Below are 138,159 nucleotides of genomic sequence, written 5' to 3' on the forward strand. Positions count from 1 at the left end.
GTTTCATGCAACGTAACACACTAAAATGACTGCACTGGAATCATTGCAGCGCAGGCCGAAGAGAAAAGTCGTTTAGTCACAATGCATGAAGAGAAAAGAGCCAACGTCCTTCCCAAGCAGCTCTCAGGCCTGAAAACCCGGCTCACACGCGCTAAGAGCTGTGTGAGCCGATTCCTAACCTGAAATAAAGTCCAGCTGTGTTGTGAGAGCAGCTTGTTTAATAAGCAGCCAGCTGACGACGTCCCTTTGTTAGCAGCTGGTTATTAAAGCTGGAGCAGCATGACGACAACAATCAGAGGAGTTTCTTTGTGCTACTGTTCAAGCGCCTCTCACATGATAACTAGGACTCTCAAGGCAGCAGACAGGAACGGCTGATAAATAATCTCTTTACTGAGGACTGGCAGACAGCATGCTAGCGGAGAAATAATAATTTTTCCCCCTTTTCTCTCCGTATCCCCGGCAACGGACCTGGTTTGAGCCATTACCCCGTCCTCCCTCCCTCAGGCTGAAACCCACTGATACTTTACAGAGAAGTGATTTCAAACTTTTAAACGGTTTCTCTGTGACTTGTATATCCTCTAATTGTTATTCATAGCTCTGTCAGGAGAGGAGGAGGAGGAGAGGGAGAGGAGAGAATGAGGAGAGGAGAGGGGAGAGTGTTGAGGAGGGGAAAGAAGATGGAGGGAAGGAGGGCAGATGGGCAGACAGAACAGATGATATAGAGGAGCAAATGAGGAGTAGAAATAAAAATTGACGATTTGATGGTGAAGGAGGGAACAAAAAAAACCGCAAAAAAAGAAAAGTGTGAAAAGGATGAAGACAAGAAATGAGAAGGAAATGCGGCCCTTTTGTTTCTTCATATTTCATAATTATTGGTCTGTAAGCTGCAGAACTGCCTACACACACACACACACACACACACACACAGCTCTGAATATTTAGCCTGGAAAGACTGCAGAGTGTGTTGATTTAAATTTACCACCACATTTAAATCCTGAATTCATTTTAAGCTCTTAAAAGACTCGGGTCTAAAATCTGCTTTGGGAAAATAAAAAACCATTACATAATAATCATAACCACCATGGAGCCGAACGGAATGAGCTAACATCCCTGACAGTCTGCCTGGTGCACGTTTTCCTCCTGGTGGGAACGTTGCGCTCCCGTTCCCGCCTGTGTTTACCCCGCGGCTCGAGTCTCGACCAATCAGCTGATCGCAGAGCTTTCATTACTTTCCTTCCTGTAAAAAAACATAAAGGTCAGTCATATTCCAGCTGCTTGTTCGCCACAAAGCAACAGATTCTAAAGATACTGTGAGATTTCTAATATTATTTGGTTTTATTCAGCTTGTTTGGACATGAGGTTTTACGTCAGCCGGCTGATCCGACGCCGACGCTGCTCCAGTATAAACCGGCCTTTCAGCAGAGGAAAAGAGCCGTCAGTGCAGCAAGTTACAGTAGTTAGTCTGTGCACGAAGCTGCATCAGTCCTGTGCTGACTCATCTGTTGCTCTGGCAACAGCACATAACTCCTCCTCCAACTACTTTAACCCTCTGGGGACCGAGGGTATTTTAGAGAAATAAACCTTGCCGACTTTTTTTTTTATTTTTTTTAGTTTAAATGCTAATAAACACCACCTTTCAATGCCCCATAATGTCCTATACCTTGGGTTTTTTTTTTTTTTTTAATATTTTGAATTGAAATATCATAAACTGCTATGTAAATGAGGCTCCTTTGCTTGAAATAAAGAGTATTATAATTTGGAAGCATGACTAAAGGTACTGAAGGGGACTGAAGCACCGCAGCTTTCCAAAATCACTGTCAGCTGCACACACTGTATCTGTTACCAAGTTATACATCTGTTACGATGCCGTCGTGTCGTTTATGTTGAAATAAACTACTTGAGTAAAGCAAATGTTTGTTTGAGCAATTACGCATGGTATGCGTGCGTAAAAGCTGTTGTTTTCATCATTTATCAGCCTTGTAAATACAGAAAGCAGCTATCCGACCGCTAATGACACCGATGCAGAGTGATTGACACTGTTTGGAGGCGTTTCCTGAGGCGTCGTCGGCTCTGATTGGACAAAAACACATCATGCGCCAAAGACAAAGGCTCTGATTGGAACACCTAGTTTGACACAACACTGTATCACCTATGAAAGGGCTACAGTGATGCCGGAACTACCGTCTGAAAGCCCAGAGTCTCCCGATTAAGAGGAAAAAAAGTAAGTTTCTATCTTTTATGGTTCGACAGCTATGCTCGGTTAAACAACATGGTCCCTGGCATCGCTGATGATGCCGGCATCCCCAGAGTGTTAAGGATTTATACTAATGCAGCGTCTGTGTCTGGTTGGTTTCTGTTACTGCCGGAAGCTCTGCGAAGGCCCGCGGGTGGCGACACACACCTCTTCGGACCTGATGCAGCTACCCGAAGTACTGCCTTGTGATTGGTCAGAGTGTAACAGTGTTTCCAAATGTTTGGATCTCTGTATGCATCACATGTCTGTCTGTGGCTGATTAAATGTCAGTAGCCGTTCTTTCTGTTCTAAAACCAGAAATAATTGCCGGACCTGAAGCTAACCATGAAAAACCTCCAGTGCCCTGTGGAGTTTACTGGCCGATACCAGCTGTGCTGCCATCAGTAGACCCCATGCTCCACTATAAAAACACACTCCATCTGCGTCAGCCTTGATGCCATGTGAGTGGTCTGTTTGAATAACAATCGTATCAAAACTTCACATATCCTGAGGTTTTAACTCTTTAACACCCGAACCAGGAAAACATGCAAAGAAAAGTCTAATTGTTACTGGAGGTCTTTCTTCGCCCCTTTAAAGACAAACTACATGCATCCATCCTGCATCCTCCCTGAACTGTTAGACCTATTTCACGCTAAACAAAGTGTCAAACAGGTGAAACGTGTCGTCTGCCACGCAGAGGTGGCGTACCACGGCAGAATGACGGTCATGCAGGAGCATCTGGAAGGAAAGCACCCAGGAGTCATGGTTTCCAGCGTTCCTGATGGGAAAGTTAGCGTTAGCGAGTAGCGATGTGCTGTTGTTACCTCTGCCAAAGAGCTTCTGTTTTTACTGCCGTTTATCTGTTTGTGTTCAAGATAACTCAGAAAGTTATGGACAGATTTTCATGAACTGTTCAGGAGTTGTTGGAAATGTGAAAAGGAAGAAGTGATTTAATTTTGGTGGTGATCCGGATCACCGTTTGGATTCAGGATTGTTTTAAAGGATTCTTGTTTACCTACAAAACAGGCTTTTGCAAGATGTAAATCATTATTTTAATGCAATTCTATGGAAATTAAGATGTTAAAATATTTTATTTTTGTTTTCTTTTTGAGGCGAATTCTGTACAGCTTGGATATTAGGGGTGGGAAAATCTAATCGAAAAAATCGAAAATCTGGATTTTTTGACTTTTGTTAAAAAATAGATTTTTTTTCAATGAAATAAAATTAATCCACTTTAAAATTTTTGTCATTTTTATTGATCTTTTTACTTGTCTTCTTGGGCATCATAGCAGCAGAATGATGGTCTGGCTGCTGTGTTGTTTTCTCCTAACTGAAATCAAGAACAATTACCAGCAAAAAAAAAGGTTTATAATTTTTTTTCTTTTTAATTTACAAAAATGGGCAATATCAAAGAATTTTAAGAATCGCAATTTAAATTGAATCAGCACCCAAAAAATCGGAATCGATTCGAGATAAAGCATGTCGCCACACCCCTATTAGATATGACACTATTGCTAAGTTTGATTGTTTAAAAATAAATTAGTAGTAAGCTGTTAAGCTTAAATTTAATATTCAACTGGTTCAGGAGTCGTTCTTTTAACGGACTAAAGGACATCATGTTGGGATTGACTGGGAGTCAGGAGGACATTCATATGATACAGATGAAGAGAGTGGGCTAAAACGTACTGGAACCAGTAAAAAGAGCTGCGTCAACTGGAAGCACAGATGGTGGGCGTGACAGCAATAATCGCAACTAATCGACGAATGAAAAAAATTATTTAAGGATTAGTCGACTATTAAAATAATCGTTAGTTGCAGCCCTACTGTGCATTGATATGTTTTGTAGCGTGAAGCGCAGCTCTGCTGCGACGTTACGCCGCGTCCTGGATGTAAAAGCTGTATCGTGTCGGTTTCTCAGCCTCTGGACGCTGCTGGGCAGCAACAGCTCTGGAAATCACATGATAGATGTCACTGTGACATCAGACAAGTCCGGAACGTGGAGTTTTAAGGTCAGAAAGTTATGTAATGCATCTTCAACAAAAAAGGTTTTAAAACAGAAATGCATTTTTTAGGATATTTAACATTTAATACCATGTGACATGTCAAACTTCATACAGTTTATATCCTCGGCTTTCTGGTGTCCACCAAGCGCCAGAAGACAAGCATCACGCTGGACTCTCATGGGTTCATACATCACCAGAATGACGGGAATAAATCACTCGTCCTGAGCTTTGTGGCGAGCGTCGACATTTTCCCACCACGGCGTGAAACCTGTGGCAGAACAATGCAGCAGCAGAGTTTTGCTGTTTCACTTCGCCGTTGGGCTCTGTCTCTGGTTTGCAATAAACCCTGAGTAAATTATTTCACAATCTGGATGACTGATTGAAATTACTGGTGTGCATAGTCAAAAGCACATTATCAGCCTCCCCTGATAGTTCTTGTATGAAGAGAAGATTTCTGCTCGCATTCCCGTGTAACCGTCAGAGTGAAACAACTCCGAAGTCTGACGATGAAATCCAAGCTAAAAAAGCAGAAGCAAAGAATAAAACACTTAAAAAAACACAAATACTTGATGGGTTAGATTAAAGCCAGAACATAAAGCTGAAAGTTGGAATTTCTTCCAGTCTGTGTGGCTGCCTGGCTTGCTGGCTGGTATTCCTTAATCTGCTTAGGGTCTAATTGTGAGTAATGATGCTATTGGCTGATATGGCATGTAGCTCAGCCAGCCCCTCTGTGCCCAACCTGCATATCCATTCCATCTGTGAGACGTGCACGTACCAATACACACACCAAAACAACTGGCACACACACACACATTTCTGCAGCAACCTCCTCTAAACGCAGTCACACACACGCCGCAGCAACTGTCAGCGTTAGCACGTTGGCTAACCAGCAGATTCATAACACACCAAATTAGCTTTAGATTTGCAATGAAAAATCAGTTCATTAAAGATGCATTAAATATGGGGATGCAGTGTGTGTGTGAGTGTGTGGTGGGGGGTGCTTAATTTAGACTTTCAAATTTTCTCTGCCTCCCATTTATTTCCTCCTCCCCGTTTGCTGACTGGATTTTCCGTCTGTGGTCCCAGCGGGGTCACACCTCAAACGGCTGTCATGTCTCCTGCATCAGGATCAGGAAACTCCTCTCATCACACCCGTTCACTGCAGAGGATCATTTCTCCAGTTCTTAATCAAAGAGCTTTGGGTGCAAAGCGGTCACTTGCAAGCGCTGACCTGGCTAATCGTGTTGCAGATCAGACATGAGAGGTCCAGTATTTCTGGTCAGATGGAACATCCGGCATGAACTGGCTTCTCTAAAAAACCTGCAGACTTTACGTCCCTGTTCGGCTGCCTTTGGCTTCCCTCACCTGGCCAGATATGATTTGGCAGAAAGAGTTTGAGTTTGTTTCTGCTCTTTCTTCTGTCGCTGTAGACTGGCTTCCAGGCAACAAAGACTTTTTTAATTTTTTTTATTTATTTATTTTTTTATCACAATGCATAATAAGCCAAAAATCCAATGAGAGCAAAACAGTTTGAAGGCCAGTGCATGCTGGTGAAATGAGAAGATCGACTGCAGTAACTGTTTCCTGAGTACAAACAGAAGCAACATGTGTGCTGGGTTAAACAACAGAAGAGAAAACTGAGACAAGTTATCTGCAAACAGTCTGACCTTTGTGCAAGTGCAAACAGCCAGTTGTGTGTTCAGTGACTAAACTGTAAGAAAACATGGACAAACAGAGCCTTCAGCTCGGACTGAATCCCATTTTTGCACAATTACTGACAGTTTTTCTGATATTTCATCACAGAAATCTGATCACCATGCGCATTTTCTTCTGATTTTCATCTGAAATGATGTCATCATCACCGTTTGTCTCTGATAGCGTCAAAGTGGGGTCTCACTGAGACCACGGAGCAGTTTCAGCTTCTATTTTATCCAATTCAATTCAGCTTTACTTGTATAAACACAACAATATTGTCACAGGGCACTTTACATTTCAAGCCAATTCATACATACAGTTGTGCTCATATTTATTCATCCCCTTTCATTAAAGAAGGAAAAAAAACAGCTGCCTGTAAAATAAGCTGGAATTGACTAAAGTAATAAATAAAAAAAATGTGAAAATCATTACATTATTTTCTAATTCTGGTTCAATAGAAATATTTTTTTAAATAAGGCAAACAAATATGATAATTTATTACATATTACACCAGTCATAAAGTAATATTTAGTTGAACAATCCTTTAATGTTTCCGCTCCAGTCAGGTGTTTTCTGTTCCTCTCAGTCAGACTTCTGCACCTGTTGACAGGTATTTTGTCCCACTGTTCAACAGAAAAGTCTCTAATTTGTCCAGGACCAAATTGTTTGTTTGTTTTCTTTTTTCAACTCAATTAAATGAAAAAACAGTGTCTAACATTACTAAATTATATTTGTGCATTTTTTTAGTTATTGTTCCTTTCAGTCTCCAGTTATTTGAGTGACTGTTGTATATTCAGCCTTTTCTTTAATGAAAGGGGATGAAAACATATGAGCACAACTGTATCCTTTAATAGAAACCAACTGATTGCATCGAGTCATGACTTGGATCCAATCCTCCATCCTGAGCTGCACAAGGCGACAGTGGGAAGGAAAAAACTCCCCTTTAACAGGAAGAAAACCTCCGGCAGAACCCGGCTCAGGGAGGGCAGCCATCTGCCTCGACTGGTTGGGGTGGAGAGGACAGGAAAGACAGATCAACATGTACAACTGCACTTATTCAGGAAGACCTGCGGAAAAAAGGAGAAATAAGTTAGAGACGGCAATATTGGCATATATTTATACATGAATATATTAGAGAAATAGAGCGAGGTACTTCTCAGTGCATCAGGTAACATCCCCATTGCTACATAGATAATGGATGGCTAGACTACCCATAACTATAAGAGCAAAGAGCAGAACCTGGACATGCTCTATCTCTTCTACAGAGAACTGATAAGAAAAATCATTATTTGTGATGAAGGCTAGAAATCCTAAAGAGATGAAGAAAAGCTGTTTATTTTCAGACCTGCAACTAGACAACCTGATGACCTTGGAACGTGTCCCTGTCATCACACAAAATAAATATTTCTTTAAAGCAAAGACAAAAACAACAGAAGTGCAGTTTTTCTTAATGCATTGTCTCCCTGCTAAACGCTTTAGAAATGGTGCCCAAAGCCCCCCCCCCTCCCCCCGACCAAACTTGTTCCTGATAGATGGATGATTTAGTCTATGACTTCAGCTGATTATTCATTTATTTAATATTTCATTTTGATTTCTGGTGCATGTTTCCACAGCTATTTATGTGGAAATGAGCATCTTCGTCTGACACCAAACATGCTTCCCTTTGAGATCAGTGTGTCACTGTGCATCTCCCTGTCACGTAAATCCATTCACTACACATGTATTGTGTGTGTGTTACAACACCAACTCTGCTAAGGGAAAAGGGCAGCAACATGAAAGGACAAAAGCAAGTGGTAAAAGTACCATTTAGTGCTAAAAAAAACAAACAAACCCCAAAATGGTAATAAAACACCACAACGCCAGAAGTATTTCACATTAAACCGCGTCAGAAACACAACAATATATCACCACACAGCAACAATCCAACAAGTCTGAAAAAGCTGAGCAGCAAGCTGCTCTACACAACCACAATGTTCATCAGCAGCTCCGACTGGACAGCAGATGAGTGGGCCAATCACAGGCCAAGTATCCCAGATCCAACCAATCGCAGATGGGTGACAGAACAGTCGGTTGAGCTCTGATGGAGCCAGTCCTGGTATTTCCAAATGAAACAAACGCCAAGTCCTGGGACCATAACAGTGTGTGTAGGAGGGTCTCTTCTTCCTAAAGCTTGATATTAAAAGCTTTTCCTTCTGTCCCGTTTGTTTCTTCCTTCAACACAACCTGCAGGTTCAACCCACCGGTCAGACAGTATAGTCCCGCTTGTGATGTCATCATTTACACAACTAATGGGAAAAAACCTTTTTTTCCTGCTTTGTTTATCAACCCAGTTATCCCAGTTCTTTATCCTGCAGGTGTGTGCAGATGCATTGGACAGCTGCAATAAAAGTTAGCTGCTCTTTAGGGTGGAATTTAGATGGAGGGGATGTGGATGGAGGAAGGATGGAGATTTCTGATGACGAGGCTGATGAAGGTCTGACTTTGTGTCTTTTTCTGGAGATATTTTAAAACTGTTTGCTGTCTGTATATTGTAAATATTCCCCTTGCCGTAACTGACAAACAATAGATAAACAGTACACACACACACACACACACACACACACACTCGCTGTGGCTCTGCGCTGATAGAAGAGGCTGACTCGTCCGTAAATCCAGCTGTCATTATAAAGTCTGATTGTTTTAACAGATCCAGTTGTTCTGCTGTCCTTCTAATGTTACCGTGGATACCGCTGCAGAGGAGTAAATAATCCAGACTCTCATTAATGATTGTTGTTACTGAAGACGAACTTCTAAATGTTATTAGTAGAAAAATATTTTAAAAGCCCAGTGAAGTGTAAATCTCCAGATGCTTGTCAGCTGTTTCCTGCAGCTTTGCATTCAGAAAGGAATTCATTCAACCTGCATCTAGATTTTCAAGCTTTTAGTCTTAGTTTGTCATAAATCTACCAAAGCACCAGTTCAGTTTGCATTCCTAAACCTCCTCCTTCGAAGCAGCTATGATCACCTCCACTGTGGCCAACAGAAAGATTTGGGGGTTTGAACTAAAAAGCACATATCGACAAATCAGACCTTTTTGGATTCTGCCTACAAAGCCATTAATACTTACTGGTGGTTAAAAGCAGAGCTCCAAAGGCTCTAAGATGATTGTGGTTCCCAACCTTTTTCTGCAGGGTCCCCTTTTCATTCACGACAATGTCGAATCCCTCCGCCGTCACATAAAGAAACGAAACGTACTGAGAAATGGGTCTTTAGTTTTAGTGGCTGTATTGTAGGTAACTATAATTAAAACCATGTCAGTATTATGATCCATTCTTCTGCTTTAGTGTGAAACATTTTAAACCAGGAATCTCTGCAAACTACTTCAGGTGAGCCGAGTTTCTACGAGACGATGCTACTTTAATGAAACATCTCTGTTATATATGTTTATTTCTAAAGTAGCCAAAGTCTCCTGAATGTCTTCGTATTCAGGATAAAATGTCCTCAAGTGGGGTCGTAACTTGTTTGGCTTCATACTTCATAATATTAGAAGATTATTATTGGAATTGGCCAAAACGTACTTTCTTTCCTGCAGCTGGTCCAGAATGCACTGCAAGGTTTTTAACTGGTGTCCCTTCACTGGCTTCCTGTTCCGTTTAGGATCAATTTTAAGACTCTCTTATTTGTTTTTAAGTGTCTTAACAGCCTTCCCCTCCTTATCTGCCTGACCTGCTGCATTGCTACACAACACAGCGTGCTGTTAGACCAGATGCTTTTTACTGTCCCTAAGATACGCTGTAAATGCAGAGGAGACAGAGCCTTTCAGTTCCAGCTTCAAACATCAGGAAACAGTCTCCCTCTGCAGGTCAGACAGGCCTTTTAAAATGCCTTTTTAAACGACTTTTAAAAGTTAAACAAGTTTAAAAAGTTAGGATAACTACTGACTTTTAAAAGTCGTTTAAAAACACATTTTTATTCTTTGGCATTTGAGCAAGACTGAGCTTTCATGGGCTTTTCAAAGGACTCTGGAAGCCTCTGGAATGAACAACTACAGACCTTTCTCTAACCTCTCTTTTATATCCAAGATAATTGAGAAAGTTGTGTTCAATCAGCTTAATGTCTTCTTAAACGAAAGTGGAAATCTTGATAAATTCCAGTCAGGCTTTCAACCTCATCACAGCACTGAAACAGCTCTGGTCAAAGTCTTAAATGATGTTAGGTTGAATATGGATTCTGGTCAAGTGTCAGTCCTGGTTCTGCTAGATCTCAGTGTTGCATTTGATACTGTAGATCACAGAATTCTGTTGGACAGGCTGGAAAACTGGGTTGGATTTTCTGGAGTGGTTCTTAACTGGCTCAGGTCTTATTTTGAAGGCTTGAGTTATTTTGTTACAATTGACAGCGATGAATCTGAGCGAGTGGCCGTGACTTGTGGAGTACCTCAGGTGTCAGTCCTTGGACCTCTTCTGTTCAACTTGTATCTGCTCCCTTTGGGTCAAATAATACGGAACTTTAACATCAATTATCACAGTTATGCAGATGACACGCAGCTTTATGTGTCTTTGTCACCAGATGACCACAGTCCAATAGACTTATTGTGCCAGTGTTTGGAGCAAGTGAACACCTGGATGAGAGAGAATTTCCTTCAATTAAATGAAGACAAAACTGAGATTATTCTGTTTGGTAGCAAAGAGAAGACGGTCAGCGTTGGTAAACACCTGGAGACTCGAGCTCTCAAAAACACCAATCAAGTCTGTAACCTTGGAGTGTTGATAGACTCGGATCTGACTTTCAGCAGCCACATCAAAGCTTCACTAAGACGCTTTTTACCAACTGAGAAACATCAACAGAATTAAAAGTTTAGTCTCCCAGAAAGATCAGGAGAAACTCATCTATGCATTCATCTTCAGCAGACTGGATTACTGTAATGGTCTGTTAACAGGACTTCCTAAAAAGAGCATTAAACATCTGCAGCTCATCCAGAATGCTGCTGCTAGAGCTTTAACTAAAACTAAGAGGTCTGAACACATCACACCAGTTTTAAAATCTTTACACTGGTTTCCAGTCAGTCACAGGATAGATTTCAAAACCCTGCTGATTGTTTACAAATCCCAGAATGGTTTAGGACCAGAATACATCTGTGATGTGTTCAGAGAATATAAACCAAGCAGAGCTCTTCAATCCAAAGACTCTGGTCAACTAGTCCAGACCAGAGTCCAGACTAAACATGGAGAAGCAGCATTTAGCTGTTAGGCTGCAAACAAGTGGAATAAACTGCTAGTGGAGATTAAACTCTCACCAAATGTAAAAACTTTTAAATCCAGGTTAAAAACATTTCTTTTCTCATGCACCTATGCATGACATCTGCACAGTAACTTTTACTTAATTCTGCTTTTTATTATTTTAGTATAATTTATGATTTTATTCTGATTTTGTTATTTGTATTTTCTTTTATGCTTTTTTCTGTCAGGCTTTTAATGTTTCATGTAAAGCATTTTGAATTGTCTTGTACATGAAAGGTGCTATACAAAAAAACTTGCCTTGCCTTTTATCTGTTTCCTTGTATGTATTTTTCACTGTTCTTTTTAATGCATTTGTTTATTTTACCATTTTATTGTTATTTTATTGTCTTATGCTGTTTTTATTCCGTTGCTGTTACTGTACAGCACTTTGATCAGCTGTTTGTTGGTTTTAAAGTGCTTTACAAATAAAAATGGCATGGTATGGTGTGGTACAGTATGGTATGGTAAGGTGTGGTACAGTATGGTATGGTGTAGTATGGTATGGTATGGCGTGGTACAGTATGGTATGGTGTAGTATGGTATGGTATGTTGTGGTACAGTATGGTGTAGTATGGTATGGTATGGTGTGGTACAGTATGGTGTAGTATGGTATGGTATGGTGTGGTACAGTATGGTATGGTGTAGTATGGTATGGTATGGTGTGGTACAGTATGGTATGGTATAGTGTGGTACAGTATGGTATGGTGTAGTATGGTATGGTATGTCGTGGTACAGTATGGTATGGTAAGGTGTGGTACAGTATGGTATGGTGTAGTATGGTATGGTATGGCGTGGTACAGTATGGTATGGTGTAGTATGGTATGGTATGGTGTGGTACAGTATGGTATGGTGTAGTATGGTATGGTATGGTGTGGTACAGTATGGTATGGTATAGTGTGGTACAGTATGGTATGGTGTAGTATGGTATGGTATGTCGTGGTACAGTATGGTATGGTAAGGTGTGGTACAGTATGGTATGGTGTAGTATGGTATGGTATGGCGTGGTACAGTATGGTATGGTGTAGTATGGTATGGTATGGTGTGGTACAGTATGGTATGGTGTAGTATGGTATGGTATGGTGTGGTACAGTATGGTATGGTGTAGTATGGTATGGTATGGTGTGGTACAGTATGGTATGGTATGGTGTGGTACAGTATGGTATGGTATAGTGTGGTACAGTATGGTATGGTGTAGTATGGTATGGTATGGTGTGGTACAGTATGGTATGGTATAGTGTGGTACAGTATGGTATGGTGTAGTATGGTATGGTATGTCGTGGTACAGTATGGTATGGTAAGGTGTGGTACAGTATGGTATGGTGTAGTATGGTATGGTATGGCGTGGTACAGTATGGTATGGTGTAGTATGGTATGGTATGGTGTGGTACAGTATGGTATGGTGTAGTATGGTATGGTATGGTGTGGTACAGTATGGTATGGTGTAGTATGGTATGGTATGGTGTGGTACAGTATGGTATGGTATGGTGTGGTACAGTATGGTATGGTATAGTGTGGTACAGTATGGTATGGTGTAGTATGGTATGGTATGGTGTAGTATGGTATGGTATGATACGGTATGCTATTGTACATACAACACACTGCGGCCTCTTCATTACCCACCATTGATTATTACTATTAGTCGACCATTCACCACATCTACACCCACACTTCCTTCCATCCCCCCACTTCTGTTTTTTTATCTTCAGGATAAACAAGACTTCACCCTTTCACAATAATACAGACATGATAAACATGAAACATTTACTAACCAAAACACGGTTACTGTATTTTAAACTTAACACTTGAAGCCTCTCTTGTTGATTCATTGTTTCTTTTACAAATTTATCCAGTGCCAAAACTCCCAACTTTCATTCAGCCTCGCTGCACGCCCCCTCCCTTTTCCCTGGGATAACCCTGGGCCCCCCAGTTTGGGAGCATTTTGTTTGCGTAAGTGTATAGCTTTAAAATCAAGACTATATAATATATTCATGGCTGCCTATTTGCATTTAATAGCATATAGTTTCTGCCTAAACTGTTCAGATTGAAACTCGTTTCCTTTAACATCTTCATGCAGACTACCCGCCGGCGTGCGGTGCTGAGAAACTAATGGGACATTGGCATACTGCTTAATAACTGAGAAACTTTCCATTTCACTAATTAACTTACTGACTTGCTGATGGATTCGTTTTCCGTGTGAACGACTGCTTGCTCCGTTTCTGTTTGCAGCGCCTTCAAGGACGCCCAGCTGATAGAAGAGACATTCCCCATGCATCTAACCAAGTTGCTCGCAAACCAAATGAATAACTACGTTACCCATTGGCTGCCTGGCTGGTTAATTAACTTACTGTGTGTCTGTTTGTCGTGCACCCAAGGACATCCATCCACCTTGTACACAAACTATTTCACGCACACACTAACACGTCTCCTCTCTGGAGTGACGGGGAGAATATTTCCCTGTTTACTCAAGTGCCACTTCATGATTAAAAACTAATCAGGCTTCAGCCAGGCTGGAATCCCCCCTACACACTGACACAGAATGAACTGTAATTATCTTAACAGAGGAGTAAGAAGAGAGAGGCAGAGACGCATGGACGGAGAGGAGGAGGATGAAAGAGGAGAAGCGAGAAAATAAAACGACATCTGTGAAGGCATGATGAGTGGCCAGACAAAGTCAGGACAAAGAAACTGAGATAAAGCTGTGATTGTGCCAAATATAGACAGAAAATCTAAGGCAGAGGTGGACAAGATGGAGGAAATGTTTTCAGAAGTTGCTGATGAAGCTAGCGGACGCTTTGTTTAGACTCGGCGTGAGCATCTACGAGGCTTTCACACCCACAGGCTTCTGTCAGATAGAAGTGGAACTCTACTCCGACTCAGAAAGCTCAGCTGGAGAGTTTGGGCTGAAAGTCGGAGGAAATTTATGAGGATAAGAAAGCACCACTTTGGATGACTTGTTCCGTTCTTTCAGTCTGCCTCCACTCAAGCTGCTGAATCATGATTTTGCATTATTTTCCAGAACGCTGAAATGCTGTGCACGGCGGTGGAAACAAGCTGAGTGACACATTGTTGCATTTTACCTCAAAACTGCTCATGATACTCTCAGGAGAGGTCGTTTGTCACATAGTTATAGCGTTTATTTAGCCATAAATCCTGAAAAATTAAGCTTTGTGATCCATTCATCAGGAAGAAACGGTAAGTCCAGAAACAGTCCATCACACAGTTTGACATGGTTGTGTTTTTATGGCATAGCAGAGTGTCAGAAGCCCTTTTCAGGCAAGGGCAAAGGATTTATCAGTTACTATAAGTGACTGCATTCAGTTGCAGAGAAACTAGTCATGCTTATGTTCCACGTTGGTGCGTTCAGATATAACCATGACAGCGTGTGAGAGAGTAAAAGTCTGGATACACTGCAGACAATTGTAGATATTTGATGTTTAAAACTGAATGTTATCATTCTTTTGTTAATATCTTGAACTCTTTTGATACAAAGCCACGTTGGTTGAACACCTGCAGAGTGTCTTGCTGAAATAAGCAGGACTTCCCTGAAAACGATGTCGCTTGGACACAGCTGCTGCTCCAAAACCTGTAAGAACCTTTCAGCATTAATGGCGTCGTCATAGATGTGCAGGTTACCCATTCCGTGTGCACCAACACACCCCCATACAGTCACACGGGCTGCTTATGTTTTCACTTTATGCTGATTACAATACAGAGGGTTCTTGTGCTTTAGTACAGAGAACACTGCATCCGTGATTTCCAAAAACAATCTGAAATGTGGACTCGTCAGACCACGGCATGCTTTCCGCCCTGCATCGGTCCCTCTGAGATGAGCTCAGGTCTACAGAAGCCGGCAGCGTGTCTGGGTGTTGGGGATACTTGACTTTTGGCTTTATATGGTAGAGTTTTAACTGAAGTTTTCTGAAGTGTTCCTGAGCCTACGTAGTGGGGTCAAAAGCTACTTGCATGCAGAGATTTGTTCAGATTCTCTCAATCTTTTGGTATTATGGACTGTGGCTGATGAAATCCCTCCATTTTTTGCAATTGTATGTTGAGAAACGTTCTCAAGATGTTGGACTATTTTGCTGAATGGGTGAACCTCAAAGCATATTTGCTTGTGAATAACTGAACCTTTTGTGGATGTTCCTTTTAAACCCAGTCGTGACCCCCAGCTGTTAGCCAGTTAATGTTTGGAGCGTTAACTGAACGGTTTGAGAATTTCTCTACTTTCCCAGGCTGTTGTTGCTCCTCTTTCAGCTTTTTGGGAACTTGTTGCAGATATTAAATTCAAAGTGAATGAATAGTGACGAAACTGTGATGCCACATCGTGCCATTATAGCTTTTTATTTTACAGAATAGCAGCAGGGTGATCAGCCGTGAATTAGAGCTGCTGGAATGGTGAACGGGAGAGTATGGTATGGTATGTATCATCTGTCTCTCCTGCACACACGCAGAGTCAAAGCACATGTTTTAGGCAGCCTCTGTTTCTGCAGCAAACTTTTATTCCGGATTAAACAGACAGAGTTTTAACAGGCGTGTCGTCCACCAAGACATCGGCTAGTTCTTCCTGTGGACATGTTTACAAGTCACTCCTTCTTTCTACGGGAATTCTTCTTTTTAATCTTTTAAAATGCAGAAATTAGCGACCGGTTGAGAATTGTTTCTCCACACACTGAGCGCGTGCACAAACAAAAACATGATACTTTTAAAACATTTTAAAAGTATCATATTTTAAAACATTTTCCTCATGCATTAGGTAGTAACAACACATGCAACAGCTTCACAAATATACTTTTATAGATTTACTTTGGTTGAGTTTTTAGTATTTGTTTTACAAATTATAATAATAATTTTAAAAAATCATTAGAGTACTCGATTACTTGAAGAAATAATCGACAGAGTACCCGATTAGAAAAGTACTGATAGTTGCAGCTCTAGTTCCACACGTGGAGTTAAACTGTGGAATTATGTTTCCGTGTGACGGGAACACTGTACAGACATTACTCAGTTCTTAGAAATGACTTGAATCATGTATGTAGAGGAATCTAGAAGTTGCCTTAGAGAACCTGCAGACGAATCATATTTTTGGTCTTCTGTGAGATTTCCATCGCTGTGAGTGACAGTTTGTAGACATTTAAACGACGACAGAGGAAAACTTTTTCCTTTTTTGTAAACGTCTAAAATAAAAGATTAATCAGTCAATCAACAGCACCTTGTTATTCAGAAAGCTGCAGCCAAGTCAGACATGTTTCTGGATAATTATTGATCAGGAAAAGCTCAAAGTTTTAGAAAAAATTGACATTTTTTTCCATCATCTAAAATCGGTCAGTATGAGAATAGAAGCACAAACATCCACAGGCTCTGGCTCAAACACAAACCAACGCTGGAACGTCATGCAGAGACGAAGCAGCAGCTTCTTCTCCACATGAGGCACCAAAAATCGGAGTGTGAGCTGCAGATTACCTCCAACTGCCACGTAGGAAACTCTGTCATGAATACTAATGACGACATTTTAATACAACACAAGAAAACAAACGTGAGCTCCAAAACATTTTGGTGTGTACACTTTCACATGCCTTCCACACGGACACACACTCGTGCACTCAGTCTGCTTCCTCAGACGCTGGCAGACACTGAGCCTCCGTGTCCAGAGAGGAGATTTTACACAGCAGGATTCTGGCTACAAGGGGGTGCATGGTGTTTAGGTATTCAAGGATTTAAATAATAAAGACTTGCAAGACTCTCATGAAAACTAGAAGAACATGACAAACATTTAAACGCTGCAGCCTCGGTAACTTGCAGGAAAGGAGGTGTTTAGTGTCACATTGGGAACCATCGATATATCTGCAGCTCTTTAGAGATCTGCTATGGGCTTGTTTTATGTTTCAGAAACAAGTTTTATGTCTTTTTTTCTTTATTCCTCTTGCCGCTGGTTTTTATTCCAAACCGTGGGTTTAAGTCACTCCTTTGATTGCTGCTAAAATAGTTTCAATTGCCACCAGCTGCAGGCACAGCAGGGGCACCCCTGTGTTTTCAGCAATGTCTCCAAGACGCTGCTTCACTGCGAACACCTTTTTCTGTCACACTGACTTTACAATGATAAACTTGTTTTAAGAGTATTTTGTCATTTAGATAGATGTAAATGGATTAGTATAAACACGTCAGCTAGATGGAAGTAGAAATGATTATGGTATTTTGGGAATAAAGGAAGGTAAACATCAGGTTGTATCACATGTTGGGGTGGTGGTCACAGATTGGAGATGGGCGGAGCTTCCGTGACGTCACCTGGAGGTTTCTGAAGAACTGAATTGAAGCTCATTGGGCCGTTCCCACCGTCGCCATCTCGGCAGGGTCACGCGTGTCGTCCAGTGGCGGCTGGCCAATAGAGGGCGCTAGTCCCACGCCCCACCACTTACCACCGCAAAAGAAAAGGAATAATTAAATAAAATAATTCCAAACATATGTATGCATCTTTATAGATCAGCAAAATAAATATTATATAGTTAGTGAATAAAGTTCTTGTGTTAATCTTATTGTCTAAAGCAGTTTCTCAAACATTCCAGGGGGTACATGAAATGTTTGAAAAAAATGTACATCTTTTTATGTTTTCTTTCAAACATCCTTAAATAAAACAGTATTATATGAATATTTAAAGGGTTCCTATGATGGTATTTGGAGTTTTCTGAGCTTTCTACAGTGTTACAGTGTTGAATCCTCATCAGACATGTGAACGACACTGTTTTTTATCACCTAAACACATGTTTGAGTTTGAGTTTGAGTTCCAGCACGCTCTCCGTTCGGTTTCCACGGCGACGAAAAATGCGTTGTTTTAGAGAGTTTTTTCTACTAGGAAATCCTTGTGACGTCCCGGGGGATAAGGTTCGGTGATTGGTTACCTTCTACTGGTTAACAAGGGCATGTACAAATACATCAGGCGGGTGGAAAACGTGGGATAAAGTTATTTCCAACGATGGCTGGTGAGTTTACCAAAGAGAGACATCCTGCTGCATTCCTTGCTGTGGGTTGCTGTTTTCCACTTCGTTTTCAGGCTCTGATTCAGGTTCCAACATGTAGGGCTGGATGCTATGTGTTGACATTGTATTTTTTTTTATTTTTTTTTTATTGAGTTCATATTCGCCTAATCCTTCTGTTTATGAGATGTTACAATGACGGTGAAAGCAGGTGCGGTGCGCGCTCCCGATGTAGTGCAGTGGCGGGAGGCGGGGCTTAATGCGGAAGAGTCTCAATCCACTCGTTTTGCCCGCAGGCTGATCTGACAGCCTACGGAGAGGGTCGGTCTGAAGTGAATAAAGCCATTTGTGACAATAACTCCATCAATCCCAGCCCTTCTGGTCTCAGAAATAAAAATAAATTAGCCTGAAATGCACAGAATAGTTCCACTTAAATATTTTTCAATAAATGTGAAAGTGAACATTCATAAACTGAATTTACATTTAGATTGACACCATTTCATTCCTCCCAAACTCCCACAGTCCGACATGAACTGAACCCCACCGTTACAAGACAAATCATATCCGTCAGTCACTGTTGCCTTGACAACGCAACGGAGTCCTGGTTGGCGCATAGTACAGATGTTTTGCACGGTTAAAGTTTAATAAACCAAACACAAATGACAAAGTGCTGGGTTTCATGCTTTTTCTTAACCAAAGATACTTGGCAGTGGTTAGTGGGTACTTGGCTAAAATAATGTTATATGTGTGGCAAAAAGGTGGAGAACAGCTGGTCTAAAGTTACAAACTGGTGGCGTGTGTGAAACACGAATACACGGTGTTTCCTCAACAAAATGACACCTTCGGCTACGTTGCAATCTTATTTTATTATCCTGATGGAGAGAAAATGGTCATAATTCTGATATACTGAGATGACAAATTTATACATTTCTGATTTCATTTAATGAGTGTTTTTTGTATAATAAGGATGGTTTGGATTATTATTTATTCATCTTGATAAATTCAGGGATGAATTCCATAAACTGGGTTGTAAAAGGCAGATTATATATAAAAGTTGTATAAAGTACAAGCAGAAGTTCAAATTTCAATATATTTAGTTTGTAGGAAAATATTTCAAAGAAAATCTGATTTGGAGGGATTCATGATTTGCTTTAAAACTGTTTGTATCTGCCCTGGTTGAAAAGAGTCCACGCTTCTTACTGATGTCCACAATCGTTTATTTTCTTCTCTGCAGATTCATGGAACAGCGTAAAAACTGGAAATAACAGTGTTTTAACAACATCACATATTAGTTTTCACTTGCACCTCCCTGCGGTGCAGGAACCTTTGCCCACAGACTCTTGCTGTAAGTTCTACATGCATCATGCACAGATATATCACTGAAACAGAAGAAGCAGGAGCTGGTCGGGGCGCTGATTTCTAGCACCTGAAGCTGAATGCTGTCAATGTTTACTTGACCCTGTGAGATTCTTATACATGGTTGTTTTTGTTGTTTCTGCCTGTTTGAGCAGCAACCTTCCAGCTCTGGTTGGATGCTCTTCATTGTCTGATTAGGAATGAAGTTTGCAGATGAGCTCCAGCTGGAATTCCTGATTCCATAACTGGTGCTGCATCTTCATGTATCACTGCCTAGACAAGCCGGTCTCACCTTCAGCATTACGAATGCTGCAGTTTCACCAATATATCCTGACATCTTCAAGATGCTTGCTAAGGAGTCCTTTGGTGTTGGTGCCCAGGCACACCTGCTGTGATGACATTAGATGCTGAGAGCAAACAACGTCAATTTGGAGCGTTCACTGATGAACAAGTAATTAAATCTTCATAAAACAGCTGGAGAAGAGGAGATTAAAAAAACTGCGAGGTGTTGATGCCTGACACTTTGTTTTAAAGCTGTTTTTTTTTTTCCCCATGATTTTATTCACTCAATAAAAGTTTTAAGCTCTCTAACTGGGGCTGTACTTATTGCTAGTTTACCAATCTGTACCAAAACTAACGGCTAAAGACCCTAAACAAAGATCTGAAGCTGTATAAGCTGCATAAAACTCGTTAAACTGACTTTAGATGACCAATCTACAACGTTGCTTCTGCAGACAAACAAGGAAGAACGACGTGATTGTGGCGATAACGTCATCAAAATCTGTTATTTTACAGGTTATTATGTTTAAACTGAAAATTCAACAATGTTGCAGCCCAAAAAAAAAAAAAAAAAAAAAAAAATCAGAAATCAGCAGGCTTATTGTAAATGTTCTAGTTCCCTTTCAGGCTCTAACGTGGCCGTTAGACATGTTTTCATTTGCCCAGTGATTTTAATTTAGTTTTTGAATATTTTATCAGATTTCTGATAACTTGGGATCAGATAACAGCTGACCTCCATGTTGCGACATAAACAATGGAAATGAATGAAAATGTTAAACAGCAAAGGGTATAACCCGCATGGTTTTAATGTCAGCACTTTGCCCCGTCTTGGTGTTTCTGGCGCCATACACGACCATATTTGGAGAAGAAAAGGAATCTGGAGACTGATTTGAAGAAATGATCTTCCTGACTGAATATCGATGAGATGGAGGGCTTGATTTTCAGAAGGACCTCCAGCTCTCTGATCAAAGGAGGGAATCCACCTGATGAAGCCGATAAAAACAACTCTGTGGTTTCATTTGAGTTTTTCTGTTTTCCAAAAGGAAAATGCTCATTTTGTGTGACGGCAGCAGCCGGTTTTCCAACAAGCTTTTCTGGGTTTTAGTCCAGAGTTTGATGCAATAAAAGAAAATTTAAAAAGTCAATAATTTCCAATCCCATTTTTATTTTTTAAGTTTCATATCTCAGTGAAACAGAATAATTATTACATCATCATCACTATATTACTATGATTATTGTTACTGTTACTATGTTGTTTTTATCAGCTCTGTTATTACTGTAAGATTCCATGATAAAAATGATCTGCAAGAAGATATTGATTGAATAAACTGAATATTGTTGCTATCACTATTGTTTTATTTTAAGATGATGTAATGCCTAACAGTGTTTATGATTAGTGGTATTACATATAAACGCAGTCCTTCCGAACGTTTCGTGTTGTATTTCTGTATTTTTTTTTTATTTTTTTTTTATCATTATGTTTTTTTTTTTTTTTTTTTGTCTTGTCCAGCATTTAAGCAAGCAGACTGATGTTCTGGATGCTGTGTTCTGCTGAGCAAATTTATTTTGCCAAGGGGAACTTTTGTAGATGTAATGATCCCCTTGTATTTCTTGATTCTTATTTTATTTTTCAATTTGTTTTGGATAATAGCTTGTATTACAGAGTTTATGCTGCTGGACCCGACCGGAAAGGACAGGAAAGGGGCAGAAAGAGAACAGAAAAGAGAACATAAAAAAACAAAAAAAAAAAACAAAAAAAAAAACAAAAGAAAGAGATCAATGCATACATGTATATGCACATACATACCCACCTACATATATATGTATATACACTCGCACATACATTATATATATACATATAAACATACATACATACATATACACATACATACACATGCATACACACACATGTACACATACATGCATACATAAAGATAGATATACATACATACATATACACATACATACACACACACATATATATATATATATATATATATATATACATATATACACATATACATACTCACATACATACACATACATATACACATACACATACACACACATACACATACATATACATACATACACATACACTCACACATATGCATACATATATACATATCCATACACATACATACATACACATACACATACACATAAGTACACACACATACCCACCCACACACATAAATATATACACCCACACAAGCCAACTCTAGATTCGTGGAGAACAAAACCGTTGACAATCATGAGGACCAGAAACTAGCAAGTTAAGTCAAAAAGACAGAAAGAGAGGTACCTGCTGTTAGTGAATAAACTTGCTGGATGACTCAGTGACTGTGACACATGCAGAACATTCATGCAGAACATTCAGAGTGGAACGTGTTTAGAGAAGAGTGATCATGCCAATGTGACCCCGCCCACCTACAGCTAGAGGAAGGCCAGGAGAACCCAGAGACCCGGGTAACCGACAGTCACCCCCAGGTACAGATCCCAACCCCCCCACTCCAGAGCCAGCCATGCATCTGCCCAGGAGGTGGCGAAGGAGGTGCCCAACCAGAGTCCCCCGCAGTCAGGGGGAACAGGCCCCAGCAGGCCCAGGCCGGCAAGGGCCGATCCCACCGGGCACCGGCCACCTAGGGCAGACAGAGCGCAGGCCCCAGGGCCCCAAGAGCCCGTGAGCAGCCCCCCGCCCCCGCAGGCAGAGGGTACAGCCCACACCGACGGAGGACCAGGATCCCCAGACCGCCACCCAGCGGCAGCCAGGTCGCACCCCAGCGCACCAGCTGCGCCCCCGGGTACAGGACACCACCACCAAACCACACACACATATACATGCATACCCCCCCCAACACGCACTCCCCTCACACATATACATGCACACACCCCCCCCCCCCCCCCAAAACACGCACTCCCCTCTCAACCCCCATCCACACAACCCTCTGCAATCCATTTTTATCATTATGTTAAAACAAACTTTCTCAATCAGTCAATCAGTTGCTTAAATAGTGTAGCTGATGCTTTGTTATTGTTTATGCGTTTCCATGGCAACGTTGAAACAGCCGTAAGAGTTTGTTTTTTTTTAAAAAATATGTTTATAATCACATACTTGCATTCTGCCTCATAAGGTTACTGTCGTAAGTTTTAAATTTACTTGGTAAAATCTGTTGGGTTGTTAAGTTTACATGAGTCACATGACCCGGAAGTGACAACGGGAGTCGGGCAACAAGAAAGAGGCATCACGTGCAGAAAAAAGGACATTTGCACTCATCAAACTATCTACTACTGGTTTTACATGGCGTACACGGTAAAGACTGTTTTATTTTATTCATACTGTGAAAACTAATATGTGATGTTGTTAAAACACTTTTATTTCCAGTTTTCACGCTGTTCCATGAATCTGCAGAGAAGAAAATAAACGATTGTGGACATCAGTAAGAAGCGTGGACTCTTTTCAACCAGGGCAGATACAAACAGTTTTAAAGCAAATCATGAATCCCTCCAAATCAGATTTTCTTTGAAATATTTTCCTACAAACTAAATATATTGAAATTTGAACTTCTGCTTGTACTTTATACAACTTTTATATATAATCTGCCTTTTACAACCCAGTTTATGGAATTCATCCCTGAATTTATCAAGATGAATAAATAATAATCCAAACCATCCTTATACAAAAAACACTCATTAAATGAAATCAGAAATATATAAATTTGTCATCTCAGTATATCAGAAATACGACCATTTTCTCTCCATCAGGATAATAAAATAAGATTGCAACGTAGCCGAAGGTGTCATTTTGTTGCTGTAGACCTTTCACTCCATGAACACTCTGATCATCTTCCCAGCTTTTCTTCTCATCTGCCTGTGTGTGTGTGTGTGTGTGTGTGTGTGTGTTTGTGCTTCCTCCTGCTTTCCTCAGTACATCATCTCTCTTGTTGTTCATCCAAAGTGCAGCCTGACCTTTCCCAGTGTTTTTCCCCTCAGAGTTGCTAAATGCTCGCGTGTCTGTCTCCATACTTTGTTTTCATGTTTCAGCCCCTTTATTTTGGTGCTCGAATGCTGGATTTTTCTTGCAAAGGAATCCTTGGTGCAGCGGTGTAGTCCAGGATATACGCAGGTATACGGAGTATACACACTTCTTTTAAGTCAGCACTGAGGATACCCACCTCCAACCCCCCTGTGACGCTGCTTTTACAGTTACACATGTAGCTACGTTGCCTAGCAGCGCAGCTAATGCTACACCGGTGCAGTTAACCATCAGCTGGGTTAACTTTTACCTGAACATAGACATTATACAGATATATGTATATATGTCTATGGGCCTGTCTCTGACCAGTATGTGTGCCAGTACTGGTTTTATAACTCTCCTCCCTGAAACCGAAAAGCAGAAATTGTGTGACAAATATACTGATGGATCTTAAACTAAACAGTCGTCTTAAACGCCACTTTTTAAATAAAACAGTGATTTTCTGGGCTACTTTTTTCTTTTCTTTTTTTTTTTTTTTTAAAAAAAGGGGCAAAAAATTGGAAGTGTTGGGAATGTTGGGATTACAGTGCAGAAGGTTGGCATGATTCCAGCTCAACAGTTTAACAGTATGTATATTTTTACTGCTTATGGAACCCAGACGTCCAGCTGGACTGACATGTTTTTAGATGAATCACAAACAGTGCAGAGAAATCTGGGATGTACAGATCTATGTTTATGTAGAACACACTGCCTGGATAAATGATTAATAAAAACAGAAAATATCAACTTACTTCTTTTAAAAAAGTATTTGATCAGAGAACAGCTCTCTGAACATTTATGAATATCACACCATTATCCGATGATTTATTCTGTATTTTATTCATATAATGTCAATGTAACTTATAGTGTATTAATTATGGAAATCATGTTAATATAAACTAGGTCCTGTGTTTGTGTTTGTTTTTTTGTTTGGTTGTTTTTGTGTATTTCTGTTTTTTATTTTATTACCTTTATTTGTGATCATTGTAAGATAATGTGAATAAATAGCTTTTAACAGCTAATAGAGATCTAAATGAAATAAAATACTGAATGAAAGGAGCATTTTTACCTCAGCAGCTCCTGTCGGGTTGGTTTTCTGTTGGGATGTTGTATAAACGGATCTCACAGTTCTGGTCTCATGATGTCGCCTCGTGCTCGCTCTCTCTGGACGTCGTGCAGCTTGCAGGTAAACGACCACGGTCACTAAACTATACTAATACAACAGGTAGGATTTGCTGTACTTCTTTATTTATTTTAGTTTGTATTTATTTGCACAGAATAAAAACAGCTGGTATAAAACTATAAACAAGAAGAAAACAGATAAAAACTCCGTCGAGGGTTTTAAGAAAACAAAAACTTCAGATAAAAAATTTCACAGGAAATAAACATGTTTTTAATACTCTGTGTCCCTTATTAGCTGTTTAATCTCACATTTTCAACCAATCAGCTAAGTTTGAGTGTAATACTGTAGTTTTTCATGTACTTGCTTGTGTATTACTCGTTTGGACTCCATTATGTGGCTCAGATCTGATTCAGTCGCCAGTTTGTAAACAACACAATAAACATGGAACAGACTGGGATTTGGTTGTGATAACTGCTGGAAAAAAACCAGTAGCAGTATCATAAATGGTATCATTGAAATATTTAGTCCTTATTAGTACTAAATATTTAGTTGCAACTGGACAAGAAAGCCTCCATTTATGAGGATATAGAGAATAAGAATCATGAAAAGCGCTTTTATTTTGGCGTTGTTGTCGTCTCTCCTTCCTTTCTGAACATCTTTGGACTTTCGCTGCTTTCAGTTTCACTGGATTTTATTTTCACTGCTGGTGCAAATGTACATCAGTCTGATGTAAAGTTTTATAAAATCACTATTTTAAGATTTTTATATGAATCCTTGACATGAATTGTTCAGCATCTTGTTGTGATTGTGTGCCAGTGTGTGTGTTTGCTTATTTACAGCTAACAGATCATGTGTGAAGGCTCCCACACTTTTGCTGTTGTTATTTCTGGCAAACTAAAGATGATACGGAGCTCAAACACAAATTCTACTTCCACACACACTTTAATATCATTTTATAAAAAGAGCATTTATTTCAAAGTTTTTTTTTTTTTTTTCTTTTTCTGCTTCGGAGATTGAAGCACATAGTAAAGCAACAGTACAATGTTCAGAAAATATAAGTGTGATGCTGTAACTTTTTTCTTTTAAATCTTCTTAACATGTTGTTGTAATACTGGAATATTCTGCATGTATACTAAAATAAGAACTTTTAAAATTGTACAAATCGGTACCATAAAACTTGACAGAGAATAAAAATGAGGCGTTCTTTCACTGCAACAAACACAGATTGCTAGTTGTCCTCTTGATCGGGGAGAAAGAACAAAGAAACGCCAAATAAAGATAGAAATAAACTGAAAGGAGAGGAGAAACGTCGGGTGCACGCAGGAAGCAAAAGCTGATATTTAACTTTTAGTAATCAATTTCTTACAGCTGCAGACGTCTAAGTTTAGACCGCTGTAAGAACATCCCATCGCAGCTGCAGAGTTAAATATCAGCGTTTCCTGTGCAGCTGCAGCCAGAAAAACCAAAGAAAACGAACAGTATCGTCATAATAATGAGAACAATAATAACTGAAAACAACACTAATCATAATAATATAATAACATTAAAAAGAGATTGAACAAAAACTTACACACTTAAAAAGGATGTTCTGCTTTCAGCCTTTCCAGATCATGTTGTATGTTCCTATGTGCACATTTCATTTCAATGGCAACACATGTTGATACAACAGATGTTGCTGCCAAGCTGACGTGGTATCAGCGAGAAAAGCCCCAACGTGGACACCAGTCTGCGTTTAGCATGCTTCTGCAGAAACAGCACATCCTCCTAAGAGTGCATGAGGCGCAGGTTGGATCCTCAGTGATACGTCGCGCGTCGCACGTGGCTCTGTACACACCTAACATGGAGATAGTTTGCTTTCGGAATACATGTTTCAAGTTACAAAAAAAAAAAAAAAAGAAATAAAAGGAGAAACAAAAAAAGGGAGAATGCACTGCGTTGCAAGAGTGTCCGTTAAGTTTAAGGCGATTCTTAGAGCTCACAGGTTTATTCTCATTGTCGTCATTGGTGGGTGGACGGAGAGGGGGGGCGGCGGCTGCTGATGGGAGGATTTGGGACGCCAGGGTCGTGGAGAAAGGTGGATTTTCTTTTAGCATCTTCTCAGCAGTGAAGAATAAAAACAAAAAATCATCCACAGGTTGGAAACTGAATCCATGTTGAGTCTTTTGGGGAGTAGAAAAAAAAAAGCTATTTGTGTTGCGTTTTCACAGATGCTCCTTTAGTCCACGTGTTGGTCAGTTGGATGCTACTGAAGCTAGCGGTCTCTATCTTCAGTGTTGTGTTTACCCCTGGAGTTGTTGTTTAATTATTATAAGGCCACCATACTGTGAAGATGCTGACAGCATCTTCACAGTATCAACAACCCAGAGTCTGTCACGCCATCTAAACAACAGCACCTGCTGGATTCAGCAGATAAAACAACAAATTTGACTTTACTGACACATCTTCAGACTTCATGTCTCTTCGCGGGACCCAAACAAACCTTTTTTTTTTGTTTTAAAGTTTACTTTCATCTTGCTTTCCTCTTGTCTTTTCAGTGATTAAGAAAAGGAGAGATGCTCCACTCAGGAAGCTTTTAAGGGACTAAAATCACTCGGAAAGCGTTGAGGAAGCATGTGAATCCAGTCCATCAGGGTTTGGAAAACCTCTGACACACTCAAGGTTTCGCTTTAAGTAAAACAACAATGTTTCCATCAAACTGCTCCCAAACAAAGACAGCGGAGGCGTTGAGCTCTCAACCCTGCAAGGCTCAGGTCTGTAGGCGCTACTGGGGGGGATTTGGAGATTTGGAAATTTTGGGAGCAATTCAAGTCCAAGCATTCATTATGAGTCCACTTACAGATGGTCCTGAAGGACCAGGGAGGTGCCGGAGGGAGAGCGGGTAATATTCATCGACAAATTGGCATGAACTGATCAGCTGGGAGATGGTAACAACTGGAAACTGGGGGGGGGGGGGGGGTCAGCTCACAAATCCTCATGGAATCAGTAAATCAGAAATCTGGGGCGTCCACTGAGGAAGACCTCTGTTAAGAGTCCTCTCCTTCATCAGCATCGTTAATGGAGCAGTCTTTGGTCCCGTACAAATCTGCCAGCTTCTTAAACCTCGGCCCCCAACTCTGCAGATAGTCATAATCCAAGTCGGACTCTGTTGTGACGGACTCCAGCGAACTCAGCGACCCAGCCAGCGACCCTCTGCCTTCGTAGCCGTAGATCTGAATAGAGTCGTAAGGCGGCGCCGTGGGGTCGCTGTCGGCCTCTGCAATCCGAGTCTTGATGAAGTCATCGACATCGACGCTGTTGGCTGCAGGACGCCCCAAGCCGGGCCTGATGGGATACTGAAGCTCCGGTTTCATATCCTTCCTTGGCAGGAAACCGTTGGCGCCATCTGGATTCTGAGCAGAGAGAGAAAACAGTCAGACGAGGCTGGAAGTAAAGCCGTCAAATAACCAGAGATGAAGCGGATTTGATTTTATTTGCCGGCAGATAAAAAGCACCACGTTTAAATATTGACAGGAAACACAACTGGGATATCCATCCTTTAATCACGCAGAAAATCAACACAGAATTCCAAAATATCTTCATTGTGAAGATATTTATGAGCGACGACGTTATTACCTGCAGCGTCGCGATGTCGAAAGCCTCGGTGTCCTCCTCGCCACCGCCCTCGTCGTCGTAAGTGATGATGTTCTCCCTGATGTCCTCCTCCTCAAACACTATCAAGGGTTCTTTCTTCTGACGCCTCAGTGCAACAAACAGAACAACTATAGCTGCAAAAAGACCAGAAAACATCAACATTTACTGAATAATCCCAGTTCCCTTGCATCTCTAAAGCAGGAAAGTGCGTACGAGGCGATAAACATGCATGTTAGCTCATTTAGAAGCGCGGCTGCACCTTGTAGTTTATTTAGTCATTATTTAGCTGTAAACATTTGGCACTTTGTTGGGGCTTTTCAGCCCATGAGGCTTTTTAAACCTCGCAGAGGCAGTGCTGTGCATGTAAAGGTTTTTATTTCCAGGAAGAAGTTTAAACCAGACGAAGGAATTTATCCAGATATTCCACCAAAACATTTACCTGGCATGTCGGCGTCTGTCCATAAACACGCTCTACAACTGGTGCAGTTGTTGGGTTGGTTGGTACTTTATTACATTCTCTGTGGGGCTGCCCAGAAGTACTTTTGTTTTGGAGTAAGGTAGTAGACCTTGTTTCCCAACTTCCCCATGGACCCTGCATTGCTTCTTATCTTGGACAATTCAAGATTCCCAATCAAGCAGAAACAACGTAAATTGTCGTTGGCTTGCATGACTGCAGCTAAAAAATTCATCGTCCAGAGGTGGCTGCCTCCCAATGACCTCCCAATAAAACATCTGTTGTACACCCTGTCGGATATTTTGTACCTGGAATTATCTTCAGCTAGAATTAACCATGCTAGTTCGTCTACTATTCAAAACTGGTTAAGAGGAATAGATGGGGCTTCTTAATGCTGTCTGACTAGTTTACTATTTAATCCTTCCTTGTTGGCTCATTTCCTTGACACTAAAAATGTAGATCTGTAATGTGTTGGTTGGGTGGGGGGGGGGGGGGGGGGGGGGGGGGGGTAGAAGGTGTTCCAAGGGAAACTCCGCTCCATTGTTGAAAATATTAATAAAAATGACAAAAACAGGCTCTAAAACAATGATAATCATGCTGATAAATCAGGATCTCATCAGAAACATGGTTTTTATTTTGCTGCTCACCAAGTAAAATGACGATACAGGCCAGTATGGCTATCAGAGCTCCAGTGCTGAGACCAGCTGGTAGGACGTAAGGCTCCACATTACAGGACAGGATGGTGTCTTTGCTGTCACAGGAGCAGACCCTGATGGTCAGGGTGTTGGTGCTGCTCAGAGAAGGGAAGCCGTTGTCATTGATCTCAATGGGAAGGTAGTAAACGTCCTGGGTGAGGCGGCTAAATCCTTTGCGGATAACGTAGATACCGGCGGTCCCATCTGCAGAGAGAGCGAGAAGAGAAATATGATGCTTGGCAGGGAGAACAAATTGTTCCATTATTTTCTAACTGCGAAAGGTTGAGGAGTTTGTGGGCGTCGCATTAAAGCATCGCACGCATGTAGAAGGAAAAAAAAAAAGCACTAATTCTGGGTTTGTTAGCAATTCACACGCAGATTTTTGTTTAAATTCCGTCCACACTCACTCAGGGTCATACACACTCACACAGCTGCCGCTGAAGTGTGACTGACATTAAATTTCTCCACCATAGTGGCTCCATTCATCAGCTAAATAGGAAATGTAGTGAGAAGCATCGTTACAATCAGAAAATGTGGGCTTGCTTTGCCTTTGTACATCCTCTCTGCTCCCCCCTTTTTCTTCTTTATCTTATTATTCTTTGGTTCTCTCCATCCAATGAGTTCATCTCACATTTAGTATTAACTTTATTGCCAACAAAGAATATTATGAGGAATCTGAAAGGCATTTTAGAAGCATGCAAGTGAAAAATTCAGAAGCGACTTTAAACAAAGTGTAGAATCATTTAACTAACAAAGGATGACATTAAAGCTACACTGTAAAAACTCAACCTGTAGATAATATTCTGGCATTTGGGACATCAGAAAGATACGGTTAAAAAATGTTCTAGTAGAATTCTATGATAGAAATACAGTTTAAAATTTCACGGTTTCATTTTTATTTCTGTATTTTTAATGATTTATTGAATATGTTGGCATGTATGTTAACAGCTAAATGAATTATAAATGCAGGCAGGGCCTTGCTCAGTCCAGGGACTTGGACCTGTCCACACCTTGACCTTCTAGATCAACACTATTTAGTATGTATTCATGTAAAGTGTAAATAGATTCACAGTCAAATGAGAGATTACTGGAGTCAAACTTGAATTTATGAATTTCTTCTTTTAAAAAAACTTTTAAGTGAAACTGTGATAGATTTTTTTTCTGTTTTTATGCAAAATGACAAATTTCCTTTAAACGTGTCAATTTTATGTGTTTACAATAACAGATTTATAATGTAAGTTTACACTAAACATACATCTACAGTCTGTTTATATGATATGATATGTTTATTATATTATATTTATATATACTATTGATATTACAGCTTTAAAAAACACATTGTACTTTGAAAAAGACTCATTTTTATAATATTTAGGGTATTTGATTAACTGCAACATGAGCAAAATCAGCTTCTCTTGTGAGGATAAAGTCATTCAGATGTTTAATATGTTCTATATTTATATTATACAGTAACTTTGCTGTTTACACATTAAATATTAAGATGGTTATTTCACAGATTCATCTCTGCATTAATGATTTAATTTTTACATTCCTGGTAAAAATTCCAAATTGAATTGATAAATGTCGGCTATATAGTTGTGAAAATGATGTCCTGACTCTGAACCTGGGATCTAACGGCGTAATCTGGATTCCAGGTTGAAATCAACTCCACCTGCATCTGCTCATGTCTCCGTCGCTTGTTGCTACAAGCCTCCTGGCAGTGTGTGTGTATGTGTGTGTGTGCTCAGCTCAGCTCAGCTGCGTTGTTCTGTCAGTGTTCTGTCAGTTTTACATGGATGTTATTGATGACGTGTTCCATAAGGGATTTATTGATGAGATGAACGGCACGTTAAAACAATTCCAGTTTTTCCTTTTCGACCCTCTCTCTGGATTCTACTGTTCTACTTCATCTTACTGCCGTTCCTCCCAGCACTCACAAAACTTAATTCAATCACTCCCCCCCCCAAGATATATGTACAGACGGATGGAGACCCCATTGCAATTAATACAGCCCGCAGGACGTGTGTGCATGTGTGAGTGTGTGAGAAAGATTCCGAGCACCTGCTGATTTCTACAAGGTACCGTAAGCCTCCATCTGGCTATGCTTTGATCTAATCTGAGCGAGGGGGGGGTAAGAGGCTGCAAATGAAGAAACACAGAAACTGGCTGCAGAAAAGGATGAAGAGAGAAAGAAAGAAAAGAAAGGATAGAGAAAAGCAAGGCTCCTACCTCTGTTGCTTTTAAGGGAGAAGTTCTGGTTGTGTGCGACCTCTGGAGCGAGGCTGTACGTGAAGTATTGCCTGTCAGTCATCTCGTCTTTGTCCACTGCACTCACTCTTTCAATAATCTGCATCACACGTAAAAACAGGGGTTAGCCGAGCACACGGTGATCCAAAGCTCTGGTTCTGGGAGGTTTCTGGGTTTTCAGATGCTGACATGTTGTCGGACGCAGACAGACTTACCCTCCCCGGTGTTACAGTTTCACACATGAGGACTTCGTTGTTGCTTGCAAACTCAGGGGGGTTGTCGTTGACGTCTTTCACTTTGATGTTAACGCGTACCTTGGTGTCCTGGTGGTGGCCTCCTGCATGTGCACACAGCGTAGCGTGACAGGATGAGCTTTCCAGCTGCTAACAGACGCTTGAACCAGAAAGCCAGACTTGGTCTTTTACATAGATTTGCAATCGCCTCTGCATCTGGATTTAAATGTCCTTTTTGGCTTTAAGTGAACAAGAAGCTGCTTTTATTTTCAAGCAAAGCTGCCCGTCAGTTTGACTTTCAGCCAACTATTTGTTGTTTTCATTGGCAAAAACTACAGACGTGTTTATGATGACATGAAACAACGCCGTCAAGCGGCCCCCCAGCTAATTCTTCCTGTACGCCACCACTCTGATATGCAAAAAGTGACAAATATTACGCCTGCTGCAGATTAGCATAAAGCAAATATTATGACTCAGTGATCTAAAGAACTGAAAAACAGCATCTTTATTTATCTTCTGATCTTTATACGTTTAAAAAAGAGATCCTCCATGTCTCTGCTGCAGCGCCTTGCATATTTGCTGCTGTAGTCGGTGTAATTTCTCCACCACCCTGTCATTAGCAGGCATTTATTTAGCTTCCCAGGGTCTGCAACCGCTTAGCATAGCCTGCAGTGGCTCTAGCTTTGTGGGCGGCCAGCCCGTTTCCATCTGTCTGTCTGGCGTCTAGCACGCCACAGTGAAACCACGCGGCGCTCTGCTAGCTTCAGCCCCAACCACAGAATACCAGGGTGGGGCCGCTGTGGACCGCGAGGGGTTTCTGGACCTAAAACCATGGAGGGAAAAGTTCTGGATGGGCTGTGGGGTGACTGCTCTTCCCCTTTTCTGTGCCCACTCTTTTTGTGTAGTTAGCAGATAACTTGTACTTTTCCACTTCTCTCTCTTACGGCGTTACAGATGAAGCCTGTCAAAGCTGTATAAATACATACTCATTAAAAGAAAACGTATAATCTAACCACTTTGACGTGCTCTCTAAATATTTACATTAAAGCAAGCAGTGGGTAGATATATGAGTTAGGCATCAGAAGCGGCTTTTGTTTCTTTTCTTGCCACCTTAAACGCACACAGAGCTAACCTCTATTAGTAGCCTTTTGTCAACGCAACAAGGCTTTTGTTTTTCCTTCTGGCCAAAGTTTCACAGGAAGCTACGTGGAGTCATCTGCATCTAGATGCACTAAATCTAGATCTCATATCACCATCAGTAGGTACGGCTGGATATGAATATCACCTCTACAAATTCACTGTAAAGTAGTCTGCGTGGCATAATTCCCTTCTTGGCTTAACCTAAAAATATCTCTTTTATATACATGTCTCTGAGCTCTGCACTGACATTCATACCCAAATGTTGCTTTTTTTCCACCTGGAAGGATTACATTCAAGCCAGCTGCTTGAATTCACTTAAGGTCTACACAAAATATGTCCTGGAATGTACCCAACACTGCAGAATGACACTTTAAGCTTCGGGTGCCAGCAAACGCGTAGCCTGGTGGCTATTTGGGAGTTGTCCATCTGTTACTTCATGTCTGACTTTGCCTCTCTCTCTGACGACGTACTGGAGAATGAATGAGGAGGAATGTTTCAGTAAACACAAATCACACAACAGGTAAGCCCCAAACTGGGCAGAGTTGTGCTCATTGACTGAGTGACGGTGTGGGAAAGAGGTAAATCCACCCTGACAGCCTCCTCGTCGTCGCACCGCTTAACTTTCAAACGCAGTCAGCCTGAGTGTTGATACGAGAGGAAAGGTCTTGTTTTATGCTTGATAAGCCATCGCAGCCTTGTGTGTTTGTAGCTTTTATTAGAATAAAAACACTTTAAGGAGAGAGCCACATGTCAGGGTCAGGGTGTGTATGATTAGTGTGAGACATACCGATCTCTATGGCTGACACAGAAATGTTGTGCCAGGCCTGTGTTTCTCTGTCCAGAGGTCTGGTCGTGGTTATCATGCCGTCCTCTGAAATGCTGAAGAACTGTTCTACGTCGGTGTAGCGAGGGATCATATACCTACACAGAGAAGTCACACACATGCACTTCAACGTGAACAGAGTTATCCTTGAACATCTCGTACCTCCTGTAGCTTTTTGTGCAGAAATTTTTTGCATCTCTGTGAATCAGGAAAAGGAAAATACTGACTTATTCTACAGTTCTGACATAAACTGTGTTGGAAGTCCCTGAAAGTATTCAGTCCATCCATTATTCTGGTGAGAAACCACACACACACACACACACACACACACACACACATCTGCGTTACCTGACAGGATTGTTGGCGACATCGGTGTCCTTGGCATGAACTCGTCCCACCGCCGTGCCTCGGGGTGCGTTCTCCTCCACCTCAAAGGTGTAACTGGGAGCTACGAACACAGGAGGCTCGTCTGCGTCCTCCACCGATATCTACGCACAAACGTAAACACACATGCAGTCAAATGCCACGTAGATCTGTTGTCACATGCGAACAGAAACACCTCATACGTACCTTGATCGTGGCTTCGTCTTTGTACGGCCCCCAGGCCAGGAACTGAGAGTCAATGTGTGGGTTGGAGCCCTCCACCTTCAAAGTGTACGATCTCTTTGTCTCAAAGTCCACTTGCTGAAAGACACACAGCACAGACACGAGCAGTGTTTGAGACACAATAAAGGCTTTTTCTGTGCATGTAAATACTGTCCTTCCCTGCAGAGGCTGACTGGTTGGATGAAACGCATGAGCGACCCGTGCTCTGCTACCCTCCTCTGGTAGGGGGCGCTGTTGCCACATGAATGAGTTAAAGCAACCCAGCAGTCATGCTACAACCACTACTGCTGCAAACCAGCTGAACCATTAGTCCCCACATATACAGACTTTAATTTCAAGATCTTTTGTGTTGCATGATATGGCATGATATGATATGATTATTTTTGGATGTGAATGAATCATTTGGCTGTTTCTGTTCTTGCTGCTTTCATCATCAGATGAAAACAAGGCCGGTCTGTTTCTAATGAGCCAGGATGAGGTTTGGGAGTCTGGGACACCACATGATAATAGGGAATAGAAAGTGCTTTCAGTCACAAGATGAAGACGAAGAGAAGAAACAAGACCACAAGCTGTGTGCCAATCGAGCTCTGCAATATTTCCCGTGCTACACCTTAACAAAGGGAGCAGGTAGATTAATAATAGATTTTTATTTAATATCCCAGGCACAGAACTTCAATATGTCAGTGTAAAATAGATTAAATTCAGTCACATTTAACTAAGCATCAGTTCATTTACTTTGCATTAGGAGAGAACCAACTCTCTTGTAATAGCCTTGATACTGAATTGATTCACTTGTGTGCTTAAGGGTTTCCAATTCTGTGCCAAATGTACAAATTTTCCTCTCACATCACATTTCCATTTAGCCTTATAAAAAAGTAACAAAGCAATTATAAAGCAATGACCCTCGGCTAAATATTCTGCAGGGTAGTGTGCATCTAATGAATCCCCGTCTTTCCATCCGCTTCTCCTCTTAGGGTCCAGAATCCATCCCACAGTAGGGAGAAGTTTAAAGTCAACAAATGTTCGGGCAGTTATTGTGTGATGCCATGCCCAGGAGTTTCTCTGCTATGATTACGATGAATCATGTCTTGCCAGGAGCTCTTGGCAGCAACTTCATCTGCAGCCCAGTTGTAGCCGTAATCATAGCTCTTTTAGGTATTATTGTTTGTCATAAACCCAGATAAAAACCCTTCTCCTCTACGTGTGACGGTGACATTAACGTGGCAGAAGGTTGATGTTTTCATTTCAAACCTCCCATCTCAGTAGGAACGGAGAAGTGGGGACATCTCAAATCTACAACATCCCACTGGCTTGTTTTAGAGGCAAGTAATCCTGTTTATCGTCGATGAAAGACTCTGAATCCAATCAAGATGGTATCTGTGAATGGAGCTCACGGCGCTGTCTGTGATCCAACATGAAGGCCAGAAGGCGGCACGGCGCGCCAGTGGATTGTTCCACACTCATCCAGCTGCAGGTAAACATGTTTAATGCGATGATGCCGGTGCAACCGTTGGAGACGAGAGGTGACCCAGTTCTTTCATTTCCTCTTCATCATCCCCAAACTCTTCATTCTCTCTCTCTCTGTCTAATCAGGATGCCATAATGATAATAATATTCACAATAACGCCCCTCCTTCTCCCTCTGTTACACACACAAACACAGGCGCACACACACAGCTCCTTAATATTCTGTGGACTGCTTTCGTCAGGACACAGTTGAAAGAGAATAGCTGATTAAAGCTCATCCCCGTGTGTGTGTTTGTGAGGAGGAGTGTGAGAGAATAGAGATTAGTGAAGGCTACTCTTGATGCTGATTTGAAAGTGTGTATGAGTGTGAGTTTGTGCACGGGCTCTGGCTTGTGTGAATGCATGCACTTGGCTTTTAATTTTGCGTGGCACTGCCTTCAGGGTGCAAAAGGTTCTGATTTCCCTCGAGAGGCATCAAGACCCAATAATCTCTCGCACATACACACACTCTTTCACTTGTGCAAACACATACATACAAACACATCCAAGTCAAGATGCTGTCATCAGATGGAGGGGAGCAGAAGTGGCTGTTGCAGAGTGAGTGTCTCAGTCTGCACTCGCACACGTTTAATCAGCAGCAGTCTGTTAGTCCACACAGCGGATGTGTGGCGGCTCTCCGTGTCAGTCAGCAGGCCTCCACACACACACACACACACACACACACACACATTACTGTCTTTAAATCAGCATCAAACATGATAAAAGGATTAAATGATGATAAAATGATCCAATCATTTCCTGTAAAGTGTTTTTCAGGAAATCCACAGTTTGCTGGTATATTCAGATGTTTTTGCAATAATGAATTTCTTTTATTAATGTGAACTTATGAAGCTGTTCAGTGAGGTCATCTGGTTTAATTATTATTAAACCAGAAGCAACACAGCAGAAACGTCCTCTGTGCTTCTCTAAACACTAAAACATTCCTTATTCTCTTTTATTTTTTTTTGCACAAACCCATAAAAAGCTGTCGTTACTGTGATTGGCAGTTTTGTTTCGGTGATCCGTACACGCCGTACACGGCTGCATGTTCCAGGAGAGGTCCTCCATCTCAGATGATCAGATTAGCTCTTGTTACATGCGTGCACAGGGATTATAGACCATGTGGATTCCAGATTTTGCAGCACCGCCGTGCTCTCCTACAGGTAGTAAATGTGTAAGTTGTTGGTTATCTGTACTGCTTTACAGTGTGTTCAGACCAAACACGTTTTGAGCAGTTTAGCTGCTCACTAAACTGCCACTTTTGTGTCCGACGCCCAAAACGCTCCCAACGCTCCTGCCACGCCTGCCGCTTGTGTGTCTGGAGTGAGCGGCAAACGCGGCGGAAAAGAGAGGAGGGAGGCGGCGCTTTCCTTCCGGTCAGTCTGAATGATGGCGGTGCAGTAGAGAGATGACATGGTTTTATTTCATAAATGAAGCTAGAGAACGTTGTCGTAGGGCAGTGATAGTCAGTGTTAATGCAACGAGAGCCGCACTCAGCAGAGAGCCGCCCCCAAACAAAGCGTTGCTAGGCAACGTATCCTGCTACGTTGCCAAATCAGTAACATTCAGCTTTTTAGCAAGGAATGGTTATCCTACATATTGCATGGAGTAATGGCGTCTCAGCCCGGGTCTGGTTTCACCACAGGAATCCTTAACAGCTTAAAAAACTTCTTAAATTTTCGGCATGTTCCACACGGAATGCCGACGCCCAAAACGCTCAAAACGCGACGCGAGAAAGCTCGACGCCCCCTTGCCGCGCCTCCCCATAGACTTTACATGGAAACCTGCCGACCTTGACACTCAAAAACGCGTTTGGTCTGAACACACTGTAACTGCAGCTGCTCAGGCAAGAGGAAGAAGCATCTTTTATTTCACCATTGTTTTGCTTTTCCTGCTTCTGCATGGCGACGTTGCTGCCGGGAGAGCTCCTAGCCAGTCGCTGCTCCTCTCTCACTTTACAGAACCAAAGAAGTGTTCACAAAGACAGTTTTTAGCATTTAAAATGGAAAAAGAGAAAGAAAATTGGGTCATATTGATTATTACAGGGGGTGATTTTCCAAACGCATTGGAGGAAGGTTAAGGCCGGTTGCTCTTCTGATGAGCATCGTCGCCGTCTGGGCAGGAAACGCCGCCGACCACAAACTCCATCAAACGTTGGGAAAATGCATAATGATGACTTTTTCAGAATGGGTTTGGTTTAGGAAGCAAGTCGGTGATTAACTTTAGTTTGACTTTTAATTTCTGGAGTGACCATTACAAGAAAGATAAGTTGCTGTAATTTAATTCTTATTTCCTTCACATTGATCGTGTGGCTCTGAAGGCTGTTAGATTTTAACTGGAAGAGCCAGAGGTCACGAGGAACACTGGAACACTCGGCTCGTAATCCCGACCTGCAGCCACACTTACAACAACGTGTCTGTGTGTGTGTGTGTGTGTTTCATGAGGCAGAAATGAAAGGCAGTGTGTGTGTTTTAGGCTGTGTGTGTGAGTGAATGAGTTGATCACTGGTTGTGTTTGCATGTTAGAATAACTAACGAGGAGAAAAAGTAATCGTGTGTGTGAACGGGTTCGTGCTAAGACAGGCTGTGTGATTTACAGTCACCGTGCACAGCTGTGGTTCAGTCACACACACACACACACACACACACACACACACACACACACATGGAAGGTGTTCATATCAAACACCACGAGAAGCTGTAAAGGTTTCACACACTGCAAAAAAAGAAACCTCCCTGTTTTCCATTTTATCACCGTGAAGCTTGACATTTTCCTTCTTGTTTTCTCTTCCATGACGCAGTAAACGACCAGTTGCAAGTCTGGGTTGATTAAGATCAACCTCGCAGCCTTGTCCCTGGGAAAATGTCGTCTCGTCTACGTTTCTGAGCTGGCAATTTGAGATGTTTCCATCAGAGCTAGTTCTGAAAGCGCAGAGCTTCAGGCCATGTCAGACACTCCTGCAACTCGGTGTTTACACACTTGACCAGGTATGACCAAGGTGACAACACCTCCAGTTACTTTTCATCACTTGAGAGGTCAACATGAGACGATGGAAACTGCCTCGCGAGGAGCTGAAATCATTTTCCCACAGCAGTATCAGAAGCGTGGAAATAAGAACATAAAAAGTCCCCAGGAGAATGCAGACCTCCTGTAGGTCACACATCTATGTCATATGTTATAGTTCTACGTTCATTTTATACATTATTTCATAAATACTCAGTGGCTTGGCTATATTGTGGTGTTTGTTGCATGTTTACATTTACATTTGTTCTCTTGCAGTGATGGGAAATTCCAAAAATCTCCTATTTTTTTCTGTTCTGGATCCAGAATTTAGCTGGGATAGAAGTCCATCTCTCATATCTTGTAAACTCTGTTGGGAACTTCTGGATTTATGACTTATTTATGATTTATATGCAGATATACTGATATACCGGCCCTATGTCGGAATGAGGAAGCGCAGGCTCCTCTTGTCTTTGTATATTGAGTTAGGATCACTGATTTAATGGTATCTAAGCTGGACCAAGACACAGAGGAATAGGGACATAGAACAGACCATCCATCCATCCATTTTCTTCACCATTCAGTCCATTTCAGGTCCCAGGGAAGCTGGAGTCCATCCCAGCAGCCATTGGGCAACAGGCAGGTCCACCTGGACAGGTCGCCAGTCCATCACAGGCATAGAGAGACATCGGGGAATATTTCCTGGCACTGAGGAACATCCACCCTCCTCCCCAAAACATAAAACCTTCCTTCACTTCTTACCTTCTTCAGTTTAATAACAGCTTCTCTTGTCTCCGAGTTCGTCGTCAGCTCAAACACACCCATTCCATCGCCATCGATTAAGCGATAGTTGACCAGTCCGTTGTCTCCAGATCAGGGTCTTTAGCCTTAAGACGTCCCACCTCCTCTCCTGGTACTTTGTCCTCTGACACAGACATGGAATACACACCTGGAGAGAAACAAGCACAACGTTTACGTGGCTTTGCTTGGCTGCTTGGTGACAGCGGTGTCAACGTCTGCTCGAAGCTCGCTTTAGTATTCAACACTCCTAAAGTCTTTGGAGAATTTCTGGCTGGCTGCCACTGTGTTTACTGTCTGAGGCAGGGTCAGTTTGGAGGGCAGCGAGGGATTAACATGAACTATACCATCTGTCTCATATGGCCCCAAAGGATATTAATATCTCCCATAGTGTCAGAAGTGTGTGTGTGTGTGTGTGTGTGTGTGTGTGTGAGTGGTGAAGGTGTAGACACCTGGTTTTGAAAATGTGAGCAGTGGGACCATATGTCTGCTCACTCTCTTCTTTTATCCCTTCTCCTTTTCCATTTCTCATCTGTTCTTTCCGCCTGTTCCCTTATTCCTGCCCGAGCTTTTCCTCCTCATTCCATCTCATCTTTCTTCTGCTCCTTTTGTCAGAAAACTATTTCCCTCCATCCCGCTCTGCATCTTCCCACTTCTGTTGTTTCCTTCCTCCTCCTCTGCTATCCCTCGCCTCCTCTCGCTCCTGGATTCCTGCATCCAGCACAGAACTACGTCGTGATTTTCTGACTCGTGCACCATTAGCGTGCTTCTCCAGCTCATCCAGGTGTAGCAATCCCACCGAATCATGAAATTCATTCAGTGGCGTCTGAGCAGACGCAGGTGGAACAGGAGAGCGAATCACAGGGCTGGACCCTTCCCGCTGAACCCCCCGGCTACCCTCCGGCTCTTTACTTTTTCTTCACTGCCTCTCCATCGATCCTCAACAAATCCCGCCCATCTTTCATGCATCCTCATCCCTGTACCTGCCTTCATACCGTGTGACTTCTTCCTCTGACGCCTCTCCTGCCCTGCAGTTCCTCCCCTCCGTCTCCCATCTCCATCCCCACAAATATTTTCCGTCATCCTCATCTCTCCTCCCCCTGCTGCCCTATTTCTCTCATGCCTGCCTGTCTCCCCTCTTCTCTGTCCCCATTCTGGATGAAAGCTCATTTTATGCCAGCCCCCCCCCCCCCCCCCCCCCCCCCCCCCCCCCCCCCCCCCCCCCCCCCCCCCCCCCACCCCCCCCCCCCCCCACCCTTTGCCCTTTTCCTCCCGCTCTGCTCCTGTCATATTCTTGCTTTTGCTAAGTAGCTTAACTTCAGTGGCTTCTGGCAGCTGAGTTAAACATTGTATGACAGAGCACACGGGCAGCTCGGCGTACCTGGCTGCAGGCAGAAAGAAACACTCCCATACAGGAAATGTACATTTACATTAAAAGACCACAGAGGAAGATGATGTGTGTTTCATCACGGGGGTCATCACTGGAAAAAAGTTAGTGGTGCATTTGAGAAAGTTGAGCCAGAAACTCATTAGTTTTTTTTTTGTTTTTTTTTTTTACATAAATAGACATGTGTGTTTAGATCCACAAGGAAGGAAGCAGGCGGAGAAGAACTCATAAAACCAGTAAATATATCTGTCATAGAAGCGGAAAATCTACCCGATAAGCATCTTATTTTAAGCCTGGCTTTGTGTCAGAGTCCTACATTACACCATATTACATTTATCTGCTGAAACTTTCTCCAAAGTTACTTGAAATGTGCAGGAGGAGCCAGTTTTGGGGAACAGTGATTGACCAAAGTGATTCTGACAAGTGAAGTGGGAATGTTGGGGATCGATCGAGCAACCTTTTCAGCTGAAGGACGACCACTCCATCTTCCTGAGCCAAACATAAAACTATTAACAACACATATTCAGTGACTCTGACGTGCCTTGAACTCCCAGTTTTCTGAAGCACGTTTCATTCTTGAAAAGATGCAGAACATGGCCGAAGATCACGCTTGTAATTCCTATCCGTCGTATTGGTGACACACACATGCTTTATCTTTTTGACATGATGCTTTGGGATTTTATCCATTTATCAGTGTTTAAATGTTATGAAATTACAGAATAATACAATAATTACAGAAGAAATTTAGGATTTTAACCAAGGTTGTTAAATTAAGCTGTGAAATTAAAACCTTTATTTTTTTAAAACATAAATGACTAAAATAAATCTGTGTCTTTATTTGACAAGGCCACTTTGTCACAGTTATACTATGGTCAGTGATAAATGTAATTCACCTGGCTGCAGTATTGTAGTATATATGCACATGTAGTTTGGCGGTTAAACCCAAGCGGCACCCTTCAGCGGTTAAAAGTGAAACCTATGTGGAAATGCATAAAACAGCAGTTCCCCCTTCATCCACCAGGGGCTCTAAAAGTACGAATCCCCAATAGACTCCCGTGTTAAAAAGGCCAACTTCACAGCAGAAATAAACATGTTTACAGCCTGGTACAAAAATCTATTTTAGGTTTAATAGGGCAGGAAAGTAATTCAATCTTGACATTATTTAGGGGCGTGTCCTTTTGATTGACAGGTACCCGATCTCCCGCTTCAAGTCAGAAGAACGTAGAACAACCGCGGTTTTTAGCCGGTTAACAACATGACTTAGCTTTAGCCCGCTTACCTCCATTAGCTGGTTGGCTCCTGTTATCTCCGGGTTAGCTCGGTTAACTCTTAGCTACAGGCAGTTCGCTCGATGTGAATCATCCACCATGATGCTCACAGCCCCCCTCTCAGTTCCATCTCTTTGCCCATATTTGTATTTTCCAGATGAGACGACACGCATGACCCTGCCAAGATGGTGATGGTAGGAACCGCCCACCGAGCTTCAATTCAGCTCTTCAGAAACCTACGCGTGACGTCACGGAGACTCCGCCCATCTTTTATATACAGTCTATGCTTAAATCACTGTAATATCCCTTCATTACAGGCGTCGCCATAGCAACGCGTTAATAAATAACTGATTTAGAACAGCTGGTTTCTGACAGGTGAATGAGAGAAACACGCTGTAGCTTCACAACAATTATTTAGCATAAAAACTACATGGAGACCAACATAAAATATTTCCTCTACTTCAGCGTATTTAGCAAGTTTTGTGAAAAACAAATAAACATTTGTTATAAAATGTTTACTCTGTGGGTATAAGTAGATTAAACAACTTGGATCCGTGCGCGTCGTGGTGTTCTAGACTCTGAGTCGTACATTATAATCGTCTAATGCACGGCTCCTCATTGTTTCATCCTTAGATGATGGCTGCAGGACGACCCGCACCGCACAATTCAGTTGTCGTGTCGGGGTCGGGGGGTCGTTACAAAGTTACAAACTTGTGAGAGACCTTTTTTGTTCTGTATTAATTTTTCCTTTCTTCTGTACAGTTTGGTTCATGTTTTGCAGTTTGGATGTTTGTTCCTCTCAAGCATCAGTGGTGGAGCTGGCACGAGTCTCAAACTGAGCCAATAAATTATAAACAGTTTTATTCTACTGTAATTAATTTGCATTAAGTGTAAGCACATAGCTGTAGACTGAAATGTTTCTGTTGCCAGAATTTACAGAGCATAAAATTACTTCTAGAAAACCTTTTCACGCTACAGAAAGATGAAAAAAGATGAGGTAATAAATTATACCTTAGAATAAAGATTTATTGTCTTTTTCCCCCTTTTTGTCTTTTACAACAAATAACATAAACTTGGGAGAAATCTTCTAATTAAACGTGTCAGATGAAGTCATGGAGGTGTTTTTTACCGACTGATTCTGCTGCGCTTCATGAAGACAGACAGATCTGTAACGGCAGTCCTCCAGGTCAGAGAAATGAAATGTCTAATAGCAGCCTGTAGGCATCAACCAGAAGATGATAACCGTCTCAAACTGAATTTTATCATCTTTGTTCCTCACTGTTTGTGTTTGAGCAGGAACGAGGAGTTAGCTTTGAAGCTGACATATATTAACGGTATTTAATGCAAACATCTGTCATGTCAGCCTGATAGAGACTGAAGTCGGAGTTATCTTCCCTTCCTTCTATTCCTTCCCCGCTTTCTTTCAGTTCCAACGAACTCTGGTCGAGACTCTGATGCATTTTCAGGACGTAAATGAAAGCTGCTTGATAATGAGGTTCATGGGAGAAATTTTCAGGGACAGAAAAAAAGAGATGAAGCCTTGGAGTGAATAAAAGCTGAAAATCTTCTGGAAGGCAGAAATGAGAGTGGAGGTGTGGCGTACACAGCATATGTTTTACTTTTTCTTCCTTCTCTCTCTGAGTTTCTTGTTTTTTAAGCTCCAGTTGCAGCGACAACCACATGAAATGTTTTCAGCTTGTCTGTCTGTGAAAAAAGCACCTTGTTTGTCTCATTCTGAACACACCTGAGGACCATTCTGGCCATATTATCAGCACCATAAGTCAGAAAGCTTGGAGATGTTATGTAAAGGAAAACGTGACACGATGATGGAGAGCATTAAATCCAGGTCGTTTGTCTGGTTTTATTTCCTCGCACGCTTGTCATTTTCCATGTTTTCCCGTCTCTTCTCTCCCTCATTCTGCCCAGCTATTAAATAAGTAATCACTGTCCTCATTCACGCCATCTGGGAGACTTTTCATGCAGGTGGTTGTGCTGCTTCTACTTATTTTTTTGAACAGGGGTGTCCACTTCTCCGGCATATTGCCGTGTTGTTCTGCCGGCGATGCACAGACAGGATTCAGATGTTATGCAAGGAGGTGCTTTGTAAGCACATATGCTGGATAATGTTTGGTTTTAAAACATACTTTGTCCTTTTATCTTGTTTTCAACCCGATTTACATCTGATGTGATAATAGTGACGCAGGCTTATTGGAGTCCCGACCCTACAGAAGCATATCTGCTTGACTAAACCTGCAGTTTTCAACCAAAGCAGCTTGTCCAAGCAGGGATCTCAGCCTGCTTCTGGAGTCTGTGTCTGCTTCTCATCACTCCCACCTGCTGTGAAGGAAGACCGAGGTTCTGATAAGGCCCGATAAGCACAATGTTGCATGGCTGATAAAACACTGTGTTTGCTGCTGGGGAGGTCATAAGAAGCTTAAATGATCAAAAGGTTATCCAAAGTAATGAAGTAGCATGAAAATCTGCAGACGGCTACTTTTGTTTGGAATTTTGCCACTAAATTCTTCGACGCCGGCTTTCATCCATCTCCCACTCTGGAGATGTGGTCTCATGCTTGCTGGGTTTTAGCACATGCTTCAAGTTTGTGCAATCTGTCATCGTGTTGGAAAACATGGCGCTATGAAAAATGCAGATACGTCAAACTGGAAACTTCAGAGAACTTGCATTTTGAAGCCAGACAAAAAAAAACCTTGTTGTGGCCCACAGGATCAGACTTTCACTTTGCACTGCAACACAATGAAAAGCCGTCATGTGGAGTGATGGCTTTGACAGACTGTCTCTGCATCTCCCTGTCTTTTGCATTTGTTCCCGTCCTGCTTCTGCTCATGTTTCTCTCTTTTCTCGCCTATTCAGCTTCTCCACAGGCTAAATCCTGATCCCTCATCTCTTCTTTTCTCCCTCTATCGTCTCTCCATCCATTCCTGCAGCTACTCAGCTGAATCTCTGCCAGGAGTCCCTCTGCTCAGAGGAGGGGGAGGGGGGGTACGAGGAAAAGGACAGAGAGAAGAGCAGGTGTAGCGTATGCTAGATGCAAAGACTGGAAATGGAAAAACAGAAAATACAGAAGAGAAAAAAAAAACTGTAACTTTGGTATTTAAAAAAGTAAGTTGTCTTTTTTTATCTCCATAACTTTGACTGTGTGTAGAATAAATGAGTTCCGTGTTTTCTGTGTGATGCACATGAAATGCATCGACTTACATCACACATGATGCAGAAAGAGGATAGGAAGCTGCAAGCTGGGGGTTCCAACAGCTGCTGTGCTGTTCAGTAAAATGTCTGACGGTTTCCCGCCTCTGGTGGAAATGTCACCAGAGCCACATGACACATACGTGTTATAGAGCAATAATTACAGTATAGGTGTTTACTCACTCTGTGGGAACTTTGGAGGGTTGTCGTTGACGTCTGTCAGGGTGATTTTAACCTCCGTGGTGCCTGACAGCCCACCCATGTGACCCCCCATGTCTTTGGCCTGGATGACGACGTCGTACTCCTGCCGAGCTTCTCGGTCCATGTTTGGCAGCGCGGTGCGAATGATACCTGAGGAGAAACACGACGGATCAGCTGATGGCTTTAAACTTTCATGGTGTTTTTATGAACACTAAAGCTGTCATGGTTTTTGTGCCTTAGTTTCAGGTTTCCTGTTTTATTTTGTAGTTTTTCCTGTTTGGTTTTCTTGTTTGTTGTTTAGGTTTATTGAGTTCCTGTTGTAGTTCACCTGGTCTTGTTTTAGTTCATTCACTACACCTGTTTCTTGTTTGGTTCCCCAGTGGATTTATACCCCTCAGTTTCAGGTCTTGGTTGCTGGATCATTTTGTTTGTTTCCTGAGTTCCTCTGTCTAATTAAATTAATCTTGAACCTACATCCCTGTTCTCTCGTCTCTGCGTTTGGGTCCACGCCTTCACCGCCGTCCTGACAGCGTGCACGTAACGGGCTCTTCGTTTTGCACAACAGGTGGGACGTTTTACAGCAAACAACTGACTACGTTCAAATACTTTTCTTCTTTCTATTTTACTTTAAATATCATTTAGACTCCTGGGGGGGGGGGGGGGGGGGGGATCCTGACCCTCACTCCACCACCAGGAGATGTACTGAGGTTAAAATAGCTGATCATCATCTCATCACCCAGTTTATGTTAACTAGAGGTGTGTTGGGTTACCAGAGGCACTGGTGGGGGGGCAGCAGGGAGCGATAACTCATCCAGGGATCCATGCTCTGAAATAATTTGTTGGACTAACAGCTGTGAATTCATCATGGTGTCTAGCCGTTGCTGCGATTTCAAACATCCCGACACAGACTGATGCTCTCTACGAACATGTTCGCTTCGTGGTTCTGGCCGTTTGTCGGCCAGCGGAGCTGGAGGCTCTCTGCAGAACAGCAGAGTGTGCATCACAACGGAGCTCATGTAAGTTGTGAAATGCATAGCTGGGAAAATGTACTAAACATTTGTTCATGTTGCTCTCACACAGTGTAATGCACAGTTTTAATCCTGCAAGTCATGATTAGATCTTTTATTTCAGTTCTTTCTCCTGCGAGGATTTAAACACTATTTAGTAATATTTCATTTGGAAGAAAAACATCGTTTTTAATCTTTCACAGAAATACAAACTGTAGTTCAACATCTCCGAAGTCTCATTTTCATCTATTTCAAGCACCAGTAATCTTTTCTGTCTGTTTTAATCATCACCCGCCACTCCCCCCCCAACTCCTCCCCGTCTGGCTGCAGTGTCGCCGAGGCTTGCTGTCATATTATACCAAGTGTGTGTGCATATATGTGTGTGACAGCATGAAAAGCTGATAATCTCCAAACCAATTAGAAATGTGAGCTCTGGATTTGAGCCAGTCAAATACCCAACACTGGTTTGATTAGTCAGATTTACTCTGCTCAAATCTCTCTGGCTCCCAGTGCCCTAACCACTCTCTTTCCATGAGCTCACTCCTTCTGAAGCAAATTTTCTCCCCGAACCTCTTGCTGGAAGTCCTTTCTCGCCCCCTCTGACCTAACACGACTCCGTGTCTGCCCTAACTTCTCTCCTTGCATCTAATTTCTTCTTTGAATGCAAACCCAGATATGATGCCTGTGCTCTGCAGGGACCCAGCTGAAAGTCCCTCTGGGACCTCTTCTTCTTCTTCTCTCTTTTTTTTTTTTACACCCATGCCTTCTTTTCTTCAGCAGTTTCATTGGAAATGATTTGCCATCCATGAACCCTGCAGCAGGGAGTTTGCAGCTCTTATAACAGACGGAAATATTGCAACAAGAAATCGGTTTTTAGTTTGTGGTTTGCAAGAAGCAGTAAAGTATTGATGTTGTGTGTATTATTATGATACTAAATTGTTTTATTTTTTCATTTTGAGCCAAATAAAAAAAAATCCAAAACATGCACAGTTACTTAATGTGTTATAAATTAGCTCAAGGTGCAAACTGAAGCGTTCAGTCTTGTCTCTGGGTGAGTGTGGATGGAGGGATGAGTAGTTGTCAGCCTTGAGGAGCTCTATGTGTGTGTAGTCTTTGCATCAGGCCACCGTTCCTACGTTTGGTTCTTCCAGAGGATTATAAACCAAAGCAGGATTTTGTTCTGAGCCTCACCTGTCTGAGGCTCCACTGAGAAGTATGGCTGCCCTTGCAGAATGCTGTACACCAGTCTGGCGCTGTTGCCGTAGGTGGGGTCGTCTGCGTCTGTAGCTGTCACCTGGATCACTGACGTACCTACAGGACAGACAGGACAGGAGGAGAGTCCACCTCAGAGATTCGGTTCAGGAACAGTTTGACAAACAAGCTTGTTTCAGCGTGCCGACTCACCGGCCGGCACCAGCTGGACGGGACTCAGAAACTTCTCCTAACCAACCCTACATGACTGATCTCCACTCTTTTTTCTCCACATTTCATCATAATCTGGTGCAGATATCGTCTGAAATTTCACTCTTTTAAATATTTCATTAAAAAAAACCCACATATTTCATCCATGTTGAGTATGAAAACCTTCCCAAACTGAGGAAATGAATCTGATCTGAGCTCAAGATCCGTGAACTTCACAGCTTCATCTTATCCTTTCCAATATCTGCCATTTAGAGGATCAGTGTTTGCTGTTTCTGTGTCTACATCCATAAGATCTGTTAACAGAACCTGACCCAGTTCAGCTGAGCCCGAGTGAAACACAGCGAGTCATGGGAAATAACTTCCTTATAATAAATCTGTGAAATGTGACACTTTTTTAATCCATGAGGTTTCCTGAGAAATCAGCTTAATATCTGCAAATCTTCACAAGAGAAACGCAGCTCTGGCTGTGAAGCGGACATGAATAATCTGCCTCTAAACAAAGAAAAGTGATGAAGGACTGATTAAGAGTGTGCTGTCACCTCGCAGCCGCCTCTAAAGGCCCATTTCTGCCCTTACGTACGTAAACGGTGACGTCCATTTTAAACGTTGCCATCACACCTCCGTGTGTCGTTTACATCGTCGTGGTTGTGAACATCAGTTCCGTCCCTAGTGGACGTTGCTGAGTTAACACAGGTTAGTAGCGGTAATGTACCGCCGTAAATTCTTTACAACCGTCCCACCAGAAGAATAAAAACAACTTCTGTCTTCCTTTCCTGGTGCTTTTTATTTTGGCAGTTTCTGCGTCGTCTCCTTCCAGTTCTTCTTCTTCTCTAGTTTGCTTCTTGGTTGCAGGTCAACACTGCCCCTGTTATCTCCAGTGATACTGCTCTGTTTTCTGCATCAAGTGATGGACGTCTGTAAACGGACCAAATTACGCTCATAACCGACACAGGAGACGGAGGAAACTGTCCGTCTGCTGCGTATCTGCTTCTGCATCGAGCATAAATGTGCCTTAAAGCTGGAAAACTGTCAGAATCTTCATAAATTAGGAGTATAAGGTGTTGGTGGATTCAGTTTATCCTGTGTTGAGGCCCTACATGGTCAAATTCAGCTTCTCTGGCAGAGATAATACAAAGTTCTGTTGTTGAAGGTGCTAATTTAGCTGATTCCTCTCTTCATTGCAGGTTTAATTTGACACCACTGGTAAAAATACAGATTATAAAAACCAGATTTGTTATTCAAACTACTGAATAAATAGATATTGTTGCTTAAATAAAGTAAAAAATAAATGGATAAATACTGAAGCAGGGAAGCTAAACCTGGTCCAGTGGGTTCGATGCCTGTTGGGTTAATCGCTGTGGTTGATGGATAACTTATAACATGTAAGTCGCTTTGGATAGAACTGTCTGCTAAATCTCTATAGAATAGAATAGAATAGAATAGAATAGCACTATAAACTGGATCAGATGCGTGTGTTCTGGATAAAAACTTCCACCTAAAGGTAATTTTATCCCGACCGACTCGTTGCTCATCCATGTGGAGCCCAGAAGGGTTCGATGTGGGCTGCAGATTACAGGTTCATCTATGGATCTTTTGTTCAGCGATTTTCTCCATGTTTGCAGGCATTTTAGCATCATTTGCTTGTTTTGTATATGTATATAACCCACATGGTTTCATTCAGACATGGTCTGACGCTGCCTGAACTGTTAAAAGAGAGCTCATTTAAAAGCAGAAGCCTTTTCTGTCTCTTTACCTCTCAGACCAGCGAGACAAATTCAAGCTTTTTGTTCTGATGAAGTGACAGCCCCCTCCTTAGCAGAGAACCTAAAGAGAACTCATGTTTACATAAGCTCTTTGTTTTTAAGTCCAGTTCATTGAATATCTTCAGGTTTTGTGGTTTTTACAAACGCTGCTAGTGCAGTTCATTCCAGGTGAGCCTTCAAGGCTTAAAAACTCTCCAGGATCACATGATACTCCGAGAGAAAATGTTCCGGATCAGAAGCTCGGAGTGAAGAGGCTGGAAGGAGACAGCCGAAGCCCTCAGCTACGCCGACATCTCACCGGGATTTTCCTTACAATCCTCCTCTGTTGTGTAGGTTTATGTTTCTGTTGTCAGTAAGTATAACTATATACAATTTATAAAAACAAACAACAAAACGCTTCTTCAGGAGCGATGTGTGTCAGCTAATCGCTCGCTCTGATTTTACTTGATACACCTCCTGTTTGGAAATCTCACTGATTATTAATAATGCATGAAAAGCTGTTTAACAGACAAACAACACTGCTGATGAACTCCATCAGCGACTTCATTTCCAAATGTCACTCATCAGGAAGCAGATTTTTTTCCTCTGTTAGAATCAGGAACTTTTTTGGACTCATTTTTACCCATGACTGTGGAAATGAAATCTGTTCCACCTTCATAAAGAGCTAAAACAGAACATTTAAATGAAAAATGAAGCCAGTTTTCTCCTTTTAGATGAAACACACATTGCATGGTGATGAATAACACGTGAGTGTGAGTTCAGACACACTTCCAGGAAATGTTGGACAGCTGTGAGCAGCATTTCCCCGACGTTGACATCTTAAGCTTTCACCAATCTCTGACCTAACTTTGCTCTTTCCTTATCACCCAACTCAGCCTCCCCCCTGTTCTCTGATCCGCTGCTTCCATTACTCACCAACGTTGGACATCTCAGGCACTCTGGCGTAGTACGGCCCGTGTAGAAACTCCGGCGGATTATCGTTGATGTCCTGAACCTTCACGATAAACTCTGACGGAGGCTCCAGAGGTTTATTCGTGTCTCTGGCCACAGCCTGGGCTGTTAAGGTGTACTGGGCTTGCTCCTCGCGGTCCAGAGTTTTTGTGGCATGGATGTTGCCCGTCTTGTCGTCAATAACGAAGATTGTTCCAGCGCCTTCGCCGGATAGGATGTATTTGATGTTACCGTCGCCGGAGTCTACATCAGAGTGGAGCTGGACAGATGGAAAGACATAAAAACACATTTTTAAGCAGATAGTCGACAAACTAAAGAGCTGGAAGAGTTAACCATGGAGGTGGGAGGTGACGTTCTACATTACAGCCAATAAAACACCAATACAAAGAGATTTAGAACACCATCATGAACAATGAAGACTGTAAAACATTCGGTTAAATCCTTTTTATCCTCACCGGCCCTCCACCAGGAAATAAGATGCATTGCAAATATCATTTGTTGTTTGTTCTGAGAGCCGCTGCTCGGCGTGATTAATGACGTTGTTACAGAGGAGAACCACCAATCATCTCCACCAGAATGTCACCGTGACCTCTCGCAGCTTTTTCTCGCGCTTTGATAAATGTGAAAAGTGCGCCTAAATCTTGTTGGCAGTTCGCTGGGCCCACACCATGACTGGAGCTGGAGGGCGCTGTGACCTGCAGACATAGACTAATTCCGTTTTAAGAATAAAAAGGGGAAAATAAGACTTACCCTGCCAACCAGAACCGGGTCTGGACCGGTGTACTCCTCAATGACAAAGAACTGGTTCCACACCCATCCACGTTTGGACCTGTGCAGAACCTGTCCTTCCTTCCCTGTCCGCTGTTTGTGTCTGTGCAGCAATAAATGACCTACAATTATTTTAAAAAGAGAAAAAAAAGGTCAGAAATGCAGGTATTTAACAGAGCCGTTGGTACAGCTGTGATCCAAACACTTTAACAAACAGATTACAAATGAAAAGCTGGGTTTGGTTCAGCCTTTGTGGAATAAATGAATTAAAACAGAACTCTATTATCTGACATTACTCTTATTATTATTACTGAAAAACAAAAAGCAGCAACTTTGTGACAACAGGCCTGATTTTTAATTGCAGGTGAAAGGTTCAAGTCCCAGCTGAAAAATGTGGGTTGTTTGTATGAACCACACACACTTTGTGTTTCAGGTGGCTCTTAGCGAGGCACTTAGCCTCTGTTTGTTGCAAGCGCTGAGCGGCAGGTGCAGCTGACATGTTGAACATCTGTAAGTGAAGAGTGCTCAGCAGGAAAACAAACAGCTAAATGAGTCTAAAAAAAACTATGGAAGATGTTGGGAGTGAGCGATGTGACTGAGGAGAAAATGAGTAAAAATGTTGCTTTTCCAATCTGGAAATGAGAACGGATAAGAACACTTTAATTATGATATAGTTTGTATGAATAAACTGAAAGGATTTCTGTGGTTTTTAAAATGTAGAAACATCCTCAGAAACGGCTGGATGTGTTGGAGAGAGCATACACGTGAAAGCTGAATGGTTTTACAGCCTACCACTCCAAGTTAACCCACATATATGAAACTTGGCTCAAAATGCTGTGAAACAATCTGATTTCTGTCTTCTGGCCCCTTAATGGACACCAGAACACAGAAGTTTACACTATAAAAAGTTTTACACATCACTTTGTATTAAATGGTAATGTCTCTAAAACAAATTTAGGTACTTTTTTTCTATTTTGTTAAAGAGATAAATAAAGTCTTTCCTGTCGTCTCCACCCCAACCTGTCGGGGCAGATGGCTGCCCTCCCTGAGCCGGGTTCTGCCGGAGGTTTTCTTCCTGTTAAAGGGGAGTTTTTTCCTTCCCACTGTCGCCTCGTGCAGCTCAGGATGGGGGATTGGATCCAAGTCATGACTCGATGCAATCAGTTGGTTTCTATTATAGGATATGTATGAATTGGCTTGAAATGATGAGTATGTAAAGTTCCCTGTGGCAACATTGTTATGAAGTGGCGCTATACAAATAAAGTTGAATTAAAGACCTCTTATTACAAAAAATGGACTTTTTTTTGTAATGGTTTGGGTCTTTATGGGTGAAAGGATTCTGATGATGTTTGAGTGATTTGTGATGAGGAAACCGTGGCGTTTCGTCCTACCTTGATGTCTGTGTTTGTGGTGTCTGTGCTCCAAGGAAGTATTTCCTTTCCTGGTTCCTAATGCAACGCTACAGAGCAGAGAAACTCCCAGCAGCACCAGGAGGGCCCTCAGCAGCCCCAAACCCTGCCGCTTCATTATTAGCATCGCCATCTTGCCCAGCCTGAGCAACCGTGCACTTCTCTCCGCCTCCGACTGTCTGGTTCCTCTCAGTGGAGCTCTGCTCCCTCTGAGGCGGTATCCTGCGTTTTCTGATCAAGACCCTCCTAGTTCATTAGTTCAGATGAGGCCTGTAGTTGCTCTGCAGATACTCATCACCGACTTGCTACGCTGCTGCCTTCGTTCTCTTAACTTTTCCGTCTTCTTGCCTCTCAGATAGTGTTTCCTCCTCGTGTCTTCCAGTCAAAGAGCCTGAAATAGAGCAGAAGAAAACGCAATGTTGTCAGTGACAACAGCAAAGTAAAACACTTCATGTGCAAAAACCTTCTGTTTTGCACGTTCACGAAAACATTGCAAATTGAGTTGAGAACCGGCTTGTCAGCAACATGTCAGGTTAATTAGGACAATGTACTAATTACATCGACAGTGTTGTCTGGAAACCCATCAGCTTTGATTTAATTAGATCCGGACAGATTCATCGTAGAGGCAGAAGGCCAGTCTGTTTTCATCTCTTTGCAGCTCTTTCAAATACATTCACGTAAAATATTTTATACTGCCCAGACCCGGACGTAAGCAGTGCGGAGTAAGGCTGCACAATTAATCGGGGCGGCTGTAGCTCAGGAGGAAGAGCAGTTGTCCTTCAACGGGTAAGTTGAGGGATCGATTCCAGGCTTCCCCTGAAATGGCGAAGTGTCCTAGGGCAAGACACTGAACCCCAAACTGCCCTCCGATGTGCCTATCGGGGTATGAGTGTGTAGAATGAGTGTGTGTGTGAATGGGTGAATGTGACAAGTAGTGTAAAGCGCTTTGAGTGGTCTGTATGACTAGAAAAGCGCTATAGAAGTACAAGTCCATTTACCATTTAATCAGACTTTGATCGTGATCACGATTTTGGTGGCCACACTTAAATAAACCTGATTGTCAACGATATTTATATTTAAAATGCGAGTTCTGCTGCATGCTAGCAGTCTGCCGACCACCAGGGGGCGAACATGAGGTTAAGGCTTCATTAAGTTGCCTAAATACCAAGCGCGCATTTTTTTACCAGCAGCCCGTGAAGTATCGTTGGATTGGTTGGACATTTGAGGTGGGCGTGGTTAACCACTTCCGCATTTTTCCTGTTGCAGGTAAAACGGATTGTTTTGATTAAACAGCTGATTGAGGTAGTAAAAAAATATGAATATTTTTACAACATGTGGCATTAAAATACACGAACCCTGCTGCGTGCACAACCCGCCCTGCCGCGGACTAAATTGGTCGTTAAATATGAAATAAGCAGCTTCACTGCACAAAAAGCAGACATCGCCGCCCACATTGATCCCTCCCAGCTTCAGACGAAGCTTCTGGTGGAGGAAGTAACAAGCTTTAGACTGATGAGAGCAAGTCATGTTGAGAATGGAAAATACAGCTGTGCAATAAAAATAGATATTTTTCCAGACACAATGAATGATTGTGATTAATAATCATGATTACAATATTTACAATATTTTGGTCATAATCATGCAGCTCTAGCAGAGTTTATTTAAGCTTTTAATTTCTTAGTGGTGTGAATGCTCAAGTTAGACAAACCCTCCGGGTTTGACTGTTAGCCTCGAACCAATGTGTCTGGCCTTGCAGCATAACTGCAGGTAAGGGATGAGAAGACAAAACAAGTTGATTTGTGCAGCATATTTCACATACATGTACAGTACTGCTTTACGTAAAACATTATAAGTATTACAGTTGGTGCAAAAAAAGCACTGAAATGTCGTTAAAAGCAGCAACAAATAGCAAAAATCACAAAAGATATATTCAGTTAAAATTATTAAATTAAGATAGGTTTAGAGTTGGTGCGTAAATTTCATAAAAAGGTGCGTCAAAAGTTTGTTCCACTTGTTTGCAGCAAACAGCTAAATGTTTAGTCTGGATTCTGATCTGGTCTCTAGTCACTGGTCTGGTCTCTGGCCTGGTCTCTGGTCTGGACTCTTGTCTGGTCTCTTGTCTGGTGTCTGGTCTGGACTCTAGTCTGGACTCTAGTCTGGTCACTGGTCTGGACTCTAGTCTGGTCTCTAGTCTGGTCACTGGTCTGGACTCTAGTCTGGTCTCTAGTCTGGTCACTGGTCTGGTCTCTAGTCTGGTCACTGGTCTGGTCTCTAGTCTGGACTCTTGTCTGGTCTCTGGTCTGGTGTCTGGTCTGGACTCTAGTCTGGACTCTAGTCTGGTCTCTAGTCTGGTCACTGGTCTGGACTCTAGTCTGGTCACTGGTCTGGTCTCAGGTCTGGACTCTTGTCTGGTCTCTGGTCTAGTTTCAGGTCTGGACTCTAGTCTGGACTCTAGTCTGGTCACTGGTCTGGACTCTAGTCTGGTCTCTAGTCTGGTCACTGGTCTGGACTCTAGTCTTGTCACTGGTCTGGTCTCAGGTCTGGACACTTGTCTGGTCTCTGGTCTGGTGTCTGGTCTGGACTCTAGTCTGGACTCTTGTCTGGTCACTGGTCTGGACTCTAGTCTGGTCTCTAGTCTGGTCTCAGGTCTGGACTCTTGTCTGGTCTCTGGTCTGGTCTCAGGTCTGGACTCTTGTCTGGTCACTGGTCTGGACTCTAGTCTGGTCTCTAGTCTGGTCACTGGTCTGGACTCTGGTCTGGACTCTTGTCTGGTCTCTGGTCTGGACTCTAGTCTGGACTCTTGTCTGGTCACTGGTCTGGACTCTAGTCTGGTCTCTAGTCTGGTCACTGGTCTGGACTCTGGTCTGGTCTCTAGTCTGGTCTCAGGTCTGGACTCTTGTCTGGACTCTTGTCTGGTCTCTGGTCTAGACTCTGGTCTGAAATCTGGTCTGGACTGGCTGAACTGAGTCTTTGTATCCAGGCTGTGATTTAGGTTTACATTTTCTAAACATATTACAGACACATTCTGGACCCCCTGGTGATGGTGACCTAGTGGCAGAGGTGTAAACAGTAGAAGTAGACAGTAGAAGTAGAAAGTAGAAGCAGAAAGTAGGAGTAGACAGTAGAAATAGACAGTAGGAGTAGACAGTAGAAATAGAAAGTAGAATTTGACAGTAGAAATAGAAAGTAGAAGTAGACAGTAGAAATAGAAAGTAGACAGTAGAAGTATAAAGTAGAAGTAGACAGTAGAAGTATAAAGTAGAAGTCCTGTCCTGCAGCTCTTTCCAACCAGTCCCTAAACCAGGTGAATGTAATCAGCTCGGCTCCACTGCAGGTAGATGAACCTGTTAGTGGAAACACCGGTTCTAAATGCATCACTAGATCCAACATGGCAGGACTTCTACTTTATTTTTACTTCTGCTTCTACTTTATACACATCTGCCTGGTGGTACCATGCCAAAACAAGACACCAACACTTTTCTATATGAATGGTCATAATTCCATTTCTTCTAGAAAAATTCCACCAAATTCTTGTTTTTATTTAATTTAATGACGGCCTTGTAATGGACTGGCGAGCTGTCCAGGGTGTACCCTGCCTTTCGCCCAAAGACTGCTGGGATAGGCTCCAGCTTCCCCACGACCCTTCATCAGACTACACGGTTAGGATGATGAATGAATGAATGGATGAATAATTTAAATGAGGACAATGCACATTAATGAACACTTTGTATAAATTCTATACAGTGTGTAAATATGCCAGATTTAGCTAGAAGGTACTTTCCATCTGTATTCCTCAGACATTTACAGACATTAAGAAAAATAAAAACATAAATCAAATTACACACACACACACACACACACAAAAGTCAATCCACATACTGTATACTGCATATTTAAACCTCATCTGTGTCTACAGACCAGATCTGCGTTTGTTTCGCTCAGCTTTTGCACCCAGAGCCGTGTCTATGGATGCTCCCAGATAGAATGACAAATCAGAGCAATAAAATGTGTAAAGCAGCTCTGAGCTGCATTTGTTATTGCTTGTTTGGTCTTATAGAATCAAACCCACTCAGTATTAGTTAACTGGTTTTGATTGGTGCAGCCCGCCCCAGACATGGTGGGAATCTGTTTATAAGCGGGGGAAGCCAAACACATTCTGACAGAGTAAATGAAACATGAGCTCGTAGATTTATTTGCTTCCCGGGCCGGTACAGTGCCTTGCTGCATCCTTACTTTGCTGTAGAAATGATTGCAGGAGTTGTTAATAACACAAAACACCTAAAAAAAAATGTGCGAACGATGTCCCACGTTGACTCTCTGTTTCTTTCTCTTTTGTTACCTCCATCCTTTGATTTCATCCTCCGTATTAGCCGTTCTTTCTTTGCCAAAACCAAATGAGCAAATGCTGTGCAGACAAATGGGTTTTAATCTGAAGTAGATAAGAATCCTCCCGCGAGGCTCATCGGTTCCTGTTGATCACAAGACCAGCAAACCCGGGAGTGTTGATAGTCACTCCCTTACCAGCTCATCATCTGTCCAATTATTCCCCAGTCCTCTGACTGATGCATATATCTGTTTGAAGATGTGTGTGTGTGTGTGTGTGTGTGTGTGTGTGTGTGTGTGTGTGAGATGGTGCCGTCATCCATCTATCTTGGCCTTCCAGCTACTTCTTTGGCGCTTGATGCAACTAATCGAGGATAGGACTGGAATGGGAAAAGGTGAAGAGTTTGGAGGATTATTTTGCCAAATTAAAGCAGAAAAGATGTAGATTTCATTTATTATTTGGTTGTTTTAACAAATAAGAGAGGTGATAGCAATGAAAAGCTAAATTCAGAACGACCTGCTTTATGAAAGTTGTGTGACTAAATTTGCCTAATTGGACAGAAGATGAGCAAAACCTTCAAAGAAGTCTTGAAAATACCAGCGAAACTGGAAGACAATTACACACTCTGGCGTGCACTTGTTCCCAGAGCTGACACCTGCTATAGACAATCTATTAACAGGCCTTCAAGCTGTCATCGCAGCGTCAAATTAAGCGGCGGCTTTATTTAACAAGTAAAAATAAAGTGTCCAAAATAAATTGCTTTCCCCAGTCGACCGATTTCCTGCTACAGGTCATCAGTTATTCCTTTAAAAATCTGTCAAATCTGTCAAGTCAAACAAATAAAAAACGAGACTGCTAAAGTAAAAGATTGATGGGAGTGTGCAGAGTGACAGCTCAGATGAACTCAGTGTGACTGAGTCTGATAGTGGGCGACTTGCTTGATGACACAAGAGTGACCCTAGTGTTGCATCCGGCCGAAACAACTTGGAAACGATTTTCTTTCCGTCTAGATCCGGAATAGTAATGAGATTTTCTAAGATTGTATTGATTTATTAAAGGAATTATACATATGAATGAATCTACAGTATTGTCTTGAGTCAGGCTTGTTTTTCGAAGCATTCTCATGCTTGTATATTCATGCATGTTTATTCAACATGCAACTTTAACTAATGAAGGTGAAAAGCAGGACAGAGGCCGGGGCTCCCTTTAGGGCATTTCACTAAAGAGAAACATGCTGTTCTGAAAGGAAATAACCTTATTTAAAAACAAAAACAACCATGTTGAACACGCCTACTTCACAGAATAAAGCTGAGTTCATGTCCAAGAAAAACATATGACGCAGCCTGTATACAGCGATCCACTCCATACTTCATATGCAACAACTCTTTAACAAGGCAATCCTCAGTATGTGTGTGTGTGTGTGTGTGTGTGTGTGTGTTGTTGCTTTCTAAAGGTTGACAGAGCAACGCAGAGCGAGGCAGAGGCAGAAACTGTAGCACTGAAACAGACAGTGATAATGACTCCCCAGGGCGAGCATGCCTTTTGGCCAGACAACTTCCTCTGTCTGCATACATGACTCAAGAGTCACATTTGAATAGGGAACAGTATGTCCATGCATGAGTGTGTGTGCACCCACACTATTCCCTTGGGTTCAGAGCGTCGCTGGGAATCCATGAGTCAAGTCTTTGAGTATACTGCTTTGATTCACTGGCTAACATTAGATAGTAGCTGAATGCATACTGTGTGAGTGTGTGTGTGTGTTTTTGAGAGGGTGTTGCACAGAGATCAGAGCAGTGGGGTTTAAAAAATATGTGTGATATGCTCCGCTGGCTGACATGTCCTCAAATCAACAGTAAGACCACATGTGTTTTAGATTATCAGTGATCACGACTGAATGTGTGTCCTTAAAAGTGTTTGTGTGTGCAGGAGACTGTACAGCTAGCACGTCCATATGGCGCCCTGAAGGGTTAGAAAAGGGTCCCACGCGGGTGGAGTGTCCATGGTGGCCATGTGGGTTTCAAGTTGGTTCTGGCAGTGGAGGCCCCATGTAGGTCCCATATCTCAGCCATCATGTCCATGTGGGGCCCATAAGGGTTCTGTGCTATGTGGGTACTGTGAATGTGAAGCCCAAGGGGGCCCAAGGTGTCTCCATAAGGCAGGAATCTCCCAGTCTGGTCCTTGAGGACCAGTGTCCTGCAGGTTTTGGACTTTTCCCAATGCAAAACATCTGATCCAAATAAAATAGATCTCTGCAGCCTGTTAAGTTCTGCAATCTGTTAATGTTCCATTCATATGAATGAGGTGTGTTGCTGCAGTGACACATCACTTACCTGCACAATACCGACCCTTGAGGATGGGATTTGGAAATCATTGCCATAAGAGATGTAGGTGGGCATGTGGAGCCCATGTGGCCTGGCTAATTGGGCCTAAGTGGGCTAAAATCCAGTCCGAACTAACCTGAAACCCATGGGGACAAACACCGGTCAGGCCAACTGCAGACAAATCCACATTGGACCCTTATCTGCAGCCCAGATTCAACCCTTTAGGGCGCCAGGCTTTGTGTCTCAGCTTGGGAGGGATTACACCTGGTTTTCATAGAAGCACATTAATGATCAAACCATCATTTTCTGTTAAAAGATGGATAAATTTGACAACTCTACTTTTGTTTTATTTCTTAACTTTGCACCAAAAATCCATCAAACTGAATAACATGTGATTCCCAACAAGCCATCTGTGCGTCAAGTAAAAGTTTGTTTGAGCAGGTAAATGAATATTTCATGGCAAGTATTGCTCTTTTTCTTCTTGTTTTTCATGTCATGTCCCGAAAGCTGAAACTCTGCTGGTCAAACAAATCCTCAGAAAGGGAAAAATAAACATTAGGAGGCAGATGAGACGCTCTGCCTGTTGGATCTTGATGCATAGAGAGCATATGTCTGAACAAAGGCTTCTTTCCAGAAATGCTTTTAATGTCTTTATTGTTTGAATCATAAAGAAACAAAATTACATAGTAAAAAACAACAAAAAAAAGCTTGTTTGAACAACTTTCCTTCCTTTAAACACAGTTTGCTTCCATTTCTGAAATGCTGTAGACATTCTAGCTTGTTCCCATTAGACAACAAGAACCGAATGCTTTTCTGTTTTCTTCTCACACCATCTTTCTTTCTTTTTGTCTTCTCTCTGTTGGTATCTCGTTCTCCCACGGCTGGGTTTTCATTACTTTTCTCCTCGTTGAGCCAAACCTCCAACAGCAGCCATTAAAATAACTTTGGTAAATGCTTGAGAAGTATATAGAGAAAGAAAGCAGGCTTGACCCTAATTTCTTTTTCTCTGCTCCAACTTTCCCTCTGCTTGTCTCTACGGAGGTCAGTACTAATGAACGTGATGGAGTACAGCATATTCACGTATGAAAGTGATGCATGAAGTCTGCCTGAGTGCACTGATTCTGTGTTCTGTGGGGGAAGGGTAACCTCATCATAACCTCACTGTATCTCTTATCAACAGAGACATGATAGAGTTCTCTAATCAATCCATTTTCATGCAGGTTTTCCTTGTGGCCCAGGTTTTAATAGATGTTTCATACAAAACAAATTGGGAAAAATATATTTTTTCATGTGATCATTTAGAATTTACATCATGGCTGTTACTGCTTGCCACCATCTTTACACAACTTGGAGATTCCATTAAAACTGTGTAACTTTTGGCCACTTGGAGCTTTAAACCTGTAAGTTCCTGCTTGGGCTGCACAATTAATCGGATTTTCATCGTGATCACGATTTTGGTGGCCTAACCTGATCTAGTTAAATAGACCTGATCGTCTATGATATTTACATTCAAAAAGCGAGCTCTGTTGCATCTCTGATCACTCAGGTTCTCAACCAGCAGTCTGCCAACCACCAGGGGGCGAACACGTGGTTAAGACTTCATTAAGCTGCCTAAAGACCAAGTGAGCACACCTTTTACCAGCAGCCAGTTAAGTACCGTTGGATTGGTTGGACATTTGAGGTGGGCGTGGTTAACACGGAAAAGCGCGAAGCAGTAAGATGCTGCTTCCACATTTTCCCTTTTGCAGGTGAAACTGGTTGTTTTGATTAAACAGCTGATTGAGGCGGTAAAAAATATGAACATTTTTACAACATGTGGCATTAAAATACACAAACCCTGCTGCGTGCACAACCCGGCCTGTCGCGGACAAAGTTGGTCGTTAAATATGAAATAAGCAGCTTCATTGCACAAAAAGCAGACATCGCCGCCCGCATTGATCCCTCCCAGCTTCAGACGAAGCTTCTGGTGGAGGATGGAACAAGTTTTAGACTGATGAGAACAAGTCATGTCGAGAATGGAAAATACAGCTGCATCAAAACACTGGATTAGAAATATGAGATCCCTTAGTGTAATTATTTTTCCGAAGGGCCGTTGCCTGCACTGTATAAAAAATGTCAACATCAATAGAGAGGGAGCGCTATATATATGTATACGTAGAGTTGCCAGGTAGGTTGTATAAAAGTGGTGCATTAAATGGTTATTTACAAGTGGTGCATGTTTTTCCAGAGACAATGAATAATTTGTGATTAATAATCGTGATTACAATGTTGATCGAAATAATCGTGATAATTATTTTGGACATATTTGTGCAGCCCGACTTCCTGCATACCACATGACACTGTCACTAGATTAAATGAAAAATAAACAAGCAATAATAAAATAAAGAGCCTTTATTTGTGTTTTTCTAGAAATGTTTAGGGAGTCATGTTAGCTTTGGTCTATAGCCGATTAGCTTCAGCTAGCCGCATTTAGCTTCTATTAAATAGCAAAATAAAGACACAAACGTATCCTGCAACGTTCTGCAGCTCATCAGGTGCTTACTACCTTTGGTTTGAATAAGCGCTGGCTGAAAGATGTGGAGAAGTTCATTACATCTGGTACTTTTGCACAACAGGCAATGAGCTAACTTAGCACCTTGCTAACACTGAGGCAAACAGAGGATTTTACATCCACACTGTTCTTCCATTAGACTCGAACCAGCAGGTGAACTCGTGCCTTTCCTCTGGAGCGATCCCTTTCCCACTTTCTGTTTCTGGCCTCCTCAGACACCGTTTTCACCTTCTTACTTTGTTCAGCAATGACAAAAAAGTAGCACAAAGCAGAGCCGTGGTGTTTATAGAGGGGTTCGTAAAGCGCTGCAGGTCACATGATCCCATGAGAGACGGATCCGCTCCTGCAGAGCTGAGTTACAATATGTGGTTTCTGAAGAAGGCAGCCCCCTCGGAGCGCCAACACCCGTCAAGCAGAAATCATCTATTACTCCCATTAGGTTTATGTTTGGGTCAAGTTTCACAGTTTCCCTTTAATTACAGTATCAAAAACTGCAATTAATTCATTATAAAGATGCGTCAATATTGTTGCTTTCCATAAATAATTATGTCTAAATCATATCAGATGATGAAATAATGTTTTAAATGAAAACAGATTTATCCAACGTTTGTGTTCATGCTTGTCTTGCTTTGCTATCCTGCCATATGAGTTGCAGAGGAGACATGCATGAGTAGGAAAATACAGCAGAAGAAGTGTTAATTCCATTCAAACCAACAGGCTAAGTCGTCCTTTATGGATTTGTTTGGTTGTAGAAAACTAAGCTCAAGATGTGATTGTGTAGGACGCCTCACCAGCCTGTAAGGCGCGCTGTAAAAATGCTGCAGTAAAAGGAGGCGATGCATCGGGCAGGAAGCCAACCAGCTGGGGGACCTAAAATCAAGGTAAAGGTGCTGCAACTGGAGGGAACATTGTGTTTCAGTGAAAAGAGTCAAACTGTGGACGAACTTCAGAAAGGAAATCAGAAAAGCTGAGAACTGTGCAATAAAACGGCATATTTACCAGCAGCAAACTGGGTTGTTGTGGTTTTTGTATTATTTTATGTTGAATATAAGATAAAATTGCTGAAAATGAAAGCGGGGGTTGTGATAAAATGGCAGATATCAGTTTTTTCATCCTATTACTCCTTTTCATTGTTTCCATTTACTTGCTTTTTGTTTTATTTTGCTCGATTTGCTTTTCATTGAATCAGATTGCAGAAATAAAATAAAAATAAACAGGATTAAATCAAGTTTATGTTGCCTGATGAAGCATTAACGTTAAATGTAGGGATGTTCGATATCATGGGTAAACAGATATTGGATAATATCGAAATCGATTTCTACTTTTTTTTTAATGACATAAGTTTTACACAACATGTATAAAACTCTTCAAGTTTGAATCAAATCAGATACTTTTATTCATCCCCGGGGGGAAATTCAAGGTTCAAGCCAGCTCGTCCAAGGTTTGACATCCAGACATGTTCAAACTTGCTTTTGGAACATTTGCATGTGAAGAACATTAAACGCCACATATAAATCACATGCGCTTCACACAGAAAAAGTCTCTTAGAAATCACATGAAAATGTTACATGTAGCATGTGCATGTCAACACGTGTCTTTTCTGCAAGAGTTTTAAATAAACTAAATTTCCGGGTGGCTTTGCATATTTATGGTGTCATGAAATGTATTTACATCTCATTAAAATCAACAGATTATTTTTCCCACAGTAATTATTTCAAGAAAAATCGATACCTGTGACATCTGCAGGATTAGTAATAAATAAACTGAAGATGAGCAACATGAAACTTTAGTAAAATGCAGATTCTCATCGCATAACATTTATTTCTTTTACGTTCTCAAACTAAGTAATTATTGGTTTCTGCTGCTCAATGCCTTTTAGGCAAAAGTGAAATATGCACAAAACTACACGTCATTGATCAAAATGACGTATAAAAATTTCATGTTTGAATAGATTTAGAGTATTATGCAAATTATAGGGACGGGTTTACAGCTGGTCTCTGGTTGGTTCAGAGGATGGACTCAAGGACGCCACAAGCAGGGCGCCCTCCGGGCCCCTCTGTTGCTCTACACGCTATCTAAACAGATGTGACATATTTTTTCCAAGTTTATGCAAGTATGGGAAAGAGGGTCAGGAGAGGTTTAAAATGAGATTTTCTGTTACTGTAAAAATCCAGCCCTACTCTCCAAAACAAATCCCTGAGCTGCTCTGCAGCAGACGCAAAGCCCTGGACTGCCTCTGCCTCTCTCGCTCGCTCGCTTCTCGTGTGGGTTTCATGAGGAGAGACTTGATAAATTGAGGTGTGGATGCGATGGAACAAGTGGAGCTATAAGAGACATTAACACTGCTCGTGTTTTGATCCGACTGTCAAGTTCATTTTATCCGGACCTCTGAGTTTGGATTTTTCCCTGCAAAAGAACGTGCAGAAATCTCCTGCTGGAAGATGAAGTGTCGGGAAGACCTGGCAGAAAAATGTGGCCAGTAAATTCAAGTTATCAAGTAGGTTTTTACTGAAATGAGGAGACCGCAGAGTGAGAAAAGGGGAACTCAGGGAAGGACACAAAAATCTGAAAGGCAAAGGAACGGCCAGAGTCGGTGTATTAAAGTTCACTGTGGGTGTCGTGTTTCGGCCGCCGGCTCTTTGTGGTCTGTTAAAAGCTGAAAAACACAGCGGTGCTGAAAACAGACACCCAGCGTTTAGCTCACACCACGAAACCTGAGGCTTAATTGCCTTTCAATTAAAGGAACTAATAGAAGCATGTGTGTGAGCGTGTGCGTGTGGGGGGGCGAAGCAATTACCATGAAAGAAGTGCGAAGCTTCCTCAGCATTCACCAAAATAGGTATTAATGAGCGGCTAGCAACTCTGATACACTCAGGCACACACTCCGACTTACTGCAAAGTAGCTCTTTTCTCTGTGTGTGTGTGATTGAGTGAGTGTTTGCATGCATGTGTGGAAAGGCGGCTGAATCCTATTAATCCATTAGTAAAATTCAAGAGCTAATTACTTTCCAAAAGACCCTGCGTGCGCTGCGTTCCTGTGCACTAACACGGCTTTCTAATGTACGATTCATTAACATGGCTAATCAGCATCATTTTCTCATCGCTGCTTTGAGGGACAAAAGTAAAATGTGCATCAAGACACGACATGTACAAAGTATTCTGGAGGAATTTTAACTACATTGCACGTCAGTAATCATAATTTTGTTTAATAATATATCTATTTTCTATATATTTGTCTTATAAATCGAAGAATATTTGGATTTGTTATCTGTTGTGATATTTTTTTCTTTCACTAAACTGGATGCAGAAAACAAAAACAAAAGGTTTTAACAGTAATATATATATATATATATATATATATATATATATATATATATATATATATATATATATATATATATATATATATATATATATGTATATATATGTATATAAATGCAAGGCACATGAATAGTAGCTGCCAATTCCGATGAAGGAATAAACAGATAAAGTCTCATGGTGGTTCGCTTCCACGCTTTGCTTCTGGGAATAAACTTATTGATTATGTATATTGAAGAAATTATGAGAAGATTGATTTGGTTTTTGTGAAATGAAATTTTATTTGCTCTTTATGTATAATCACAGATTTAATGGCTTTTAACATTAAACATGGACATTTATAGTGTTCACTGCGATCTTCTGGGTTTTTTTTTTGGTATTTAAAAATACAGTCAAATACCTAAAATGACAAAAAAAAACCCTCAGAAATAATAGATTATTTTTACAGTGCAGATAAAGACAGTGGTACAGACTGTAATCACTGACTGTGATAATTCCACGGCTATCGGTGCACAGTGAGCGGAATCACTCTGGAACTAGATTTGGTAAGAATGAAGTTTAATCGCAGCCAAATCCTGTCAGCTGTTATCCATCAACAGAGCGGTGACGCGCTCCGTGGCCTCGATCTTCGATAGGTTTCTGATAGAACGGTTAAAAACGGATCCGTTTGCACCGGGAGGCAGATGAGTTTCCTCCTGGGAGAAAAAAGCTTCTCCTGAAAGCAAATTTATGTGGTTGTGTAAAAGGTGCAGCATCATTGAGAATGAATGTGGGGCTGATGAGCTTTTAGGAAAGGGGGGGGGGTAATGTTCAGTTAATATCATACAAATAGTGTTTTGTAGTTCATACATGCAGTAACATATCTGAGAACATGCTGGCAGGGAGAACGCCACGCTCTTATCATTTATAGAGGACTGGTCCAGTCCTGGGGGGTCGGTATCCGGCAGGTTTTTGTTGTTTCCTTCCACCAACACACCTGATACAAATCAGATGGATCCAGCGGCTTCTTGTCAATTTATGAATTTCGGTCAGGTGTGTTGGAGCATGGAGACCACAGAAACCTGCAGATGCCAGCCCTGGAGGGCTGCAGTTTGACTGCTTTGCTTTAGATGCTCAGAAGTTACAAACCAGAAAGCAAACACCTGAATCCGAAGGAGAAACATTACGCAGGTGCAGATAAGCACCTTCTTATTTTCTTTGATAGATTTGATTGATTAAAATATAGAAATAAACAAGAAAACAATACAACAAAGAAGAGAAGATATGTAAATGGATGTATCTGTACGTTTATCCAGTTAGATTTTTTCAGACATGTTTGCACAGCAGCTGCTGATTCATCTTGTATGTGGTGAAGATTCAGGTCCATGAACTGATGTGTTTTTCTCATATAGAAGAAGCTGGTTGAAGCCATCACATCATCACCGCTTCTCGTGTTTATTCTGCAGGTTTACTCAACAGAAACCTTTAAAGTTACAAAACAGGAGTTTCAGTAATGCATGCAGAGAACAAAGAACTCTCCCACATATTCTGCTTTGTTTCTGTCACAACAAATTAGCTGGAGCACGCTCTTCTGATTCGTAGTCTGCTAAATGAACAAAGCTGCTAATGGAGGTGGCAGACAAACACGTTTCTGACTGTTGCATGTGACTCGCTAACAACTAATTACACATTATTGTGTTTCACATTAAAGGCTGAATTATTCTGCCACAGAACTTTCTCTGAGAGCGTTTCTGTTCTCATCCCCTGTTTCTGAAAGTCACACACTTAGTGAATGATGTGCAGCGGGACGCTTCCCTGCAGACAGGACAGCCATTTCTTTTAAGATTATTGGGGAAACATGCAGTTTAACCGACTTTATTCTTCTCTGCTGCGACTCGTTGTGACCGCCGTTCGTCTCTATCGTGACAGCTGCATAATTTCATGCATCATGCATTCAACAAGGGACAGATCGGTTCCAACACACACCCAGTATTTTCCTCACAGAACCGTGATTATGGTCTTTGCATGGTTACTTAAGTACCTTTCTTATTCATCGTCTGTTCAGTGAAACTCGTTTAAATGGATGTGAAAAAGTAGAATGAATGTTCCTGGGAAGCTTAGGCCCTGCCATCATCCTTCCTGAATAAAAACAGGGTGAATTCAGGGGGGAAAATCAATTTTTAATACAGAAAAACATATTAAACCACCATTTTTTATATATATCCAACAGCAAAAAGTCCCAGCGGTGCTGTGAGTGCTGCAGCAGGGAGCATCTCTGCTGCTTCTCATTTGGCCTTTAAGTTCACGAGGAAATCCTCTGAGCTGAAAACAAGTTAATGACTAAACCAATCAGCTTTCTGGGTTTTCCTAAATGAGCAGCAAGCATGGACAGTAAAACAACAGGCGCGCTGATGAGACATGAGCTTGAGGCGAGACAATGCGCTTCCAATTAGCCTGCTGACCACATTTTATCGGCTACGGCTTTGCTGGGGGATGCCCTCTGCATGGGATTTAACTTTGTGAATGCTCACATCTGGAGAGATGAGGTGCACATTCTAAACATTCGCAGTTAATTACACGGACTTACCCGCCATTACAGAACGGGGGAAATGTTGTGTGAAGACCTTCCTGGAAAACTGCAGTCAAACGGGTTTGTTGGCCCGTTTGATTCATAATAGAAACATTATGAATGGCTTCTGAGCAGCGTCTTTAATTAATTCTCTATTTAATTCCTCTCCATGCTACCATGGCCTTCTGTTTTTTTTTTTTGTTTCTTGTAAAACCAGTTTTCTCCTCTTTTGCCTCTCTGTATCATTTCCCTCTCTGTCACAGTCCAGGAGGATTCATCATTGCAAATTACAGCCTTGGAATATGAGGTTAGACCAATGCTGTAATCACTGCAGAAGACTTGAACAATATACTGAACGTGGATAATTATGTGCTGCTACAGACCATCACATGTTTTGTTCTTCATCTTAGTTTACTTTTTATGTGAAATTTGGAGCAATCAGATGCAAACATCTGCAACGTGTGCTTTATGATTCGTTGGAGGTTCTCCGTTGCCGGAGATGCAGGACATGGACACTGTCTTAAAGTTTCCTGCCATCCTCTGCATGTGGAAGTTTTATAGTTGGGGGAAAAAAAACAAGTAAATATAAGTCAATAACTGGTTACTGTATATATATTATTGCAGCCTATTGCTCTGCTACAGTCACTTAAAGTCATATTTCCAGTGATATGAAAGGAATGCAGGTTACTAACCAATCCCGCGTTGAGTAGGAAACTGATCCAGCTGTAGTCTAACGCTGCACATGCGACATGCGCAGACGTCGACACGTCGGTTTGTTGGCGGGATGAAGGGTCAGGGTGTCAACTCTGCACAAGCCTCCTCATTGGCTTAAAAAGGGCTTTTGTGGAGCGAGTGTGTCCACTTTCAGCACTTTAAGAATAGCTACAGATGCTAATAATGAAGCGGTAACTGTAATCTCTCTCTGTAATGTATCCGTAGTTACATACTCCTCTAGTTAATTATTATTATATACTACAATATCGAATTTCCCTTTTGGGTTTCATAAAGTATTTTTTATTTCATTTCATTTTATAGTATAATGATAATATAGATAGAAATGCACAAGAGGAATCCATCATGAGTCTGTTTGGACTCTTCAGTTTGCCTTTTATCCACTTTATATGATTTATGCTTAATAAACAGGAAACAATGTAAATCTAAGCAACCTAAATTCAGCACTGCTGAAGTATTTATGAACATATTTGATAATCATATGTTAGCTGTAAAGTCCCGCCACATTTTCTGCCTTCATCACAGATTTATCTTCCATGAATGACGGAAACTGTGGGAAAAACACCGACATGTCCTGATCGAGAGAATCGTATGAATGGAGGATAAATCTGGCTTCTTTAGCTGGTTTGCTGGTTTTCTTCCTTTTCCAGGTGATTGAGGTGTTTTCTCTATTCCAGCAACACGAGGAGCATCCCGACATGCGGCCGCCTTAAATCAGATAAATAACACCTGATTTACTGTTCAGTGTTTTAATGAACAGATCATAAAACTGCTCTAGAAAGTGACTCAAAGTGATTTCTGTTGTCATCTGGCGCTCCATAAAAAATTAAATTAAGTTTAATTATGTTGACCTTGTCGGGGTTGAGCCCTCTCTTATATAAGGAAGGGAAACGCAGACTCTGAATGAGGAGGGAGGAAATGGGCAGCCATGGCAGCGTTACGTTGATGAAGTTTGCTTCTTATTTCCGAGATAATGTCACTGTTTTTTTGTGACTTTGACCACATCAGATCAGGTCCTGCTGCAGAACTACAGGACTCCTGATGACTGGAACATTCTGCAGAGCTTGCAGGTTTGTCGGCGTACTGCAGCCACTTCCTGACCTTTCTGGATATTACTGTTTGGAGTAGTTTAGCTAAACATGGTGGATATGTTCCTTTAAAACAAAATGGGCTGTAATTTCTAAAATGGGCATAATTTTCTAAAATGTTTTGTGTTGAAGTAGATTAAGGTTTCTTTTTATGCTCCCTACCTAGAAAAAGTGCTGGCCAGGATCATTTTTTTCTGTATCTTTTAATCTGAGAGGCACAAAGATAAAAAAGAGAGAGAGATGAGGACAGCAGGAGTTCAGCCAAAACAGATTCTGTTCAGCAATAATTGCTCCGACGTTTATGATTCTTACTGTAGAGCTGGAAATGGGAGGAAACTTCATGCTATTGGAAAAAAATCAGGCAGAATTCTGGGACTGTGCCTGTTTCTGTGTGTGGTTTTGGTCTTTGGGGGGGGGCAGGAAATGGTAGCGTCTGGAACTGATTTGAGGCTGAAGGAAAAATAGAATACTTTGGATTCTTCAAGGTTTGAGGAGCAGAGACGAATGACCACAAAGAGATGAAGAGAGAAAGAAAGTGGTCACATAATCACAAGGGGGAAACAGAAAAATATGGTGGAAAAGAAGAGCCATAAAGATGGATGTATCCCTCTGCACAAACGTCTGAGGGCTTCACGTACGCAGGAGGGCATACCAGGTCTCGGTTTTACAGAAAGACAAAGGGAGCCCACTTTGAGGACATGCTCTGAACTGTGATTCCTGTTCTGGAGATTTCTTTGTCCCCGTTCCTTCCTGGAGGAACCGTTTGGCAGCAGAGCCAGTCAATAAACGAAACCATTTGCAAGACTCTGACTGTAAAGAGGGAAAGAAGTGGAACGTCATCATTTTCACCCTCAGGTTGCTACGACAACAAATGCAGAGTTAGAACTTAGACTTGACACACACACACACACACACACACACACACATGCAAGGAACAGAAAATACCAAGAAGAAAAGTGAAGAAGAGGAAATGTAAAGCTGTAGAGAGCCGGGTGTGAAGGGAGGATGAGGAGAAAAGGGGTGAATAACAGGAGAGGGGGATAACTTGAGACACTTCTGCAGCAGCTTCAGAGTCTCCTGAAAACCTGTTTCACACTACAGCTGTGAAACTGTTTATTTTCTATCCCTTTTCAGCAGCAGTGTGTAAGCATCCGGCTTTGATGCTGCCGGTTACTCTGATCCCTGCGCATGGAAGGAATGACAAGAGGACCCCGACCGAGCCAAACAACAAGGTGGAGGAGGGGGGGGCACAGAAAGCTACTGTATGTGGTCACTCCAAATGATCCGAAATAAAATATCTTTATTTCAGCAACGTTTTAGGCTGCTGTTTTATCATAAAAAGTAAATGTTCATAATCACAACATGCTGTCATCCAGCTTATGGTAAACATCATTTTTAAGTTTAAAAACCAAGTAAAGCAAATTTAAAAGACCAGAAACTGGAGAGTGAAACTGCTTTCCGTCAGCTTTCTGCTTAAAATCTCTGGGGAAGGCTGTAAAATTAGAAATATGTGATGCCTGCAGATTGTGTATAAAAGGTGGATAAAAAGCTTTAACACTGGAACGTTATGAAGAGACCAGCTACGAAGGGTTGGGCAGAAAGCAGAATCCATAGACCCCGCTTCTCTACTTAAACTGCAAGAAAACAATTAAAACCAGAAAAACTGAAAGCACTAAATGAGGGATTGTATCAAACCTGGCAACTTCAGCAGCGGTTTAACAGAGAAGAGAGTTCCGGATCACGACGACTCCCGCCGTACGATTCACCTGCTCCTCCTGCAGTCTCTCTGTGTGTCTGCCGGGTTTTCTACAGCTGAGAAGTCAGTCCACAGCTTAAAGACACCTGGAATATTTCATATCTGCAGCGTGTTTCCACAAAGAGCCACTTTGCTTTGGTTAAGATTTCTTTTTGAGCTGATCAATCCGAAGTTATCAGGATTTGTCTAAAGCGCAGCGTCTATGGAAGGCCAGTTGTGGTTTCACCGCCGTATGAACAACGAAGGTCCATGACTGTTGGCGCACACTTCTTCTAAATACTCCTTTGTGATTGGTTGGTTTGTGATTCACGTGTTTCAAGATTTCTGAATCGTCTTCTTAAATTCATGCAGTAAATGTGGAAGAAAAACCGCAACACAATGCTGAGAAGACATTTCACCAGCATGAGCATCACCGGCCCTGCAGGGAAAACCAACCTAACCTGACTTTTTCCTCCACATATTCATTTCTGGAGACTAAAGACAGTCTGAACAAGGTAAACGCATGTCTTCAATTCTGATCCAGGTCACATTTATAGGTCGTACTCATGGCCAGATTATCCAACGGGAATTGGACTCACGTTGGGCCCACGTTGGGCAAACAGCAGCAGTTTGGACATGAAACAAAATGTACATAAAAGCCAGATAGTTACACCACTACCAACAGTGTGTTGCTACTGATACCACTGGCTGAGAGATGTTAGAAACGTCGTTTCATAGTGTGTCATGCACTATTTTCCCAATGTTGTGGTGGGAAACGGGCCCCTGGTACACTCTGGACCCAGGGGCCTGTGCACTTTTAATCCGGCCCTGGTGGTACTTCACTAGATAGGCTACATATCCAATGTTTTTCAAGGCGCCCTCAGACAAAAGTCATGCATTTAATCCAACGTTTTCCTCATTAAAGTGAGTCAGATGTCAAAGTTTGGCAGTAAAGAAAGGGTTTCCAGTCGGAGGATTAAATGAAAACAATGAAAGAAACAATATTGGATCATAAACTCATCAGCTCTGGTTGCATAGCAACATCAGATTAATTCACACACATGCTAACATGTGTAGTGTCCATTTTTATCTCCTGAAACACAAAAAGCCACATTTTCCTCTGTGAATGTCGCTTCAAGGCCGTCGAGTGTCCTCCAAGCGTTTGGACTTTCCTTGCTGCAACATCGGACTCAAATCAATGGATGATTAGTAGACTTGAGTTTCAGGTCAAGCGCTGCACCAGTGTACTAATTAAGTCTGATGTGTGTCAGGTGAGTTCAGACCAAACGCGCTCTGAGCGTCAGGAGCGGCAGGTTTCCATGTAAAGTCTATGTGGAGGCGCGGCAAGGGGGCGTCGAGCTTTCTCGCGTCGCGTTTTGAGCATTTTGGGCGTCGGCGCGGAACGCACCAAAACTTTCAGAAGTTTTTTAAGCTCGACAGAAAGCCAGAGATGGACAAAGCTGAACTTTGGCCGCTCGACGCGGGGCGTCAACCAATCAGAGCGATCAGCTCGCAGCTCCTGGAGGATTCCTGTGGTGAACCCAGACCCGGGCTGAGACGCCATTACTCCGTGCAATATTTAGGATAACCATTCCTTGCTAAAAAGCTGAATGTTACTGATTTGGCAACGTAGCAGGACACGTTGCCTAGCAACGCTTTGTTTGGGGGCGGCTCTCTGCTGAGTGCGGCTCTTGTTGCGTTAACACTGACTATCACTGCCCTACGACAACGTTCTCCAGCTTTATTTATGAAATAAAACCATGCCATATCTCTACTGCACCGCCATCATTCAGACGGATCATTCAGGCGCTGGAGTCGCCCACCCTGCCATAGACCATTTGTCCTGCAGTATGATGGTGGCAGCATTTAAACTGTTATGTAATGAACCAAGCAGAAGAAGGAGAAAATCTGAAATGAGCATCAAGGCCTGCAGTGTGCCGGAGATTTTCTTGTGATTTTATCCAGTTTGGCTGCTTGGTGATCAACACATCTGTGTGTGATGTGACACACTCTGACCACTGCGTTCTACTTCTGTTGCTTAACTAAAGGAGGTAAAAGACGCGTCCAGGCAGAACGTTGCACGTGGAGCTCGCACCGTGTCTTCCAGTAAATCTTCCTAATCTGTTGAACGTTTCAAACAGCATTACTGTAGTAATCAAATCAACCTTGACCTCAATATTTTCTGTGCGAGCTGTGAGAACTGTTAGTCGGCCGAGCAGCGCTCAGTGCCATTAACTGATCAGCGGGAAGCCCATTCATCTTATTAGCAGTGCTGGTTAAAGCGAGCGCAGCGACGACGAGCGCCGTTGTGTGCTGTTGGCCCGACGCAACAGTTCCACAGCTGCCAAACCGCCGCAGATGGAGAACAAAGAGCCTGGCTAAGAAGAATGGATGCTGCTTTCAAGTCCATGACAAACATGTGACATTATGAGGGAGGGGATAATGGATGACGGCGGCGTAGAAATGAAGAGATCAGCTGAAAGTGCAGAGCGGTGGAGGGAAAAGGAGGGAGCGGCGGAGAGGGATTTGTGTCCAGCTATGGTTAGCCATGTGTGTTCATGCTTTAGCAAGCTCACTGAGTCTGTTCCAGCATGATGAATAGAGACTAGAGATATTAAAATATGAGACAGAACGAGAGAGAGAGAGAGAGATATGAAAGGGAAGCTGAGAGGATAGGAGGAGGAAATCCTCTTTTTTTTCCATTCTTCCCCAAACGAGAAATGAGAGACTTAATCCTTGGGGGCTTACATTTGTTTGCCCCCCCCCCTCCTCTCTCTGTGTATATCTCAGTGTTTTAGTGACTCTGCTTTCTGATGCTTTCATTACTTCACCTGAGCTTCACATCCGTTCTTTCCCTCCTGTCCTCTTCGTCCATTTTTCCCTCTCCTCTTCCTGCCCTCCATCTCCTCTCCTCAGTGAGTTCCTTCTGTCCCAGAATCCCCTGTGTTTTCCTCTCTCCATCCCTCTGACTCCTCGCAGGGTTTATGGCTTTATGCTGCATAGTAATCTCACTGCAAACATATTTATCAGCCAACTCTTCCCTCCTCTCTTTGCCTGAGTTTTGCCACGGTACCTATAGGATATTTACATCTGATCTGAACATGAAACGGAGTAGAATCCTCTGACGGAACAGATGAGAGCGAGGAAGAGCCGTACAAGTGGAAACACAGCAGTGAATGCAAATTCAGGTGACGGCGATCCAGATAACAGGCAGAGCAAGGCTGAATTCAAATGAAATCCATCCATCCGAGACCTGCATGTTCAGGTTTGTGGATGGGGTAGATGTCCGCCTGCTTCTTCCATTTGATTCTTAAATACAAAATGGGTTTTCCATATTTAAAAAGCATCGAAGAAGCCACACATTTGGGTCACAAGGTGCTGTTTTTGTCCCGACTTCTGCTGGGAAAGCGGTGCAGGTGGCTTTGTGGCGGAAGACTTGGTTGATCAAGCCAAACCTCTAATCTCATATTGGAGGATAACTTCATTTCTTGCATCCTTTGAGCACATAAAACCAATTTCCCTCCATTCTGAAATGCTATTTTCTCCTGATAGTACATCACTTAAGCTTTTAAATGAAATATTGTTACCTGATCTCATCGTTCAGTCCTCCCAAAGCTCCGGTGATTGCATCATCACCTGCATCATCGACGGCGGTCCTTCGCAGTGAACCAGGAGCCTCCAGTTAGCTGTAAACCAGACTTTGTGGATTCACCCCGTTTGGCAAACGAACACTGGACGTCTCTCTTCACAGGAAACTAATATTTTAAAACACTTCTGGGATTCAGAGCTATAAACGTTTCCCGGCGCTTCGTTTTGGTTTTTGTGCTCTGAATGAGAACTCGGAGTTAAATTTGCGCATATTCCAGCTGGAACTTGTGTTTCCAGTGTTTGCTGTGTCAGTGGGAGACTTTCAACATGGTAGATAGTCCGTGTAATGAAACGAGCAACGCTGTCATTTCCTCAGAGCGTCAGCCCACACAACGGTTTCATCTTTTCTCCGTTACCGAGCCGTCCTCACGTCGCACTTTCACAGCGTCCCCAAAACTTTGGATGCACATTAATCTGATGCTTTTGATCAGAACATATTAATCACAGCAGCGCAAACAGCAGCTCCAGCATGTGATGTCACACCGAGGCTTCCAGGGACGATGCTGAATATAAATCAGTTTGCTAAAGTGTGACGAGCAAACCGGACCCAGTTTTACAGAGTTAATGTTGGATTTTAACTCCATCACTGTAAAAACTCAGCCTTAAAAAACAAGAAAAAAAATGTGCAAAAAAGAGGTAAATGTTGTTTAAAATAAGATAAATTATCTGCCAACAGAACAAGAAAATTTGGCTTGTCAAGATTTCCCAAAACAAGTAAAAATACTCTTAAAACAAGAGGAATTCTCTGGAATAAAAACTAAAATTATCTTACCTTTAAAAAAATTTGCATATGTGTCAATTTAAGATTTTTAATCTTACTTAGAGTTCAGTTTTTGCAGTGTATCAGGCCAGAAGCTGCTCTCAGTTGGTTTTACCTGGTAAATTAATGGTTAAATAAAAATAAAATGTTAATATATTTTTTAATTTACAACATTACATTTGCGTCCTGCTCCACAACTAGCTCGTTTTGTCTGTAATCTGAAGCAAATCAGGCAAATTGAACATTTTACAGAGGACACAGACGTGTTATCAGATGGACTGAAAAGGTCTGAAAAAAGGAAAACTGAACGGGATGTAATTTAGCTTTTTGCCTCCCAGAGTGAAATCTCTCCCCGACAACCCGTCCATCCTTCGGCGTGGAAAACACCACTGATGCATCTGAACGCGGCGCCGGCGCTTCATAACACACAGAAGAGTCTTGGATTCTAATAAAAACAAATCCTTTCAAGATGAAATAATGAAATAGTTTACAATCAGAACTTAAATGAATTAACCCTGTATTTGCTGAATTACTTCAGAATGTCCTGTTTTATTTTGTAGAGTCATTTTCTTGTGTTTTCTGTCTGCTTTACTTCCTGTTCCTGTTTCCAGTCGTTACCTGTCACACCTGCCTCTCACCTGGCAATCAGCCCCTCTGCGCTCCATGTTTCCCAGACTGTCTCATGTTTTCTCTGAGTAAATCCTTCAGTTCTTAACATGAAACTTCGTTCCTGCACTCGTCTGCCGCTTCGGCCTGCGTGGTGTCACAGTAAGTCCAGGAATCTGATTTTTTTTTTTAACTCTCAAAAGAAAAAAACAATCATGGAAAATATTTCTATGTGATTAAATTACTTTCTTTTTTAAACTGAAGCAGGTTTGTTGGACTAATTTACTGAGCAAGAATAAGATTATTACATTTAATAAAGGGATTCTTCAGACATCAGGTAATCTGATCGAACTGATTGAATATTTTACACTCGTGGGTGGAAAAGCTGCCAAAACATTAAAAACTGCATCAAGTAGCAGTAAAAAGGTTAAATCACCAAACATGAAGATGGTTCGACCCTGAAACATGAAGCTGGAGTACAGAATAATTTTTTATTTATATGCTTTTGTTCATGTCCAGCTGCTTGTTTTAAAGCTCTTTATAAAGAAATATTGATTGATTGAGAATTGCGCAATGTTAAAATGAAACAAATGAACTAAATGGAAATACTTTCCCTGACTGTTTTTTTTTTTAAATGTTTATTTTAAGATGTATTATTTTGTGTGTGTGTGTGTGTGTGTGTGTGTGTGTGTCGGCTGGTTTCATCTCGGGAGCATTAAAGTGCACGCTCGCCGTTTGAACCAGCATGTAGGTGGGAATGGATGTGACTTTAAACTCTTCCCAGCTTTTCCACGGTATTTTATTGACGTGTGCTTTTCTATATCTAGCTCTCAATCAGTCAGACGGCTGCATGATCAATACTGCTGGAGGACGCTGCAACTCTGCGTGTGTTTGTGTAAATCCCTGCAGGGGAGGGAGGAGAGTCTCTCCCCTAATTCCTGCTCCTTATCTGTCCTCCCAGACACCCATCAGTGTCACTTTTTTTAAGATATATGAACCTGATAGTTAATGAGTTTAAAAGCATTTTGCCGCACTGAGTGAAGCTTATCAACTTCTTCTGCTTTTATGTGTTAAAGCTGGAAATGCAGGCGAGCTGCAGCTTCTCGGTATCCCTCACCGCATTGTTCAGCAGAGGTTAAACATCCCTGCTGTAATGTAAAGCACCATGTGAAGGCATGTTCAGAGCACACTTTTTGTCGTCTTTAAAATGTATAAATGTTTGAGGATTTCGCTCTTTGTTAGCTGCGTACCTCCTTTTTTCCACTTTCACATCCAGTTTGTTGTCATTCAGAAGTGGCCACACAATCAGGATTAATCAAGTTCCTCCAGAACTCGTTTGAATAAATGCACATGTAATGAGGAGCAAATGCTGAGAGGAGCAATCATGACCCGATTAATTCACTTCTCCAGGCTCAAGTGTATTACACGCAGCAGATCCAATCATTAGATCAGAAAACAGTTTTTTAGTCAGCTTTTTGAAACCTCTGGCAGAAGCACAACGGAGTTTCAGGGGAATTCTCACTTCAATATCCAATTTTGTAATCGTTACTCTGCAGCTATGCACTTCATGTGCAATGATGCAGCTGTAAGCATTATATTTTCTGAAGTTAATGCATGTAGAATCAGACTCGGAGTTAAGAAATGTACCAAATACGTGATGCGCATGGAAACGAAGCTGTGATATCCAGAGCTTTCTCTGTGAAACTGTCTGACACGTGAAGAAATAAGCTTTAGATAATAATGTGAGGAGGAGTTTGCAGCTTTCTATCCACGAAGCCTCAAACTAGGGCTGGGCGATATGACCTTTTAGTAATATCCTGATTTTTTTATGGCATGTCACGATATACGATATCTATCTCGATATTTACCTCAGCCTTGAATGAATGCTTTGGTGCATACAATCACATCAGTAAGATGATTTTGTGTCTCCATTAAAACATAATTGTTCATACTGCATTAAGATATGCTGATTTTAAACATTCATGCCAAAAGGATGAAATTGTAACGAAGCAAACTGATCAAAACCGTATTTATTGAACAGTTAAAGCAGCGGCAGAAACATGTCATTTTAAAACAAAATAAAGTGCCTTTGCATGATGTAATAAATGCAACGTATGAAAATAGGTGCTCTAGGGGGGACTTTTCAAATGATGAACTATTATAAGGCTTTGCTTTATGGATACGTTTTTGAGTTGTCGTGTATTTTTTTAATCGCAGAGTTTAGCGTAGAAATCAGTCTTATAATCCAGGCAGAATGTCCTCGTATCGTCTCCAATAAACGGCTTCAGCCAGTTTTTATTTCAGGGTTTGATTCCCGCTGCTTTCTGTACTTTTTAGAGACATGAGGAGCTAGATAAATATGCTTGTGTCACACACAGTGGATGAGGTGAGTAAGTGACAGAGGCTGTGAATGTAATCAAATAGAATGAATTATTTTTGCGTGACGTGAAAAACGTTGTAATTTACGTCCCACTCTGTAATCCAGAGCGGGATCGGTGGCGGATTTGGCTGTTCATTGTGACTGTAGGTGGAGTCGTGCAGGTGTCCTCTCTGCTCCTCTGACTGGCTGCAGCTGCAGCCGGAGCGACTGAGTGCTTTAGGACGGGGAGAGACTCTCCTTCTGACAATAACTTTACAATATGCGCTTTAAAGTCAGTCGCCAAAACACCAGGAAAATCTCCAACAACTCCAGTAAAAGTCGGCAGATTTAGCGAGAAAGTCGGCAAGTTGGCAACAGTGGCTCCACGCTGCCTCTCATGACGTAGCACGTAGCTCACGTTATGTACGTAACGAGGTGCACTTGCTTTAACTCTCTGTGCAAAGCGGTGCAGAGTCGAGGAGGAGGGAGGAAACCCCGCCCACAGCTAAAAACACCTGCGTGACAACAGGATACTCCAATATGACGAATATAGGCATTTTCTATATCGCACAGGGGACTAGCCACGATATATCGAGAATTCGATGTATCGCCCAGCCCTACCTCAAACCTCTGTGCTCCCAGGCTGAACTGCCTGGGAGCTGAAATGGACTGTAGTTAGAAAAACAAAAGGAGCTGATGGAGAGGAAATAGATGTTACTCCTAATGTCCTCCTCTTGCTGTCTCTAAAATTGGTAGCGAATAAGTCAGAAACCTTGCCTAGGGCTGCCTATTTAACACGTTCAGGACAATAAATCAGCTGTTTTTTCTTTTAGTAGCAATAGGTCCAAAGAGGGAGGCTCTAATCTAAAGCAGAGGGAGGTAGAGATACACAGTAATAGCAGGAGAGAGACAGAGGGAAGGGATGACCTGAGAATTGCTCAGATAAGCTCTTTTGTTCCTTTCCTATTTCTCTTCCTATCACTGAGACGGACACACACACAAACGCTGAATCTCTTTGTCAGTTTGCCTGCTCCTAAGTTCTCCCAGTGACTAAGGAGGTCATCTGGATGAATGTGTCTTATTATGGGATATCAGCTCTCATCCCCCAGTGGAGGTCAAAAGGTTAAACATCCAATCAGAGCACCGCACAGCTAAACCCTTTTGAAGCTAAGAATCACAATATGTTGCCAGTTGTATCAAGAGATTTCAGGGAAGGCGCCGTGCGCCGGAGGCCACCAGGCCAAACCGCGGCAGGTGTCCGATGGACAACCCGCGTGTAGTTATGTACATGAAACAGACGTATGTGCAGACGGAAAACATGGAATAACTGTTTTTTTGTTCCGTCTTGTGAAGTTTTCATGTGTTCTTGTACATGTAATTTCCCCAGTTTAGTAAATGTGCAGCTGCATCATCATGCTAGCGACGCTTCATGAAGCTGAAAGTCAGCCGGAAGTTTCATCATTTGGACTGAAATGTTACATTGTAAGATTTTTCCTTTTCAGCAGCCGTTTAGTTTGAGATGGTACCCCGATGCCCCCCCCCCCCCCCCCGCGTCTGGATCCAGCTTGATCCAGAACAGTGTCGCTAACAACACCCTCGCTTTGCATGGTCATGATGGCTACCTTGTGTTTCCGGGGTTTGGTGGACTTTTTGTGGTGCAAGTCATAAATGAAAAGCAACGTGGCGGTGATTTGTAAACAGCATAGCAACTATAGACTGTATATAAAAAGATGGACGTAGCTTTTGGACGTAGGTTTCTGAAGAGCTGAATTGAAGCTCGGTGGGCGGTTCCTACCATCACTATCTTGGCAGGAGCATGCGTGTCGTCTCACCCAGAAAATACAAATATGGGCAAAGAGGTGGAGCTTAGAGGGGGGCTGTGAGCGTCATGGTGGATTATTGACATCGAGCAAACTGCTTTCTGTAGCTAAGAGCTAACCGAGCTAACCTGGAGATAACAGGAGCTAACCAGCTAACGGAGGTAAGCGGGCTAAAGCTAAGTCATGTTGTTAACCCACTAAAAACCGCGGTTGTTCTACGTTCTTATGACTTGAAGCAGGAGATCGGGTACCTGTCAATCAAAAGGACACGCCCCTAAATATGCAGAATTTTGAGATTAAATTACTTTTAAATGGGTGAGTTAGAAAAAAATCCACTCCCCCCACAGTTGTCATGACGGTAAACCTGACCTATTAAACCTAAAATGGATTTTTGAACCAGGCTGTAAACATGTTTATTCCTGCCGTGAAGTTGGTCTTTTTAACATGGGAGTCTATGGGGATTTGCTGTTTTGCAGCCCCTAGTGGATGAAGGAGGAACTGCAGTTTTATTCCACATAGGCTTCACTTTTAACCGTCCATCTTTCATGTACAGTCTATGGTAGCAACATATGTGGCTTTGATTTCCCAGAATGCCTTGCAGCTGTTTCTGCCACAGCTTTAACCCTTTAATGGTTGCTTTAGGGAAATGTTTTAGTTTTTTTTGTCCTTTAGACAATATTCTTTTTTTTAAATATGGTTGAAATTACAGTTACTATAGTAACAACACCTCCTTCTGCCATTAAATACCCAAACATGGGGATAAAGATGTTTCAGCCAAGTTTATTTCCACAAATATTGAATTTTAGTCTCTGTTTATGTTTTAAACTCTTGGAGCCCTGAAGGCCCCAAACGTTGGGCTTCTTCTTCACCAGATATATAGCAGAGATATCATCCTTTTTCCAAAAGGGTGCATTTTAAAGCACAATGGGCTTCGTGTTCAAAGGTTTAATCCAGAACTGGAAGTAGAACTTTTATTTTTGTTCAGTCCCACCTCTAAGATTGAATTAAGTGTTGAATCAGAAGTCCAGTCCTTTAAATCAACTCTGTGTGGACGTGTAACTCCAAACTTTATTTAATATTTACCACCTAACAAATGACGTTCTGGTTGTGCCGTCATATTCTCAACGCTGTAACAGCAGGTTTGCATTTGCTGAATTGCTGAGTCATGCTTTAATCCTTTTATATCAGTAAGTTCTTAAGAAACTCTTAATCCTAGTGAACATAATCATCCTTTTTTCTAAATATGGCTCATGAATCTGCGCGCTGATCTTCTGGCTTGCCATCTTCAATGAAACGACAACCCAACAAATCCTTTGGAGCAGAATATTCAGTAACAGCTTTATTATTGTGGCTCTTGTCTGATCTACTGTATGCGAGTCTTTCTACACATTTGTCTTTTTCCCAGTTTGCAGCCTGCAGTTGAAGGATTAGACAATGTGGGTCTGAAATCGGCTCGTCAGCCTGCCGGCCACAGATAAGCACACTCAGGATCGATTAGATCTGCTTTTTAATCTATTCAACTTTTTTTTTTTTTTTTTTTTTTACGAGGCAGATAGAGGAATGCTTGGTGTGGGAGATGCGAGGTGCACGATTCTGACTTTGGAAACATGTGACCAGAGGGCGAATGCATTGTAAGCTGCATTTTCAGGCATGACATCACATTAAATATGCATTTCTACAAGTCCTTCTTAACCAGCCGCTGTAGGCAAACACAAACTAAACATTGCTGAATAATTTTCTATTAGCAGAGAAGGACGGCGCTCATTACGAAGACACGCGAGCGAAAACAGGAAGCGTCTTCATGGCACACAGCAGGACGGAAAATGAATGAATGTTAGGGAGGCTTGCTAATAAAAAGCCAAACAGGTTGCTGAGTGCATTGCGTCAAAGCCACTTCAAAGCCTTTTGACTCAACACACACACTCACACACACTCGGAGAGAACATACCTTTTGGCTCATCACAGTGGTGGATAAGATGGAGATTTTCCTTCCTGCACTGTGACACGGGTCAGCCTGTATGAGAGAAAATACTGTTATTCACATGTGAGAAAATCCATTTATAAAATGCAGTTCAGACACATGAAATCACACACACAACACACATCAAGTCACAGCTCTACTGTTAACCTCGCGCCAATGTAATCCAATAAAAACAGACAATAGGAGGGAATAATCCTCTTGACACAGGATATAAACCAAAATCATCTTTTATGCAAATTTTAATCATTGTATCTTCATGTATGACACCCTGCAACCCTTTAATACACATAAAACTGTCAGATATTTCCTGGTCAATAACTACACAAAGAAAAACGGAAATCTGACGGCATTCCAGGCGAGATTCTGCAGAGACGTAAAAATTTCCCAGTTTGTAATTCACTGGAAGTCAGTTGCATCTTCAGACAAAACTTAACCGTAGCTGCTTGACTGGCGTAAACTTAGGGCTGCTCGATTACGACAAAAATTATAGTCACAATTATTTTTAATGAAATTGTGATCTCGATTATTTAACACAATTTATAAACAACGCTGCGCGTCGTGGTGTTCTAGACTCCGTGTCGTGCATTATAACCGTCTAATGGACGGTTCCGAGTTGTTTAATCTGCTTTTACCGCTTATATAGGAACTATTTTACGTTGGCCTGGATGTACGTTTTATACCAAACAACCGCTGTCAGGCTGCAGCGCGTTTCTCTCATTCACCTGTTAAAAGACGGCTGATCTGAACCAGCTGGTTAACACGTTGCTATGGTAACGCCCCGTAACGGAGGGATATTACAGCGTTTAACTGGCTGAACTATGTATAGGAAAATAATGCAGCCAGTTGTCACTGACAATGGTATAAACTATGTTTAGGTGAACTTCCACAACCTACTGCAGTTATTCTACATGGACCTGCAGCCGGAGCCGACTGAGACTGGCCGCCTGGGAGTGCTTTAGGACGGGAGAGGCTCCCGCTGCTCCTTCCTTACAGTAACTGCAGAACAATATGTGCCTTCAAGTCAGTCGCCAAAACACCAGGAAAGTCTCTAATAACTCCAGTAAAAGCTGCTAGATTTGTCGCTTTTAACAAAAAAAGTCTCCAGATTTAGCCAGAAAGTCTCCAAGTTGGCAACAGTGTCTGAATGAAAGCAAAGCGGCTGTGGGAGGAGTTTACAGCACAGCGCTGCAACGCCAGAGACGCTCGATTAGCAGCTGAAGACAGCAGGAGAGGAAACTGCAGAGAGAGAAATAATCACACCCATCGTTGGAAACTCAGATCGTAACTGAGATTAAAATCTGATTAATCGCCCAGATTTACGTAAACTATCAATAAAACATCTATAAATCATGCATTCACCTCACCGGTTCTCTCTCCTTTTCACACCAAGTGAAGCAGACCAGTCTGCAGCTGGTTTAGGCGTATTAAGGTGTAATAAGCATTTATGCAGTGGAACCATCAAGTTCCAACTCAGACTGAACATTTATTGATTTTATCTGAAGCATTGTCGTGTTCTTACCGCCTGAAACTCTTTAAACGAGCAGAAAATGTGAACTTTAGAAATGTAAAATATTGAGATAAGTGTGGCAAACAAATGATTGAGAATTTAACCCATTTGATGCCCGAGTCAAGAAATAATGAACAGAAAACAGTTTCAATACATATGTAGTTTGTTACAGAAATATTGTAGTACAAAATGTGTCCACATAAAACAAGCATCAGATGATGTACAGCAGTTTTAATCACCATAAAACAACATTATGTGTCAGGTTCGATCCACATGAGATGTTTCTGTTCCAAACTCCTCTTAGTTTGGGCTAACTTTGGTCATATTTGGATGACGCCCAATAAGGTTTAAGATTGGAGCTGGACTTTTGAGGACATTTGTAAATAAAAGCTCCGTTTCTAACGGCGTGACCAGTTCGGATGGGACGGTTTGGTCCAGTTTGGGTTGGTAAATCCTGAACTCGGTTGCATTTCCTCAGCAGACGGCAGCCTTCGCCAGAAGCAACGTGTCAGCTGTGTAACGGTGTGATTCCAGCCTTGAATTGTAACAAAGAACGTGACACAGAAGTTTTCTTCTCATCCTGATGCTTTAAAAAGCAGAAATTCGTGGTAAAGTTTAAACATGACACTTTCCCCTCTTTCTTCTTAGTCCCAAGTCTCTTGAGAAGTTTTTCTCAACCAATCAACAGCTTGCAGAGCGACACGCTCCTCCCTGCAGGGTCTGATCGGTAAGACCGGGACCCTGACAGAACCGGAGCGGTTGGTGGAAACGGTGATAAAAACCAGTGCCACCACTCGTCTCAGACGTCGCGCTTCTTATTCAGTTGTGTTGTGGTGGGAACGGAATCAGGCGTGCTTTTGCTTCACTCTCCTGGCGTGTCATGAGGTGGAAAGTTGAAAACATCTCATCTTTTTCAAACGACGGCAGATTTACAAACCATTAAATGATCAGTCAGATCATTTCTGATCTTTTGGCTTGTCACGACTCTCAGCTTTCAGCCTGTCTTGTAATAATTCCAGCTCTGCATCTGAAAGCAGCCTGCTTACCGTGTGCAGTAGCTGCTTCAGATCATTTGAGGTGTTATGAGGGCGGGAACTGAACAGAACTTGTTCTTGCTTCCATCGCTAACGACCTCTGAGAAGGCCTGGGGCGAGCTACTTCACCCTGCTCGGTCCCCGTGGAGCCGCTCGGGGCCGATGAGGCTGCTGAACGCTCGCACAGAGCAGCTTACCTACACGAGTGAAGCAGTGTGCTGCTGAAAATGGAAATGTTTGACTTGTGTGAGCACTAAGCAGGTGAATGAGGGTTTAAAGCTGCAGAAAGGAGTCCAACAACACGTTTAAAGTTTCCATCTAGTAATTATGTGGGTGTGATGGCTCATGAGTGAGTAGACGAATAGAAGCGCAGAGGGAGATATCTTATAATGATGTAATGGCTAAATATCAAAAGGCCAAGAGCTGCCGTTTTCTTCAGCTCCACATTTCTTACATCCACATATTCATAAATGCACAACGGGAGATCACACGGCTCTGAGGACGAACGCTCTGCTCTCATTAAACACTCCGTTTTTTTCCACAAGAAGCAAAGATCAACTCAAATCTCAGGAGAAGAAAACAAAGAAACTAAATAGAAATAACTTCCTTTTGTTTAGTGTTTCAGAAGGCCTCGCTGCTGCTGGAGGCGCACGCCTGAAACCCGTTCACTCTTCATCAAACCGTTTACGGGAAACTGTAAACAGTAGCGTGTCGGCTAATCAATAAAGCGGAGGCTTTGCCTTGTTAGCATGACAGCAAAATGACAGAGGCAGTGCATCACATCTCAGCATCATCAACATCATCATCATAACAAATCATTATTCAGTGCTGGTAACACCCCTCACCAGTCATCATCATCATCATCATCATCATCATCATCATGTAGTGGATGAACCTGCTTTGCATGCAGAGAACCGTTCCTCCTTTCAGCGTCTTAAAGGAGAAAAATGGATTTTTATCGTAAGCAGCGTACGCTGACGCAGCACTTGTCATTAATAAGAGGACAGCATCGGTCTTAACTACAGCCCCCCCCTTCCTCCTCCTCCTCCTCCTCAGCTTTTCACTACAAAATGACAGTTATTGTTATTATTCTGCATCTAAATCTGCCTGCTTTCGATGTGCAGACACACTCGGCTCGTTGTGCGGGGGAAAATGGATTTCAGCGTGCCGGGTGGAGCCGGGGACCCCGACACGATGCAGTCGATACGGTCGCAGCTGGAACTGGTTCCTGTGTGAGGAGTGAAACGTGTGAAAGAAGGCGTATTGATCGGGAGGCCACTTCCAACATGTTTCACGGTGTGAACACACACACACGCTGATGTTTAGTTTGGCTTTATTACACTCGCTTTGCCAGAACAGACATTCTGAAAGTTTCATGTTTTATCTCAGCAGCATAAAGTAATGAAGAGACATGAGAAAATACTTTCCTGAGTGACGTTTCTGTCTGTGATGCAGATCTGAGTTCTGCTTCCTAATAGAACGGTTCCGTTCATCAGCTGCTATCGCCGCTTTACTCCTCCTGCCTTCATCACCCAACCACCACCCAGAGGCAGAACAGCAGCCGTTTTACTCAGCTGTCATTTAATAGCAGAAGTATTTCACTTTTCCTTTCATTGCAACATTGTGTGGAACAAACAAACTCTCCTCAGAAACACGGTGGAGGTGTGAATGTGCTGCAGCTCGCAGTAGTTCAGGGGTAAAAACAGACATCTCTCCTCACCGTTGCTGCACTAAGTCATCAGAATCTGTGTGTACACGTGCCAACAGCACGTGCAAACATGCGCAGTATGAGCACACATGTCGTGTACGGATGTGGAGTGGTCTGGTAAGAATGTAGCCATTAGCGCTCTGCCTGTCGTTGGCTAAAAGGCCGAAAGCTGGCGTGAGACCAGAATAATTATTGTGATTACAGTCCTCCATAGCTGAGCTGCATCCAAACATTTTACACACTCCCAGATTAAAATCTGGTGTTCCATGTGGTTTCTAAATAAAGATGTTCGGGTTTATTCCATGATAGCAGCCAACTGGAACTCTCCAGGCTAAACCTGGAGAGGAGGCGAGTTTTACACGGCCGTTTAAAGGCAAGCAGCATCTCTGCAGATCACCTCGCTGTTCGGCTCCTCCTCCTTTATGGGGCGGTAAAACCATAGACTGTATATAAAAGATGGGCGGAGCCTCCGTGACGTCACCTGTAGGTTTCTGAAGAGCTGAATTGAAGCTCGGTGGGCGGTTCCTACCATCACCATCTTGGCAGGGGCATGTGTGTCGTCTCGCCCAGAAAATACAAATATGGGCAAAGAGGTGGAGCTGAGAGGGGAGCTGTGAGCGTCATGGTGGATGATTGACATCGAGCGAACTCCAAGCTTTCTGTAGCTAAGAGCTAACCAAGCTAACCTGGAGATAACAGGAGCTAACCAGCTAACGGAGGTAAGCGGGCTAAAGCTAAGTCACGTTGTTAACCGGATAAAAACCGCGGTTGTTCTATGTTCTTCTGACTTGAAGCGGGAGATCGGGTACCTGTCAATCAAAAGGACACGCCCCTAAATATGCAGAACTTCAAGATCAAATTACTTTTACAACGGTTGTAAACATGTTTATTTCTGCTGTGAAGTTGGTCTTTTTAACATGGGAGTCTATGGGGATTCGCTCTGTTTTGCAGCCCCTAGTGGATGAAGGGGGAACTGCAGTTTTGTGTACTTCCACATAGGCTTCACTTTTAACCGCCGGAGGGTGGGTGTAACACAAACTTTCATTCATTCAACGAGCCTGAAGACGTTCCTGACCCGGGTTTAGGAAGCATTTTAGCCACCGTGTGCGATCGTGGCGATAACTGAGGTGATTCAGGAAGGTAAATGTTTTCCTTACGGCGCCATTTTCAGCTCAAAACACCTGTGATGTGTAATTATCATGTCTCATGTCACCAGTGCGACTTTGATACTGTTGGCTGAAGAGGAATGCGATGGCAGCTTTGAAACAGAGCATAGTGGGCACAGCTGACACACACACACACACACACACACACACACACTGCTTGGCAGGGACTGGAGGCGTCCAGCTGTGTCTGTGTTATCCATCCACCAGCAGACTTTGCAGGGAAACATAGAAGCTCATTTTGCTGTATTAAGCTGGTGAAGTGATACTTTGCACCAGTCCGTGCACGTGCACAAACACACACACACACACACACACACACACTGCTTAGTTGCTTATATTTTCCTGCGTATTTAACACACCCATGCGCCGAGACATATTGGCACACAGATTTTCTGGCCGACAGCTGTGGCATGAGCTGGGCATCGGGTCAACCCCCCCTCCCTCCCCCCCACTGAGCTACAGTAACTATAAACAGTCTTTAGCTTATTTTTGGTGCACGGCTCCTTTCATATATTTAATCTTCAGGCGAGCATGGTCCTGCTACTCGCCTCCTCCTCCTCCTCCTCCTCCTCTGCTTCCTTTCGCCTCCTCACTGACTCACTGCTGAGTCTAAAATAAAACGCTGCACAAGAGATGCAGGTGCAAGTGGCGAGCAGTTGTTTCACAGCAGATTGGCTGCAGACGTCCTGCTCCTCCTCCAACGCTCGCTAGACATCAGTCGCTGTCAGATGATCTGAAATATCTCCATGTGGTTCCAGAAGGCAGGAGATGAGAATCCTCTTCTCCTTTCTTTCCCCGTCTTCTTTCAGGAAGTCGCGTTTTATTTTACTTCATATTTAGACAGCGTGTTTATTATGCAACGGCTTAGATGAGTATTTCAGGTAACTTGCACCAAGATGCGACTCTGTGTGACTGAATCATACAGAGAACAGGTGTGGGGTCACCTGCAGACACGCTGATGCCATGTGTCTGTTTAAAGGAGGGTTTCATCTGAACCGAAGCTGTCAGGATCGCTCAGAAAATCGGAACTAATTGTTCTCATTCTTCACTCGTGATTCCTGAACACACAACATGGATCTTTATCCAAACATAATATCCTTCCAACTTCCCCTCTTTGTATTTTCCACACTTTGTTTTAAAGCTTTTATTTGTCCCCTGCATCTCTGATTAGCACAAGCTGCAAGTCATTTGCATTGTGGGTATTCATTGTTTCTTCACAATCGTTTATTCTGGTAATTCCTCTTCTTGCTGTTTTTAATACTGTACAAATGAAATAAGGAAGTTAAAGTCTCTGCTTCCTCATTGGAATCCTCTGCCAATCTGAGAGGAGCACGTAAAACTGGAGGAGTAACAGACCTTTCTTCCCTTCTCCTGCTTCCAGACGCATTTCTGTCCCTAAAACTCAGATGTTGTTTGTTTAAAAGTGAATAAATGCAGGAAACCTTCTATGCATTCTGCCAGTTTTATCTCCACTTAGATGCAGCTGAACTTTAATGTCTTCATGGAAAACACAAAGCATCAAACATTCCTGTCTTCCTGCAGACAGACGTCACACACACACACACACACACACACACACACCAGATGCTGCTGAGACGCATGACAACAATGCAATGACTGAACATGCAGATCGAGTTCGCTCATTCACTTTACTGTACATCCACATGCAAACACAGCAGCGCACACACACACACACACACACACACACACACACGGTGAGGGCTTACACAAACAGATAGTGGCGGTGTGTGTTGGTGAGGGGAGAGATATATCGCGGTTGACATGTTGACTTAGAGAGACAGAGAGAAACGAGCAGCAGTCATTGGACTGACAGGTTGGGTGGAGGGATGAAAAGCCGGAGAAGAGATGGATGATGGATGGAGTCGCTGCGAGAGGAGGAGAAGGAGACAATAAATATACTTTTTACATATTCAGTTCCGCATGGCTGGCCCGTTTATGTATGTAGACGCACGGCCGGTTATGACTTCGCTCACTTGTCGATGATTTTCATTTAGTTTATTTTCTGACACGGTCTCAGTCTCGCCTGGCAGTTCAGCCAGCAGTTCACACGCATATATAATGATCTGTCTCAGCGTTGTCGTCACACTGGTCCAGCAGGGAGATTTTTACTCCTTTTTTTTTCAGGTGTTTGGAGCCAATAAAACCAGCAGTTAACCCACATCTGACTGGAACAGAAAGCACACAGTCAGATGCTAATGTAGCTGCTAACTGACAACACGGATGTAAAAAATCTTCCACAGCAGCAGGAATCATCCTGATCTGGAAAATGAGCAGAAATTCAGCTTTTTATCTGGGACTTCCATTATTACGCGCCTTCGGTTGGTTATTAGGAGGTCCTTCACATGGAGGACAGGCGGAATATTCATGAGGTGGAGGATGACAATTATCCACTTGTCCCTCATTCCCAGCTCATGATTGTGATTATAGGTTTACCAGACAGTATATTTCAGGACTCCTTTATGATTTAATCATCATGGAGAGTCAATCTTGCCCCTCATGCCCTCAATCCTACCAGCAGCAGCGAATGTTTCCATTTTACTTTATCCCCCCCCCCCCCCCCTTGAAAACCGTGTTTAAAATGTGTGGAAATGTTTTTTTTCCATGAAATCCAATGTGGACCGTCTCTGATCCTCCTCAGTCTGAAACCTCTGACAGAAGCTTTCTGGGAAAGTTCTGCTGGTCTTCAGGACCAGTTCTCCAGGCTTCTTCCAGGGTTTTATAAACTCTGAAGATGTTTTCTGCCTTTTCCTGTGTCCAGATGATCCTCCACCGCTTCAGTAATGTCGAGTTTAGGCTCTAAGGAAAGACTTGTCACCCTGTTGCTGCTGAATTTCAGTCCAGTTCTTGAGTCGTTTAGCAAAGTTCTCCCTTTTCTTCTTCTTTCCTTTCAGTAAAGTTCACATCCTGACAGCCATCCTTCTGACGAGGCTTCGGTGGATGATATGGGTCAACTGGAGGGTAAGATGTCAGGTCCTTTTCATAAGACCTCTGCTGGATTATTTCCATTATTTATGGATTATTTCTTTAATTTTTCACTGTTTAGACCTGAGACTGTTCGCCATTTGCTCGGTGACAGATGTACTTTGGCGTTGGAATATTTGTGGCGTACACATTGTGATTAAAAAAAAAAAAAAAAAAGAAAAAAAAAAGACACGTCAAAGGAAATGGAAGCAACAAGAGAATTAAGAGAAAAAAATCGAAAATTTGCAAAAGTCCAATGAAATGAGCTGCTTTCTGTGCTGTAGGTGGTTTTCTTTATGTCGGACACCTCCACCTGTTTAATACTGTTAAGCTAATAATAATAATCTGAAATGGAAAATAAGTGAAATATTTCTAGTTAAGTGATTTACAAGTACATAAAACATTGAGCTGACTTGTGGTTATGTGGATATTAATGATGGTCACTGAGATATCAGCCTGTTCCAGCTCCTTATTTCCCACCTCGCCACACGGGTTCATGTAAAAACAGGCTGTCATTGTCTCGCCCGCTGATTAGCGAGTCCAGTCAGAGTTCTGGAGGCCTGAACGCTCAGTGTGCCTCCTTTAGAGGAGCAGTCAGGCCCTGAATCACTGCATTCAGAAGGCTCTTGCAGAAAAAGAGCCAAAATGATGGAAAAGCAAAAGGAGGAATTCATGAGGCTGGATGAGCGATGATAAATGTATTAGCACCAGATGACATTTCCATCGCCAGCTCATCGATCACCTCGGCCACCGTTTAAATGCTGTGCGTGTGTGTGTTTCATATGCACAACCTGACAGATGAAAAGAAATTCCCTCACACTAAACAGAAAATAAAAGATGGACATACTGTAAGTCTGCAAGCTTCCTAAATCCTGCAGTTAGTCTTTAATCTGCAGTCAGGATTCAGATCAATGCTCACACACAACAAAGAGCCTTAGCTTCAGTAAACCCAGCTGAAAGCAGTCCCACTCCTCATAAATGCCTTCCTGTTTGCATGATTCTGCTCTGCATAAGAATACGCAGCAGCAGAGAGACGATCTGCAGGTGTCAGTCATCCTGAACCGTGTCCCGTTCAACCCGAGCCCGTGTTGCTGGAACAAGGTCCACCTGACCCCTGCTCCCTGCCTGGCTCCGGCCTCGCTCTTCTTCTCTCGCTCGGCCTCTTGGTATTCAGCAGCCGCTCTCCTGCAGCTCAAACTCTCTTATCTAAATCTCCATTCAGACGGAGAAAGAGACAGAGCTGGGAGAGCGAGCGAGATAGATAATGCAGGTCACTCTCCAATGACAAGTCTAAAAGGCAACTGGGGAGAGGAAGAGAGCAGCGCTGCTGAAAAACATTATATGGATTTCTGTTCTAAGCCGGCTCCGTGGAAAGCATGCAGACTTGATAAGTAGCTCGCTAGGAAACTTACTGTACATCTGCTGGTGTTTCTGGGCTCACGGCGACTTAGCTGTTTGTTTTAAGCGCAGTAGAAAGCTTGTGGCGTCGATAAAGCAGCAAGAAAGAAGCAGCATATGCCGCAGTAATGGAAGGCCGAGCTGGGCAACTGTGAGCAGTTAGTAGTGCTCCTCGGTGCAAGTTGGATGCTGCACCTCGTGCACCTCGTGCACCGCTTGCACCTCGTGCACCGCTTGCACCTCGTGCACCGCTTGCACCCCGTGCACCGCTTGCACCCCGTGCACCGCTTGCACCCCGTGCACCGCTTGCACCCCGTGCACCGCTTGCACCCCGTGCACCGCTTGCACCCCGTGCACCGCTTGCACCCTGTGCACCGCTTGCACCTCGTGCACCTGGTAGACATCATGCACCCCGTGTCCGCTGGATGCAAAGGAAGCAGGTCGTCCTCATTTTTAAAGCGCTCGCCTTGTTTTAGTCACGTTTTACCTTAAAGTCGGCGTCAAAGGGCTGCAGACAGAGACGTCTGTAGTTTCACTCTAACTTTGGAAAAACGTGCGCGGCTGTCGGGAGTTGCATTTCAGTTTTCTTTTTATGTTTTGCTTCTAAAGAGAAAGAATTTGACTTTTTTTTTTTCTTTTCCAAGTGGTCTTTGGGCAGTAGCTTTCCAGGCTTATTGAAGGTCTTCACATTTCTTTTTCTTTTTTTTTTTAAACTTATTTTCAGTACAGTTCCTGTATTTGATTTATTTTATATATATATAAATGTACTTTTAATTTATTTTTTTCTTTTCTCAAAGCCACTAAACAGAAACCTGTGGCTCATTCAAGCACCTCCCTGAAAGGAGGAACCGATGTTGTCAGACGTCTTATAAAGAACATTAAGTCGTATCGAGCTGCTTGTTGCTGTTTTTCTTTAGTGTTGATACCGACTTGATGCTACAACTCACCAAGTCAGCTTTAAGCTACGCAGACTTGCCTTAACTCGAGTGTTTAAAACTTTACTGACTGAAGGATGAATGTGATCAACTGAACTGGTTTAAGTTTGTCGTACTTAGTTAACTTTATGAATCTGATGCAGATTCTCAGATTTCTTCCAACATTGTTACAAGAAGTTTTCACCCTTATGGCTTTAAAAAAAAAAAAAAAAAAAGAGCTTAAAAATGTCTCAAAATGAATCAAACCTGTCCACATAGACTAGGTTTATTTGTGTGCAATATATGTCTGTAGATTGTATTTTATAATTCAGTGAATATGTTTTTGTACGTCTTGTCTGTAAATATCTGAGGACTAAAGATGGAAAGTAGCTTCTTGCTAAATCTGGCCAGAGGAGTTCATTTATGTTCCTTTTCCTTATTAAATTAATGAAATAAAAAAAAAATGCAGAAATAAGCTTGATGTGTAAATTAGAGGTCATTTTTTGTAAAATCTTAGTTTTTTCAGGTTCACCTTATTTGAGGTAACAGAACTCAGGGGGTGCTAAGTTAATGAGTTAAAACTTCAGACTAGTTGACTGACTAGTTAAATAAATAACTTGTGATTAAGACATAACGGTGAGAAAATATTAAATCAGAGAAACTTTGAGACGTTTTAGTTTGGTTGGAGGGTTTCCTCCTACGGGAGCTGCAGAACAGCAGGTCTTCAGTCTGTCCGGCTCCACACCTGGAAGAAACAAAACGCCTCCAACAGCCTCAAGTTCTGCACAATGACTCCTTTTAAGTCAAGTGTGTTGGAGCAGGGATACATAGCAAACCTGCTGCAGCTTAGCTGTTAGTTTAGTTTCTCATTTTCCCATCATGTGAACGGTTCCATCCAAGCAAAGCCTCTGCTCTTTGTTGTATTTACATTTCATCTGGATCCCGTTTCTAATCTCCAGGTTAGGCATGAAATCGAGCTGATTGGAACTGATGCCACGACTTTTCTGTTCAGTCCTGATCTGGGGAAGGGGTACGAATGGAAAAAGTCCATTAAATATGAGGATGTTTTCATCGTTCCGCCCTGCAGCCAAAATGAGTCGAGCGACATTTGTAGAGCTTCATTTATCTCTCTCCATTCCTCTCGATCCTCTCTACCTTTGTCTCCCCCTTTCCGTCCCTGTCGTTACTTCCCCTCCCACCTCTCACTCTCTCTCTCTAACCGGCTGTAAACTCTAAGCTAAACTACATTCACTGTGTTCTCCAACACAGCGCTGCCAGTCTACACCAGTATTTTTCATTGCATTTTTAAACGTATTCCTACGTCTGCGCCGCATGAAGCGGCTTGGAAGTTGCAGCAGGAGCTAACGAGACGTGGCAGCTCTTCAAAGGCAGAAATAAGGTCGGGAGTAATCTGACGACAGCAAGCCGTTCTGACCTGTTGTAGGCGAGGATGTTCAGAGATGCTGCAAGAGGCGGAGAGAAGCTAGCCAGCTAGCATGGCCATCACAGCAGCAAAGTGTTTAGAATAAAGTTAACCCCTTCAGACGGTCGCTGTCTTAGACACATGGAGCATGTAGAACTGATCTTCCTCCCCAACGAAACCACCATCATGTCCTTTTCTTTTTATAACCACCTTCTGGCACATTTAACCATGCACCTCCTGTTCTGTCTGCAAACCTCTCGAGTGATTTCTCCTCCACGTTGCAATCAGAAGAGTCGGCCGTGACTCCTCCCCGATGTGCTATCAGATCTAGTTGGCACAGCTCTAGGAAGCGTGAGCCCTGCTGTCTCGGCTAAATGAATGTTAAAAGCCTATTGGGTTACTTTCTGTCGACTGCAATAGCTTTGTCCTTATTCGGGTAATACGATGTGTGTGGGTATGGGTGCTTTGTTTGCAGCTTGTATATATATGTGTGTGTGTGTGCGTGTGCGTGTGCGTGTGCGTGTGTGTGTGTGTGAAGTGTATGTAATGTGATGCAGTCTTTTAATTTGGGAAAGGAGACGCCGTCAGCAGGTAGAGGTTATGACCCCTGCTAGAGGACACACATACTGGAAGTTGACATGAAATTGATTTCAAGGTGAAGTAGCAGAAGATGCGAGGCCTCCTCCGCACCCAACCGGAGCGTTGGCTTCACATCTGCACCAACAGGTTTCTTCTCATCCCATCGACCCGTTTTCCTCGTCCCAAGAATCTCCAAGGAGCTGACTGAGGTTTTGCATTAGTTGTTTTAAGGGGCCACTCAGAAGCAGTCGTTGTCTTGGCCGTAATGAGAAGCAGAATCGCTTGGAGAGCGCTGAGCAGCAGCAGCAGCAGTAACAGGATCAATGAAGAGACTGCAGTTGGAAAATAGGGGTCGCCGTAATCAATTAGTCTTAACTGCTGCTGGAATGACAAAACGTCAGCTGGTGGAGACCTCAGTGGTGCCTCTTTTCCTCCCACTTTTCAGTCCTTTTACTGCAACTGGGTTTAATATCCAGCTGATGTGCGTCTGCCAAAGCCAAACAGCAGCACGTTGTGTGCAACGTCGGATCAGTTTGACTTAATCCTGCCTTGCATCTAATTATTCACTCACTTCTTAGAAGAGCTGCAAGGCAGCTCTCCACTCCGAGTGTCAAATGTTTTTCACCTTAATTTGCTGCTTTATGCTGTTTCTTCATCAGCCGTTCCACCGTTGCTTGTTAACGAACCGTAACCCGACACGGTACCTGAAGCTGCTTTTCGTGCACGTGGTGACGCAGCAGGTCTCGTTAGAATAAGAGGACTTCCACATTACAAACCTGATTTTTGTTCAGGAGGGAAAAACATTTTAACGGATTAAAGCAGAGACTCTGCCACCGATTCTAATGAAAGCAAATCATCTACCAGGACCAAACGCTTTTAATTTTTCCTTCTTCTGAAGAACAAATCATTTCCTCTCAGCTCTGATCAGTTTTCTCTTCTCTACACCCCTCTTTTAAAAACCCCGCTGTTCCCAGTGCCCTGCACCACACGAACTGGAACCGAGGATTTAATGTCAACAGCAATCACACACACACACACACACACACACACACACACACACACACACACACACACACACACACACACACACACACACTCAAACAACAGGGCAGCTCTATAAATGGTTTATGTCACAATCTTTGTCAAGCACCCCCCACCTCCTGCACCCCACACCATCACAGTATCACACAATCTTGCACGTTCAAACACACATGCACTCCCTCAAGCATCAGCCATGGAATTGAAAAGCCACTTCAGAAAAATAATGGAGCGGTGGCAGCCTTGCAGCGTGGCTGTGTGTGTGTGTGTGTGTGTGTGTGTGTGTGTGTGTGTGTGTGTGTGTGTGTGTGTGTGTGTGTGTGTGTGTGTGTGTGTGTGTTGGGGGGGTTTCAGGACTGGGCTTCTACGCTGTTTTTTCATTTTTTTTTTTTTTTTTTTGGTTGGTGAGTGCAAGACAAACTATGCATTGCTGTGGTCTTCCTGGCGACATGCACACATTGGTTTCAGTTACATGTTTTTTAATTGGGAATTAACGTATTCTCCTACAAGTTTACATGAAAATAATAATTTCGAATGAAGGTTTACATGAAACACGTCTTCACTTAATTCCTCTTTAGAGCGGCGGGTTGGGAAGGGTTCTGATTGGACAGAGGGTGCACGTGACGTAAGTTGACTCCCTGCTTCTCGTCTTTTCAGTCGTAACTTGTAAAAACTACATAATAAGTTCCAGTTTCACCGCTATTTTTATTATAAATGTGAAGTAGCAGCTCAACACGAGCATACTACTTCACTTTCTGCAGCAACTGAGAAGGAGAAGAAAGATAGACCACCGAACACGGGAGGTAAAACAAGGCGCGTCATCGGGACAGGACAAGGTAACGAGCATGCTCAGAACGACCGGAGTTAACTTAGAGCGGAATGAAGGTTTACATGACCGAGGGATTAAATAGTTCGGAATTAAAATGTGAATAAACCAGACTCTTACATCGGAGTTAAGTTTAATTCTGAATAAAATTAGCATTAGGAATTAAGTGTTTACATGGTCGTTTTTCACCAGTTTAAAGCGGAATTAACTTTTATTCTGAATTCAACAGGAATTAAAACTCCCATGTAAACGTGCACATGGACTGCTGGAAGATGATGTGACCCGCTTGTACAGTTTTACATGTATCTGTGTGTGTGTGTGTGTGTGTGTGTGTGTGTGTGTGTGTGTGTGTGTGTGTGTGTGTGTGTGTGTTTTGAATGCCAGTGGTGCTTTACATTGTAACACATGCAAACTGGGAACTCCCTTATGACCCCACTGGAACTTCTCATACAGACTCATTTACAGTTTTACAGCCAAGTATAATTTTTAATCCAACAAGTCTTTTGATGACCGAACAGTTGGAAGATATTAAATTGATCGATTGTCATAAACAATGTAAACCAAACCAAGAGAAAACACTCCATGTGTGCATTAACATGTCTGCGGCTGCAGAGAGTCAAACCACCAATGAAAACCAAAAGAACATAAAGAGCTTAGGAGTAAAGAAGAGGATTGTCTTTCATCTGTCATTATTCAGATGCATCATTTAGATGGAGATAAATAGATGGAGAGATTAGATAAATAGATGGGAAGAGAGGAAGAGAAAGGACGCATGCTTTGCTCACTGAAACTTGTCGTATGATGAATAACTCCATCTGCCTGTCATTACGACCACAGCCACCAGTGCTACATGCAAACACAGCAGAATGTGTCATGGATCCCCTTCAAACAGCCTCCAGGGATCTGGAGTGGGAGCGAGAGGGAAAGATGAAGCAAGAAGAGGCAGGGCGGAGATGCTGGGTGTGTTCCTGGATGTAGATAAGCACAATCAGGCCAAAACTCTCCGGGAGGGAAACAACCTGTCCTGACTATCAGGTTTTCAGGCAAAGGATCTATTTTTAGTGTTAATGCAGATATAAAGGTGTGTTTCAGTAGCTGGGTGCATCTGAATAAAAATCAAAGCCAGTTGATCATGACAAGCGCCAGTGAGTTTTATTAGCATGTTAGCAGTGGCCTCTGAGGGCTTGTGTCTCCACAACCTTCTGGAAATAAGCCCATCCACGAATCGACTTGGGTTGGAGGTTGATTAGAGACATGACCGGAGGTCAAACCAATCTCACTGACGTTTGGATCGTTTTCTCACTACAAGCTTAAACATTTCCAAGGTGCAGACTGAAATTAGGCCTTTGATTTATTTGTGATTGTTTAGGATCATTTCAATCAGAACGAGACATTGAATCCAACTCAGGAGACTTTGGGATTATTTTCATCTTCCATTAAACTTACCATGATGTATGTTTGTTCATGCAAATCATTCCAACCAAAAGTGAAATGTCTCGTTTGCTGTCCAACGTTTTATAGCTCCACTTACATGAAACACTTCTAATGCCTGCATTGTGCTGCGCTCCTCAAACAGAGGAGCACCTGCCTGCTCTTAACTGCTCTTTGAATTCAGCTGACCAATCAGAACAGACTGGACCTCTCAGGAGGCTGAAGCATAGCGATGACACAGCGTTACTAAACAAGAGGAACCAAATGTACAAACGCTTTCTTTAAAGGTGCAGCATAGATAAAAAATCATAAATAACAAACACGTAACATGATTTTCTAATGGTTTTCATTTTTAGAACATGCTCTATCTGCTTGCCATGGATCCACATACATAGCAGCTGCCATGATTGTGCCATCAATTTTTACTACGGTGTCTTTGAATGGACAAATAAGTGCGGAGTGCAAAGCATTTAAACTTCAAATCCACAGTACCTGCTTTGTTTGAGACACCAAACGTAACACCTGCAGTGCAGTCATTGCTGCACACGAGGCCACTGGGTCCACTTGCACATGAGAACATGTTTGTCTGGAAGAATTTTGGCCACTAGCGGCCACCGTCCACGTAGGACTGTACTTTGCATTTTTTCCTCATCTTTGCCACTGAATATCAGTCATTTATACACACTGTCCCTACTTTTCGTGCCACAAAATACTTTTGAACATTTAAATATGTAAACCTGGGGTGAGGCCTGGCTGCCGCTCGGTGGCAGTCTTGGTGTCCTGGTTCTCCATAGGCTGGGCCCTCTGCCTGCTGGGGTAGGGGGTTGCCTTCGGGCCCTGGGGCCCAAATGCCTGGGCAGCTGGTGCCTGGCAGGACCAGGCTTTGCCGGTCCGAACCTGCTGGGGCCTGTTCCCCCTGTGTGCCCGGGACTCTGGCTGGGGCCCCCCCTCCACCACCTCCTGGGTGGGTGCGTGACTGGCTCCGGGGTGGGGCGGTTTGAGTCTGTGCTTTGGGGGTGACTGCTGGCCTTCTCCAGGCCTTCCTCTTGCCTTTGTGTGGGCGGGATCACATTGGCATGATCAGTCTTCTCTGAACACGTTCCACTCTGTATGTTCTGCATGTGACGCAGTCACTGAGTCGTCTGCAGGTTTATTTACAAACAGCTGCTAGTTTTCTTTCTATTTTTCTGATTTAGCTTGTTAATTTCTGGTTCTCCTGATAGGTGATGGTTTCATCCTCCTGCAGTGGGAACATGACTCCAATGTGTTTCTGGATGTATGTGTGTTTGTATAGGACGGTGTGTATGCGTGCTTATGTATATGCATATGTATGTAGGTATGTAGAAATAAATAAGAGGAATCCAGAATATCAAGGGGAGCGTTTATATATTATAGGTATAATGCTCCCCTTGGCAAAGTAAATTTGTTCAGCAGAACACAGCATCCAAATAATCATTCTACTTGCTTAAAAAGTCAGAAAAAAAACAAGAAACTGTAAACCAGGCATGCCCAACTCTGGTCCTGACGACCAAACTACCCTTCAGCTTTTAGATCAGGACAATCCAACTAGCTGCCAGCAGGGATTCAGCATGTCTGTGCAACACCACACCTGACTCAAACTTGATTGGTTGTTGGATCCATTTCTTTTGAAAACCTGTGGTAGGACTAGTTTGAAAGCCAAGTTTTAGATGCATCCCTTCTCCTACACACCTGATTCACATGTCTGACATCCCTCATCTGCATGACATTCAGCTCTGCAGAAGCCTGGTGACGACACGTTTGTTTGATTCAGCTGTGTTGGAGAAGGATGTGTCTAAAAGTTGCAGATAGATCTTGAGGACCACATTTGTTATAACAGGTCTCCAAAATACAGCTGTGAACTTGTAGAGGACTCTCAAAAAAGACATTTTCTATAAAAAAAAACAAAAATGCAGAAGTGGAATGGACTAGTTCCCTTTAAAAGATTCCAGCCTGCTCAGATTCCCGTTTCCCCATAAAGATGAGCAATAACTCCAAATATAAAATATCCTTTAAATATACAAAAAAAATATACAAAAAAAAATTAGCAAAGTATTTCCTGAATTGCAAATTTAGAATGAAACACTGAGTGTTGGATAAGCCAACGTTCATGCAAACATGGTGCAAGATGAAGCCTGAACAATGATTTCAGTTTCATGGAGCCTTAAAGTGAAAAAGTAGAGCTTAGGAAAGATGACGGTTCAGTCAGGGTGAGGTATTAACTAAAAAGGAGGAAGATGTTAAATGTTTAAAAATTCCATAAGAATAATAAGTTAGTCTTTTTACAGTGTTTTACTGCAAGCAGAGGGAGCTTTGACTGGCGGTGCTTGTATCAGAAATTCTCTCCATCTTCACCATAACCACTCCGTTTCCTAGAAAACCTGCTGTTTACTGAACTGCTGTGGTGGTTTGAGAAACTTGCAGTAATCTGAATCCCTCCAGCTGTTCTTTCTTTTCCGCTAAAGTCTGGAAACCTGAGCTGAGGCGATCTTTTTCCACTGCAATCAGTCCAGCAAGTGGGCAGCTTGTAGGCTGTAAAACGGCCAACAACTGCAGGTCAAGCCCAGCGTTCAGACTTCAGTCTGAGTTGTGAGTGTTAGCGGGGAGTTACACAAAGAGTAATATTTTTTAAAAAACACTTGGAGTCATTCTTACCTTCTCTAAAATCCAGTTCACCCACTTTTTCCCCTTATTGCCAACATTCAGTACATATTAGTCTATCAAGTGTTTACAAAACATCACAGCAGAGTATTGGTGTACTATTACTCTAAAGGCTGTTTTCTGGCCTTGAAATGATGACAAACGAGAGCTCATACCTTCTACATTTTGTTTTCAACAAGGTGTAAAGAGAAATAATTAAAGGGGAGAGAGGCAGAAACATGGCTTCTCCAAGGACAGAGTGATGACAGGCATTGAATTTTTATGTGACAGATCTCCAGCTCTCTCACTGTGGCGCCAACCGACACAAGCATACCTCTAAGTTTTCTCCTGCTGTTCTCCAGTGGGTGTACAAGCAGCTTTCTGTGTGCAGAACAAACGTACTGCTGACATATACAGACAATTTTACACAAAATGACATTGCGTGGGAGAGATTTCTCTCTTGTTAAGGACAAGATGCAATAGCAGGAGGTTACATTGTTCTGTATCCATAAGAGAAAAGCAGGTTATCTTTTCATACTAGTTAATTAACAGAAGCAAATACTTTACAGTGCTTGTAAAGTGTGTATATATATTACATTTATCCTCCAGTACAGTGCAGGTCAGCAGGTGTTGTCCTGTTCTGTTTGTCTGCTTGCAGTAAAACTAAAAGGAACATTCCTCCCACATTCAAATCAGCATCTGTGTGGATTGTATAACACGAGGAAGTGGCCTTTCTCTGATCCGTCACAACACACTTGTACACAGAACCAAGAATCTAAAGAGACAGAAAAGACCTCCAAACACTGCAGTGTATTCTGATGCATCAGAACTGTGGATTCTGTGACGACTTCGCTGCTTTTCGGGACGTTAAAGTGAAAAGACTGCGAGCTGGATGCTCAACAGGAACAAACGCATAAAAAACACTGAACAGAAAAATCATTTACATCACAGTCGACTCATTTGTTAGCTGTGTGTGTGTGTGTGTGTGTGTGTGTGTGTGTGGTTCATTCTCTGACCTCCTACTGGGTCTTCCTGCAGGTCCGCCGTGCACACACCATTAAAATGAGTGTCCTTTAACTGCGTCTGACTGTAGTGTTATGCAAATGAGTGTCTCCCTCTTTACTGCTCAGCAGCATTGTCTCTAACATCCACCCTCCTCACATGTAAGGCTGGGAAGTTTTTACCCCCCCGCTGTTTCCATAACAATAGCCCCGCCTCCGCCTCCTCCTGGACCACCCAGACTCTACTGTCTGTACTAATCGCATTCATTTGCAATGATCAAAAATATGTTTTCCTGGCTAATTATAAACTTCTGACCTTCTGCGATCCTTTAAGACATCTGGAAAAGCAAATGTCTCGTTTAAAACACTTGGAGATGAAATCAGTTTCTCCGCATCACCACGAAGGTTTTCAGCTTGTTTGTGTTGTTTGGCCGTGCACGTGGTTCATTTTGCACCACGGTAAACGCCAGCGTGACCTTCGCCCTGATGAGAAGTCTGCTGAAGGGAAGAACTTTGTTGCATGTGCAGGTGTTGTGTGTTGCAGCCAGGTGAATCACTGAGGACTCGGTGACTGTAGATGTATTTAATTCGCCTTACAGACAGAAAAAAAAGGCACATTTGGGGGAATAAACATTCACAACGCTCTTGTTTTTAATAATCTTTATCAACAATTTTAGGAGTTCATTCGTCATTATGGTGCTATAAACGATGAACAAGACTGCTTGTTTCTCAGCATTTCTTCCAGCCGTATCAGAGAAGGTGGAGCGAGTGGAATAGAGGAGAGAAAAATGTATATAAAAAAAAAAAACGTGGAATATGAGAAGCGGTGGTAGGGTTTGCTTAGCATGTTCAACCAATCAGCAGTGCCAAAAATAGCTTTGTCGGTTGCCAAAACCCACAGAAGCTTGTGCATGCTCAGGAACGGGGGGCCTGGGGGCCCCGCTCATGGAAAACTCATCAAATTAGGAGTCTGAGGAAGAAAACCAAAGAAGGGAAGAAAAGATGACAAAAAGAATCTTATCAAAGTAGGCAGAGCGCATGATTGATGTCAGACTAGATTTAAGAACAAAAACACACACACACACACACACACACAGATTTCCTTACTCCACACCATGACCTCCGTCTCTTTCTGACCCTTTGCCTCGCTGCACCTCTTTTCTTTTGCTCCTATCTTCCATCTTCTGCAGTGACTCTATTCTTCCTCTTTCTGTCCCCATTTTTAGTTTTCTTTCCTCCTTCTACACTAATTTTCTATATTCAGCACCCAAAATGTCTGGAAAATGCTGACTCTTCCCAACTATTATAGTTCAAGCATTTGCTTAAGTTAAAATACTGAGAGGGAAAAAAAGCTGAAAGACGCCTGTAATATTTTTCCTGGTAGGTATAATTGAAGGCTAATCTATCTCTGAGCTTCCTTTTGGTGGAAATAGCCTTCCCACCCACATATGCAGTCATTCATTTTAGTCTTCACTCATTCTGGTCAGCTGATAACATCTTCCTCATCACTAATAAAGCCTTCCAGCTCCTCCATCTTTACTTGATTTGCTCTCACGTGCTCCTTTCATTCGTCTTCTCCAGTAGCTTTGACTAATCAGGATCATTCATGCTCCCTTCAGTATGTACACCAGAACATCCACTTCCACCTTCAAACTTCCACATGACTTACGTTGCCATAGTTACATCTGTTCATCCACTAGCCGGCGGCTGAGTGCAGAGTTAGACACCGGTTGGTAGCGGTAATGCACCGCTACGTTGTTTACAACCATCCAAAGACACCTGGAGAAGGCGTTTCGCAGGCGTTTTTTTTTTCATTTAGTTTTCCAGTTTCTCTATTTCTTCTGCTTGTTGCATATCTGCTACACATCTCAACGCTGCCCCCACCGTTTCCAGCAGAATTGCTGTTTTCTGCACTGAACCCCTTAAAAACAGAACAAATTATATGCAAAGGACCAAACATATAAATCTTCTGCGTATCATATTTATCCTGTTCTGGTTTTTGCTGTATGAATGGCCTTTTACTGCTGAAAAAAAAAAACATATGTTGGTCAGATTTCAGTAGGATGGAGGATTCACCTCCATGTAAGGATTAAACAACCAGGAGCCGTGCATTAGAAGGTTATAATGCACGGCGTGGCGTCTAGAACACCATGGATCCGAGTTGTTCGATTTATACCATGATCCCACACAGTAAAGATTTTAGAACAAATTTTTAGTTATTTTTTTTACAAAACTTGCTAAATATGCTGAAGTACTGGAACTATTTCATGTTGGCTTCAATTTACCTTTTAAGCTAAACAACCATTGTCAGGCTACAGCGAGCTTCTCTCATTCATCTGTCAAAAGCAGCTGATCTTAACCAGCTGATTAACATGTTGCCATGGTGACGCCTGTAATGAGGTGATATTACAGTGATTTAAATCACCGTATATATAAAATAATGCAGCCAGTTGGCGTGTGTTATCACTGACCATGGTTTTAATATGATTGAAGATACACGACGTTCTCTGGCAGGACGCAGAGTTTTTCAGTGTATCGACAGATTTTGTACGTTTTAGGCGACGCCGCTGACCTGAATTATACACCTCTGTTTGTCTGAGTCATGGTTCTGTCTGTCTGTCCGATTGTGTGTGTGTGTGTGTGTGTGTGTGCCTTCAGGCCGTCATCGTTTATTGTTCTGGACAGATAAAGAGAAAAAAGAGGGCTACACACTCACTCACGCACATTCACAGCCACGCAAACACACACACACACACACACACACACACACACACACACACACACACACACACACACACACACTCAGACGGTTCTTTGGATGAAAGGGTCATTGTGGTGGCACTGCTACAAATTCTGGCAGCACTCCCCACTCGACAGCTAATACACACACTCATGCACACACACAAAATTCTTGTCAGACAAAACACTTCTTGTCTTAAAACTGAGAGTCTGACCCCACTAAACACACAAAGACGCACACATACACACTTAAATGAGCCTCCAGGACTTCAGCTCTCCTTAAATAGAACTTTTATTTGATTAAAATCTATTTTTATCTGAATAATAAAACATATCGTCACCATAGAATTGAATCATTTGCATCATGGCGGCTTATGTCTCCATAAGGAGGAGTTGCCCACCCCCAACACACACACATGCAAAGGCGCTAATAAAGGTGGATTACCCTCATTTACAAATGTATGGCTTTGTGACTGACCCATCAGCAAAGCGGTGGCAGTGCAACCAATGAATTATTCATTCCCTCCTTAAGGGTTAAAACAGGCGGAAAATATGCTTGTTAAGACCTGAAAGAGCAGAGAATCCACTCCTAAAGAGACATCAAATGAAGGCCACGATGTCGGAGGAATTCTGCATATGCTTCTGTTTCTGCAGGAAAATAAACGTCTGCTTTGTAAATTTTTCAGCAGATGGACATCCAAGGGAAAGTAAGAAAAGAATGTTTCCTCTTCCAAAACTGAGAACAATATGCTGCTGATGAAACACCATTAATTATTTAAAGCATCTTTAGGAGTGAAAAGAGGCAGAAAGTGATGAGAAAAACCACCAACTAGAGGTTAAACCTGCATGTCTGAGTTTACAGAAGGCCATCTTTACGTCAGGATGAAACAAAAAAAAACCAAACAGAAAAGTTAAACGAGTGTTTAGACACGCAGCAGCGTGATCTGCAGCACGCTGAGAGTTTCTGTCAGAGGATTCTATGAATAGCTCAGGGTCATGATGAGCACTGCTTTTCCATGTCTGAGAAGGAAAATATACTTCATGTCGCTTCTGATCAGACATGAATGAACGGAGGAAATCACATGTGGCTCCGCTGAAGAGCAGAGACCTAAAACCGATGGATCCTCGCCTCCCTCCGTCTCCCACTGACCCTCCTCCTCCTCCCTCTCTGTCTCCTCCTTCCATCCATCTCTCCCCGTTCAGACCTTCTTTGCTTTGTTTTCTTTCTCCTTCCTCAAACCTTCCATCCTGCTTTCTGTATCCAGCCGGGCGTATGTGAGCGAGTGTGGCAGACCTGGTAGGTGTGTCTCTGGATCACTGATTTAGACCAACAAACCCTCACTCCATACCTCACACACACACACACACACACACACACACACACACACACACACACACACACACACACACACACACACGGTTAAATTCAAAAGGCCCTAGAACTTTTAGAGAGCCATGCCAGATGTTCCACGCTTCGTATTCATACGACATCCTCTCCTCCTCATTTTCTGTCCTTGTTTCCTTTTATCTGCTCTTCTGTCTCACTCCATTTCTCCCTCATCTGGCCTTTTATTCCTTTTTTTTTCCCAGAGCCTCTTCTCTTTCCTCTTCTCGTCTTGCAGTTTCCCCTCTCCCATCCTCGCATTCATCATTCATCACTGCTTTTAAAAAAAACCATCTCATGTTTCTGCTTTTTGTTGTCTTTCAGGCGCTCGCATCCTCTCCTCTTGTTGCCACCCGTTCGCTCGCCATCTTTTCTCACAATCTATGTTCTCATCCTCTCTTCCCCTCGCACTGTCAATACCAGCTCTGTAGCCAAACTCCCCAGTCCATTCACTTTCCGCTCAATCAGCTGAAAAGTTTAAAAGAAAAAAGCGGCTTTGAGCTGCTGAAAGCATTCCCAATTATATCCTAATATTCTGGATTTGACAGATGTGCAAGAAGAGGAAGTTTTAATATCCTCATCCTTCCTCTCTGCTCCATGCTTCCCCTTCATACGATTCTCATTCACTCTTCTTCTGCTCTTTTCTGCATTCATTCATCTTTCTTCCACAAAAATCTTTTTTTTTTCTTGTTTGAATGTGTTTCCAAATGAAACATCTGCATCATCACATGATTTTTAGCTTTCCTTTCCTCCCCATCCACCTCCAGCCTCCTCCTCCTCCTCCTCCTCCTATGTCGCTCTGAGGCCTATTGATTCTCTGCCGGGGCCTTTTTTTCCCCCCCTCTTCTTCTTCCTTTCAGCTGTCAGGAGGAGATAAGATCTCCTGATGTCCTCCAACCATGATAAACAAATTGTCTCCTGGAAGCCTCTTTGGAATACAGAACTCACACTTCTAAATGTGCAGAATCACAGAGACGGGAAGCAGGAGAGCTGATCAGGACGGAAGGAGACCAAGGGGTTTCATTTCTAATCCCTTTGTGGTTTCCAGCTTTAAGTCTTTATTTTTCTCCCTGGATATACATTTTCCTTTCTTTGCCGCCAGATGCACCTTTCCTCCGCGCATCCTTCTGTCCTCATTCCTTCCTGGCCTCCATTGTCCATACCATTCTATACAAGCTTCCTCCTTTTATCTCCTCATCCTGCCACACTTTACGCTGCATTTAGCCACGCTCCCAGCGCCGCCCACCCTCCGTTGGCCCGTCCGGCCCTCTCTCTAACCCTCCTCCCATTCATTCCAGTATTGATCTAGCTGTCCATGATATGTCACAGTGATTGACAGCTACTAATTGGCTTAATCCCACCCCGAGGGGCATGTAGCTGCTTGGCTGATCTGGATACAGCTGTCCCATTGTGCAGCAGCTGACACCCTGACCCCCGGGAACCGGCGAGGGGCAGGAGGAGACAAGATTTAAGGATAGACGGAGATGTAAACATTTTATTTTAGTGAAGCTTTCCTCCAACGTTTTCTCATATGTAATCTGGTCACACCTGGATCACCAGGACAAGACCTGGATGCGCCAACAGAAGGCTCTCGCCAAGCCGTTTGACAGACGACACTCCGGCTCAAAGGTCAGCAGTTCTTTCGCTGCAGGCGCATCAACAACGATGCGTCCCGTCAGTGTCCTTCAGCAAGACGCTGAGTCACATCGGTCGAGAGGGACAAGAGCGAAAGAGGGAGGTAGGCAGTCACCCCGAGAGGCGAAAGAAGCTGCCATAAGCAGCCCCAGATTAGCTTTGCTCTATTGAGGAGGCAAGGGGCAAAACACAAGGTCTTAGTGGATGCCACTAAGCCTTTAAAGACCAGCCTTCAGCCAGGGATGTGCTCCCCTAACCCATTTATCCAGTCACTGTTTACACTGAAATTAGCCCTTGGAGAACCTACAGGCTGAACGTTTGGGCTTAAAGGCAGGTCATGATCTGCTCGTCTGGAGGCCATTAGTAGTTTTAAAGCCTTGAAGCACATTTTTATATCCACAATGATAAAGTGCCAATGTGGGTTTGATTCTGAAGCTGCATGTGCGTCGTTAAACCGGTGAAGGCTCCCAGATGGCGAAAACTTCCAGCAGACTTTTCTGCTGTTTGTGCTGTTCAGTGACAGGTTCTTTAGCACGAAGGAGGATGTTAGATTTGATACTAAACCGATGTGACCTTTGATCTGCCGTTAACGAAGCATTTTCTCTTCCCGAAGCGTTGGTAGTCGCATGGCCTGGCTGTGGACAGCTTGATGGCTCGTGTTGTAGACCTCGCCATGCATGTGTAATGTCCCTAATTACCCCTCTAAATCTCATATCGCAGCCTTTGCCCTTCGACCAGTGACACAAACCCGACTCTGTGACATACTAGATGACACAAGGGTCATTGTGCCAAACCACCCCCCCCCCTCCCTCCCTTTTCTCTGTTTTCCAAACCAGTGCTTGGACACAGTGGGCACTTGATAATACCCCCCCCCTCCCCTGTCATCCTCACATGGCAAGGCGAGCCCCCCCCTTTGTTCTCCAGGTTGACACAGAGAGCCCTTTGTTGTTCTGAGCTGCAATCTCATACTTCAGTAAGTCTGCACTGCTGGTTCTCAAAAGTCCCTCAAGCCAAAGGTCTGTTAAATTGATGCATGTTAGTTCGGGGGCAGCCGTATGGATTCGGTTGTTTCCCCTCATTTTTTACCATATTCGTCCAAATGCCAGGTGAGTTTCCCACAGTTCAGAATAAAGTCTTGTATCTGTGAGGAAATGTGGATAAAAAACAGAGCTGTCCACAATGCTGGAAATTATGGACTTTTAAAGATGGAGTATGTAAGATTTTCAATATTTTTAAAATAAATTAATAAAATAACTACAATCATAATTAAAGTTTTTTGAACATGTAGATTCCAGTCTGTCCATATTTGATGTTATTAAATTACAAGTTTAATTAATGACAAAAAGCACTTTTTTTTTTTTACTGGTAGGCAAACATTTAAAAATGGTCATTAATAAACTGGTAATTTAATAACACATCAAATATGGACAGACTGGAACCTACATGTTTAAAAAAAACTATCTAATTATGATCGTAGTTTTTTTTTTTTTTTTAAATATTGAAAATCTTACATACTCCACCTTTAATGACAAAACATTTAGACAATGTTCATATATTAGACCCCAAACTCCCCACTTATGTCTCCTTTCATTCAAAATGTGAAAATATGAGAAATTTATAGTTGGATAGATTTGTTTTGCAGGATTCGTGATAAATCCTGTGATTTCATAAAGGTAGACGTCTATCGGCACTAGGGCTGTGACGATGTGCTGTTGTCTCGATTTGATTACAATTATTTTGGGTGCTGATACGATTTAAATCGTGGTTCTCACGATTTAAATTTAAATTCTTTGATATTGCTGATTTTTGTTGATTAAAAACAAAAGAAAAATGTACAAAACATTTTTTTTACTTGTCATTTTTCTTGATTTCAATGAGGAAAAAACACAATAAGCCAGACCATCATTCTACTGCTATAATACCCAAAAAGACAAGAATAAGATAAATAAAAACAATAAAAATGACAAGAATTTTATAATGGATTATTTTTATCTATTTAAAAAAAATCGATTTTTAACAAAAAGAAAATTAAAATTGTGAAACAAAACATCCCGATATTCGATTTTCCCACCCCTAATCAGCACACACGTCATGACATCATCACACCGCATAGACTATATATCAGTACTGATCAATATTATCGGCTTTGGAAATCAGGAGTTGGGCAAAAATTGGTATATCTGATATGTTAGAAAGAAAATGAGCCAGTATCAAACATCCCAAGTAGACACCAACACTTCTTCATCACATTAGGAGCTCAAACTGATTCTTCAAACTCAAAGTTTGACTTTGACAAACTGAAGATATTTAATCTGAAATATAAAGAAACTGGAAATCCTCACAAATATCAGAACAATATATTTCCTTTCTTTCTTCCTGAGAGTTGAACTGAGTGACACTCGACTCTCACTGCTTTACTTTCTGCTGAATACTGGTGGCGTGGCTCATTGAATAAATTACCAGTGTGCTCTGTGAATAAAACATCTGCACTGTTTTCCGATCTGAAAGGTGAAAACAGCAGTCTGGACGAGCAGCGATCTTCTTAGCTCCATGTGCGTCCCGTCATGCACACACAGCTGCATTCTCCTCTTATACAGAACAGTAGCAGGGATTTTCTGGACACTGCATCCACCTTGCAGTCTCCTAATCCTTCAGCAGCAACCGTGCACCCACTATAATTCATTTATTTGGGTTTAATTTTGGTCTCAACTCACAAAGCCAACAAACATCCAAACACACACATACAGCCACACACAAAGCATGGGCGACCTTGCACGTCTCACCTTTTTAGATGACATGGACTCATGCAGACAGACTGCCTGAAAGGAGTTTTATTTGTTGCACCGGTGATGCCCAGGTGCATGGAAAGGTGCGCACCAACACACAGATTACACACTGACCTTGCTTGGTCAGCTTTACCATTACATGTGGAAACACATGCATGGAGACATCAGTGTCACACAGCTTCAGCACCCTCACAGTCACCTCATTTGTTCAACCTTGCCAGCAGAAAATAAACTGTGAGGGGAATTTGCTTTGCTAACGTCACATGACTGTGGTGAATCCGATATCGCTACATAAACACAAATATTGTAGGGAAAAACGGAGCTAAAGAAGAGGAATTGTTGTTGTTTTAAAACCAATAATCTGCAGGAAGGTAAATATTTCATAACTCATGTAAAGCCTGTTCAGACAATAATGACAAAATATGCAAACGGCAGTTCTTAGAAAAGGTCCTGTGGCGCCACGTTGGATAAACGCTGAAGCATTCACATTCCCATCACGCTTTAAACTTTGTTTTAATTTTTATTTCACACATGGATTAGCCGCAGAGTGAGGAGAAGAGTCAGTGACTGGAGGCTGGTGAATCTGCCTCATATCAGCCCTTTCTCCTCTCTATATATAACTATAGCAAAATAACAATTAGCCAATCCTAGAGGAGGCTATATCTGTCGCTCTTCTTTCACTGGAAAAGGTCAACGCAGTCACAGCTGCAGCTGAAACCTAAAGCGACGACGCAGGAGAGAGATAAAGGCAGAGAGGGAAAGGGAAATGGAGCCGACTTAAAAAGAAAAGCGAGACATAAGAGAGGAGACGAGCAGATGCAGCAAAGAAAAGGAAGAAACTTAGGAAGATGACAAGTCGCCAAAGAAAAAGGGATGTTGCTTCATATAAATGATGCTCTATAAATTTCTGAGTCATGGTCAGGGATTAAAGCACAGCCGGCGAAGAAATCTACTGCAGTCGAGCTGCTCGCATGGAAAAAGAAGTGAAATTAATACTGTTCAATGAAGAAGCAACAGTCATATTCAATCATATTACACCATTATAGGCGTCACGGTCGATGAAGCATGGACGGCGAGAGGGAGACGGAATTACAGAGAAAGTACAGAAAAGGGAGAAAGATGGGGAAAAATCAGAAGAAAGATGGGGGGGTGTGAGGACAACCAGGAGGAACAAGGAGGGAAAGTAATGCAGGAACGGTCACATGTCCAGTTTTATCTCCTTTCTGTCTGCTGTCGCACCAGTTGGCCATCATTTGTCCCTGCAGCATCATCACACAACCTCACACACATCACAACGGTGTGTGCAGGTCCAAAAATGTCAGAGCCACTGTTGTCTGTTGGGTCACACCTTCATATTCACACAGCTGAAGCACTGGCATACTGGTCCTACTGGTGCTACTGGTGCACACACTTACATGCATCAAACACACCGTTCATCCCATTTAGTGGTTAATTCAGCAAACCTCGCGTTCAGAAGCAACAGATCGACTAATATGATGCAATTCTCAGTCAAGACCTTCGGAAATGTTTCCGTCATGCAGGTTTGTTGGGTTTTTTCATGTTGTTGTGTCGGCAAATTAAAGATAAGAGGGGCAGAGATGGGTAGCAACTGGGAAGGACAGTGGGGGGGGGGGATAAATTGGAGACATATAAGAGAGAAGGGGAAGAAAAAACGAAGGAATGGAGAAGATATGGGGGGGGGGGGGTTTAGTGAGAGGAGAAGACAGGAGAGGATGAGAACCAGCAGATAAGTCCCAGCGTGATCAAAGCTTCGCTCTGACATCAAGCGGAGGCCTCGCCGGCTTCACGCTGGAAGTGATAACAGACACAGTGAAGGGGGGGGGGGGGGGGGGCTTCAGACCTGATGGACTTGGCCATCCAAAGGTCGGCTCAGTCTCCAAACTGAAACCAGGAAGTAAATGATTAAAACATTATTCCCAGACTTGACTTAAAGCTAAACAGCTGAACAGTGACGGTTCTGTGTGTCAGGAAACAGAAAACACGACGATGCAGCCAAATCAACATGACTCAGCAGTTATCTGAACACTTTGACTCCTCATCTCTCCACGGGAAGCTGCACATACTGCAGAAAATGTAGAAATAATGGAGGAATGGAAGAAAAGTCGGACGTCAGACGGGCGGCTTCGCCGGGCCTTCTGCCTGCAAGCGGCACGTTCAGCGTTCGTTACGCAGCATTTTCTGTCCGCACTGTCATCCAGTTCTTCTTCTAATCCTGTGTGTGAGGATGATCACATAACAAAACTGCTCTGGGACACCTGGAGGTCGCGGCGCCGAAGTTTTCAGATTTCTGACACGATTTCCGTTTATTTGTCCGTTCATCCAACACGCCGATGCAGAGTCCTCTGTCTAACCCTGCTCACAATCAGATAAGCGCTTTGCTGAAGTAGCTTTTTGGGTTGGACACCGAGGATGTGTGTGTGTGTGTGTGTGTGTGTTCAGCGTCCAGTTTCACCCGCTGTGTCTGTGTCAGCACGCGCTGCAAAATAAACTCTGTTTACAGGAGATTCACACCTGTTAGGAACAGATCTGTCTGCCGGGATCATGCACGAGTTTTTCAGGCAACACTGTATGTACACGCACGCACGCTCACACACACACCATTGCTTCAGGCCTTGGCTGGCTGTCCATCTAGTTCACCTTTACTAATGTATTCCATCAGCAAAATCAGCCCACCACAATTAACATAACCACGTTAATTATGGTAATCATCAACACAGCGCAGCTGTAAGCACACACTCACACCTGTGTGTGTGTGTGTGTGTGTGTGTGTGTGTGTGTGTGTGTGTGTGTGTGTGTGGGGCGAGCTAAGAGGAGATGAATGATGGAGAGTGAAGGAGGGCTGAACATGACGGAGGCTGGTGGCTGATAAACAAACAGTTCAAGTTGTTGATGAACCAGGAGGATCTGGAAGCTTTGTCTGCTGCTGCAGAGATTTTTACAACAAAAAATACATTTAAATAAAAAAAAAAAGTGGTGCGAAAGATGCCGGTATGAATGACCGCTTTACTGGTGGTTGAAAGAGGGGAAAAATGAACACACACACACAGACACACACACGGCACACAGTTAATTATTATACTGAATAATGAGAAGCAAACGACTCATTAAATCTCTCCTTGACCCGCACGCAGAACGTCGCCTCTCTTCCTCCCCGTCTTTGTTTCCCCCTCACTGGCTCCGTTCTCCACACCAGCTTGTCAAACCAGAAGCCTTTTCAGCTGTGAATTATTAATTGGTGTTTAAGATCACCTCAAAGTTCCTGCTGAAAACAATCCCAACTAACTACGAAGGAATCTAAAAGTTCCTTCTCGACCTTCATCCCTCGTCTTCAGAGCTTCCAGCGTCTCTTTTCCCGCCGCTGAAGCAGGAATGCAGATAAAACTGGTCAGGAAGATAAAAAAAAAACAGCTGGCTTTGCTGTTTTTCATGTGACTGTTGTCATGAGACCAAAAACCACCTGACTGCACCGAAAACTGATTACACGTCTGCACACAAACACACACACACACACACACACTTAACACCTGCAAAATCACATTACTGCCTCCACATATAGGCATGCGTTTTCTGCATGAGCTAACACACACACACACAGATCAATTTTTATTTTCTGTTTGGAGAAATCCATTTTCATTGTAGTTGAATCGATCTCTCTGTCCGCTCCATATTCTGATCATCAGTTCTGAGATCAATAAAATCACTCATTAATCCTGAGTTAACATCGATCCAGATCAGACCGTCGTTGCCGTGACGCGGCGGCCTCGCCACCTGCCGACGCTCAGAAAAGGTCACGCGGGTCGTGACGCTGGAGTCTGCAGGACTGATGGAGCAACATTTCATCTGCAGCTTTGTGTTCCCGTACGGAGGCGTCTGATTGGTCTGCTGCAGCGTCCACATGACCTCAATGTGACTTTGCTTTTCACATCAAGCTTTCGGGACGTTCCTGAATCACTGGGCGACTAGTTTGTTCCCATCCTGCAAATGAAAAGCTTTTTTCCTCCACTTTACCGACTTCAGCTGCTGTTTCATGAAGTCATTGTCCTCCGTTTACGGCCATCGCCCCCAGCCACTAAAACACAAGGCGTGTGTGAGCTGCATCTCTCTGCACGCTCATTTCAAGATTTCAGGCATGTGGGACAGAGGAGGACTAATTGAAACCACATGAGGAAGAGGAGATGGGTGAGGGGGGGGGCATACAAAGTGGGAGCTGGAGGCCGAGGAAACTAAAGCCATTACCGACGGGGAACTATGTCAACAACACTGAACCACCTGTGTCGTCTGCGCCTTCCTGACATGTAAAAAGCAGAAAATCTTTCCCCCTCCCCGTGAAACGCAGACAAATGGACCACTGGTTGTTTTCCCCGGCGGGGGAGGCAACGGAGTCGAGGTCAAAAACACTAATTACGGACTCTGTCATTTAATCTGCTTGAGATTCAGGATTAGAGTTCCGATCCGGTTGTGCTGCCAGAGGAAAATATAAACTGGTGTACCTGGCTTCCCATCACGCCGCCTGAACTGGTGCGGAGGGAGCTGAAGAAAGAAAGTACAGCCTGTCCGGAGTCTGCCCCCCCCCCCCCCCCCCCCGCCACCCTGATCCTCCTCTCTGGGAGGTAACGTGAATGTGGAGGCAGCAGAGACCAGTCACAGTGGACATGCTTATCCAGACACACTGCATGTGTGTGTGAGAGGCAGTCTGAGGCGTGCAGATTGAATCCTGCGTCCCCAGGGAGCCTAACTGCCTTTCCGTCTCCCTGACTGGCCCTCTGAGAGGAAAAGATTGGTAAGAATTAGAAAGAAAAGGCAGAAAGAAGGAAAATAAGGCGAGGAGAGGCGCAGCGCAGCCCAACAGCTCCCTCTGTCGTCACCTGGAGACGCTGCTGCTCGCATCCTCCTCTGCTGTTCATTCCACATCTCCCCTCCTCCTCTTATCCCCACTCCTCCTTTAAATTACTGTTAAACTTTCCAGTTTGAGCCTAAAATATAGTTTAAAAAGAATAACATATTACAGTGTAATAAAATGGTCCAAGTCGACCTTTTAAACTCTTTCCTTCAGCTGAAGCCGTTTTATTTGCTGCTGTTGGGAGATTTTATGGTAATCAGGAATGTGGACGTGTCGACTGTGGAAGCTTAAATAATGGCTTTAGTCTTAATGTAAAGGGGTGGGGGGTGCAGCTGTTAACCTGGACTCTGCTAATCTCAGCAAACACATCTGGGAATCCGTGGTGTTCCGGACATATTCATCCACATTAAGGAGGCTCATCCATCACTGACATCCTCAGAATGCAGATTAACTTTAACAGAAAAGCTTTCAGAAGTTTTCTGTGACCCCGATGTTTACCTGAGGTTATTCCTGCATCAGGAACTAAAGTCTGAAGCACAAACTTCTGATCAGTTTCTGGGATTATCTGGGCTGAACGTCGGCGAACACCTCGCCCACCCTGCTTCCGTCCGTCATCCCAGCCAGGTTTCTGCGTACAGCTCAGACATGTGCTGGTGGAAGGACACCACTGGCCTTGGCAGACGTTAAACCCCCACTTCCTCACGTCACTAACTGAACACACTGCAGGTCTCTCCAAACAGAAGTCACGCCGCCCTCCTCTCCTCTGCCTCCTCGCAGCGTAATGGGAGTCACGCTCTTTTCGTCGCAGCTCTGATCTTCTGATCGCCTGCCTCCGTTGTTTCCCCCCCCCTCTCCTCCTTTCACCTCGTCTCCCCTGCACATCTTCAGCCTCCAGCTCTTCCTTCACACACAGACCTGAACTTCAGCAGATTCTTTCTCTTGATGCTATTTAAACAGAAAAGACCTGAAGATGGAACGCTAATGTTGAGTTTTGTGGCTAACAAAAGCAGGCAGTGAAAGCCAGAAAAGAAACGGGGACATTCTTCTCCTGTGATGCGTCTGAAGTGGCCTCCGAACCACAATGTCAACTCAGAAACAAAGAAAAGGGGAATTCTGCTTTTCTTGTTGGCAAAGTGCAAAAAATCCAACTAAACTGTCTGAAACGCCACCACATGACAAGCAAACGTGGGAGAAAGCCACAACACTGTGAACTACAGAGTTCAAAAGAGCTTTTCATGTCTTCATGAACCTCATTTTCCATCCCTCCAAACCTGGAGCTCCGGCTTCAGATGGATCCACTTCTGTGGACTTTTTGGGAAAAGTGTCGCAATAGTTTTGTTAAACCAGTCAGGCTGGTGAGAACACGCCGTCAAATAACACAGAACAGCAGCAAATGATTTTCTCAATGGCTCCCACAGGACCAGGGAGGGTTAAGGCCAGAGAGGAGGAAGGGAGGGGGGGAGGTGGTGAAAAGCAAAAGGGTGAGTAAAGGTAGGGGAGACAAGTCAGAGCAACAGTGTGGGAGACAGAAGGACGGAGAGCTGAGAGGAGGAGATTATTGCCTGCTTGAGAACAGAAATATTTTGCTGTGCCATGAATACCAAAGAGAACACGGCACCAACAGCCCCCCCCCCCCCCCCCCCCCCCCCCCCAGCAGAATTGCAGATGTCCAAATTATACACCCATGGTTCCCTCTGTCTACCAGCAGCTGCTCTGTCCATCCACAGTTGTTCATGTCGGAGCAAAAGCATTGCCGATCTGGTCTGGTGTCTGTGGAACGGTTTAAAGAAGCGGATCTGGTCTGGTGTCTGTGGAACGGTTTAAAGAAGCGGATCTGGTCTGGTGTCTGTGGAACAGTTTAAAGAAGCGGATCTGGTCTGGTGTCTGTGGAACGGTTTAAAGAAGCGGATCTGGTCTGGTGTCTGTGGAACAGTTTAAAGAAGCGGATCTGGTCTGATGTTTGTGGAACAGTCTAAAGAAGCGGATCTGGTCTGGTGTCTGTGGAACGGTTTAAAGAAGCGGATCTGGTCTGGTGTCTGTGGAACGGTTTAAAGAAGCGGATCTGGTCTGGTGTCTGTGGAACAGTTTAAAGAAGCGGATCTGGTCTGATGTTTGTGGAACAGTCTAAAGAAGCGGATCTGGTCTGGTGTCTGTGGAACGGTTTAAAGAAGCGGATCTGGTCTGGTGTCTGTGGAACGGTTTAAAGAAGCGGATCTGGTCTGGTGTCTGTGGAACGGTTTAAAGAAGCGGATCTGGTCTGGTGTCTGTGGAACGGTTTAAAGAAGCGGATCTGGTCTGGTGTCTGTGGAACAGTCTAAGGAAGCGGATCTGGTCTGGTGTGGAACAGTCTAAAGAAGCGGATCTGGTCTGGTGTGGAACAGTCTAAAGAAGCGGATCTGGTCTGGTGTGGAACAGTCTAAAGAAGCGGGTCTGGTGTGGAACAGTCTAAAGAAGCGGATCTGGTCTGGTGTGGAACAGTCTAAAGAAGCGGATCTGGTCTGGTGTGGAACAGTCTAAAGAAGCGGATCTGGTCTGGTGTGGAACAGTCTAAAGAAACGGATCTGGTCTGGTGTGGAACAGTCTAAAGAAACGGATCTGGTCTGGTGTGGAACAGTCTAAAGAAGCGGATCTGGTCTGGTGTGGAACAGTCTAAAGAAGCGGATCTGGTCTGGTGTGGAACAGTCTAAAGAAGCGGATCTGGTCTGGTGTGGAACAGTCTAAAGAAGCGGATCTGGTCTGGTGTGGAACAGTCTAAAGAAGCGGATCTGGTCTGGTGTGGAACAGTCTAAAGAAGCGGATCTGGTCTGGTGTGGAACAGTCTAAGGAAGCGGATCTGGTCTGGTGTGGAACAGTCTAAAGAAGCGGATCTGGTCTGGTGTGGAACAGTCTAAAGAAGCGGATCTGGTCTGGTGTGGAACAGTCTAAAGAAGCGGATCTGGTCTGGTGTGGAACAGTCTAAGGAAGCGGATCTGGTCTGGTGTGGAACAGTCTAAAGAAGCGGATCTGGTCTGGTGTGGAACAGTCTAAAGAAGCGGATCTGGTCTGGTGTGGAACAGTCTAAAGAAGCGGATCTGGTCTGGTGTGGAACAGTCTAAGGAAGCGGATCTGGTCTGGTGTGGAACAGTCTAAAGAAGCGGATCTGGTCTGGTGTGGAACAGTCTAAGGAAGCGGATCTGGTCTGGTGTGGAACAGTCTAAGGAAGCGGATCTGGTCTGGTGTGGTCTACAGGGAGGCTTGGAGAGCGGACGGACCCGCGTGAGCCCGCGTGCCGCTGCGGGCAGGTGATCCAGGAGAGGAAAGGCGCATCTGAAGGATTCAGCACGAATTTCCAACCTGACTGGCTCTCTGGGGATTTTTAACATAATTATAATTCCACCAAGTGATGATTACTGGTGTGAAGATAAGATCTGAAATCTAAAATCTAAACCGGGAAAAATCTTTTATTGGTCAAACAGGAGATGAGAAGTGACGCAAACACTTCGGAGGCTTTAGACATCCACGCCACTGTGTTTGTGGCACTGCTGCCGGACCCACATCAGGCCTGGTGGGAAAGTTCTGCGTCCCTGGAGCCGCAGGGAAGAAGCCGAGACGGCAAAAGGACGCGCGCGTTCGGATTCCAAACGCGCCAGATGCGCTCGCTGGGGCGCAGGGAATGAGCGCAAATATATGCCACACACTGCGCCAGAAAGGACACGAAATACAGACCGTGTTCAGTAAAAAGCGCACCGATCTGAGAGACATGCAGGGGCCCAGAGGTCTGGGAAGGTCTGCGCTGCGCACACACCTGCGGGATGTCAGCAGCTCAATGCGCAAAGGCGCCGCGGGCTTTGCTGCTAAAGCCACATTTACTCACACACACACACACACACACCCCAAAGTCCCACGTCTTCTGACAATAACAAAATGTATGTGCAACGTTTGTGTGACAACATGGTTTAATCCAGAATCTAATCTGATCCCCGGCATCCCGGGAGCCGGAACGTTCCTCTTGGTTGCCTTTTTAATGCCCTCAAAGCCCCAACAGACGTTCAGAACACGAGGAGACTGATGGAAACCAGAGAAAAACAACTGAACGCGACTGCTGATGAGAGAAATGCAGGATTTCACCGCTGCAACTTAAACCTTTTCTTACCTTTGTGGAAGTGAGACTCCGCGCGCAACGAAATCCCCCAAAACATACAAGCCAGAGGAAAATGGTCTCTTCTCTCCACAAGTATTGCTTCTTTTCCCAGATGTCCAACACATCCACTGAAGGAAAGCCCGGTGTTGTTGTTTGTTTGTTTGTTTGTTTGTTTGTTTGTCTGCTTAAGAAGGGATTTTTTTTTGTAAATCAGAGCAGAATGAAGTTGCTTCCAGTGGAGCGGAGAGGCAAAACGCAGCGAACCAAGCGGGCAGATTTCAGGGAGAAAAGCCTTCAAAAGAGATGCAAACAGAAAGAAGAGAAGACTGAGCAGCCGTGCGTCTTCATAAGGTCCCGGAATGGAAGTGATGCGGAGGTGGTGAGGAAGAGGAGGGTGCAGGAGGAAGAAAAGCTGGGAAATCACCGTAGCATCCCTCCCTCTGTCGGGTCTCTAATCCGGTTCCGTCAGCGCCGTTTATCCGTCCTCCCTCCAAGAGCCTCAGAAGCGGTGTGAGGGGAAGGGAGCGGGTGCGCAACGGCAGCGACCAGAGAGGGAGAGAGGAGGGGAGGAGAGGGGAGGGAGAGAGCGTCGTCGCTGCCGATGGAGGGCGTTGGAAACTAGAGGAACCCTCCCTCTCTTCTCACTCTCTATATGTTTTGGGTTGTTTCAGTGATCATATATTGATGCAGGGAACGTTAAACAGACGCGGGGAGATCCTGGTTCTGCCTCCACACACCTGATCCCACATTTAAACTCCTCTAAAGAAGCTTTAATGCAGGTCCAAGCTCTTTCTTTCCTTCATTCTAAAACCTTTTCAGATCTGTACCCAGACTGAGGCAGCAGCCCCACAGGAGGCTGAATGAATGCAACAGTTGCTCCTCTCTGATTGGCTGCAGGAAGCTTCCAGCCCTGCCAGAGCACGTGCACAGTCTCATGTGCAGCCAATCAGAGAAGTGGAGGGGGGTGTCCCAAACTCTCATTCCTCACTAGATGGTTTAGAAGACCCATTTTAAGCATCAACCCTCCTGAAGATGAAGAAGAAGAAGAATGTCATCATCACTTCACTCAAGCTGAACATTTAATTGATGAATCTTTTTGAGCGAGTTGCTGATAAATCAGTTCTGCAGACTGCGACCCGGAGCCTGGTGTGGACTAAAGCTTGACCCATCCTCCATGAGAAGCCAGAACTGAGTTCTTGTTCTCGAGGCTGCAAGAACAAGAAAAAACTTCTTGTTCGGCAGGTCCATCCATCCTCCAGGAGAAACACGTCTGCAGTGGGGAGGGATCACTGCAGGGGGGCGATGTCTGCTTTATGTGCAATGAACCCGGTTGTTACCTCCACCAGGTGATGTTTTTACCGCCGTCTTTGTGCTCAAGATAACTCAAAAGGTTACGGATGGATTTTTATAAAAACTTCAAGAGTTGTTGGAAATGTGAAAATGAAGAAGTGATTAAATTCTGGAGGTGATCCGGATCACCGTTTGGATCCAGGAATGTTTTAAAAGGATTCTTTAACATCGTGCTTGGCGAAGGTTTCCGCTCTGAGTGCTTTCCTAGTTTCATATTTAACGAGCAACTTCATCCGCGGCAGGGCGGGTCGTGCATGCGGCAGGGCGGGTCGTGCCCGCGGCAGGGCGGGTCGTGCATGCGGCAGGGCGGGTCGTGCCCGCGGCAGGGCGGGTCGTGCATGCGGCAGGGCGGGTCGTGCCCGCGGCAGGGCGGGTCGTGCCCGCGGCAGGGCGGGTCGTGCCCGCGGCAGGGCGGGTCGTGCATGCGGCAGGGCGGGTCGTGCATGCGGCAGGGCGGGTCGTGCCCGCGGCAGGGCGGGTCGTGCATGCGGCAGGGCGGGTCGTGCCCGCGGCAGGGCGGGTCGTGCCCGCGGCAGGGCGGGTCGTGCATGCGGCAGGGCGGGTCGTGCCCGCGGCAGGGCGGGTCGTGCCCGCGGCAGGGCAGGTCGTGCCCGCGGCAGGATCCGAGTGTTGTATTGCTACATGTAAATATGTTGGTACTTTCTGACCACCTCGACCACCTGTTTTATCAAAACAATCCATCTTACCTGCAACAGTAAAAACGCGGAAGCAGCAACTCCACTTCCTGTTTCTCCGTGTTAACCACGCCCACCTCAAATGTCCGACCAATCACACAATACTTCTCGGAACCCCGCAAGAAAAAAAAGTTCTGCCAGCCCGATGTGTCGAACTGTCTTCAAACACGTCCACAAGAACAAAATGACGTCATTTTCTTCTTGGAGCCTCGAGAACAAGAAAACAGTTCTGGCTTCTCGTGGAGGATGGAACAAGCTTAAGGGTACATTCACATCAGGATAGTCCACTAGACTCGGCCCGGTTGGGGACTCACCTCAGCTGTAGGGGGGTGTATCCATGCGGACCGAGATCATGTTCACGCTGCACTTTGGTTAAACCAGTCAAACCATTAGAATAATATATTCCCATTCCCACCAGAGGTGGCGCTGCACTAGTATTTACCAAAACGGAGGACAAGAAGAAGAAAACTTTGTAGTCCTTACAAGCAGCTGTGATATATTTTCCTCTCATCATACATCTGTTCGTGCTTTTACATCGTTATCGCTCCACTTTTGACCGCGAGCATTTCTAGAGGTTGACGTTTGGTTGTTGTGGAAGCGTTTGTCTACAATGCCTAGAGTTTACCCACAATGCAACACTACGCCAAATGCAGGAAGTGACTTTGTTTTTAAAGTCTGCTTCCTGAATTTGGCCGGACTTTCCTGGCAAACGGAATCGGATTCGGATCAAAGAAACTGATGTGAATGTGCCTTAAAAAGCTTTGAGTGAATCTATAAAACATCCAGGTGAAAGGATGACTTCTCACCGACTACCGTCGCAGCTTCACTTTCCTCCTGACATGAACACATTTTACAGATATTCTACTCTTCTTACCCTCTGGGATGAAGGCCTGCAGACTTTGGCTCCTGGATCGCAGACTGATGTGTTTTATGGACGATTCGCAGGTTTTCCAGTGTAGGAACTGCTGTCAGTATCATGTCCCTTCTGGGATGACGCATCAGCGGAGTCGATTTGATCAAATGACAAACGGTCAGAAATCTACTTTTGTCTCAATTTGCTGCCAAAGAGTCACTGGTGCAGCAAGATTATCCAACAGGAAACCTGCACAGAAAAACCCCGAAATATTTCACACTAAATACAAATATAAATATTTTAGAAGTGAGACCTTTAAGGAGTTAATGTTGATTAATTACAGAAAAATGAATGCATTGCACAACGTGTAACGTTTGTCAGTGCACCTTCTTGGGCAGGTTAGAATAACCTTCAGAAATCTATGATGGGGGGGACAAAAATAAATAAAATATGTGTATATGTATGCATATAAGTGTATGTATCTGTGGGTATGTGTGTACATATATGTATTGCATAGACCTTGTAAAAACAAACTAACACCAAATGTTGTACACACACTTATTGTGATTGTCAACTGTGTGAACTCTCCCCTGCTAAAGCAAATTAAAAAATGAATTTTACAAAAGAAATCTATGATTCCCTTTTCTTTGAATCTGCCTCCATGTAAGCCATTCAGCAGGATTTAATGAAATAATCTGCATTCAGTGAAAAATAAAAGCACAAAGTCTTCTGGCCACCTTCTGAGCATGCACAGGCGATGTATTCCAAAACTACTGATCTCACGCAAGAGGTCCTGTTTTCCTTTTAAAATCTAATCATAAGCAGTCGTTGCCCGAACAAACAACCGACCTTTCCTCCTTTCGGAGGAAGAACCATCTTCAGACTTGGAAAGATAAATCAAATTATGTGAAATGATGTCATGCGGCCAGTCTTGGAGGATATGCTGGGATCATGGGAACCAGTGGCTTTTCTCAGCCTCTGAGAAGTCCCGAATCTGTTGCAGTCTTCTTAAAACCTCCCTGTAAAAATTCTTGATGTGACGCAAACTGCAGCTCATTGAAATATTCCAGGAAAGTGTTTTCTGCAGAGGCAATGTCCGAATGTCCGGGGTGCTGATGGCAGAAGTCTGAAAAGCTCAGACCATTTGCAAGAGAGACAACAGAGGCTTTCATTCAGACAGCAACAGGATGATCATGCATATTTTCATTATAGCATTCAGGCCTTCATTACGTTGGATGGAAAATGACATAATTAGATTAACATAAAGGGCGGCTTGTCAGCTGTAATTATGACGTATTTTTGGCCAGAATAAATGAACCTCTGGACAACTGCAGTCTTATTACTGACAGTTTTTACATTGCAGGGTGTCTGGTTCACAGGCAGACTAAAATTAGCATCAATTAATAAGTCAGTCTTTTCATTAAACCACTTAATATTTACAGATTTCTGTTTTTTTTCATGTAAAAGCCTGCAAGTGTGAGGAGTTTTATGGTTTATCAGAACTTATCCTGTCATTTTTCTCATTAGTGATAAAACTGGAGAAATTCCTCCATTATCTATAATTAATTATACTCTCTGTTCGACCTGCTGCCTTCTGGAAGACGCTACAGGTCGACAGATCCCATACCACCAGACTGACAACCAGCTGCTTCCCCTGGACAATCCGAATAGCGCGCGCGCACACACACACACACACACACACACACACACACACACACACACACACACACACACACACACACGGACGGACGTAACATATTTTGCACATTTCGGCACAACGCACTTTTTAAATTAAGCTATATTCTTTAACTTTATCGTGGTAGATTACCGCTTCCAACCAGTAGAAATAAAGCTACATTTATATCATAACCTTTAACTTGTTTATTTTTACCTGTTTTTAAATCGTTGATGCAATTTCATTGTAACTTGTGTGCAATGACAAAGTCTATTCTTGTTCTTAAAGATACACAAGGTATCTATACATACAGTATTTTCTAAATGAATTTCTATTAGTTGTTCATCAGCAAGTTGCAGATTTAAATGCTTGCTGCATTCAGAAAGCATCCTAACTTGTCTTGCAGGGTGTTTTGTAGGTCATGAAGAACATTTGAAATAAAACTGTGCACTGCTTGTAGGTAGAATAATACTGTGTGTGTGTGTGTGTGTGTGTGTGTGTGTGTGTGGCCGGCCACAATGAAAGGCTGCAGTCTCATGCTGTAAACATTTAGCTGAGCCAGCATTTCAGAGAGGTCTGGAGTCGAAAGACGAGTCTGTTGTACACGCTGACCCACAAACCTTTAACACTAAGGCAATAGTCACAGTGAGCTTGGTCACACACAGAATGCACACACACACACAACTGCACACGTATAAATACATGCACAAAAGGTCTTATTGAAAATAACAGACACATGAGCCAAAAATCAATGGCAGCACAAAGAAATGTTGCGAGAAGGAGCAAAATAAAAGATGTGCAGCAGAAGCGCGACACAGAGAGAGAAAGCCATTTTCCCCTCTTCACCTTGATGATGTCACTGCTTGGTGCTCGACGCCTCAACCTGCAGGAACACACTGCTTGTTGTTGACAAGTGTGTGTTTGATTGCCAGAAGGGAGCACAGATCAGTCGAAGCTGAATGCTGTTTTGTTTCACTGCAGACGTGCACGTGTCATTCTGCTGTGCATTTTATAATTGTGTGTCAAAAACGCACAGAATTATATTTGATATGTCTGCAAACAGGTATTTTGGTACTTTTTCCTGGGATACCTAAGCCTCAGTTCATCATCTCGCTGCTCAGACGGGAGGAAAGTAAACAGCTTTAGAAAAAGGATTCTGCACTGTGCCATGATAGCGGAATACTATTTGCATTTAGCAGGTGAAAATGGGTTGATTTTTCAAACAAATTGCCATTAATTCACAGAAACATGCATATATTTGGTTTAGAATAGCTATTTTACATAAAATGTTAATGTCTACTATGGTCTTGTTTGTGCTTTTGAACTGAACTGCCAGCTATTCTGAAGCCACTGAGCAGCTTCAGGGTTGTTAATCTGCAAGCCTACGTAACCCATTGGGATGGGGGGGGGGGCACTAATTGGAATTCAATTGATGTATTGGCAACACATTAAATTTAGTAACCAGCCTATTGATTTATATATGTCAATTAGCTTGTTGGCTTTGCATGAAAATGGTAAATGGACTCTTGTAGCCTTGTTGGGGATTAGAAGCCTTTCCAGAACCAGATATATCTGCCTCTCCAGATGGATGGTGGGTGGATCACGTGCACATGCCAGAGGAGTACATCATGACGTGATGGTTACAGATGACTTGTAAACAGTCGTATGTCAATCAAAACTGCTACAAATTAAAATCAGACCCAAGATTTTAAGACAACAGTTCCACATTTTCTGTTCCAGGTCCTGTAAAAGAAATATGCTGAGATTCACGGCGTCCGTTTCAAACGTTGTCATGCGTCGCTGCATGTGACTTTCATGTTGTCACAGCTGTAAGTCGGTTCATCCGCTAGAGGACCGTGCTGAGGTCTCTTTCACTCCGGTTGGTAGCCGTAATGTACCACTATAAAGCTGTTTACATCCATCCAACACCAGAAGAATGATTGTGCTTTCGGGTTGTTCTCACAACTTCCAGAAATATTTTATTGAAAATGAAGAAGCAATCTGGGAACTAATTATTCACAGATTCCAGAAAATCCTAAATTTAAAGACTGCTGCTCCAAGAACCAGTTGTGGTCCATTGTCTTTATTACAGTTCTTTAGAATATATTTTGATCCATTAGGTTTCTAGTAGCCTTTTTGTGTGGAGTTTGCACATTCTCCCCGTACATGTCTGGGTTGTCTCTGGGTATTCCGGTAACATCCAAAGACATGCATGTTAGGTTGATTGGTTACTCTAAAGTTGTCCCTGGGAGCGAGTGTGAACGGTTGTTTGTCTCTCTCTGTGTTGGCCCTGCGATGAACTGGCAACCTGTCCAGGTGGACCTGCCTCTCCCTTAATGATTGCTGGGATAGGCTCCAGCTTCCCTGCAAGCCTTAATCGGACTAAGCGGTTCGGAAAATGAATGAATGAAGGTTTTTAGTGTAACCAGCAGTGAGTTATTGATAATCACATTGTTGCAGTGCCATATTAGGGAAAAAATTGCATCAATATATTTGGTTTATTAATCATAATCATCTACATTAGCTGGTGTTTGCATGGTGCTCATTGGGTTTGTGATTTCCTTTTCTTATCCGGCATTTCTAGAAGCTCACAAATTGGCTGTTTTCGAAGAGTCCATTTTTTCCATATTGGTACAACTGGAACAGGAACTACCTGGTAGTGATGTCTCCCTCTTTTCACCACTTGGAATTCTGAGGCAACTGGAACATCCCATAAAACCACAAAGTTTTTATTTCTTCTGTACTGGTTGTGTGCCAGCTGTACAACCCAACACCGTCCGTGATTTCTGATGGTATTGCTCCGTTTTTACTGTCCAATGTAAAAACGTTATAACCTTTAATGCAGGAGACGGACCAAACTGTGCATTTGTCTTCTGCATTGAGCATAAATAGGCTTTGAAAATATAGCAACATTTAACAGATTGGAAACTCCTTTGTACATCAGTCAATCCTGAAACTAAACATGGAACTTAGAGGAACTTTAATTGCATCTGGTTCTTTGAGACCTGCTACATCCTGCACGACAAGCAAGAACTGAAGAACCCAAGAGAAAAATATCATTTTCTTCTTGTGGACGTGGTTGAAGACCGTTCTCCACGACCCATCAGACTGACAGAAGATTTTCTTGTTGGCCTCTGAGAATTATTGTGTGATTGGTCAGACATCTTTCTAACACGTGACGTTCTAATGGATTTAGTCCCCCCAGACAGGACCCCACCAACAGTACTGCATGAATTTGTTGCTCCTTCATTTATATAAATGGGATCCTTAGGAACATGTGTGCATGACTTCACCATCGTGCTCTCCAGTCTTGCTCCCCACCTCTGCAACTTGCTCCAAACGAAACCCATCGGGTGAGAAAACAGACGTGTCGTTTTCACAGTTTGTGTTGTGCAGAAGAACCTGGTAGTGCTTTCTCTTGTTAGAGGTGAGACGAAATGGCATGTCCTCTGTTTGGAAAGATCTCCATCCTCAGTCCTGGCTTTTCTTCTAAAGTGGGAGCTGTTGTAAATTTCTCCTTTATCATCGGAGTTTAAACAATCATTTTCCAATCTATTCGGCTTTGATTTCTTTGTAAACACTTCAGGCCAGAACGAGCTTCATCTTTCAGATGACATTTTCAGGATAATATACCGCTTTAACCTTTAAGGCTTTGATGTGTAATTCAGTCAATTCATCTAAAACCAAAGCACACACTCATATCTCTGTCTTTATTCTTATGTTTTGGTTTTGTATACAGAGGTCGCCTGAGTGATTACACAGGGATTATGGACTGGACCTTTTAGGCCACAGCTGTTTGTTTTAACTTGAGCCTGAAGGATACCAGGAGCTTTAAGGAGATTGGAGGAGTGAGGCATATGTTTCATTTTATTCATTTAAGCTGTGTCTCAGATTTCCTCTTCTTCTTATCCCCCGTCAAACTTCACATTTCACCATTCCGTCTTTTGTGTGTGTGTGTGTGTGTGTGTGTGTTTTATACCTCTGTCCCTCCCCTGTTGGGTTCACTTAATGGAGGCCTGCAGTGACCAATCAGCAGCCTGGGATTTTCACAGTTTGCAATAATTGAATTTGGCCTGTCGGCACGGTAACTGAGCTGGGGAAATCGAGGGAGCTTGGACCATCTTAAAGGGACAGCAGATTGAAGGGGGATGGCATTCACTTTGTAAATAAACAATGAAACATAAGAAACTGCAGACATCTGAGATAGTTTAGAGGAAAGAGACTCATCTGTGTCCTAATAACCTTATTTCTTTTCAGCATATGGCAACGATGCCGTTTGAGACCCAACGTAGGATGGAGGTGTAGAAATGAAGCTTTTGCCTTAAATAGAGCAAATCAGGATGGCAAAGGGTGAAAGATAGAGAATTAAAGGGAGAGATCTAGAGATGGAAGGACGGAGAGAACAGAGAGCAGCCTTGTGTATGAGTTGGCAGTGAGGAGCAGAGCTGCATAGCAATCACTTGTTTGCTATGCTTTAATCAAGCAGACAACGCTAAACATTAGCTCGCCTCCTACACTCTAGACTCATTTAATCAAAGCGCTAACTTGTTGCATCAGGCTCCTCTTTATGAATACATACTATACCGTCTGCAGCCAAGCAGGGCTGGACAAACACACACTTTTAAAGGACACTTGCAGAAAAAAACCAATGGCTACAGAAGTGAAGAGTAAAAATCACATTTGACTTTATTAAAACGTGTCCACCAGTGGTAAAGTGCACCACCAGTAGGAGTTATTGCAGACAACATGGGGTCTTGTTTTGTGGTTAAGGAGATGCAGTAAACATGGTGGGGGTGGGAAGGGAGGGGGTTGTGATTTTGAAGCCAAGCAGAGAAAGAAAACAACTACATGAAATGAGAGACATCACAGTGGAGTCCCAATTTAATTACATTTATGCTAATAAAACACTGATGTGAAATATAGTTCGTTCATAAAGCGGATTAGAAGTGTTAAAAGTGCACGTTAAATGGATGAACACTGAATCCGTCTGCTAAAATAAGGGCAGATGTTTGTGGAAGAGAGAATTACATTTTATGGTCACCTGATAAATGTGCAAATTCAGTTAGTCCCTAATTTTTTGTTGTTGGTCTTAAGTTACTTTTAAGAGGAATTTCTGCTTTATTCGGTGTATTTTTAACTTTTGGAGACTCTTCAGTGTGGAGCAGGTCGTGTTGTTTTTCCCCTGCAGTCTAAAACAACGTGATCTATGGCTGAAACGATACACACGGCTCTTCATTTGGAACGTTTGGCTCACAGGTTAAAGAGTCAAAGTGTTTGTGGGTCAGTTTATGAACCCTTCTTAAGCGTGCTGGAGCAAATCAGTGATGGAGGTCCAGCGGCTTGCTTGACAACTCCGTCACCACTGGAGTCCAACCCCGTTTCAGTGGGAAGCAAAGAAAATTTTATTCATGCTGATTAATAGAAGTTTATTTCTAATTTGCAGTAGCCTTTTTAAAGGCCCCCCACACAAGATGGATACGCAGTTTCATCCATCTCCTGTGGCGGTTACACGCATAATTTGGTCCGTTTTCAACAGGCTGAGCTATTCGTCACCTGACAAAGAAAACGGAGCAACTCCACTGGAAGTAATGGGGACAGTGTCAAGTTGCATAGCTGACACACAACCAGCAAATAAACCAGAGAAGAAGAAGAAGATGCAGAAACCGCCAAATCAGCAGCATCCAAGAAAACGTAAAGGATGCATGGAAGTATGACGATGTTTAAAATGGACATCCTCATTTGTGTATGTAAGGAAGGAGAAATGGACCTTCAGCAGACGTCTTCTGATGAGCGTTATGACATTTAGGTAGCTCTAAACAAGATGTTTTTAACACCTAAACACAACATACAGCAGGTAATGTGCATGTCACCTGCAACCAGTATCAAAAGGGAATTTGGAAAAAAAAAAGAAAAATGGATTTGACCGCCTTTTTTGCCACCTGTAGCAACTATTAACATCATTTTGGCCAAGTGGAAAAGAAGCCAAAAATATAAAACGTTGCCAATATGTATGTAAGTTATGATGGTAATGGTTGGTAACTGGCTGCGCTCGAATTAAATCCTATGAAAAGTTATTAACTGAAGTTGATATTGAAATAAAAAAACATAAATAACACTTATTGTCAAAAATACAGTATTTAATTTCCAGTTTTGCAGTTTTCTCATTAAAAAAAAATAGGTGGGTTTGCATTATGTGCAAGTTATAGTTAATTATTACAAGTTTAACAGCAAGTTATTACATTATTTGTTGCTACTTGCATCAAAACCTTTCCGACCTCCTGATGGAGCTTTTTTCACCCTTTTAAAGCTTTAAAATCATTTTGCCACAATATGAGGAACTGCAGTGAGTCAGAGTCTGAGTCTTTGTCTGACCGAGTAGGACGGCAAAGGCGCTGAAACTGCTCTGTAAACACTGTCTGTCTGAAACAACACGACTGCTGGTGCATTCAGACGTGATTAACGCCTTAAAAAACATGCAAAATGACAAACATGTAAGAAGGAGCTGCCTGATTAATGAGGCAGAGAGTCAGCTTTGTTTGCAGAGTCACTCCTATCAAAGATTGTTTATTTGTTGCAAAACTGGAAAAAAGTTGCACTAAAGAATACAAAGGAGAAATAAGTTTCACAGCAGTTCAAGCAGCCCTGACATTCTGACTTTATTTCTTTTTTACAGGGTTTGTTCTGCACAAAAACATCTGTGAATCTAAGCCGGATGGGCCTTGCATTTGGTCTTTTTCCTCTTGAACATTTTGCATCTATTTTTCCTTCTTATCTCCGGCAGCACATTGTGACAGGCGAGACAGTGACGGGAACCAGGTCAGAGCCTCCAACGGTGGGAGGTAGCCGTGCGATTTACATAAGTATTCCAACGCAGAGAAGGAATTTCTCCTTTAGTGCAGTGCTGCTCAAACTGGGGGTCGCAACCCCCATCAGGGTTACGGGATCATTTCAGGCAACTGCCAGATAAAAATATATATAGTCTACATTTATGAAATAAACACTGGATTTTCACCACGGCTGTTGGGGTAGAGATAAACCTATGAAATTAACATCTTCTGTTTTTAAACACATCGGTACATAAACCAGTTATTACAAACGTTGTATTGAAAATCTAAGTTTGGCATCATCTCCACATGAGAAGCTCATTTCTGGAGATTACGACCGCTTTCCAGCTACACATTTAGAGGATACTGCGAGATCTAGTGCATGAATAGGTACGGTTACATGATGTTTTTTAATTCAGAATTAATCATTTGGAATTAAATAATTCCGAATTATCAGTATTCTCCTAAAAGTTTACATGGAAAAAATAATGCCAAATTCTTACTTAACTCCTCTTTCGATCGGCGGGTTGGGAAGGGTTCTGATTGAACAGAGGGCATGACGTGACGTACTTATGTTTACCAGAAATAATCAAAGTTTGCATCCTGCTGCTTGTCTTTTCGGTCGTAACTTGGAAAATTAAATAATAGTCAGTTTTGCTGCTATTTTGATTTTAATATTAAAGCAGCAGCTTGACCCGAGCATACTACAGTTTTCAGCAGCTGTGAAGGAGACGGAACATAGACTACTGAAGACGGGAGACAAAACAACGCGTGGAATATGTGCGCCATTGGGACAGGACAGGGTAAGGAGCATGCGCACAAAGATGGGATATAAATTGTAGAAGTTAAAGGTTTACATGACAGATATAATCTGAAACCAGCCACTTACCAAACAGACTTTTTAATTCAGAATTAGGTGTTTACCATTTTTCATCAGTTTATAGCGAACTTAACTTTTATTCAGACTAAAAGGGGAATTAAAACTTCCATGTAAACATGGCCAGTGATTCTGTCGTCACCTGGGGGGTTGAGGGTTGCAAATACCAGCGTGTGGTCTCTTTGGGGTTGTTGCTCAAAGTTTGAAATGCACTGTTATAGATCATTCTTAGCTTTTGTCGCGAGACTTCCACGTCGGCGATGTTGGCGAGTGGCGAAATGGTGAACAAAGCAGGAGTTGGCTGCAGCAGCTAGCTTTTCGTGTTATGACGAAAATAATGGTACATTGTTGCCTTTGGTTGTTCCAGTCGGCTTCCCGGTTATAGATTTATTGTTCCAGACTTCCTGCCAACGCTGAACAACGGCATTAATGCGTAGCTACCATCACCAGAGAACTGGAAACCTTTCGGCTGTGTTAGCAGCATTTCGTTGACGCTAAGCAGCAAATGAGCCAAAAAAAATCCGAAGTTTCCATCAGTGTAGAAGCGTGCTGAAGTTGGCTGGATATTTGACCAACCTTCACTGAATTGTAAATACAAAAGTTCAAACTTTTTCTCCCTTTTATGTTGTCAAGAAACAGTTGTAAACGATCAATATTTTCTCACAGTAACGTTTACTCCTGCCATCCCAGATTCTTAGAGTGCAGTAACGTTATGCGTCTGCTGTTGCTCCTGACTTTTCACATAGAGAGGGAATACTTTGTGTGAGGAACTTTCCACAGCTGGAGGTCAGATACCCATCCTAACCCCCCAAAATAAATAATGTGATTGAATTGCAAGCCTATAATTCATCAAGCGAACCCGTAGCTAACAGGAGCTAACAGAAGCTAACCAGCAAACAGAGCTAAACGGGCTAAAGATAAGTCACGCTGTTAATTTGCTGAAAACTGCAGCTGTTTCACATTTTTTCTCCTTGAAGAAGGATACTGGATATCTGTCAATCAAAAGGACACGTCTTATGCCAAATTTTGAGATATTACTTCTAAACAGAGGAGTTATTAAAAAAATTTCACTCCACCCACAGTTGTCATGAAAGTAAACCTGACCTATTGAGCCTAAAATGTTTTTGTACCAGCCTGTAAACATGTTTATTCCTGCTGTAAACATGTTTATTTCTGCTGTGAAGATGTTTATTTCTGCTGTAAACATGTTTATTTCTGCTGTGAAGTTGGTCTTTTTAACATGGGAGTCTATGGGGATTCGCTCTGTTTTGTAGCCCCTAGTGGATGAAGGGGGAACTGCAGTTTTTGTCACTTACAGGCCTCACTTTTAACTGCTAGAGGTTACCACCTAACATAAAAATAATGTGTTGTCACTGTGACATAACATTGGTGAGGAGTTATTATTAAAAACAAGGTGAAATGTGTGTAAAAGTTCCCTGCTTTATAAAACCTGAGCCGTAGTCTCGTATTCAGACTCGACCACACGGACACACACTCTGCAACCAAAGCCCAACAGAACATTACATTCCCTCGCTTTCACCACATGGGAGCTTAGGCTTCGGACAAAATATTGATTATTGCCTTTCCCAGTTTAAGTATCACACTCTGCACAGAAACACTCCCTCTTGTTCAGTTCTCCCTGTCTCCTGGCTTTCCATCACCCTGTTTATCTGTACGTCCCACTTTACTCCCCCACACGGAAACAGCATGCCCTTTAACATTTTCACCTCACTTCATTTCAATGACAAAATATTGACGGGGACTGCAGCAGCGTGCTGCAGATGGGTCGGGGACAAAGATCTCGAACCAAGACATCAAGATGTTTTCATGCTGGTGAGCTTGAGGCATCGGAGCTGGGGCTCGTCTACGTTTGATTGTCAGTGTCAAGAGGGAATCTCTGTTTCACTCAGCATGCAAGTTATTCAGTTCATCTTTATGACTTTATCTGAAGTTGTTTCACTTCTTTAACAAAAGTAAACTCATTTGAAAGATGTCACCTTCCAGCAGGACAGTTTTACGGAGAAGTCAGTTGAGAACGGAAAACAGAGTAGATGTAAATGTTTTTCTAATTCCTGCTGATCCGTTTCATGTCACTGGGAAGCAGCTCTGGTGGAAACAGACAAAATAAGTAAATGAAAAGCATCAACTTCAGCATGAAGCAGCAGCGAAATGCTTTGATATATCTGAGGTGGTAAGTATGATCTGTAACTTGTGGAAATGGACTTAAGGTGAACATAATGCTCAAGCAAATCCAGTCCAGCTGACAGGAACTAAAGTTTAGTTGCATTTATTTCAACATTTTGGTGCAACTTGGTTTGAAAGACGACCATTATAAATGTTTGGTTAAGTTCCGGGACCAGGCCCTGGCTCATAAGCTGGCACTGTAGCTTCAGTAATAAACATTACTAATTATGATTTTCAGTTCTAAATCATCAAAACAATATAATTACGATGATTAAATTCCCTTGTATTTATTTAAGCTACTATGAATTAGCAGATACTGGAAAACCATGTCTTTTAACACAGCTTGAGTTGTTGACTTCTTTTTTTGTTCTATTTGATCATGTGTTTTATAGTGTTACTGTCACTAGTAATTTTATTGTTATACTATTTTATTCTTTGGTATAATATCAGTTGTTGAGCTCAGGATTGTGTACAGAACAAATGTTTTGTTATGAAAGTGCTTTATAAATAAAGTTGGTTCAGAGCTCGGATCGGAAGCAGTGGTCTAACATTGTAGAGCACGTTGACACGCCGTTCGTTTTAGGATTTTCTTCAGCCTGCAGTGACTTAACTTGTGTGCATCTTTTAACACATTGTTTCAACAAGTTATGTGCATATTGTTTGAGCCAACGTCGCTGATGTGAGGCAAAACAAATTTTGGGTGCTTCTTTGAGGATAAAGTTGTATTGTATTTATTGCACTGTAGCGTATAGCATGACAATGACTACAGTTATGATTTTTAATTTGGAATTAATAATTTCGGAATTCAATTATTTGGAATTAACGTATTATACAAGTTTACATGAAAACAATTTGGAATGAAGGTTTACATGAAAACACGTCTTCACTTAATTCCTCTTTAGAGCGGCGGGTTGGGAAGGGTTCTGATTGGACAGGGGGTGCACGTGACGTATGACGTATACCGAAAATAAACAAAGTTGGCTCCCTGCTTCTCGTCTTTTCAGTCATAACTTTTAAAAACTACATAATAAGTTCCAGTTTTACCGCTATGTTTATTATAAATATGAAGTAGCAGCTCAACACGAGCATACTACTTCACTTTCTGCAGCAACTGAGAAGGAGAAGAAAGATAGACCACCGAACACGGGAGGTAAAACAGCGCGCGTCATCGGGACAGGACAAGGTAACGAGCATGCTCAGAACGACTGGAATTAACTTAGAGCAGAATGAAGGTTTACATGACAGAGAAATTAAATAGCTCGGGATTAAAATGCGAATAAACCAGACACTTTGGAATTAAGTTTAATACCAAATAGAAATTTGCTTTAGGAATTAAGTGTTTACATGGTCATTTTTCATCAGTTTGTGGCAGAATTAACTTTTATTCAGAGTTAAAACTCCCATGGAAACGTAGCAACTGTATTGTCACACCGTATCATATCGTACCATATTTTATCATACTGTATTGCGCTGCACTGAATTGTATTGGACTGTCGTATCGCTCTATATCATATTGTCTCATTGTATTGTGTTGTATTGCCCTTTATCACAGTGCATTGTATCGTATTGTAACGTTCCACACATAGAAATGTGTTGGAGGTGATCTCTGCTAGCTGGAGATATCAATCCATCCATTTTCCCAACCGCTTGTTCCAATGAAGGGGCACAGGGAAGCTGGAGGCTATCCCAGCAATCATTGAGAGGCAGCAAGAGATATGACGTTGCTAATCTGTTCAATGCTGCTTTAAAACACTGAAGATGAGTGGAAATGCTTGGACACACACTGGAGGAAAGGGTGTCACATGTCAACAAGACCTTCTGAAAAAAACAAGTCAATGTAAAGAGGCAGTCTTTTTTTAATTATGTCTGACAATTATTTCACTCATGAATAAGTTTTCTTTCTCAAAACAAGAAAATTAAAAATAGAAATTAATACTGTTACTATATTAGGTAGTTTGTGAATTGTATTGACTATGCAGATGACAGTGAATGGGTTTATATTAAGATGTCTCTGTCATTACTGAGGGTGTATTCATTCATTTACCAACTTATTAAAAGCTTCTACATTCATATTTAATAGCTTGAATCCCAGCTTGCTTGCCTCTCAGCTGTCACACATCCAGTCTGATCTTTCCCTTAGAATGAAATCTCTTTCTTTCCAGGAAAGCTGTGCTTTAGTCTGAGGCTGCAGTGTTTTGTTTATGTTCAGATTTCAAGGTTATTCCTTTTTAAAACAAGTAAAGTAATTAAAGATTTAATCAATGTTTTGCTGGCTAGCAGACAATATGCACCAGCACAAGCATTCAGTGGGTTTTACTATAATTATTACACTCAAACTGTTGCAAGGATTAAACAGAAATGCAGCTTTTATTTGTCTGTAATCCCAGGGCTTTGTCTCAAACATACCAATGACTTTGCTGCATTTTTATCTTGATGCCACCTCTTTTTTTCCTGAAAAGAAAAACAATAATAAAAGAAGTCCTAACATCCCTTCAAACCAGGTTCTCCCGGGGGTTTGTAAACGTGTGAAAGCCCTCAACATTTTCCTTGTGAGTGTGTGTCATGTTGCTGGCTAATGTGTGAAAACCTCTTCTGTTTTCTTTGGATGTGACCCCCTGCTTAGCACAGGCCAAACAGGACTCACACTCTCACAGACACTGTGTGTTTTTCTTGCATCTTCTCACAGCAAGACGCCTGTCTTCGTCCATCTCCTGTCATTATCTCATCCCTCACTGATGACTGGGTGGTGTGCAAGGCCCTGATAAAAGCAAATTACCTCAAGTCACCTCTCCATGTTAATGCCATCACTTTTCTCCTTTATGCCTCTTTACATAGTTTACTGGTGAACTCAGTTTCTAGGAGCCTACTTTCATGTTTTGCCTTCTGTGCAAAGTTTATTTTACTTGCAGTGGGTAAAGAAAATCGCTAACCTTTGAGCTGCCCAGTGCACCCACCACCTACTCTGACTGACCACTAGGCAATTACATTGCAGTGTTGCTTTGCTCAAATGTACTTAAATGCTAAATATCGACTTTCCTCACCCACATTTTTACAGTCAGACAGGATATTCTTGTTTCTCTGGCCAAGAACTCTTCAAACTGTTTCTTCTGCTACAAGAGTTTCTATTAGTTTCTACAAGAGAAACTAATATTATCCCTTATTTATTAGTCCACAGAGCACCCCAAGTCCCAGAAAAGCAACTCCAGACTTTTTAGTCAGTGAATCAGTTGTATACATTTTACTTTTTCACTGCATGCCTGAAATATTGCTGATATGTTG

At 42.8% G+C, this 138,159-nt stretch overlaps 1 protein-coding gene across 1 annotated transcript; it reads right to left on the reverse strand.

Annotated features, from left to right (window-relative positions):
- Positions 1–26,001: 26,001 nt before the first annotated feature.
- On the reverse strand, positions 26,002–120,905 carry cdh11 (cadherin 11, type 2, OB-cadherin (osteoblast)). The gene is given in 17 exon segments (XM_079248477.1): positions 26,002–28,319; positions 28,543–28,694; positions 29,662–29,913; positions 31,939–32,056; positions 32,172–32,293; positions 34,117–34,250; positions 34,501–34,640; positions 34,723–34,836; positions 40,026–40,135; positions 40,138–40,212; positions 46,104–46,271; positions 48,320–48,439; positions 51,229–51,523; positions 52,015–52,154; positions 53,424–53,832; positions 83,200–83,265; positions 120,435–120,905. Coding segments are annotated over 15 exon segments (2,457 nt in total). The 5' UTR covers positions 53,575–53,832; positions 83,200–83,265; positions 120,435–120,905; the 3' UTR covers positions 26,002–27,953.
- Between the last annotated feature and the right edge of the window lie 17,254 nt (positions 120,906–138,159).

This window comes from Telmatherina bonti (assembly GCF_933228915.1).
Source record: "Telmatherina bonti genome assembly, chromosome: 11".
NCBI classification, from domain to species: Eukaryota; Metazoa; Chordata; class Actinopteri; order Atheriniformes; family Telmatherinidae; genus Telmatherina; species Telmatherina bonti.